The 142,928-nt window shown below is 51.4% G+C and overlaps 1 protein-coding gene across 2 annotated transcripts; it reads right to left on the bottom strand.

The window, feature by feature from the left end:
- Positions 1 to 41,528: 41,528 nt before the first annotated feature.
- Tbx5 (T-box transcription factor 5) lies at positions 41,529 to 87,747 on the bottom strand. 2 transcript variants are annotated; one of them, XM_027949193.2, is made up of 9 exons: positions 87,455 to 87,747; positions 83,265 to 83,449; positions 81,371 to 81,465; positions 79,157 to 79,276; positions 78,231 to 78,378; positions 74,816 to 74,968; positions 67,609 to 67,700; positions 53,025 to 53,251; positions 41,529 to 43,539 (listed from the first exon to the last, which is right to left on the bottom strand). In XM_027949193.2, the coding sequence occupies exons 2-9, from the start codon at positions 83,409 to 83,411 to the stop codon at positions 42,965 to 42,967; spliced, it is 1,557 nt and encodes a 518-aa protein (XP_027804994.1). In that variant the 5' UTR covers positions 83,412 to 83,449; positions 87,455 to 87,747; the 3' UTR covers positions 41,529 to 42,964. The 2 variants fall into 2 exon arrangements, with proteins under 2 accessions (XP_027804994.1, XP_071473083.1); XM_071616982.1 differs by lacking the exon at positions 87,455 to 87,747 and adding an exon at positions 85,118 to 85,434.
- Between the last annotated feature and the right edge of the window lie 55,181 nt (positions 87,748 to 142,928).

Below are 142,928 nucleotides of genomic sequence, written 5' to 3'. Positions count from 1 at the left end.
GAACTGAGGCCTCCTGCCCACGGCCAGGGGAGGGTGCCCTCTTGGATCCCCCAGCCCTGGTCGAGCCTCCGAATGAGAGCACAACCCAAATAACATGACGACACTTCAGGAGAGGCCTGGGACAGAACCACATGGCTCAGCCACCCCCAGATTTTTGACCTGCAGAAACTGTGTGAGATAATCAATGTTTATGGCTTAAAGCCACCAGGTTTGGGGAGAATTTGCTACATAGCAATCAATACTTCATCCAACAGGGACCCATTCTGTGCCAGGCTCTGAGCAAACTAGAAGCTGATATCCGTGAGGTTACTATGGATTATGCATCTAAAACGCATGTTGGACCTGATGCCCATTGTGAAGTACACGAGGGTGAAAACTTAATCCTACTACATTTGAATTTTGGAGACGCGGCCTTTGGGAAATGGTTGGGATTAGATAGGGTTCTCAGGGTGGAGGCCCCAAGATTGAATTACCAATAGCACTGTAGGAAGAAAGGAAGAGAATAGAAAACACACACACACACACACACAATTGTTCTCTATCTTCTGCCATGTGATGCCCTGAGATGCCTGAGGATAGCAAGAAGCTCATTACCACCTCCTACCTCTTGACCTTGGACCTCCAGAGCTATGAACCAAAATAAAAACCTCTTTTCTTTATGAAGTTATCCAGCTTCGTGTATTTTATTACAGTAAATAAAAAAAATTATGCACTCATACAACAATAAAAATACAATCTTCTCTAGGAAGAAAGATTAAAATGATACCTTTTGCTTTGTATTTACGTAGTGTCTGATTAGCTTTTCATAAGCACAGACCTTTCTTTTAGAGTAATTGTATCAAAGCATCTTCTTGTGACTGACCTTTCATGAGAAGGAGGATTTGCCTTTTTCCAACAGGTATTTTTGGTGATACAGATCTCAAAGCCAGGAAGGCACACATGCTTTTTGATGCAGAAATTCCACTTAAAATAATGGACTATATAGAATTATGCAGAAATATATGAAAACAGAAAGATAAAAGCATCCGCTGCAATGTTATTCGTGAATGCGAAAGAAAGAAAGAAAGAAAGAATTGGTGAAGCACCTGAAAGTCAACAATAGTGAAGTCGGTTCCATTTCTGCTTACTCACGGGCCATCTAGATGTTGGCATCTCATGTGACAATTAAAATTAATGATGTAGTTCCACCTTTATTTTCAAGGAAATACGTCCTGACATACGACGAAATGAACAAGACAGGTCCCATAACAGCACATACTGTATAACTCGTTTTTAATACAAGGCCCATATTTATGCATAAAATTATTGGAGAGCCAGACCACAACACGTTAATGATGTTATGTCTAGGCAGAGGGATTAGAAAGACATATACATTTTTTTATTTCTTTTGGCTTGCCTGTGTTGTTTCATTTTTATTTCAAAAGCCCGGATTACTTCAGAAATCTATAGGCTTCCAAACATATTTGGGTCCGGGTCCCTAAGTGCTCGTGAGTTACTCTCCCCTTTCCTCCTCTGGGGCTGGTGGTCTGCCCTCACCTGCCCCAGTGGACGCCCCGGGGCTCTGACCTGACTCTTCTTCCTCCCATCCTTGACCAACTTGCTGGCCCAGGGTCCTTGACCCAGATTGAGGCTCCAGAGGACCCCAAGGTGCCCCCCAAACACCCCCATCTGCTTTGTGCAGGGCCAGCTCCTTCTCCGGGGAAGCCCGGGCCTGGCCACTCCGGCTCCTGTAGGGCAAGGGGAACACGGAGGCTGCTTTACCGCCCACCGAGGCCCACGGTGCCGTCCGTCTGGGGTGGTCCTTGAAGGATCTGTGGCTCCAACAAAGAAGCTTTTAAAAGACCATCAGCCAAGTTCAGCCACCAGGAGTTTCACCCGACTGAAATGAAAGCCCAGAGGGGGAGGCCGGACCCCCCAACCTGGCTGAGGCCCACCTCTTCCCAGGGAGTGTGCGGCAGGTAGGCCACTGTCCTTCCTGCAGCCACGAGGTGTCCACCTGGACCTGAGTTCACCCCTGGCCCCGGCGGCAGCTGAGCACCCTCCTCCCTGCTCCAGGACTGATCTGGTCCCCACTGACATTGGAGCAGCTATTCCTGACCCCAGGCCTGAACGGATCCTCCTCCGTTTGCCAACTGGAGACCTACAACCATGCATCTGACTGTGACAGAAGAGATATCCTGGGTGGATGTCACCAGGAATGACAGCCAGTGTGCTTTCCCGTACCTCCTGGAGTGCAGACTGGACCATTTCATGCTGTTAGATGCACCTTCAGGCAGAGGCTGATCCAGCCACTCATGTCCAGTCAGATCCCCCTTCTCAGGCCCCCTCTCTCTTTCCCACTTAAATCCTCTCCACTCTCCCCTTCTCTTCCAGCCTGGATATACTTTTTCTCACTCTGGGTTTATAGCTTGTTCTTATTGATAATAAATTCTAAATATATTCTCTAGGTCCTACGTTCCCCGAACAACTTTGTTCACTTGGTATTTTTTAAAATATTAACTCACTACAAATACAGGCTGGGCATCTACCAGGCACAGAGTTAGGGAGTAGAAATGACCAAGAAAACCTGCGCAGAGACGGGCAGGTGCAGTCACAGCGGCACCACGGACATGCACAGAGGTTGGAACCCAGCTGCCCCAGGCTCAGATCTAAGCTGTGCCACCCACGGCCGAGTGGCACGGACAGGTGACTTCCTCTGTCTGCCCTTGAGCTTCCCCGTCCATCAGAACCACCTGTTTGGTAATGGGAACGGTACTTCACGGCCCCGTCGCAAGTCCTGCCGAAGAGAATGTTCTAGAAAGAGCTTAGACAAGGCCTGGCTGGGGATCGGCACTCGGGGCAGGTTAGCCAGTTCCCAGGGAAGCAGGATCGGCAACGGTGCCCGGGGCCGAGGGCGCAGGCTGGACAGGAGCCCAGGGACGGAACAGAGCCACACAGGGTGGAGCCACATCAGGGGCCGAGGCAGCCCCAGGCTGGGGCCAGCTCCACCCCAGGGGCGCTCGGTTTCTTTTTGAGGCACCAGTTTTAAGGGAAGTAACTCTCCCGGGCATGGCGGGGACTTTCTCCATCCTGGTCGCACCCGATTGACTCAAAGTTGAAATCCAGCTGGGCCACCTTCCCCGGGCCCACATCCCTTTCTGGTTAAAGCTGCGCTTTCTTCCCAAACAACAGAGGTTGACACAGATTCTTTTGCTGCCACAAAAAAAAAGAAAAAAACCTTGCTGAGCTCCTGGTCGCTGCTGTCCCTCCAGGGCTCAGGTCCCTCCGGCTCTCTCCACAGTGGAGGCCCTTCCCGGGCCAGCAGGTCATCCATCAGCCGGGGATCCAGCAGGTCATCCATCCAGGCTGCAGGCTCTGGCTCCCCCACAACCGCTTGTCCTGCGGGCCCCATATGGAACCAGTTGCTCCAGGGTTTGCTCCTTATCAGAAATGGAAATATCTCCCTGCGTCTGGGTGGGGTTTTTCGGCTTCTGGGAGCTGGCGGGGCACTTAACCCTTTTGATTCTGAGGTGCCCACTGGGCTGCTGACCCCCGGAAGGTGGAATCACAGGGTCCTCAAATCACGTGAGGCTGGTGGGAGCATCGGGTGAGTGTCAGAGGACACTCCAAGAGCAAAGGACTCAACCCTGGTGGAATCCAGTCCCAAGGTGACAGGGACAGTCATCTCGCCACCAAAGCCTCCTTTCCTTCAGCTGTAGAGGGGGCTGACGTTAAAATCTACCTTAAAGAGTTGAGGGTAAAAGGAAGAGTAGAGGAAGGACCGAGAGATCCTGGGAAATACCAACCAGAGGTTCTTCTCGTTAGGACTCAAAAAGCCTAGAACAGCACTTGGTACCCAGTAGGTGCCAAATTAATGCATGTTGAAGAGGGAGTGAGTGAAAGTCCTCACTCCAAAGGCTTCATAGGCAACCCAGAGCCTGGAGCCCCTTGAAAGAAGAAACGGAGATGATATTATTATTATTATTTAATTCCTACCCCAAACTAATATAGTATGTGCTCAGTTAAAGTGTCTTGATCTGAGCCAAACTAAAAGAGCCAAGTTTGGAAGCTTGGAGCTGGTGGGTGTGAAGGGCTCTGGGGAGGATTGAGGGAGGAAGGGGTCTTGACTTGGGTCCTGAGAGACGGGTGAGGGAGAGTGGAAGGAAAGTGACCCAGGTGAGGGGGACAGCACATCGGAGGATAAAGGTTAGCAAACCGCAAGATGCAATCCAGACAGAGCTAGTCGATCACCCATGCTGCCCCGGAGGCTCTTGCTGGAGGCAATGATATGTGGATCAGAAGAGAGGCTGACCTGTACTCTGGAGTGCCAAACCAGCAGGCGTTGAAAGAGAAGACGCTTCTTTCTCCCACACATGCGACTCCAGGCAAGTGGCCCGGGGCTTCGGTGAGTGCTACAGCCACCAAAGACTCAGAGCTCCCCAGTTGCTGTTGTGCTGTCTGCAACACGCTTTCCTTCTCATGGTCCAACACAACAGCTCCAGATCCTGCCATTACATCTGAATTCCAGCTAGAGGGTAGGAAGAAACGGAGAAGGGGAGGGCCCATCACTCGCCCTTTAAAGGCATGAACCCCAAATTAGACAAGTCACTTGTGTTTGCACCCCAGCAGCCACACTGAGGTGTACGGCTGTCTGGGGAATAGATTTTTCGGCTGTGTAACCACGTGGAAAGCCACAGATTCTACTGCGGTCCTTAAATGGCAGAACCAGATAATCAAGTCTGTCTACCACAGGAGAGGACAAGGAGGCTCAGAGATGGTGTCTCTCCCATAGTAGATGCTCAGTAAACATCGTTTGGGTGATGGGGAAGTCACGCCTGCAGTAAAATGACCGCTTGTGTCCTTACCATCTGGGGTCGGTCTCCCGCACTAGGCTGCAAATTGCATTTAGGGTAGGACATGAGTCACACCCACCCTGCATGTTCCTCCCCAGCTGCAGCTTGGCTCCTGGCGCGCAGCAAGCACTGGCTGAACGTCTGTTGAATGAATGAGCGATCACCCTTGTCACCGAGGACGGAGAAATTGAGAGGAGCCTCTTTCAAATACTGTCCAGAGACCCATGTTTCTCTCCAATTGGAAACAAAATCAAAAAATAAAAAAAAATAACAGACGCCAACAACTGGCACCACTCCTGAGTGCCGGGCTCGGATCTCGTTTGGGATCCCGCCTGGGACTGGCACAAGACCACGGCTGGTGCAGGGCGGCGGCAAACGTCGCTGGGCTTGTTGGGTACCGAGCGAATGGTGTGGATTCTGCAGCCAGAGGGACCCCGTTTGATGAGCTGGGAGCAGATGAATCAAATTGCACTGATGGACCTCCTCAGGGCAGGGCAGGGCTTACAGGAAAGAAGGACTCCTGGAACTTCTGCAGGGTCCGGAAGCCAAGTTCTTTTTCAAGTACTTTAAGGCTTGATGTCAAGTTTACCTGGTACCAGTGGCCTCCCTTGATAGCTGGCACTGGGGGTGGATATTTCACTTTGTTGTGGTCCTGGAGATGGAGCCCAGGGGTGCTCTACCACTGAGCCACATCCTCAGTTCTTTCTGATTTTTATTTAGAGACAGGGTCTCGCTAAGTTGCTTAGGGCCTCGCTCAATTGTTGAGACTGGCCTCGAACTTGCCGTCCTCCTGCCTCAGCCTCCCGAGCTGCTGGGATGACAAGCGTGCACCACCGCGCCCACCCAGCTCAGAGATCAAGTTTAGTAGTTGGATTTCACAACTTGGTCAGGCTGGGAAATTACTTGTTGATGAGAATCCCAGAAATCAGCAGAGTGACCCCTGTTATTGAGATCCAGCTTCTCCCACCCCCCCACCCCTGCCACCTCTCCCAGGCTTCTACATACGAGAAAAAATTACCAGAGTGCATGCTCCGGGTCAGGTGGCCTCTCTTCTTTTGCTACATGGAAAAATGAAGACCAGCCAGAGAGGTGACATCCTGAGGAACCCCTTGGCCCATTCTCCAGCCACGCCTGTCTCTCCCCTTAAGCCCTGGTGGCTCTTTCTCGCCTGGGTCTCTTAGCATCCACTGTTCCTCCTGCCACCAATGCTGTTCCCTCCAACTTTGCACAAACCCCAGACTCCTTCAGACCCCCTCCCAAATGTCACTGATGCCTGGGAGGAGCACGCCCCTCTCCCCATCCCACTCACCCCACTGTTTCCATGGCAACACTCACCCATATTTGCCACGATCGTATTGGTGCTTTTCTTTAGGGCGCGTGCCACTCTCCAGCTCGGCCAGGAGCGCCTTGGGGAGGGAGGGCTGAGCGCCGATCCCTGCTGTCGGCCCCTCGACCCACCCATCCATCCTCATCTAGCAGCCGAGGCGGCCAGAGCAGAGTGGCAGAGTCCAGAGCCCCAGAGGAGGACCCGAGATGCAGCCAGTGCTAATAGAGTCAAGAGCCACCCATCAGCGCCATCGCCACAGCTGGCGGGATTAATAATCCTGGCTTCCTTCCATCCCTACTCAAATATCACCTTTTTACAGAGACCACCCTTGACCTTGATGCCACTTATTCAACTTATTCTAGGCTTAGCTATTTCCCCACCCTTGTATCATCAGCAACCAAAAGGGCTTGCTACTGAATGGGTGCCCAACAGATACATAGGGAATGAATTTGATGAAATTTTCTCATGAAAGATTTTCGTTGAGCGGGTGCAGGGTGCACGCCTGTCATCCCAGCGGCTCAGGAGGCTGAGGCAGGAGGATCACGAGTTCAAAGCCAGCCTCAGCAACCGTGAGGCACTAAGCAACTCAGTGGGACCCTGTCTCTAAATAAAATACAAAATAGGGCTGGGGATATGGCTCAGTGGTCCAGTGCCCCTGAGTCCAATCCCTGGTACCCCCCAAAAAAAGAATTTCATTGAAGTCAGAGCCCACCAGGCAGGTGAGGTCGGGAAGAAGACAGAGGCCGGATAGGAGATGGCCCTGTTCATTTAGGAAAGAGGGTGCAGCCAAGAGGAGGGCCCCACAGTTGGAGCTGAGTGTGGCCAAAGTCTCCACCTGGGGTGCTTTCCTGTGGGCAGGAGGTCCTCGGGGGTGTGAGTAGGGAGGTGTCCCTGCGGTGGTCACTTTGGGGAGCTGTCAGCTGGAGGGTTTAAAGCCCTGACCTTTCTCCCCAGGGCTCTGGAGGTCGGGGTCTGAGATGAGGTTCAGCGGGTGAACCCGCCGTCACCCTCAGGGTTGGGATTTCCATGTATGCGTTTGGGGGTGGGCACAGACACACAGTGAGCCTGGAAGACAGGGTCCCCCCCCAGGGAGTTCAGGAGCAAGTGCTGCCTGTGGTCACCGGTGTGGGAGGTGAGAGGGGCTGGAAGGGGGAGACTTGGGGCCTGGAGAACAAGTCAGAGCTCCAAGAGCAGAAAGCTGCTAGAACCCCAGAACAGGAGGGGCTGGTGCAGGAACCCATGTCACCCCAGTGACAGAGCTGGGTCTGCCCAGGAGCAACAGGGACCCCACAGGAAAATAGGGCCCCTGCAGGAATCTCCACCTTGAGAGACAGATGGCAGGGATTTCAAGAGGCGGGTCCTGGTGGGCGGTTGTGACTGGCCCCTCCCTGATCTGCCTCTGGCTTCCCGTTCTTTTTTTTTTTTTTATTGGTTGTTCAAAACATTACAAAGCTCATGACATATCATCTTTCATACATTTGCAACATGATGTCTGTGTCCCTCTTTCGCACACACCCATCACGAGGCCATCTGCTCTGGGACACAGCCAGTGGTGGCGCCAGGCTCTTGAACCTCCAAAACTGGGAGCTACATCAACCTCTTTTCTTTATACATTACCCGGCCCCAGGCATGTGATTATAGTAACAGAAAATGGATTAATGCCGTCTCCTTGAATCCCTTGTTGACTTCCAACATGGTGGTTCAATGGAGCAAATTAGGAAAAAGAATTCTAAAAAAAGACACATTCTGCTGTTTGACTGCCTGGCACGATCCTACCCTCCACCTAGAGGTCCATGTGGCCCTTTTACAATCCTCATTCTGGGCCAACTGCCCGGCCAACCCACCCACCCAATCCATAAACTCCTCCAGGCTTCTGCTGGTAACCAGAAGCCCGACCTGGCTGCGTCCCAAGGAACTGGAGGCGACTGGACTTAGCTCTAAGCTCTGGGCAGCGCCCAGGCAGCAGAAACCAAGCCCTCTTCCTGTCTCGAATTTGATGGATTCCGTAATAGTCGCTTCTACTCTGAGAATTAAAAAATAATGTTTGTGCAGCCCCGGGACATTAGATGCCTCCCGGGTGACGCAGCGCCTCCGCCCCTGCCCGGCAGGCCGCCTGGGCTGGCCCCCGCCAGAGCCCTCGCTAACATGCGCTCTCAAAGTCACTCTTGGACCCGAAACGAGGAAGTGGGGCCAAAGCCACTTTGTGGAAAGATTTTATTTCCATCTGAGTCCACTTCAAGGAACAGCCAGGGATTAGTTTTGTTAGCTTTAAAAAAAAAAAAAAAAAAAAAAAACTTCAAAAAATTGCTGGGCCTTTCTAAAGCAGATTTATGGCAGGCTTGGCAATCACCCTTCCAACTGTGGGGACCAGGAGCCCCTGTGGGGGGATTCTCCAAATTAACTGGCACCAGCCATCCAGCTTGGCATGGGACAGTGGATTCCAAGGCAGGTTGGGCAGGCCAGCAAGGGGGCCTGAGGGGACCCGCCCATCCCCTACGCACAGCTGAATTTAAGACATCAAGAAGGACTCAGCCAACATCCTCCCAGTTCATAAGATAAGGAAACCTAAAATTTAGAGATGTCCTGTTACGTCCCCAAGACCAGAGGCTCCCAGACTTCCCTGGGCACCAGGTTACTCGGGGATTCTCATTCCACATCTGGGGCAGGGCGTGAGATTCTGCATATCTTTTTTTTTTTTTCCCCCAGTGCTGGGGATGGAACTCCTGCTTTGTGCACCCCGAGCCAGCAGCAGCCTGCCACTCCACACCCCCAGCTCTGATCCTGCACGTCTCACCAGCGGCAGGAGCCGCACCTGGACCAGAGAGGACTCAGAACACGGCATGCAGAAAGGGGTGCACAGAACGGTCCTTGGGGGCTTGGGAAAACTACCAGAGCTTCTCTTCCTTCTGTAGCTCATCGTGGGCTGGATGCACACCTGGAATCCCAGGAACTTGGAAGGTGAAAGCAGAAGCATTTCAAGTTCAAGTTTAGCCTGAGCAACTTAGTGAAATCCGGTCTCAAAAAAATAAAAAGAGCTGGGGTTCATCCCCAGGACCAGGAAGGGAAAAAAATGAAAAAAGTACTTGATTGTAACTCATCTGTTTCATTTCTATTTTTATGTGGTGATAAAGTTTACATTTCCCTGAGAGCGCATGAGGGGTCGGACGTGTACTTATGTATTATATAAATAGGGTCCCTGCTCGATTTTTTTTTATGCTGGTGAGAGAACATAAATTTAAGTGTGCAGACCTCTGATCCCATCCACCAAGTGGGTGCTTCCTCAAACATCCGGAGGGACTGTGTGGAATGTAGAAACCTTCCCCAAGCCAGTGGCTCGTTTTTCTGTCGCTCTGAAGGCATCTTTACATGGATGGAAACCCACCACCTCTTATGTGCCTCCCGTGCCCCAAGAGTTTTACCCTGAGGGGTAAACAGGGCTGTGCCCATCTTACAGATGGAGAAACTGAGGCCCTGGGGGACGTGACCTACTCCAGGGCCCTCATGTCAACCACCCAGAGAGCAGCAAACTTCACTTCAATTCAAACAGAGAAAGGACAGGTTAGAGAGAACGTGCCGCGATCCTCAAGGTGGCGGCTGCTGGGGGCAGAAGTGGGGACACCCTGAATTGTGGAGTCTGGGCATTTATTTACCTGCTTCCCTGGCCGATAGGTCAGACAGCAGCGGTGACACCTGTGCTTTGCACAATTCAGTCACAGCTTCTCAGAGGCTGAGGCAGGAAATTCAAAGACCAGCCGAGGGTTGAGATCAAGCAACGTGCTGCTGGTCTCGCCCCTGGGTACTCAGCCAGTCCCTAGGCTCATGCATGGATGACGTCTGTGGCCTGTGACTCTGACATCCAGCCAGGTTTGAAGAAAGAGGCAGGTGCTGTCGCACCTCAGCCCGGCTTCCTGGGCCCCAGGTGAGGAGAGACGTAGGGGAGCCAAGCTCCAGCCCAACAGCTCCCGTGGAGCATGCAGGTGACATCCCATGGTTCCCCTGGGCCCTGGTGAAGTTGTCTCTGGCACCTGTCATGGTGTGGAGTTTGGGGGAACAGGCAGATCCTGGGCACCTGGAGCCGGCAGGGTTGTTTACAAGCCATAAGTCAAAACGAACTTGAGCAGAAATGTCCCCACTTGGTGCAGAATTGCTCATCCTCCACCAGGGACGGCTGGGTGGAGGCTCCAGGGGCCTCCAACATGGAGGCAGGTGTGGGTGAGTGTGAGAGGCCGTGGGCGTGTGTGCGCTTTGAAGCATGTGTTGGGGGCCGGCGTTCAACAATTCTGCAAACAAGAGTCGGCGATCACCTCTGTGACTGTCCTCCTGCACCCCCAGGTGCCCCTTTCTGGGTGCAGGCGGGGCTCAGCTGTGGTCATGGTTGGGTCTATGGTACATGCCTTGTGGCCCCAGAGTGGCTGCTAGAGCCTGGGTCTGAACCCAGCCTTACCCTCCCGTAGCTCTGTGGCCCTGTAACTCCCCCTTCTCATCTGTAGAATGGGCCCAAGACCGACTTCACAAGGACCTCCACCAGGTGGAGCCCAGGAATCCACCTGTGGTCAGTGCTCATCACAGGGCGATGGTAATAATGAACATAGACAGCAGGGGGCGCTAGGAAGGGATGGGGAAGAGCAGGAGCAGGGCGTCATCAGGGGGCAAAGAAAGGGAGAGGACAGGGCACTTGGCAAAAGCTGAGGCTTTAGGTCAGGTCGCCACCTGCCCTAGACAACCAGGAGTGAAGGAGCCGGGAGATGGAGGCTCCTCTTGATCTGCCTCCACCCCTCGGACCTGCTGATGCCTGCCACGGTCCAAGGCCAGCTGGACTCCAGAGACAAAGAGCCACTCGGTGGATCTGTGCAGGCTGGCCCCGCAGGGAGGAGAGGACCATGTCAGCCTCCATAACTGGAAGGAAATACGTTTCTGTTCTTTATAAAATTTCTTGGTCTCCAGTGTTTTGTTATAGCAGCACGCATGAACTAAGACAGACATCATGCAGTTTTGGCAGGTCACTCCATTTTTCTCAGCCTGTTTCCTCCTCTGTAGGATGAGGAGAACAAAAGCACTCACCTTATGGAGTCGTGGAGAGAATGAAATGAGACTGTGCATGGAAAATTCTTAGTGGATGGTAGCAGGCAAACAATGAGAGTTTTGAGTGTTACAGAGAATCCCTCTTCTCTGCCAAGAATATGTATGGCTGGAAGGTTCTCAGCCTGGGAAGAGCATCAAGAAGGAAGAAGGGGACCCCACACTGGCTAACAGGGTGCTGAAACGTGTAGGCTGCTGGTGCAGCCAGGGGGTGATGCTTCAGTGTCTGTCTCTAAGCTCTTCTTACATCCATCATCAAGTGATGAGATGTAGCCAGTGTCCAACCTGGAACACTTCCCATCCTAAATGTGAGGATTTCATGTTGAAAATTCCCAAAATGCTCTAAAAAATGTAAGTGTGTGTTTACTGCATAAGTTTCCAAGTTTTCTTTTTTTTTTCTTAAACCACAGAACTTGTCACAGCCTTTACTATGGTAATGAGATTTCTAAATCATCAATACATAGTATCCTCAACATTTTTGCCTAACACCCCCCCTTTTTCCCAATAGAAGTAGAAATGGCAAAATAATAATAATAAGGATACTAATAGCTACTTAGAGAGTATCTGCAATACTCTTTTGCCAAATGGGTTAATTCTGTAACAGTCAGCTGTTGTGATAATGCCACACAACAAACAGCCCCAATATCTCCAAGGCTTACCTCGATAACATTCTTTCTCATTGGACCCGTGACTAGCTGGGGTGCCTCAACTTCAGGACATGGATTGAGTTCAGTTCTGCTTTATGTGCCTATCGCTTTGGAAGCCAAGTGAAAACTTCATGAATGACCCCAGGCATCCTCTTCTCCTGGTTCAGGGCAAGAATACGAAAGAGTCACCTGGTACTACATAAGCACACTTAGGGTCTCTACGGGGATGGGGTGTATATTACATCTGCTTATGTCTAGTTGTCGAATAACCAAGATGAATGTCAGTGGGACAGGGAAGTATATTCCCTCCAGTAAACTCCGAGGTAGAAAGAGATGAAAGACTTACAAGCAAACAGCACAATCTATGCCTATTGTCTGTATGTATCAGTTCACTTAACTCCCATGCTGACTGGGTCTGATAGGTACTCAGATCATTAGGCAGGTAAAAAATAAATAAATAAATACAAAAACCTGAAGTCCCCGGATGTGAGCAACTTGTGGAAGGTAATGAAAATGTAATGAGTTATCCGGGTCCTCCACCGGCTCTTAACCTGGAGGCCAGCTATAGAAACCCACTTTGACTTTGATGTTCCTTGATTTGCCATCTCTTTCATTCTGTGGCCACATTTGCACATACTTACTTTATATGCAATGAAATGTTTTATGGTGCTTTCGCCCAGCGGCTCACCAGGAAGCTCACAACCCTTACATGAACACTTATATGAGCATCGCAGGAGACGTACTTCTAACTTCTTACCAAGCCCAAGGTCGTCATCTTAGGGCTGTGTCTCCCAGAAGGAATTACACTCAGAAATAAGACAAGTCCATGTGAATTTCTGGGTGCAGGAGGCATGCAGGGTGTTTGCCCTGTGTCCCTCGTGCACACTGTCCTATGCACGCCGATGGCTTCCTACTGGGAATGTCTGCTGCTCCCCACCTGAGCACCCCCACCCAGCTGCCCAGGGTAGACCAGAAGGCCTGGGAGCAGCCCTCAAGGAAGGCCAGGCCCGAGTTTGAGGACATGCGCCCCAGGTTCTCAGCCGGCAGGTGGGCGTCTCCCGGTCTCTCCCAGCAGGAAGAGCCTCTGTTTCCATAGCAGAAACCCGCTGTCTGCCACCTTCACGTTCCTCTAGGGCCCTCGCTGGTGCTTACCAGGGCCCCCTCCAAAAGCCAAACAAACTGAGACAAAAATTACAGCCTCTGGGATACTTGTCTCAGGAAATACTTCTCTTTTTTTGGGGGGTGGGGGGGGTGGAGGGGTGGGACCGGGGATTGAACTCAGGGGCACTTGACCACTGAGCCGCATCCTCAGCCCTATTTTGTATTTTATTTAGAGACATTGAGTTGCTTAGCACCTCGCTGTTGCTGAGGCTGGCTTTGAACTCACGGTCCTCTTGCCTCAGCCTCCCCACCTCTACATGCATGGGCCAAGGCACCCAGCGCAGACCTCTAAGACCTCCACTGAAGACACTAGATGAATGTCATTAATAAAAACAATCGCTCTTCTCTAGCTGAGGAGCAACTGTACGTTTTTATTTCATTCCCTTTCTCCATGAGGTCCAGCTGTGGGGGTAGGGCTTCAATGCGGGCAGGGGCCGGGATCACGCAAAACACCCCTCCCAGAGCTCCGCGGGAAGGAGCAGGAGCCCTGGGCCAGCCAGCAAGGGGGCGAGGGATGGTGACTGCACTCGGGGACAGACTCCTAGACACCCTCCTTTAGTGCTCTGAAAACCTCACTAAGCAAATGCTGGGCGAGCGCCGCCCTGGGGAACCCTGCTCCTGCGCCTGGGAGGGCCTGGAGCCGGTGGGGCGGCTGGTCTGTGCCCCTCCGCCACCTCCCTCCTCGGTGACGTCACCACGGACTGCAAAGGCTCCCCACTGTTGGAAGGGACTCGTGGGGTGCGGGTGGGAGGCGAGCGGGGCGCCAGCCTCTTGCCTCCTGGAAGAAGGAAGGGGTCCCTTTGCAGAGGCCCCAACTCCTCCAGCCAACCCGGGCAGACAAGTGGGCACGAGCCAAGCCACGCCTCCCTCTCCTTGGGTACAACTCCCTGGGCCTCGATCATGATCCTGGACCTGCAGTTTTTTGTTTATTTGTTGTTTTTCTGTTTTTGTACCAGGGACTGAGCCCAGGGGCTACATAACCACCGAGCCACATCCCCAGCCACGGTTTTCATATTTTATTTTAAAAACAGGGTCTGGCAAAGTGACTTAGGGCCTCGCTAAGTTGCCGAGTCTGGCTTTGACCTTTCAATCCTCCTACCACAGCCTCCGGAGCCATTGGGACTGTGCGCATGCGCCCCAACACCCAGCCCCGCCCCACAGTTTGATAGTGGGTGGAAACTGGGCTTTGAGAGCAGCCAGCCCAGTTTGAATTGGAATTTAGGGCCATTGAACGCAAACCTCATAGTAGCTGCCTAACTGCCACCGTTTTCCACTATGGCTGTCATTCCTAATCCCCCCAGATGCCCTGGGCTGCTTTCCCTCTTGTACACCACGGTGGGATGGGTCCTGACATTTCTGTACATGCACACAATACGACAGGAGAATTTGGTCACTGTGGTTCCCCAGTATTTCCACTTGGCACATTCTTTAAATGTTGGCGGAAGAACATGAGAGGGAAGAGAGATGGGCTAAGGACTTGAGGATCCTGGGCTTCTAGGGGCAAGGACTCCCGTACTCAGAAGGGAAAGCCACTAGCTTGCTACACACAGGCCCCTGAGAGCAGGGCTGGTGCCTCCTGTTCCCTGAGAAGTCCTCAGTGTCTAGCCCTGCAGCCTGCATGCAGTAGGTGCTCAATAAGTGCGTGTGGACTCGACCGAGCACCTCTGATAGACTTGCACATTCCGTCCTCATAATGGGCAGCTGTGCCCAGCCTCTCTTGCTGATAATGAAGGGGAAGTGGACGGAGGTGGATGCAGAGCAGGATTCGAACCCCAGTCTATTCAAAGCACTTGTCGGAGCTGCTCCAACACAAGAATGCTCAGCTTAAAAATTTCTGCGAGGAAGGGAATGTGGACTTGAGAACGGGAACAGACAAGGGGCTGTCCTTGTCCCAGTTCCAGGGCCAGAGCCCTCAATTTTCAGAAGACAGAGGAGGGAAAAGATAGAAATTAAAGCATGCATTTTAAAAAAAAGTATTCATTCAGCAAACCTCAAAAGTTTGCTTTTACATGGAAAACCTTAGGATACTTAATAGCAATGCATTTTGATGATAAATTTAAAATTTAAGACATGAAAATGTTTAATAATAATACATGTAAGCATTCAGACTTTTGACAACATATTTAAGACACTCATATGACACGTATCTATATCAAAATGCCTATTAATGCTACACTTAAAGACATTAAAACATCTAGTGAGGATCACAGGGGTGGACGTGGGCCCAGACAGCAGGCTGTCTCATGGAATCCATGCCTCGGTTCTGGGAGAGAAGTTCCATGCAGATCCTGGTTTACGGATGCAAAATCTGAGCTTCGGAGAGCCCCAATCACTCGTCAAAACTCACAGGTGAGGAATGTCTCTACCCCAGAAAGTCTGACCCCCAGCCCTGCCCATGCCTGGCTCAGTGCTGGATGTAGGGGTTCAAGACCCCACCCGTGAATCAACATCCCTCTGTCCAGGAGCTCAGGGTGGCGGGGAGTGACAGCCTCTTGCAGGAGAGAAAGGTGCAGAAGCCATGCTCTTCCCTGCAAGCTGAGCAAAGAAGGCTGAGACTCATCAGAGGGAAGGCGCTGGGTCTTCCCAGGCCGAGGCTGCTGGGGAGTGGGACGCCACCCTCTGGGTGGGACCGTTGGGGCCCCTTCCAGCTGGGCATTCAGAACTCCGTCCACTGCGTCTTCTAGAGGCCAGCCTGGAACTTTCCACCACGAAGACATGTCCTTCCTTGAGCAGAGGCCAGGAGGCAGCTGTACCCACTGTCCTGGGCCAAAGAGCATGAACCCACCCCCAGGGTCTTTCGCAGTGGGCTGGGCATCCAGGAAAGCTGTCCAGAGGTTTTCCCTGCCCCCTGGATCCTAAAGAGAGCTGCTTCCACGCTAATTCGGCTTCTGAGTTTTTATAGGGGAACAAGCTGGCTCATGGATCCCAAGGGTCTGGAGGGTCACGGGAAGGCGCAGACGCTACAGTACAGCCAGCGCTAGGGTGAGGTTGGCCATCCAAACTCGCCTCGCCCCTGCTTCTGCCTGCTGGGGCTGCGGGGCTGGTAGTTACCAGGGTGATCTAGACTGTAACTAAAATAATAGAAGAAAAATCAACTCCGTCCCCATCCTGCCCAGTGTTCTTGAGTTTCTCTGATTGGATTCTTGATTGCTGTGGTAACCATGGCACCACAGGTACTGCCGGGTGGTCTGTTGGGAGCTAATTAAGGCTTTGGGCTCTGATGTCGCATTGATTTCACTCTAAGTCCTAGCTCTACCTCCTACTACCACAGAACCTTCATTAGGCTTGTGTAACCTGTCTGAACCTCAGTTTCTTCATCCCTGAAATGGGGATGATAATTGTACTTACAGGGTTAGTGGTAGCTTGAGCGCATTCTGCCCTTGGCACAGGGTCTAGAATATAGCAAAACCCGGCAACGAGGGGTTGTTGTTAGGCTGACTGCTGTTACTGATGGTTTGATAGTCTTATTAGTCACCGTGATTAGTAACGTAGGTCAGGCCACATTTCCAGATGAGGAAACCAAGGCACTGAGCAATTTGGTAACTTGATTTGGTCAAACCTCGCCATCTGCCATGTCAATAATGGGCCCTACAGATCCCGAGTGGGGTTTTTCGGAGGGGTTCCCAGTAAATAAATGAAAAGAAATCAATCTCGCAGCCCCAGAGACTGCTTCCCAGCCTTCGGATAAGCAAGTGGGATATTTACGACGCAGCCTCAATAGAGAGCATATTGTTCTGGAAGGAGCAAGAGGTTGTCGTCAGGCCGCATTCAAAATCCTGGGACTGTTTCCTTGTTTTTCTTTTTTTCCTGGGGTTTTCTTTTTCATAAAGAGGATCTCACTGCCCCTGAGACAGGCCACAGAAGACCCCAGGAGAGTGTTTCTAAAGGAAGGATTTGGGAGGGAGCGAGACAGAGGACCATAGTTTGCAAAGAAAGTACAGAAAAGCAGAAATAATGGGGAAAAAAGCATGTCCAGAGAGCGAGTGACCAGAGGGCAAGTGACAGAGGAGGGCCCTAGTCACCGTGGATACTCTGCCAAGCCACTGGGTCCCTACCTAGGACTCACAGACCTGTTCCCTCTCCTGCTGGGAGTGTTGGAGCTGATGGTCCTCAGCCGACAGCCTCACTGGCCTTGCCCTTGGCTGCAGGAAACCCTTCCTTTCAAGGTCATGCCACCGTTGGGGCATCCCACGTTCAGGAACTTGTCCCTACTGACCTCCTTCTTCCAACTCAGGACAATGCCAAAGGGCCACCCTAGTTCCTGCAGCCACTGAAAACTTAGCTGAGGCCCTGAGTAACCACCTCTCCTCGAAGCCAAACTTGCAGCCAAACTAGCGCTGCTCCCTGATCTTGCTCCCGCCCCTCTCTAGGCACAGCTATGGGTCCCCAGGGGGGCCCTTGGAGGCAAGCATCTTGCATCAGAATCTCCCGAAGCCAAAGCCGGGTCAGCCTCTCCAGCCTCTCGGTGAACCCAGCCTGCAGTCCTGTGGTATCCTCCCAGAGCTACCCCAGCATGGAATTGGGGTCAATCAATATTTGCAGAAAACTGGTGTATTATTTAGGCTTCTTTAAATGGCAAACAGCAGAAACACGAATCAAACTGGCTTAGGCAATGGGGACAAGACCAGCAAGGACCCAAGCAGCCGAGCACGGGACGTCGGCAGGACCCATCTCAACCTTTTGCTGGGCTTGGTCTTTTCCCCTATTGGCTTTATTACTAGGCTGATTTTCTTCCTACAGGGGTCCCCTAAAGCTTCAGGTTTGTATTCAGCTCACTTTCTCCCCCCCCCCCCTTGATTAATTTATCTATTATTTTAATTAACAAATTAAAATTGTTTCTATTTTGGCATGATGTTTTGAATGTGCACCGAGGTGGAATCACTCCAAGGAGCTACTTACCATACACTTTATTTCACATCGCCTCACATTCTCCCAGTGAGAGCACTACAGTTTATTCTTTAAGCGGTTTTCAACAACATTATCCACTAGCTCCAGCCACCAGGTCGTGCAATAGGTCTGGGCCACCTAGCCTTAAGATCTGCGGAAAGAAAAAGACTCTTTCTCAATGATACCAGCCAAAGTGTCAGAGCTGAATTTCATTGGCTGGGTTTACAGTCACATGACCATCCCTAAACCAATCACTGTTACTGATGGGTGGAATTTCCCCCATTGACCAGGCTGGAGGCGTGGTTGCATTCTGGGAGCTAGAGAGGAGGCTCCACTCCACCTGAGCCCCAATGGAAGGAGAGAAATTGAGAGATTCTTCCAGAAGAAGGGGGAATGAGGTGGGCCAGAGAAAGCCACAGGAAGACCACACCAGAGAGCTTGTACAGACGTGTCCAGCCACGAGTTGGTTCTTCTGCTGTCTTTCTAACACTCTTGCTTCTCCGCACCTAAGAACTCCCTTAGTCAGCTCTTTGTCTCTGTGACAAACAGCTGAGAAAAAGAACTTAGAGGAGGAAAGATTTATACTGGCTCATGGCTTCAGAGGAGTCAGCCCATGGTTGGCTGGCACCAAGGTAGAGACAATATGGCGGAAGGGTGTGGTGGAGAAAAGCTGCTCAGTTTATGGTAGCCAAGAAGCAAGGGGGGGGGGAGGGGAAGAGGGAAGGGACAAACATAGTCCCAAGAGGCACACCCCCATGACTGACTTCCTCCAGCCATGCCCCACCTGCCTACAGTGACCACCACCTCCCAGAAGTGCATTCAGCTATCAATGGATTAATCCACTGGTGGCTTTCCCACCTCTGGACATTTCTGCAATGTCCAGGGAGGACCAAGCCTTCAACACGTGAGTCTTTAGGGGATACTTCATATCCAAACTATAACTGGTACTTCTGGACCCCTTCAAGGCTTCCCTGAAGATGTGAATGACCCTATCCGCCATGAACTCTTAGAGGCACTGTATCCCAACACCTAGCAGGAAGTGCTCAATAATCTGAATCCTAAAAAGGTACCTGCCAAATCCCTAGAATCCTTGTAAACTCAGCTCTCGGGTCACAACCTTCCACAATTCTCTGTTGGATCATTCCAGAAAGTGATTCTCCACGAAGTTATCTCCAATCCCCATTCTGTTGACGCCACGAGGTGCCCCTAGGACACCATTTTTCATCCATGCATTTATTCGTAGGTCTCCACCACTGCGAAGATATACACAATTGAATCCCCAGGAAATATTCTCCAGACAATAGAAGCTAACTATGAACTTGCCCGCACTCTGTTCTCCAGCAGGCCAGTAGGAGTGCAGCCAAGAAAACTGCTAAAGTAGCCCTTGCAAAGATTCTAGAAGTTGTCTCCTTCTCAGAGATGCCCACAATTTCTGAGTATGCACATAGTCTGTGGCAATGGTCACTTATGGAGCAAACTGTCCTAGGTGGGACCCTTTCTCCTGCCTTATTATCCCCAGTAGTCATTACTCCATGTCTCACTTGTTGAGTTCATAGAGCAAGTGCTTTCCTTGTATCTTGTATCCATTCCTGATGCCCTGAAGGGGTAGGTGTGACTTACTTCATAGACAAGGAAGCAGAGACTATCTCAGAGAGGGTAAGCAAGTTGCTCAAGGACACACAGCTAGTAGGAGGTGGAGCCAGGTTTCCAAGACCTTGAATCTTAAGCATTAAAGGCACAGTGCCACATCTCAACCTTGCAAATCCTGGTGAAGCAAGGATTTCTTATCCCCATTGGACAGAAGGGATCTCAGGTATAGATGAGTTCAAAAGGAAATTTACAAGAAGTTGAAAACAGGTCCCAGTGGCCACAACAATCAGCTAAGCTTCTGCAAGAGAATGTGCTCAGTAACTCGGGGGAGAGGGGAAGGTGTGGGCTGGCCTCAGACACTTGTGTGCATCAAGCACTTGGCAACAAAATAGACAGAGATCGGACGTGCGCTGAGCAGAGGCGAGGGGCTCCGGCAGGCTGCAGGGCTCCTGACAGATGTGGCGGTGCACGGGAGGCCCTTCGTCCTCTGTGATGAATGGGAGGCAGCCAGCCTGAGCCCCATAGCGTGGAAACCCAATCCGCGGAGAAGCGCCCTGGGCGCAGCGCCTCCCCCGCACAGGGGGACCCGCATCCAGAGCTCCCCGCGGCAGCAGTAAGCGCCTGACATCGCCCTGCGCCCCCGCCTCCCCCGGCAGCCGCGCACCTTGGCCGTGATGTCTCCTCCTCATAAATCACGCAGCCCTGTGAGCTGTCTCTCAATCAATCTGTTCCAGGTGTGGGTCAGGCGTCCCTCAAGGACCTGCCTCTCCCAGCAGCCCTAGGCGCTCAGAGCCTCCCCGGCTGGGAGCAGTCTAAAGCCAGATAGATAGCTTCTCCTCCTCCTCCTCTGCAGCTCGGGGTTCAAACTCGAGACCCTGGGGGGCTTCACATGCTGCAGAGGGCTTTGGAAAAGTTTGGAGAAGGTGGAGCAGACTCCAGAGGTACAAGAGCACCATCTTTGAGTGCCCAGGGTTCTTGACAGATGTGCCCAATAGTCCCCCTGGGGAATCTGCACACCAGCCCTATAGCTGGGGTCCAATTGCAGAGCTCAGCTCCTTCTAGAGAGTCGTCATTTCTCATTGACTGTCCCCTTCATTGGACACTTTGGTGGGTGTAGCAGAGATAATCTATGTGCTTATTAAGTTTTGCGAATTTTCCAAAATCCCTTGTTAGACTGAAGACATGGAACCTGGTCCTGGGCAGTGGGAGACAGAAGCATGTCCACTACTTCCAGGTTTGGCCACAAGATCCCCACTGTGTAATCACCTGGGATCTTCTTCTGTCCTTCCCTTAATGACATAGGAGGCTGTGTATTCAAGATGGAAGGAGTCTGGATCCCTGAGTCACTGCTTGGAGGAGAATTGCCCCAAAAGATTACCCAGCCCCTACTGGACTCTGATGAAAGTGCCACTGAGTTCTAGGGCTTTGTTGTTGCAGCATGACCTAGCCCATCCTGACTAATACAGTGAGTTCCAAAAGTCTGTCAACTTGGGAGAGAGGCTGGCAGCCTACTCCCACCTACCATCTTCAACAGCACTTAGCAGGAAATCCCATGGCGGGAAACGTCAGTTGCTGGGATTGTGCTTAGTTTATTGCAAACCAGACTGCCCAGTTGTCCCAACATTAGACTTAAATTCCACCAGGGAATCCCAGAGCAGTGGTGAAGCAGGCGGCTCTGGGATCAGGCAGACTTGGTTTGAAAGCAGCTCCACCATCCCCTCGCAGTGCACGAGGCTGAGATTTCACTTGGGCTTCCTCATCTGTGAAGAGGGACACAGCTGGCTGCAACTGGTATGGTGCTGACCCCAAGATTCCTCCTCCAGCATGGAATGAATGACTCCCCTCTGCTGTCAGCAACCACCCAGTCCACAGAAACCCACCTGCTGCAAGGTCACAGACTTTCCCCCGGCATAGCCCGTGTCCAGCGATGGCTCAATGGGGAGGTTCAGCCTGGGGTGAGCCCCAACCCCACTCGACACTTTGATTTCAGTTTCTAGAGACCCTGCTTCACAGGACCAGCAAGGCCGTGCCTGGGCATCTGGCCCTGAGAGACTGAAATGCTAACTGGGCACTATCTTAAGCTGCTAGGTTTGTAACTCATTGTACAGAAACAGACATCTCACGGGGAGCTCTCTGTGGGCCTGAGAACTTCACTAGGACCCCCACAGCTCCCTCTCTCCCTCTGTCCACCATCATGGATCCCAAGAGCACAATGCAGAACTGCACCTCGGGGTCTGCTTCTCAGAGAACCCAACCTGTGGCATCTCAGTCCTCTGTTCGTCCCTTTTCTGTTTTGCTGTTAAACTCCTGGTTTGTTTGATTCTGCTTGAAATGGTCCTAGGATTCCAGGGAGGTAGGTCCCAGACCATGGATCCGAAGGAGATGGATGGATAAATGGGTGCAGATAGATGGGTGGAGAGAGGGGGGAGACAGATGGTGGATGGATGGGTGGGTGGATGGGAGGATGGATGGATGGGTGGGTGGATGGGTGGGTGGACAGATGGGTGGATGGGTGAATAAATGGGTGCAGATTGATGGGTGGAGAGAGGAGGGGAGAGATAGATGGTGGATGGATGGATGGATGGATGGATGGGTGGGTGGATTGATGGGTGGGTGGATGGGTGGACAGATGGGTAGATGGGTGAACAGATGGGTGGATGGGTGCAGATAGATGGGTGTAGATAGATGGGTGGAGAGAGGGAGGAGAGATAGATAGTGAATGGATGGGTGGATGGATGGAAGGATGGGTAGATGGGTGGACAGATGGGAGGATGGACAGATGCATAAGTGGATGGATGGATGGATGGATAGGTTGGTGGATGGATGGATGGACAGGTAGGTGGCAACATTGCTTTGCTTCCTGATGTCTTTCTGTCCAGATGTTTCTCAAACTCTAGGCCTAGCTAGTGTGCACAGTCATGGTGGGACTTTTCTCTTCCTCTCTGTCAACGGCAGCATGAAGCATGAGACCTTGTTACGGTTTGGATGCGAGGCATCCCCCAAAAGCTCACGTGTGAGACAATGCGAGAAGGTTCAGAGGAGAAATGTTGGGGCTGTGAGAGTCTTGACCCAATCGGTGAATTAATCCCCTCATGAAGATTAACTGAGTGGTAAAGGAGGTGGTGGGTGTGGCTGGGGGAGGTGGGCATTGGGGGCGTGGCCATGGGTGTATGTCTGTATCTGGAGCTGGAGTCTCTCTGCTTCTTGACCACCATGGGAGCTGCTGCCCTCCGCCACACTCCTCCGCCATGATGCTCTGCCTCACCTGGAGCCCCTAGGAGCAGAGCCAGACTTCAAGCCACACAGAGCAGGGCGGAAACAGCACACCCACTGGGGGGTGTGGACATTCAGGTGGGCGGTGAGCAGGGTCCGGAAGTGTCACTGGATGGAAAGGAGCATGCAGACAGGGGGTCGCTCTTCCTGCCTGGGTTAGGGCCATGGCTTCCCTTCCCACCTTTGTCCTGAAACCCTCTGCACCCGCCTGACCACGGCCAGTGAGCACCTGGTACGTCGCTCCCTTGCCTGGCCCTGCTGTGGGTCTCCATGTTCTCATGAATAAAAAGCAAATTCCCTGAGCGCCCCTGTGGTCCCCTCTGACCTGCCTCTGTGCCTGCCCTGTCCTCCACCCACCCTGACCTCTCCCTGTCCCTGTAATGCTTGGGTCCCACCACAGGACCTTTGCAACTGCTGTTTCCTCTGCCCTGACAATTGCCCCCCATCTTTGCTACCTAATTCCTACTTAGCTTCCTAATTGCAGATTCAGGAACATTCCACCCAGAGCAGCCTTCACTGCCTCTTCAAGGGATGACACACATATTTACAGGTAGCTAATCTGAATCTGTGCCTACTCGCCTCAGTTCCCAACACTTCCCCAACTTCCCGAGAATCCTCCTTTCGGTTCCAGGGTGACAGAGCTGGTGTCCACATTCCTTGCCAGAAACATAATGGAGTAATTAAAAGCAGAGGCTTCGGAGCCCAGCTGCTTGGGTTTAAAGCTCATGGGCTGCAAGCTAGCTGGGTGACGTTGAGCAAGTTCCTTGACCTCTCTGTGCCTCGCTTTCCTCATCTGTATTAAGATAAAAAGAAAACCTACATCACAAGGTCATTGTAAAGAGTCAATGTATCTTAAAAGTCTCCCACAGTGCCTGGCCTGTTCTGTTATATAATAATAATCATTAGTATTGTTGGGATTATTACCTACAAGCAAGCACACAACAAATCCTAGTTAGATAAGTTTGCTTTTCTCAGTTAAGGTGGAGATAATCGGGCCTCTGCACGACTTTGTCCTCATCACCTGGAGCGTTCCAGATGCGTGGTTAAGTGGGGAGAGGCCAAGGACCCGAATGTGGGGCTGCCCGTCCCCCGCCCCCAGGTCCCATGGATCCCAGCAAGGGCCACTGGGCTAAGAAGGACCACAAGACCAGAAAGGCCCACAGCACCCCTGCCCTAATCTCCTTGCATGTCAACAGCCTTAAGTGACAAACTGACATCCCCAATTTCCTCCTGCTTTCCTATTACCAGAGGGCTTTAGTTATCCAGGTAACACGTGGACGTGTCCTCCTTCCTTAAAAAAAAAAAAAGGAGGGACTTGGGGGTTGTTAGTGGCAGAGAGCTTGCCGAGGCCCTGGGTTCCGTCCCCAGTGTCACTCAAATAAATAGATAAATAAATGACCTTCCAAACAAAGCCACAGGGACCCCGTTCCCATCCTGGTACCCTGAATGTCCCCCAAGCTATGACCCTGGGTGGGACTCTGTCTCTTCCCAGAAGCCACTTCAAGCGGGTCGTGCCTGACACCTGGTTCCCAGCAGGTGTCTGGCGGGGGGACCGTTGGCCTGGGGCGCCTGGACTCACTTGGTTTCTTCTGGAAGGCGCCGTCTTGAACATTGGGCTTCATGGCTGCTCCCCTGTGTTCAGCGATGTCCTGGGGGTCTCACCACATACGTGACACCTCACCCTGGTCCGCTGCTCCCCAAGGTGAGCAGAACCCAGTTTGCTCTGCCCTGGCTGCGAACTCAGCCAGCAGGGAGGAGTTGGGGGTCCTTTGAAAACGTAGATGCCTAGGACCCTCTGGGTGTCAGGACTCTGCCGGGGGCTCCGGTATCCCTACACCTGCACCTGGGGTGAAGGCACATTGGGTTGGGCCTCCCTGAGCCGGGCCCCTGGGGACATCCACATCAGCCGGTTCCAAGTCTCTGCTGTTAAGAAGGAAGCCTCGCCAGGCGCCAGGGTGCACGCCTGTCATCCCTGCAGCTCTGGAGGCCGAGGCAGGAGGATCACGAGTTCTAAGCCAGCCTCAGCAACAGGGAGGCCCTAAGCAACTCAGGGAGACCCTGTCTCTAAATAAAATACAAAATAGGGCTGGGGATGGGGTTCAGTGGTTAAGCACCCCTGGGTTCAAAAAGAAGGAGGAGGAGGAGGAGGAACAGAGGGAGAGGGAAAGAGAGAAAAAAAGGAAGCTTGCGGGTGTCTCTGGTCACTCTTCCTGTGGTTCTGCAGGACCTCCTGGAGGACCAATCGCCCTGGTCTTCTCTTCCCCTCGGCTACTCCGTCCCCCCACCCGGGAGGACCACCCTGCCTTGGAATACGGCTGTGGAACCTGGAATAAGGGGCTCAGGGTCTGGCTTGGAAGGGACCATGGAATCAGGGTCACCGTCCCGGGTTCACAAGTAACGAGAGGGAGGAGGAAGGTGAGTGGGAAGGGTCCTCCCGGTGTGCGTGCGTGTGCACCCACGTGTGCTCAGAGGTGACATTCACCAGCTAGGCAGGCGGAGGGGGAAGCCATGGTCAGGCAGGGGTGTCACTGAGTGAGATAAGCGCCCATCCGTCTCTCCTGACACTATCGCTCTTGTCTGAAGAGCTTACAGTTCCCTCCGGGGTGGGGGAGGGGGCCTGCCAGGAGCACTGGGGGAGGGGAGGCAGGGGGCCCTTGGGACAAGGCCCCCCCCTGGGTTGGCCCACTGCCTCCAAGTACAGGGGCGATCTGCAGACTGGGGGGTTGCCCTCCCCTCTGCCCTCCCCCTCCCCCCCCCCCAGGCCTGGCCTGTCCCCAGCTTAGCCCCGAGAGCTGGAGAGAGAGTCCTGCCCTGGCTCCCTCCCTGGGGACTGGAGCCCACTTGAAACTGCAACTTGTCTTTCTCAAGTGGTGGCTGGGAGGGGGTGAGTGTGAGACCCAGACAGGAGAGAATGAGCGGGAGGAAAGGGCTTTGGCAGCTCCTCCACCAGCCCTCGGCCCTCTCCCTCCTCCATCTTTTCAACCTTGCCCTGTGGTTTGAGATAGGTATGAGCATTTCCTCTGCCTTGGAGATAAAGAAACCAAGATTCAGAGAAGTTAAGGAACTTGCCTGGGGTCACACAGCTACTCAGAGGTGTCCACGGGATCAGACCGGGACCTCTCCAAGTGCCAAGGCATTCTGCTGGCCACTCTAGCCGGCTGCTTGTCCTCTGTCAGGAGAGCTCACGCCTGAAGGATGTTGACGGAGACACTTTGCTTGACCAAACTATAGTCTAACTCCCAAACTTTCTTCCTGGGTCCTTCTCTGCATTACCTTGAAATCTCAGTGCTGGCCAAAGCTCTGCTGAGGCGGTCAAACCAGAGTCCACCCTTGGCGTCTGACCTCTCTGGACCTCTGCTGGTGTTCCTCATCCTCCACCATTCCTCGGGGGGTCTGGCCACCCGTCAGCAGGAATCTTGGTAGGTGGGTTTACCCAAAATCCCCTGGTCCCTGAGGTTCCTGGTCCTTTCCACCCACCGATGCTAGCCTGCTCCTTGGCTACACGTCCCACCTGCCCACACTGGATTCAGCGTTGAGCTCAGGCCCCACCACAGGACCCCATCACCGTGCTCCTGAAACCTGTCACCATGGTCCCCCCAAACCTTGGATGGAGCCTGTCTTTCCACCTCGAACAAGGGTCACGAAGAATTCTTCTTTAACACGTCACTTCTCCTTTTTCACTCAACAGATTCTTCTTGAGTGGAGCGCGGCCTCTGCACCATCTCCGCTCTGGGTGCTGGTGACATGGTCCTGGCCCCAGTTTCCTTCTGGTTTCTATAAAACATCTCCCAAGATTGAAGCCAGACCCCCGAGACCTCGGTGATCCCGTCTCATCGTTTTGGTGTATGGGACACTGGATTTGGCCAAACCCTGACTTGGGGTTTATCGAGGGAAGCCAAGACCAACAGGCCTGTATTTGCTGTTGGTTTTACCATCATGGCATCCTCAAGAATGTAACCAAAGGGCTGGGGACCTAGATCAAGGGCAGAGCATTTACCTACCATGCATGAGGCCCTGGGTTCCATCCCCAGTGTCACAAAAGAAAACGAAAAAAGAAAAATTTACCAAAAAATTGTGCAGCACTACATCATCTTTACAAGAACCCCAGAGAGAAGTCCCCCTCCTGGTTTTCAGCAAACATCCCGATTTGTTTGTCTTTTAGAGACTTGCAGACTCTTACGACCGAATATAATTCTCCCATTGTTTTGGCAGCTAGGACGCTCAAATGTATTTCTGTTAACAACTACACAGAATGTTCCAGCACCAAAGACTGAGAAGCAAAACATCCTCAAATATAACCGATAAAACAACCGTGCATGCCGCTCCGGGACTCTGGCTCCTGACCTCTGCAGAACTGAAGTTGGAATGGCCTGAAGGCTCCTCCCTCCAGTGGCTGGGGTGGGAGTGGCTTGAGGAAGGAAGCTCTGCTCCTTGGCGTGGGGGTGCTCCGCTGGGCTGGCTTGGGCTTCCTCACAACATGGCGGCCAGGTTTCAAGAGTGAGCGTCCCTGTTGGGAGGTGACCAGGCAGGAATGGGTGCACCTTAGATGAGCTGGCCCCAGAAGGTCTCTAGACTGAGAAGGCAACCTCTTCCCCATCCCCAAATAGGATACTTTTGGTTGGTGTTCATGTTTCTTTCCTTTACTGCCTTGCTAACTGTTGTCTTCATGGATTACACATATTTTTTGCCTGCCACCTCCATTTCTTCACAGAAACAGGCAGGAGGTGGACCACTGTGGTCAGTGCCACCTCCTGAGCATTCACAGTGGGCTGGGCACTGTGCAAGTGGTTCTCTCCAATGTCACTCACTTAATTCAAACGACCTTTTGCTGATGTTTTACAAGGAGACATACCAGAGCCCTGGAAGCTAATGACATTGACCAGACCCAGCGTCCCTGAGAAGTGGCCGAGGTGGGATTCAATTCCAGGCCATCCGATGGGGCTCTGTGTGAACGGGGTCATCTTACAAACCCACGTTCTGGTCCTTGGGGCCTTGCTGCCCATGTAACATGAAGGCTGCCCACATGGCCCCCGAACATCTCCTCCCACCACCCAGCGTCCCTAGATGCAACTGTCCCTGGGAAGTCCGAGAGCCTTTGGTGACCTCTGTGCATGTATCAGGATGAACATTCTCTGCAACTGAGGTCAGCCAGCCCGACGGGAATTTGGCAGACGGGTTCTGAGCGCCCGCTTCCTGCCAGGCTCTGAGTCAGCTCTCAGGCATCCAGGGTCACCCTGGACCGGGATCTGCTTGAGGGCAGGGACCATGCACCCCGTGGCAGCTGCCTAGAGTGGAGGATGCCGAAGCCCAGACTGTCCACTCCAGCACCTTGGGGAGGAGATGACTGGGAGCCTCTGTGGCCCCACCCGGAGGCGGGGACAAGGATGCTTCCTGTGGCATCGCAGGTGGGCTGGGCGTCACGTATCTGAGCAGCTGTCCCTTCAGCTCCGAGCTCAGAGGCAAGTTTGGGGCTTAAGCGTGACAAGGAGATCAAACGCTTGGCACCTTCCAAAGCCAGACTCTGGACGTGTCCTGGGTCTTGAGCCCCAAACTCTAAACGAAATTGATGGCAAGGGAGAGGCAAGAGCCCCTGGGGTCCCTGGTTCCCTGTCCCCTGCCTCTGAAAACAGCAATCTCCATGCAAGTGACTGGAAGTTGGGGATTTGGTGTTCAGGAACGAATGGAAAACCCTTTAAAACACACACACACACACACACACACACACGCATGCACACTATTTTTGTAAGACTTTGATCCCCCAAGCCAAGGTCTTCTGGCCAAATGTCAGAGTTAGCAGATTGAACCAAACAGTCCACGGCACTCAAAGGGCGCGACGTCCCCTCTGTACTTCTGTACCCAGGGTGTTGAGGGGACAGACGTGAGCAGAGGCCTATTTGCAGAGGAGGAGCAATCAGCCCCCCACCCACGGCCAGGTGTGGCTTTATCTCTCCTGGCCCAATTATCACCCAGTCTAGTTCTATTTTTGATGTAGGATGTGGTGGGTGAGTCAGGAAAGAAAAGAGAGGCTCATTATTGGGTCTTTGCTAGCTCTTGGAAATATCCAGAATACTTGGCCCTCCAGTCAAAACCTCAGTTCTGGGCCTAAAAAGCTAAATCCAGATATGTTATATATTTATCCAAGGCAGCAATTGGCCAGGAAACGACTATAAAACACACATTTTGAATAAAAGAGGGAGATTTATGGTGCATTTGCGAATCTGAGTCACATCTCTCTGCCTCCCCCAGGCCAGGAGCCCTAATCACTAACATACCCACAGCTTGTACACTCGGTGGGTACAGAATTGCTTCCTTCTGGACCTGTCCCAGTTAAAGATGTGGCAGGGATTGTGCTACTTTATCTGACAGTCAGTAAATAAATTGCCAATTCATTCTGGGCTTAGATGGGGGCTCTTTTTTTTTCCCTGGGAAGAAAAAAAAAGTGGGGTCCTTTCATATGGATCTTTGATCAGTTGAAACTTGACAAATTATTTTCCGAGGAATTTCTCTATCTTAATGCCACGGTGAAAAAATGGATTTACTCTCAAAGAATAGCTTTTATGTTTCAAAAATTAGAGCAATGTAAAAGCTTTTTTCTTGGGTTCTCCCTCTCTCTCTCTCTCTCTCTCTCCTCGCCCTTCCAACTGCACAGCAGGTAACAAACACAGCTTCTGCCTGGTTACTTCAAATGCATAAAATTAACAGGAAGATAAGGCTCAACCCCTGTGTTCCATCAGTATTGAGAAAGCAAAGTTAAAGCTTCTGCCTCTGTTTTTCCTGGAGATAGCTGTTTTTTTTTTTTTTTTTCAAGGAGATAGCTGTTTTTATTTTGCTTTTTTAGTTTTTTATTTGTTTGTTTATTTGTTTTTTGGGGGAGATTGTTTGTTTTTTGTTTTGTTTTTTTTTTTTTTTCTCCATTGAACAATTGTTTTATCAGCAAACTTAAACCTAGAAAATACTTGTGCTGGGCTGGGGATGTACCTCACTTGTCCTGGGTTGGATCCTCAACACCACATAAAGATAAAATTTAATAAATTAAATTGAGGTATTGTGTCCATCTACAACTATAAAACAATTTTTAAAAAAAAGAACATCTGAGCTGTATTTCAGCAGGATTAAATTCATTGCAACTCTCTCATACTCATGGCCTTGATGTTCAATTGTCTAAAGAAAGAGGGCTTGGACAGAAGACCTCTAAGTTATTTCCATATCTCAATCAGAAAGAAAAGAATGTCTTGAACGTATAGTGGCCCAGGACCACTGTGAACCACGGTCAGGCGGACTGTGCACTGCACAACTCCAAGAGATGCCAGAGAGACCGTGCAATCTATACCCCTGTGGCTGGCAGGTTTGAAAGGGAACTCACAGAGGGGAAGGGAAGTTTGGAAAACCACAATTACAGTGAAGGGACAATCTTGGGGACTTAGGTGGAAGGAACAAAAACAGTGGTGTGTTTTGTTTGTTTGTTTTACGAACTAGAAAGAATGAATTGGAATGAGAAGCCAGCAGTTTGGGTCTCTTTATTTCTCCACTGGAGATTCTCTTTCTGGGAGAGAAAGTTGATAATCTCTTTGTGGGTCAAGGGCCCCTACCCCTTGTCTAAGGGAAGGTAGCTTTTTGATTGACAGCTGTCCCCTCCAGTTGGGGGTCTTCCTCACAGCAGACTCTGAGACAGGGATTCAGAGGGAGCAGTTTCTTGATGGGTGGGCACAGGACATAGGACTTGGTCCTGCCGTGCCGCAGTCTGGCTGGGCACAAAATCACGAGCCACCACACAGCTTGTAGATTCAAACAGCAACTCTTTATTCCTGAACTCACACCAGCCGTCTACAATCACGTTCTGGGGAAATCCACGTTCTCTGCCCAAATCCACCCCCACTGGGCTTCTGTCTCCCAAAAAATACTGTCTGAATCCCGTGAGAACTCAAGGGGAACTCAGGCAGCTGGATATGCCCTATTCCCAGCAGGAATAACCTTAAACCTGGAACCACCCTAAACCCGGATAGTCCTAAACCGGGAACGCCCTAAACCCGGATCATCCCTGGTCCTTGAGCAAGGTCACCTTAGATGCAATGTCACTGCAAAATGTCCTATTTCCAGGAGTCCTTCCACTAAGCAACATGGGGTACGCTGGCAAGGAAATTGTCATACCTACTTGGCTAATGGCTCCCAGCACTGCCGTCCCCACCAAGACCAGATGTGATGAGGGAGGAATAAGTTCCCTCCTATCCCTTAAAGTATCTAGGATGCCATCTTCAAAAAGAGGAGGGATGGAGGCGGGGAGGTCACAAAATGCTCAAGGCCATCCACCACGAGGACTCCAGAATGCCACCCCGGCTCATCTCTGTGCTTTGAGGCCTCTGGCCTCGGGCAAGCCGCTGACCCACCCTGGAGACGCTGGGCCTCCGTGTCTCCTTCTCCACAGTCTCACATCTCCAGGGTCCTCCAGCCCCAGGGTTGAATCTGGTTTCAGGACCGTGACAGAAACAGAGGCTCGGTGAACTGCTCCTGGTGTCGCTGAGCACCTGCCAGATTGGTCAGAAAGGACTCCAGCCTCCAGGCCACAGCTGAGCTTAGAAGTCACGTGTAAGGAGGAGCCATGATGCAGGAGGACACGTGGGGTCAGGGGACACGGGCATGTCCACCCTGCAGGCACGGCCTTCCCTCCTCTGCAAGCACAGTTGTACTACCTTGGGGTGCAGGCGCAGGCCTTCATCTTAGGGATGGGAGTCCCCACCCCTGTGACCCTGCCAGGGACTCTTAGCTGGCCTAAGACCATCAAGCTCATCCAGACCACCTTGGCCAGGTGGCCCCTACCTGGCTTACCTCACAACTTGTCTCTGATGAGCTGTGACAGCAGGCACCTCGGCTGCTGGCTTCTCAAGAAAGCAGGGACCCGTGTGATCACCTTCTTGGGGTGCCCACTTGGCGGGGCTACTGGGTGTTGATGTCCAATCCAACACCAATCTAGGTGCCTGGGTGAAGGCATTTTGCAGATGTGATTAAGGTCCATAATCAGTCGACTTTATGTCATTGTAAGAGGATATCCCAGGGGAGCTGGTGGGTAGGAACACAGAAGAGGCTTCCCCAAAAAGGAGGAGATTCTGTCTGTGGACAGCAGCTTCGGCCTGCCCGCTCTGCATCACCCAGTGAGGGGTGGAACGGGCTCCCCACTGCCCCCAGCAAAACTCATACATTGAAGACCTGACGCTCAATGGAACTGCTGTGGCTGGTGTCCTCATCACAGGGAGAGACACGGGATCGAGTTCTCTCTCTCTCCCCACGCACAGAGAAGTAGCACACAGGACACCATGAGCAGGCGGCCACCCATAGCCAGGAGGACAGGCCTGGCCAGAAACCAACTCCCCGTGGCTCCTTGATCTTGGCCCTGCAGCTTCTGTAACCCAGGAGGAAATAAACTTCCAGGAAGACCAAGGAGCTGAGGGAGGGTTGAAGAGGAAGGAGGCAGGTGGATGTGGGGGAGTGCCCAGGAGTGAAATCGAATCGATTGATTATGCTACGCCCCTTACACTGTAGCACAGTGGATCCTGTGTGTGCACATATGTGATCATGATGCACTAATTAAAATGATCATAATAATCATGGAAAAGAGAGGTGAGTGCAGAAGAGCAAGCAGATTGGGGGAGGGAGGGGGAGGGGCTGGGGAAGGAGGCTGGTCCTCTGTTATGTGCTTATGTAGCCTAATGAACCCACGAGATATATTTTTGTGGCGCTGGGGATTGAACCCAGGATCTTGTGCATGTGAGGCAAGTACTTTACCAACTGAGCCATATCCCCAGCCCTATGAATCCCACTATTAAGTGTAAATATAATGCACCAATAAAAATCCATGAATTGCCAGGTGCGGTAGTGCACACCTGTAATCTCAGCGTTTCAGAGGCTGAGGCAGGAAGATTACGAGTTCAAGACCAGCCTCAGCAACTTAGTGAGGCCCTAAGCAATTCAGTGAGACCCTGTCTCTAAATAAAATACCAAAAAAAAAAAAAAAACGGGGGGTGGTGGTGGCTGGGGAGATGGCCCAGTGAGTGGTTAAGTGCCCCTGGGTTCCATCCCCAGTACCAAAAATTTTTAAAAATTCAGTTGTTTAAGCCACCCAGCCTGTGGTGTGTTGTTACAGTAGCCTGAGCTGCCACTGCCCTTTCTGATGCCCCACCCTGTGGACTTCACCAAAACAGCCCCCACTATTGCAGAAGTCAGTCCTTGAAATAAGTATCTTAGTATGTAGGTATATATCATCTGACTATCATCTATTACCTATCATCTATCTTCTATGATCTATTTATCATCGATCATCCATCTAATATCTAACATGTATCGTCTATCTATCACTATCCAGCATCTATCATTTATCTATTATCTATTATCTATCATCTACCGTCTACCATCTATCTAGCATCTAACATCTATTATCTATCTATCATTCATCTATCTATCTATCCATCCATCTACCATCTATCTATCCATCCATCCATCCATCTATCATCTATCTATCCATCCATCCATCTATCTATCCATCCATCCATCCATCCATCTATCATCTATCTATCCATCCATCTATCTATCATCTATCTATCTATCCATTCATCCATCTATCTGTCATCTCTGGCTGCTCCTGCTTCTCTGGGGCACCTGGCTGACACCCTCCTATAAACACAGTGGCCCTGACTCTATCTACAGCCACACACATCTCGGCCTTGAATGCCCGGGTGGGTAATGAGAGGTTGTACGGAGGAGAGCCAAGCCGCCCACTCCAGGGCATCCTCCACAGCCAGTCCCCAGCTGACCACAGCTGAGACCAGCTGTGCTCGACTCAGATCAACAGGACCACGAGGTTGACTCGCAGGCTCATGATTATTGACACATGCCCCCGAGCTGGGACACCATGGTTATGCGCAGCCTCATGGTGGCTCTGGGTCATGAGCCTATTAACAGGGCCCCCTTCTGAGAAGCGTCCCCTTGCAAAAGAGAACACCGTCCATACTCATGTGTCACCATGGCTGAAAGCTTAAAATAACAAAAAAATTAGTTTTGACAAAGATGTTGGTGATGATGGGGGGACACTGGACCTCTCCTAGGCCGCTGTTGAAAAGCGTCAAATGCTACAGCGGCTCTGGAAGAGGCTGGCAATCGCTCAACAAAAACCAAACGTGCCATCCCCATACGGCCCAGCCATTGCCGCGCAGGGCATTTGTCCCAGAGAAACAGAACTCACGCTTGCACAGACACCTGTACACCAACGTCTGGATGTCCTCTAGTAAGAGAAAGACCTGTCAAAACGGTGGCCCATAGACACAAGGGGACACCACTCTGTGATTAAAAAGATGTTGCTGAGGTACTCAACAACTGGGCAGAATCTCAAGGGAATTACACCAAAAGGAAAAAAGCCAGTGCCCAAGAGATGACCCACTGTGGGCTTCCTTTTATACGACATTCTGGAGATGGTAACATCAGAGATATGGAGGAAAGATCAGAGCCATGGGTGGCTGGGGCTGAGGCTAGGGTGCAGGTCATTATAAAAGAGCAACATGGGGTGCTGATGGTTCTGGAAATGGTCCTGTGTCCCCCTCCTCCCCCGTGTGGGTGTGGTGGGAGCCACACAGACCTACCCAGGTGATAAAATTGCCTGGGACCACGTACACAGACAGCCCAGCAGGGTGAACTGAGCCATCTGCACAGCAGTGGTGGATGGCTTGGCTGTCCCTGGCTGTGACCCTGTCTGTGGCTGGTGTCTAGGGGCGGAGGGTTTCCGGGATGGCTCTATGTTGTGCCAGTGCGTCTCCACTTATCTCGAAAGCAGAACAGAGGCTGGGGGTGGGGGAGGCTGGGGAGGGCAGGTCTGTTTGGAGAAGGAAAGACCCCGATTCAGTTTGGGCTCAGAACTGGGAGGATGCAGAAGGTGATGGGGGGAGGGGGGTGGATGGAAAGAGGAAAAATCAAGGATTCAGTTCCCGAGCCCAGTGCCCCCGGGGCGACTGAGGACCGGCTGGTGAGGTGCAGAACGAGCCTCCCTCCTGGGCCTCTAGAAGACAGGAGGACGGGCTCCGTCCACCAACTCCCATGCCCATTGGGAGGTGGGCCCGGGCCGCTGTTTCTGGGCTGTGGCTGAGGTCAGGCTGAGGGAGCCTCCCAGCTGCCGAGGAAACACTGCTACGGAACCCGGATGCTGGAGGTGGGGTGTCCACTCTACTATGGCTGCAGTTAGAGGCCGGCCAAGGGGAGGCCAGAGGCGGCCCAAGGACTCCACACCAGCGCCCTGCCTCCCAGCAAGCAGCACGTCACAGTGTCACTGACCAAGCCCTTTGCACAGGTGACCGTTGCTGGACCCCTTTCGGGAGCAGGAACCTGGGAGTCCGGAGCACCTGCCCCCTGAAGCCCCGCTGACTCAGGAGAGAGAGGGAGAAGGATCAACTGGAGTGTAAGGGGGGAAGACAATTGTCCTGACTGCCCGGGGGACCTCGCTGCCCTCCAGAAGGGGTCACACCGGAGCAGAAGTGGGCTTTTGAGCCCTGTTTATTGGCTGCACAGAGGGCCCAGCGTCTCTCTCCTTTGTTCCCCCTCAGGCCCACAAGGCAGATCTCAGCACCCCCATTTCACAGAGCTGGACATGGGGGCTTCTGGAGGTGGATGAATTTCTCACATGCCAGAGAGCAAGCGGGCCTCCCGAGACCAGGAGGCCCAGGGCCTTCCCCTTGGAGGCCGCTGGTCTTCAGCCTCCGGTCAGGGAGCCTCCTTCGGTTTTCCTGAGGCTGAAGGCTCTGAGGACAGGCCACCGAAGGCTCAGAATGCTGCGTGGCGCCCTCCAGACCTGGGATCCCCACTCTGCCCTGCCTGCTGCTGGGCCGGTGGGAGAGACAGGGATAAACTGGCCCCCACCTAAGGGAGCCTGGGCAGTGTCCAATGGCAGACGAGCCACTCTCAGGCTGAGTCGTCTGCTGGGATCTCCGCTTAGGCACTTCCTTGTCTACACTGTGCACAACAGGGTGATCCCTCCTTCCCGGGATGGGGCAGTGCAGGCAGCAACCCACTGTAGGGACAGCGCACAAAGCCAGTGAGTGAAGGCTACCATCACCACTCCAGGGCTCACGTGGATAACAGGGGGTGTCAGTCAAACATCAAACGCCAGGAATAATGGTCAGCTTGACACCTGGCTGCCTCCCCCAGCCCCACCCCCACAGTTCTAGTTACAGGGACCAAGGATGCTGAAATCACCCCCACCGTGAGGTGGCACACGGGAAGCCTTTGTTAAGGGCAATGAAAATGCATCCTGAGGTCAGAACAGCAAGGGAGCTGGATGGTCAGCTGCTGGGAGCGTAGATTATTGTCCCCTCCTCATTGCCAAGAAGGGTCGTTAGTTACTCACAAAGTCACTATTTAAATCATATTTAAGGAGATACTTGTGTGGAGAAGCTGCTTTAATTATTGTTGAAGGTGATAGTGGTGGTGATGGTGACGACGGTGGTGGTGATGATGGTGATGGTGGTGGTGATGGTGGTGATGGTGATGGTGGTGGTGGTGATGATGGTGATGGTGGTGATGATGGTGATGGTGGTGGTGATGGTGATGGTGGTGATGATGGTGATGGTGGTGGTGATGGTGATGGTGGTGATGGTGATGGTGATGATGGTAAGTGATAGTGATGGTGATGATGATGGTGGTAGTTATGATAGTGGTTATGGTGATGGTGGTGATGATGGTGATGGTGGTGGTGATAATGGAAGTGATGGTTATGATAGGGATGATAGTGATGGTGATGATGGTGGTGGTGGTGGTGGTGGTGATGGTGATGGTAGTGATGATGGTGATGGTGGTGGTGATGATGGTGATGGTGATGGTGGTGATGATGGTGGTGGTGGTGGTGATGGTGATGGTGGCGGTGACGATGATGGTGGTGATGGTGATGGTGATGATGGTGATAGTGATGGTGATGATGATGGTGATGGTGGTGGTTATGATAGTGGTTATGATGATGGTGGTGATGATGGTGATGGTGGTGTGGTGATAATGGAAGTGATGGTTATGATAGGGGTGATAGTGATGGTGATGATGGTGGTGGTGATGGCGATGGTAGTGGGGATGGTTATTGCCGCAGTCTGGCTGGGCACAAATCACGAGCCACTCAAGCAGGAACAAACTTTATTTCCAAACTCCACCAGCACACTCCCCGGGAACTCTCCCAAACGCCGCCTACGCCGCTCCTCCAGGAACACACCACACCAACCGGAACTCCCACCACCGGAACTTCACCAACCAACGCGAACTCTTCAGGAATCCCTGTGAGAGCTCAACCGGAACTCAACGGGAACTCCGCGAGAACTCAAAAGTCATCATCTTAATGGCTTGCTGGCGTCACCTCTCAACCACTACTTCTGGCAAAAATGCCATGCGTCATCCCAACTCGGCTGTGGCTCTCAACAGGTTATGATGGTGGTGACAGTGGTGATGGTTATGATGATGGTTATGATGGTGGTGACAGTGGTGATGGTTATGATGATGGTTATGATGGTGGTGGTGGTTGTGTGGTGATGGTGGTGGTGATGGTTATGATGGTGTGATGGTGGAGGAGGTGATGTTTTCCTGACTCCCACTGAGCTAAGACTATAAAATGTAAACAAGATCATAGGGTCAAGTTTCCCAGAAAGAGAAGGAGGAAGAGGGATGGACCAGAAGAAGGAGTGCTAGCTCATCTTTTTATTGGCCAACAAGCATGAGCACTTTCTCCAAGCCCAGCCTCCGTGTGAAGCACTCTGTGCTCATGTTCTCACGGGACCTCACCATACCCAGAGCCCTCTGGGATGAGGACTCAAGGATCGCCTTCCACACGTGATTAAAGGGAAGGTCCAAGAGGTTGGGTAACTTTCCCAAGGTCACAGGGAAAAAGTGGCCACGTGAATTCAATAACCCAGAGCAGAGGATAAAGGAGAGATCGATGAGTGCCTGACTGCATGTGCATTCGCTCGTGTGTGTGTGAGTGTGAGTGTGTGTAAGTGTGAGTATGTGTGTGCTGGGCTGTGGCTGAGGTCAGGCTGTATGTGAGTGTGAGTGTGTGTGAGTGTATGTGTGTGCGTATGTGTAAGTGAGTGTGAGAGTGTGAGTGTGTGTGAGTGTGTGTTTGTATGTATATGAGTGTCTGTGAGTGTGAGAGTGTATGTGAGTGTGAGTGTGTGTTTGTGAGTGTTTGTGAGTGTATATGAGTGTCTGTGAGTGTGAGTGTGTGTGTTTGTGAGTGTGTATATGAGTGTCTGAGTGTGAGTGTGAGTGTGTACGTGAGTGTGTGAGTGTGTATATGAGTGTATGAGTGTGTGAGTGTGTGTTTGTGAGTGTGTATGTGTGTGAGTGTGTATGTGAGTGTATGAGTGTGTGTGTTTGTGAGTGTGTATGTGAGTGTGAGAGTGTATGAGAGTGTATGCGAGTGTGCGTGTAAGTGTAAGTGTGAGAGTGTTTGTGAGTGTGTATGTGTGTGTATGTGAGTGTAAGAGTGTGTGTGTGAGTGTGCATGTGAGTGTGTGTGAGAGTGTGTGTGAGTGTGTGAGTGTGCTTGTGAGTGTGTGTTGCATTTACTAACAAGGAATCCACGGTGCACGGGAGCAGCAGTGTCACCTGCCAGAGCAGCAAGCAGCAGCCCAGGAAGCAGGGACCAAGATACCCAGGCGTCCCCTTGTTACTGAGGCAGGACATTCTGTGACTAGCAGCCGGCCAACTGGCACTGGGGCCAGCTCTGTGCCTGTCCAGGACACGCCCACCCATGATGGACCTCCGTCCCTTCACGTTCCATGTAGACAGAAGTGTCCCACCTTCTCTACCTAGTCACGGGGTCAATGACCAAAACACAAGCTAGATGGTATTTTACTAAATCTATTCCTTAGAACAAAGATGATTCATCTTCATGAAAAAGAAAGGGAAGGAAGGAAGGAAGGAAGGAAGGAGGGAGGGAGGGAAGGAAGGAAGGAAGGAAGGAAGGAAGGAAGGAAGGGGAAACCACCCAAAGCAGAAAGAGAACTTAAGCCACCCGCAACCCCCACCTCCTGCTGCTGCTGGGGTCTCTCTCCTGGGCAGGAGTCAGTGATGGCGCAGAGCTGCTGCTTCCCCTCACCACCCGACTAGATGCCTTCTTTAAATATTCTTTGCAAGTATGTTTTTACTGCTATGCAACATTCCATTAGATGGTCACGTACTAACCTACTGGCCTCCTATTAGTGGAGATTAGGGCTCCCTCCAATTTTGCACAGATTAAAAAAATTTATGTTGATATTTCCAGAAAGTATTTGTACACATCTCTGAGTATATCCCTAGGATCCATTCCTCAAAGCAGACTTATCAGATTCAATCATTAGCAAACTTGTTGAAACTTTTGGCATATTTTCCCAAGCCTCCTCTCAAAATGTTTATCTCTTTTTTTTTTTTGTACTGGGGATTGAACCCAGGGACACTTTAACTACTGAGCCACACCCCAGCCCCTTTTATCCTTTGTTTGGAGACAGGGTCTCACTGAGTTGCTTAGGGCCTCACTAAGTTGCTGAAGCTGACTTTGAACTCGTGATCCTCCTGCCCCAGCCTCCTGAGCCGCAGGGATTACAGGCATCCACCATGGCACCCAGCATGTTTATCTTACTTTCATTCCAACCAGCAGTTTCTGAGATTTCCTGTTTTCTCATTAGCAATAGGCATCACTGTTTATAAAAATATATATTTATGAAGTCCATGGATAAAAAATGCTTTTTGTCTTTCTTTTCAAACACTTATTGAGTATTTACTGTGTTAAATACCTTCCTGGGCATTTTCACAGACGTTATTTCACTTTAATTCACAATAGCCCTTTGAGTCAGGTAGAATACCTCCTCTTAATAAAGGAGGAAGTCAAGTCTTGCATAAATTTAGGTTCCAAGCTGAGCTCTGCTGTGTGCTCTGCAGAAGACTCCTACCCTCTCTGAATTCAAGAATATCAACAATCTGACTTAGAAAGTTCCTCTCTGTTTCATAATTTTAAGTCCCACACTCAAGTGGACCAAGAAGCTAGAACAGATGCTATAATATTTCTAGCTTCAAAGAAGCCTAACATTTCATAACCAGAACCTGTTCTTGGCAGCTCTGGGGACTAACTAGAAAAGAACCTAACACAATTATCAGATCCTCGAAAAGACAGGGTCTCTACCATATATGACAGGACCTTAATATATGTTTGTTGAACAAATGAGCCAATGTGGACTCGGTGATTTCTACCCACATATTAACCTACATCTCCATTTTCCACCACAATTTCTGCCTCAGGGCCTTTGCATAAATGATTTCCTCTGCCTGAAATGCTTCTCCTCCCAAATTCTTACCTGGATCATTGCTACTCCTCACTAGGGCTCAGCACAAAAGTCACCTCACCCAGACTGTGTTAGGGCCCTGTCTTCCCTTTGATGGCCCTGGGGATACAGCACCCAGCAGTTCTTTCAGACACTACAATTCATGGATAGTAGAGACCATTGCTCAAGGGCAGTTTCTCTCACTAAACCACAAGCCCCAGAGGACAGGGCCCCTATCACCCTGTTCATCTTTATGTTCCCAGTACCCACCATGTGCCCAGGCCAGAGCGAGCACCCCCTAAATACATTAAAGGAACATAATGATATCTGTGCGCCTCTTGCCATCAACACAAGGATGAAACTTCACGGATATAGGGGTACTCCACCCTCAATCCTACCCACGCAGTGAGAAGATCCACTAGAACTATGGTGTGGAACCCAGAGAGGTCAACCTGCAAAGGTCTTGGATACGGTGTTCCTTGTGTGATTTATGAAACCTGCTGTGGACGTGTTCTTAATGATTTTTTTTAACGGTGGCAAGACTCTGAGGAGTATGGTGGGTGGTTCTCTTCTGCGCAGACGGAGCATCCTTCATCCAAAAGTCTGAAATCCAAAAGCTCCCGAATCGGAAACTTTCTGAATACGGACTTACTACCACAAATGGAAAATTCTACACTAACCCCACCGACGGCGTGCAAGTGCCCTACAACTACTGTGTACAATTAGCTGCGGATAAGGCATAAATAAAACATAAATGAATGTCATGCTTAGGCTGGACTTGCTTCCCACCTCATTGTATGTGGGCAGATACTTCAAAATTGAAAACTAAAAATAAAAATTCCCAAATCTGGTCCCAAGCACTCTGAAATAAGAAATAATCCATCTTGTCTTCAGATGGTTTTCTTCAGAAATAAAATAAGACTGACTGACTGTAGAGTTGGTAAAATTAGTTTGGAAGGCCATTTCTTCCAAGGCAAACTTTTTTTAAAAAAAAATTAAACCCATCAGAATTAAATATCTATTTAGAGTCAGGTCAGAACCTACCCAGTACAACTGTACTCATTCTGTCCCTTGGGGACAGAAAAGCCATTGACCTAGTTTCTCCATTGCATGTGAGAGAAGCTTGATTGTCATTTCCTTATAATTAATTCACATTTCTCAGTAGCTCCTGGCCTAGGAAAGGTCCCAGGTTTGTTTTTCTGAGGAGGTGGGGAAGCATTAAATAGATACTTTGTAACCAGCAAGCCAATTGTTCTTGTTTCCAGGGGGGGAAGTGACATACTTATTGTCCCCTCTACCCAGTAGCAGAAAGAAGAGGGTGCTCCAAGTCCCTTGTACTTCCTTAAGCACATAGCATTTATTAGGCTTAATTGGCACACAAATATAAGGAACAAGTACTTATTCTCCCCTCCCTCCCTCAGCCACATAGAAAGATGAAATCGCAGAGACACTCACGTACAAACACACCCAAGCTCTCATGACCTGGGACATACTCAGTCTCACATATTACCCTGTTCTCTTTATTAGGGTCAGTTAAAAAAAAAAAAAAAGTTTTTTTTTTCTTCTTTTTTTTCAAAATCGAGAAAGCAAAGATCATTCAGAAGAAAAAAAGGGGGGAAAAATAAAAAAACACAAACTTGGTTTTTGAGTATCAATAAAATTAAAAGCTCTTGGTCAGCTCCCATGCTGGATTTCCTGTTATTACTTAATTAGAATTCCTATTTATAAATAAATAGTACCAGTAAAATATTACATCTGGGGACCCCTACAATAACGTCTTACTTACACACACATTTTTTTTTTAATACTGTTTTCTGCTGTCGATACACACAATTGAGTGTCGGCCTTTGGTGCTGGTGCGGATTCTTTGGAGCTCAACGGTGAGCAGATGTCGCCTCTTGAGGACCTGAAGATTCTGCTTTGCATCCCGTGGGTGGGCAGGACGCCTGGGACTGGCTTTGTTTGTTTTAATCGCAAAGAATATTTATGTTTTGGGTTTTTTTTTTTTTCTTGTCGGCACAGAGCTTGCTCTCTGCTTATCAGAGTCCTGCCCGCAGGTCAACCAGGGCTTTTTTAAGTTTTTGTTTTTTCAAAGCAAGATTTCCGGACGGGGAAACTATAGGCCACTTTTTTAGCGACAGATGGCGGGAGAGACCCGGAGCTGGGGGTCGGTGGGGCGGAGATCGGCCTGATCCCAAGTCCATCTGTGCAAGTCAAAGGCAAAATTGGGCACCAGCGAACTGGCAGAGGCAGAGACCAATGGGAAACCAGCCGGGGACATGGGGACCTTCTGGGAGACATCACGCGGCAGAGGTAGGTGCTTCTCTCAGACAGAAGAGGAAGGCCAATGTTAAGTTTTAGGGCTGGTTTTTGCCCAGGGAATCCCGCAAGTGTCTATTTGGAATCTCCCTCCAATAAGGGACTGGGTCCCGTTAAGAAAATCAGAAGAAAAAAAATATATTATTATTTATTATATAACAAAGTCGACATTAACACCGAGACAGCGCGAGGTTCCCAAGATCCACCAGGATGAGACACTCACTGAGCAGGATGTTCTGGAACCCAAAAGAAGGCATCGGGAGACATGAGGGGGCCCAGGCGGCTGGTGAGGAGCAGGAGTCCTGCGTGCATGCGACGCCTCTTCTCTTGGTTTTTGAAGTTTGGAATCAAAATGACAGAGTCAGATTTTTTTTTGGATGGTGGTTGGTTTACAAGCTATTGATTGGATCATCGCCCGGGGGGCCTCGAGTGCGCGGATGCAGAGTGGAAAACTCGTGTGTGGGGGGGTCCTCCTTGCGCCCATCTCTCTCCCTCGCCCCTCTCCTCTCTCTCAGCAAATGCCTGCGGCAGGGCCACCCGGCTTCAGCTGTTCTCGCTCCACTCTGGCACCATGCCGACCCCGTGCACGGAGTGGTAGTGCTGGGGGGACAGGGTCCTGGGCACCCCGTGAGAGTACAGGAACTCAGGGGGCTGCAGGCTACCGGGGGACTGGAGGCCAGTCTGAGGCCCACACTGCCTGACCACAGGCTGGTGGGCCACGGAGGTCTGGTGCTGAAACATCCCCTCTCCGAGCTGCGGGGAGCCGTGGTTGGCCATGCCGGCTAGCCTGGGGACAAGGGGCCCCGAGGTGAAGTGAGCCGAGAAATGCTGGTAGGGGATTCTGTCCATGGGCTGCACCGTGGTGACCGTGCAGCTGCTGTAGGAGGGCATGCTGGGCCACGTGTTGCAGCTGATGTCCTCCAGGCTGGGCACGGGCTCGCTGGGCGGCGCGGAGCTGGCGTACATGCAGGCCTGTCGCTGGGCCGACTCTGTCCTGTAGGAGGCGCTCAGGCCCTGCTGCTGCGGGTAGCTGGGGCGGTAGAAGGGGTCCTCTTCACTGGGGGGTGTCTCCATGTAGGGCTTCTTGTAGGGGTGGTCTGCGGTGGAGCATTCCTCATCTGCGGAGAGAGGGGGACAGGGACCTGTGGGACAGGGGCCAGCGGCCCGACAGCCAGGAGCAGAGACGGCCACTTGGCCACAGGACTGGAGAAGGTCAGCCCCAACCTCCGTTCTGATGAGAAGAGGGAGCTGGCTGGCCCAGCGCTCGGCTGTGACGCTCTAAGTGAGCAGCCTGGCCCTTCTCAGCTCCGTGTCTGCATCTGGAAGATGGAAAGGTACAAGCAGCTCTTCCTACGCAGGGGGCGGAGGGGACCCTTGGGAAAATGTGGGTTAGGCATTGGCATGAGGAGATGTTCAGTACAGTGTCACTATCCTCTTCCCTCCTCCCCAGCCTGTCAACTCCACAAAGATGGGACATTGTCTGACCTCTCCATTACCATGCGCCCAGACGGATACCCGCTCAGGAATAATGCCATCGACAGTATCAACAGTAATAACAAGAACACATACAGTGCCCGTTCTGCCTAAGCATCTTCCAGGAGGTGACCCATTTAATCCTCCCAACAACCCGTGAGGTGCTTGCGCTATTAATCTTACTCTTTAGATGATGGAAAAGAAATGGAGATTAAAAAATTTCTCAGGATCTCATATGGCTGATAAATGGTGCCAGACCCAAAGTAATCTGACTACCAAGTCCCTGGTCCCTGCTCCATGAAGAAGACATGCAGTCAATATTTGTGCAGTGGATGGATGGATGGATGGATGGATGGATGGATGGATGGATGGGTCAATGGACAGATGGATGGGTAGATGGATGGATGAATGGGTATAGATCATGGATAAAAGGATGTAGGTACATATGGATAGACAGAAGGATGGATGGATGGATGGATGGATGGATGGATGGATGGATGGATGGATGGATGGACAGACTGAGGGGTCAGTGGACAGATGGATGAGAAGATGAATAGATGGATATATGGATGGACAGATGGATGGATGGATGGATGGATGGATGGATGGATGGATGGATGGATGGGCAGACTGAGGAATCAATGGACAGATGGATGGGTAGATGAATGGATGGACGTATGGCCGTATGGATGGACAGATGGATGGATGGAAGAGGAATGGATGGATGGATGGGCAGACTGAGGAATCAATGGACAGATGGATGGGTAGATGAATGGATGGACGGTTGGACATATGGATGGACAGATGGATGGATGGAAGAGGAATGGATGGATGGATAGGTGGGTGGGTGGATGGGTGGGTGGATGGATGGATGGATGGATGGACGGACGGACAGACTGAGGGGTCACTGGACAGATGATGGGTAGATGGATAGATGGGTAGGTGGGTGGATGGATGAATGGACAGATGTATGGATGGACAGATGGATGGATGGATGGAAGGGCAGATGGCCCGATAGATGGTTGGATGAGGGGATGGATGGACTAATGGATAAAAGGATGGGTACCTGATGAATTCCCTTTGCAGACACCCTATGTAAGGAGGTCCCCAGTTAGTATTTGTTGAGTTGGTACAAGTTAAAGTGCTGCTGTGTCTTTACAAAACAGCTCACTTCCCTCCTCTATGCACCAGTCCGTCCCTGGTGTTAGATGGCAGAGATAGTTCTGTCTCTGAAAGAGGGTCTCCCCCAACCACTCCAGGCCATTGGCCCCTTTGGGAACTAACAAAAGCACTGGGCTAGCTGTGCCGTTCCTGGGTGTCATCCTAAAGAACAGAAGCCAGCCTACTGTCACCACGCAGGCCTGCCAACCACCAAGCAGCCCCGTTCACAATGGCAAAGTTGCAGAACCAGCCTGGGTGTCCGCCCACAGATGACTGGATGAGAAAATGTGCTCTCCACACACGACGGAGTTTGATTAGAACGGCACTTGGGAGCATTATGTCAGACAAACAAGCAGACCCGGAAAGTTAAGGACCATGTGTTTTCTCTCATGTGTGGAAGTGAGAGGGAAGAAATTGTGTGTGTATTTGGGGGGGTCTCCTGCAAATAGAGATCACAGGACAGAGGAAGAAGGTGGGGAGGGTCGCTGGTGAATGAAACAGACCAAACAGTATTATTATATAGTGTGCGTACACAACAAATTCACAACTGTCCCATGGTCGTGTGTCATTATAGTGCACCGATTTTAAAATATGCGAGGCCGGGCTGTCTCCAAGAAAAATACACTGAAATATGACACAGTGAAAGGGACACAGAGTTCTGCACATGACCTCAGGAGGTTCAAGGACCCCTACAACCAGCCTCCAGGAGAAGGAGCCTCAGACTTGCCTCTGACTCTTGTACTTGGTCCCTGTGTGACCCTAGCAGGGTGGCCACCTCCCAGACCCTTGTCATTTCTGAGGGAGCACCAGTGACCCTCACCTCACTGGGTGATCAGGAATGAATAAGAGGGAGCATGGGTTTCCCTGGTGGGCATCATCAAGGGCAGCTCTGGTCACTGGGTGATGTGCCCGTCAACCCCACGGTAGAGCTATTCTCATCTCATAGTCCCCCCTCAACACATCAGCGTCATTCCTGTTCCTCAGAGGCAGACACTGACGCTCAGAGAAGGGACCTGTCCAAGGTCAGCCAGCTGGGAAGGAGCAGAGGCCAGGTCCGACTTCCTCTGCCTACACACCTTGCCTCCAGGTCACCCAGGCAGGCAACAGATGTTTACTGAGCTCCTACCAAGTGCCAGGTCGGCTGCCAGGTTCTGGAGAGGGGAGATGCCATCCTGGTCGGGGGGCACATGCCCGCCTGGCCTCACTCATCCTCCTGGAGGAGTTGAGTGGGGAGGCCTGGCCCTCTGGGACTCCAAATGTCACTCACTGGACAGAAACTCCCTGGGCTTTGAACAGGTACATAAAACAGCCCCCAACCCCGGGTTGAGAAGCTCGGGCCTGGGTTCCACCGAATGCCTCCATTTGCAACGACCCCCCACGTGAGACCCACAGATAGGGTCCTCTGTACCCGCTGAATGACAAGCAGGTTTATTTTTTCAGCTAACGTTTTTCTGGAACACATCTGGGACCCATAGGGTGCCCAACAAATTGCACAAAATGAAAAAAAAAAAAAAGAAAAAGAAAAATGCGGTCACTCTTCCAGGTGCTCTGACAGTATGGTGCCAACCACCCAGATGTCTGAAGACATCCAGATGACATCCATCGCCTTTCAACCTGGAGTTCTTTTGGAGTCTCGAAGCCACTGAGGCACCCAGCTTGTTGGGGTCCTTGCTCCCGCCTGCCTTCTCTCCCCCCCTTGCTCTCCTTCCTCCTTCCACCCACCAGATCCATAAATTCTGCATGTTTTTCCATCGCTGCTGGGCCCATAACCTTTGGTTTTTCTCACTAAGCCGGGGCGTTCCCCTTTTCAATAATAGAAAGTGCAGCTGCAGGGTACCCTTGGCAAGAGAAAAAAAAAAAAAAAAACAAGCCTAACTAACCATCTTGAGTTTCTGATCCTTTTCCAGATTTATAACAAGTCAAAAGAAAAAACGGGGGCGGGGGGGGATGGGGATCATAAGCAAAAGGCCGGAACACATTTTGGAAAATCGTAAAATTATACATTCCAGTCTTTAATATCCCCGTGATCCCATGCAGGGCCCTAAGGAACACTGGGTTGGCTTCTTGATGAAAGGAGGTCCCGGGCACGCCCCCCATTCCTCTCCATCCTCATCAGAATTTACAGAAATTCCAAAGCCAGGGTCCAAATTTCAGGTCAGTGATGATAAATGGGTAGAGTCTCTTGTGTTTATTTGGGTTATGGTTTAGTGCCTCTCTTCTTATTGGCCAAGTCCTGTTGGGCTTCCAGGGTTGGGGACTGGGATGTCACCAAGCACCGAAAAAGTGAAGCTACCGCTCAGCTCCAGAAAATATATATATTGTGTGGTCAGTTATATCGCAACTCTCCCTGGCCCCAACTGACTCTCTTGGATAACAGGGAAGTTCTCTCTGGTTCTGACCATCCAGTACAGCATTGCATGGTGAAAAACCCAGTTCTTTGGAATTTTCTAGATGGTTTTGGTAGAGTGGCTTTAGTGATGAATCCAGAACACAGATTTTAAGGCACAGAACCATGGCTATGTGGTCATGCTTGAACCACTGGACCATTCCAATTTCAGTTCTTGACTGTAAATGGGATAATACCTGCTCTTGTGAGGTTTAATTGAGATAATACTTGGGCTATGCTGTGGCTCAGTGGTAGAGCACATGCCTAGCATGTGTGAGGCACTGGGTTCCATCCCCAGCACCACATAAAAATTAATAAACAAAATAAAGATATTGCGTATCCATCTACAATTAAGAAAAATATAAAAAAAAATACTTGGGCTAATGTAGTTTCTGTCTTCCTTGCACAAGAAGTCAGCAGAGAGCTTTGAAATCTCTTGTGTGTTCAAATAACCACTTTTGAGCCTTTTTCCTCTTTTCCCTCTCAGAAGGCTGGACAGATGGTTCTCTGAAGGTCAGCCACTACCTGGAGGTATCTGGGCAGGTTCCAGAGCTGAAGACTCACAAAGCTGCTTTTCAAATCACTAATCCCGACGACGAGCAAATCTGGTCGCAGTGTCCAACTGGGGCATTCCCCTTCCTGATGGGGCTCATTCACTTGAAAGACCTTTGTCTGGTCCTCAGGGCATCTATGAGTCAAGACTTCTGGCTCACAGAACAGTGCTCTTCCTGACACGTGGGGGCTTTCTGTCTTCATGCTCTGCCAACCATGAGCAGCAGCAACCTTGAACCCTGACTGATGGGCAGGCGGTGGGTGAACGGATGGATGGATGGACAAGTGGATGGATGGGCAGGTGGATGGATGAGTGGACAGAGGAATGAATGGATGGATGGATGGATGGATGGATGGATGGATGGATGGACAGGTGGATGGATGAGTGGACAGAGTAATGAATGGATGGACAGGTAGATGGATGGGTGGGCAGAGGATGGATGGATGGATGAATGGATGGACGGATGGACAGGTGAATGGATGGGTAGATAGGTGGATGGATAGATGGACAGGTGGATGGATGGACAGGTAGATGGATGGGTGGACAGGGATGGATGGATGGATGGATGGACAGGTAGATAGATGGACAGGTAGATGGATGGGTGGATGGGTGGATGGATGGACAGGTGGATGGATGGATGGAAGAAGGAATTTTTTTTTTGTGTGTGTGTGTGTGTGTGTGTTTTCCCATGCTCTTAGCATTTGGGTTAAAATGAAAAGGACTAGAATGGTACTACAGGAAAATCCTCAACTAATGATCCAAAGACTCAAGTTCAACTGTCACCTGGTCACCATCTGAAATCATTCAATTCATCTGCTGGCTTAGTAACTCTCTCCCCCAGTGAGAATACAAGTTTCCTGAGAGCAGGGGCCCTTTCTCCTGGCCCTTGGCTTATCGCAAGTACCCAGCGCCGTGCCCAGTCCATAGCAAGTGCTCAATAAATATTTGTCTGATGAATTTCTGCCCCAGATCTACCACTCATCAACCACATGACCCTAGAATCTAACCCTGGCTCTCATCCTCTGTTTGGCCCCTCTGGCTCCGAGGGTCCCGTGAAGGAATGGGTGTGGAAATGCTTTTTAAAACACACACCACTGGGAAAAGGGACTCTGCAAAACCCTCTCCAATATCCGGCTCCCCTCCATCTCTCAATCCCTGGCTACCCTTTGAATACCCTCTTCTGTCATTAGCTGTGCCAAGATCTTCATTAGGGTCATGTTGGGTTGCTAATGGGAGGGGGCCGAGGATCAGGGTGGGAGGGGGGGGAAGGACGAGGGCTCTCCCAGGCCCGGGTCCTGGATTTGTCTGAGTGGCATTGATAAAGGACCTTCCTGGCTTTTCTTTTCTTTTTTTTTTTTGACTCAACCCACAAGGAGAGATAGTTTGGAGACAGCAGGGTCCACACACGAGGATGGCCTCTGGCCTGGCAGGCCCTTTGACATCTCCCTGGGCCCGGCTCCTGGGCTGGTTGGAGAGGAGACAGACAATGGGGGGAAGTCAGATAGCGGCCAGCGGGGGCGAGGAGCCACCCATGGAGCTATCACTTAACGGGAATCCCAAACTGGAAGGAAACCTCGGCTGATTCCTTATCACGGGCCCATGTGGAAGCCGATGATGAATTGCTATTTGTTGTCTCCCAGGCAGGACAGACAGAGTTCATCTGGAATGTTCCCTGTCACCGGGAGCTCCCTCTTCGGGGGAGCGGTAGGTGAGAGGGCAGAGGTTCCTAGAAAGGTGACGGTCCCCTCCAAGGTGCACACCGGGCACATTCCAAGTCCACAGGCCTAGGTGGGCATCACAGGCTGGGCTCCTCACTAGCTGGGTGACTGGGGCAAGTTCTCTGAGCTCCAGATTCCAAATCTCCAAATCGGGGCAAAGGGGACAATCCTTCACCGCGTTATCTGCAGCCAGTCACCGAGGCCTGATCCCACCCACACCTCCAGCTTCTCCCACACCCTGCTCTGGGCCACCATCTCACGCCTCTGAGCCCGCCGCAGGTCCCTGGTATCAATTCTTGTCAATGAAAAGTGACTGCTTCCGAATGCAAAGAAAACCCTAGTCACGGCTCTCGAGGGCCACTTACTCACCCACGGGCAAGGGGAGCAGCTGAAGCCCCTGATTCAAATGACCGGTGACACTGGCACAGAGCCGGTCCCTGCCCTTCCTCTTTGACATTTCCTACCACTTTCTCCAAGAGTCACAGATTTTTGGTCACTCCCCAGAGAGGGCAGGCTTCCTGCCCAAGGGGAGTACCTAAGGACAGCCCCTCACCTGCGCCCAGCCCACTCCCTTTGGGGCTCACTCTCCGATCACCCTCCCCGCATGCCGCTCCAATCTGACATCCGTTAGCACCGAGGGCATCTCCTTGAGAGCACCCGACAGCAGTTTTCATTCAATAATAACTAGCATAGTGTTTAAGCCACATGTACCGGCGTGAACTCTGGGACAGGGCCCCGTACAGTGGGTGCCTCCGAGATCCTCATCTTGCACGCAGGCCCAGAAAGGGGAAGCCACTTGCCCTCAGACACACAGCTTCAAAGGGTCAGCTACTTCGATGATTTCTGCAATGAACCAACTGGCCACACGAAGCTTTTATCTGAGGCGTCTGCAAATACCCCAGGAAAATCAAATGCTCCCATAATCAAAGAGGGCCACGGGCCTTGCTTTCAAAGGCTCTCACTCTACTCCCCAGGATGCCTTCATAAGGACACTGCTGTAAATATTGAATATAAAATGGGTCTTGGTTCTTTTTAACTTCTTCCTCCCCTTCCTCTGGACTGGCATTCATTTAATCGACAGAACTCCCTAATTCAAACCTGGTGAGCTTGAATCCGCACCGTGGGACCCAGTCTCCAGAGCAGGCCTCGGGCAGAAGAGGAAATCTGGAGAGTGTCGCGACGAGGAGTGGGAAGAGAGACAGGAGGGAGCCGGGGTGAAGCACACAGGCTCCAGATTTCAGTCCAGGTCTGGGTTCGAATTCTGCCTTCAGGAACTGGCCGGCACATCTCCCCACCTTCCTGACCCGAGCGTCCGCTTCCCAGCTAATCCCAGCACCTACAGAGTAGTGTTCAAAGGCTTGTCCTGGGATCAAGAGAGGACGCCCTTCAGGAAAACACAGACAGGACCTCTGTGCAGGTCCCAAGTTGCGGAGGATATTCCTAAGCCCCACCCTGGGCCTTGAGAGGCAGAGGCATCTGCAGGCATCTGTTTCCAGGGCGTCCAGTGGCCGACGTGCTGGGAGTTGGGCCAGGGGCTGCTGGGGTGGTACTGTTCAGGCCTTCAAGTTGCAAGGATGTGGGTGGACTCAGGCAAATCAGGAAGTCGGGCCTCCCCCAGGTCAGCTCTCCAGGCCCCCACTTGAGGATCAATGGCTGTTCTCCCCTCCTTCCAAATGCAAGACGGTGAATGTCAGAGAGCCTGGTACTTTCCTCACAGAATCCCAGCTACAGGGACAGACATCTGCCAAAGCACCCATTTCTATCGGGGGCTCATGGGTGAGCTTTTTTTTTTTTTTCTAAAAGCTCAGGCCCTGGTGGCTGGACTTCCAAAGTTAGCTACTGAGGCTCTGGGGTTAAACAGGCCTTGCTAAGGACGAAGAGCAAAAGGGCTGATACTCCCTGGGCCAACGGTGAGCCCACACAAGACACGCAGGATTTTACAATGTCTTCATACGAAGCCAATCCGACAAGGCCTTCCACGAGCTCCAGCAGATGGTCTCTTTTTTTTTTTTTTAAAGAGATGCAGTTAAGTAGGTCCATATGCACACAAACTTCCAAATACCAAATGTGGGGTTCACCCCGATTGGTTCTGAAGACCACAGGTTGCAAGCCCTAGGGTACACTGTCCCGTGTACCCTTCCCTCACGCCGTCACCTCAGCGGGCCACCATCTCTTGGCTTCCTCCTGGGACTCAGTTTCTGGGGTGATCATCTGCCCTTAGTTCATCACGGTCACCATCTACAGGGTGCTCTGGGAGACTTATTCCTCCTTCACGAAGTGGGAAACTCAGGCTCAGGGAAGTTCAGACACCTTCCTGAAGTCACACAAGAAGCCAGGAGCAGAAGGGAGATTCGAACCCGCGTCTCTCTGGCTTGGCCGCCTGCACCTGTCTGTAGCTTACACGGAGCCAATGTGTACGGAAGCCCAATGTGGCCACGCTACCTATGTCGGCCACTCTGATTCTGGCTCCCAAGAGATTTTCTTTGTTGGTGCTCGTAGGTGAGCCCTTGTGGTCTCAGCTGACTCAGGGAGAAGCCATTACTTCTCATACAACAAAGAAAAGCACGGAGGGATTCAGACACCAGCTGAAGTCAGTTGTGGCTGTGTGTGTGTGAGAGAGAGAGTCCACCTGGGAGACACAGAGGAGGCCTACAGAACTTCTAGAAGGTTCCCCGGGAGCACAGCTGGGAACCCATCCAAGGAACACCGGAAGCAACCTCTCTGCCCACCAGTGGGGAGGGCCACACAAACCCTGCTGGCCCCTGCAGACCACACCTCTTCAGCAGTTAGCAAGAATGGGTGGGTCTGGGACCACAAATGGGTATCTGAAGCACAACCTAGGGTCCAGGACACAGCTTAGTGGCAGAGAAGGTCCTTATCATGCACAAGGCCCTGGATCACACCCCAGCACCATACACATACACCCTAAAGGTTTTTGGTTTTTTTTTTTTTTTTAATGGATGTTACAAAATACATGTACTCTAATGTCACCTGTGTTGGAAGTGTCCTTTGAAGACTATCTATCTCTGTGTGTGTGTGTCATGCATGTAAGCTTGAGTATGTGGATAAAATAGATCTGGACATTTTAAATACGTCTTCTTCAAGGAAAGGGCTAGAACGGAGAAAGTCAGGTCCAGGGAGCCTTTAGTTTTACTTGCATGATCTGAATTTCTGATCATCTACATGTATTTGTGTGTTGCTTGCGCCTTTCTAATCAATCAGTGTTACCATGCATGCTCCCACCCCCTCCCAACCCCCCAAAGGAAGGAAGCGGCGGCGGGGGGGGCGAAGGTGGGGGGGCTTTGTGCTCACCTTTCCTCTTGGTGCAATGGTAAATTTGGCTGTGCTCCTGGGGCAGCGGGTATGGGTTGGGTGGGGGCAGAAGGTCCTGGGAGGGGCCGGAGATCCCATTTTCACACTGGTACTGGGACCCTAAGTTGGACGAGGTGGAGAGAGCTCGAGGTTCACTGCTGAAGGGACTGTGGTTGGAGGCCACTTTCTGCCTCACGGTGCTCCTGGGAACCACGGGGTATTCTTTACTGAAAGAGAGAAAACGGGAAATAATGTTTATCAGTGCGTTGATACAGAGTCCCCTGCCAGCTAAGCTACAGAGTAAAGAATCCACCTGAAAAGTCATTGAAAAAATAAGCAAAAGGGTCTCTCATGAGCAAAGCAGCCGAATTATGCTCGTGTGCATTGTATTCTGAAAAGCCACACCTGGGCACTAATTTTTCATGTCTTATACATTAGGCAAGTAAATTTGGGAGAAGCTCTCTATGTATCAAAAAGGCCAATGGGTACCCCCAGGTAAGAACCCCTCTTGACCATCAATAAGCACACAAAGCTTTTTGAAATATTTTCACCTAGTCTACCATCTTTGAACTCCCTAATTCAAGAGCCAGATGAACTGAGCAGTTGCCTACACTCCACCTCGGGGTGTCCACCTTTAAAATGGGACTGAGGTCTTTCTTTGCCCCGAGTGAGTTAAGAATGGAAGCAGACCACCTAGGATGGCCAGATGTGACCTTAGGTTACTCTAATCTGGACACAGTCCCACTTTTGTCTTAGGATTTCCTTTTGAGCTACTGTCCCTCTGTCCCCTCTGGTGTGCCAAAGCTCTCTGTGGCATCTGCAAAGTAGGGAAAATAAACATCCCTGGTTCAAAGGGTGGTTGAAGGAAGAAATGAGCTGAGAGTGAAAAAGGTTCAGAAATGACCACGGCATACAGGAGGAGCTGAGCAAGTGGTCACCTTCATCACAATCGCCCTTGTTTTAGGTGGAAAGAGGAGAGGGAGAGAGAAGAGAGAGAGAGAGAGAGAGAGAGAGAGAGAGAGAGAGAGAGGGAGGGAGGGAGGAGGGGGAGAGAGAGGGGGGGAAGATGAGAAACAGCACAGTGTCAAGGATGAGATGGAGTTAGATCCAGGTGTCTTCTGAGTCACTCATGGACTGGGCACCCTGTGAGACACCAGTGTCCACATGAAGCTGAATGTAATAAAAACCTAGTGACATTATATGTACAGCATCCTGCAAGTTACTCAAACCCGGCCCTCCATCTTCCCCCACCTCCAGCCTTCCAATCAAGCATGTCCCTAGGAAACTTCAATAAACATCCCCTCTGGGAAGGAAGAGGGGGTGCTAAGCAACACCAGGAGCCTTGTGGGGATGGACTGGGGGGTGGGTTGCAGGAGAGGTGGGAGGAGGGGGCAGACAAAGGAGACACAGATTCTTCCTATGCTTCTTTTCTAGTTGTTTTGAAATATATCATACTGTGTCCATACCATCATATAAATGTGTGTCAAATATGTTTTTAAAAATTAAGTTAAAAGACAATAGGGAACATGCCCGTGATCCCAGAAGCTCAGGAGGCTGAGGCAGGAGGATTGTGAGTTCAAAGCCAGCCTCAGCAGCTTACTGAGGACCTAAGCAACTCAGCGAGACCCTGTCTCTAAATAAAATATAAAAAAAGGGCTGGGGATGTGGCTCAGTGGTTAAGCACCCCTGGATACAATCCCCAGTATCAAGAGGAAAAAAAAAAAAAGACAATGGAGAGAATCATCCAAGTGTGTAAAAAGAAAACATCTTGACCCCCCACGTTCTCACACTCATAGGGACTGGGGTCTACCAGCATCTAGGCAGAGCATTTATAATGTGCATATATTCCTATATCAACACTCAAAAATATTTTGATAGCTGTATTTCAACATAATTGGCTTCCTTTGCAACCTGTGTGTTTTATTCTGTGCACTTAACTGCATCATCCTAAGAAACCATCTCCAAGGCCCATGGCATTGAGCAGGTTAAGAAGTCTGCCCCAGGAGTTCACCTCAGGAAATCCCAATCCTCAGTCAATCACGATGTTTGCCACGACCTCAAACCAGACATTGTTCAACTAAAACATTTTTTAAATTAATTTTTTGCTGGGCAGAGTGGCACATGCCTGTCATCCCAGTGACTCAAGAGGCTGAGGCAGGAGGATCACAAGTTTGAGGCCAGCCTCAGCAACTTGGCAGGACCCTTTCTTAAAATGAAAAATAAAAAGGACTGGGGCATAGCTTAGTGGCAGCCCTGGGTTCCATCTCCAGTACCAAATAAAAAAATCATTAAATCAACTTACATTCAAAGTTTAGACTTACTATAAGCAATTGATATCTGTGAAATTAAATTATGGGCTTATGGTACTTACAGTTCCTCTAATGCAATTATAACAAATGCTTCCTTTAATTAAAATTGAAGAGTACACTTGACATGGCCTCATGTGCAAAGACCTACACAGAAAACATTCCCTAGGGTGGTGTAGAGCCCATTTCGTGCTGCAATCCTGTGAAGCTGGTCTCATTTCTGTCCCGTATCATAGAATCGAAAACCAAGGCCCAGGAAGATGAGACACTTTGTCCAAGGTCACAGAGCTAATGGCAGACACAACCAGCATTCCAACCCAGTCACCCCCTGAGAATTTCTCTAGGGTCTCCTAATTACTTCTTTCAGTATTTAAAGCTTCCAGGGAGGAGTTCAGGGCTCCAGGCTCCCTGCTCCTGCCCCTGGGGGTTGTCACCATGCCCACCCTGTGCCCGTGCCTTTGTTTGTCATGGGAAAGCTCAGAGCATCCAGGCGGGAACACGAGTGAGCCTTCCAAGTTTCCATGAGACAACAGGCTCCTCACGACACCCAGGGGTCTCCCAGCTGAGCTTCCCGGGGGGGCTTGTGCCATCACAGAACCAAAGTTGGAGCCATCCTGAGCGGCCACTCGTCAGCATCCAGCCAGGGGGGCCAAGAGGCTAAAAGGAATGAAATTAGCTTTCTAGCCCTGGCTTTGTGGTTTCAGCTATGTAATGGAAAAAGAAGAAGAAGAAGAAGAAGAAAAATTACCCTCATAATAAAACACTACAAAAGTTGTCAAATCTCGCGGGCAATTCTATCTGGGTGAGCTGAGGTCAAGTGCTGGGCTGTCAGGGCTCCAAGAGGAAGGAGGGAAATCTCTTTGGGTTTTATATTTCTAATGAGGATGGTTTTTTTTTTTAATTAAAGAAAATAACCCCGGGGTGCGGGGGGGGGGGGTGGGGGGTGGGGGGGGTGGGGAACTATGTTGGCTGAGGGAATTTACAAGAGAATGTATCAATGGATACCGTGGAATTCTCCAGTCCAATGCTGCCAAATGGCAAATCCCCTCGCTGGAACGGCCAAACCCTGCTTTTGATTACGAACACTCCCAGAAGTGAGAGAGGAGGTCGCATGGCAACCACTCGCCCCTAGCAGCTTGCTCCCCTCTAAGGAGCTTGAAACATCATCCCACCTGTCAATCAAGAGCATCTTTCTCAAATGCCTACAGTGCAGTTGTTCCAAGTTCACCTGGCAGATGTCAAAATGGCAGCCTGGAGTTGATGATAGAAGCAAAGGGAAGGAAATATCCCAAGGGACAGGAGTGAAGGGATTTTGGCCGGGTCCATCGATGGACAAGTCCAAGGGACCACGTTAGCACCAGAACAGCAGAAACCTCTCAAGACCTTGGGATGGAAGATAAGCCATGCACCTCTACAGCTTCAGAGCATCCGCGCAGAAGCAAGCACATGGAGAATTAAATGGGGAGTCAAAAAGTCTTGGTGGGTCTGGGGACACAGGCAGCCCCAGGGACAGTTTCACATCATTGACACTACTGTCTCCTTCCTGCTCCTTCAGAAGCTTCGACTGCTGGACTTAAGTGCTTTCCATCATCTGATCCTGGAAAGAACCTCATTCCATGCATATGGTTAAGCTTACTTGAGAGATAAGGAAATGCAAGCTCAGAGAGGTTCAGCAATCACACAGCTGGGCAAGGGAAAGCAGAACATCACCCAGATCAGTCTTGTTCCAAAGCTCCTGCCAACTCACTTACACTTGATAATAAAGTAACCCTGCTTGCACACACCAACTATGTGCCAAACACAACTACCCTGCTGCACAAGCCCTCCGTGATAAGGCAGCTGGAGACCGGCTACACCCGCTGGTTCCTTCTATGTGAGTGGAAAGTTGGGTTCACCCGTGTCAATTCCCAGCCCTCTATGTGTCAACCAGCTGCACCCAAATCCCACGGACCAGCGCTGATCCGGGTCCCCAGTCCCTCCCTGGACTCTCCCTGGGTATCGACACCGCAGACCAGCCCCCCCCCCCCCTTCACATTCTGCTCCACGTGAGCGGGTACCCTGAATGAGCCATTGTCACTGGGTCTGGGTTGTAAAACGTTACAAGGGAAGATTGAAATCTTCAGCCAGCAGGCTCCCTTGGCCTGCGCGCTAACGAACACCCCAGAGCGCGGTCCCGCCGCCGCCTGAATGGCCTTTTCACGGAAGCAGGTGGCAGGGTGCTAGCGAGTTGGGGGTTTCTGTTTTGTTTTGCTTTTCCCAAAACTGCTGGCAGCGCGAGCCGGAGGACTGTGCAAGCCCTGTTCTCCTGTGCAAGCCCTGTTCTCCTGTGCAAGCCCGCGCCTCCTTCACCCTGCGCTCTCATCGGGGGCTTCAATTAAAGGGGGGCAAAGGGGGGCGGGTCCTGCAGCCCCTGCAGAGCCTCCCTGATTTATTAACCGCTTCCTACGGGCTGCGGGGGACACGAGTCCCATTGCACACGCGTGGACGCGTGGACACCGCAGGGACCCGGGAGAGCGCACCCCGGGGCTGGATTTAACCCTGTGCAATTAAAAATCAGCTCCTTCCTTCGCGCCTGCAAAGCGCCTCCCATTACTTCACCACACAGTTCTGCACCCACCTCCAGCAGGCTGTGCGGAGCAGGAGACCCTCCGCCCACTCCCCACCCCCAGAACCGGACGGCACAGAGAGGGCGGATGGACTTCCCCAGCGTTGATTCCACCAGGCACATATTTTGTGACAGTTGCCAAGAGACTCCAAGGCATCCCCTCTGCCACCGCTTGTGATAACTTTGGCTGGGACCCTGTAGTTAGATCTCTAAATAACATCCATCAGGGTGGGAGCTTCAAGGTCACACTGGTCAGACGTGGCCACTGGCTGGCTAGATTCTTTTTCTCCAAGCCTTAGTCTTCTGTCTGTAAAATGGGCCTCGGGGCGAGTGGGCCGGGAGGATTAGCACGGAAGGACACATTTGCTTCATCCACACCCGCTGGGAAATCCCACTGCACTATGTTCAGGCAGTGAGTGGCTCTTACCTTTGGAGGACTTCAAATGTCCTAGAAAGACCCTCAAAGAGCAAACACGGTCAGCTTGTCAGGGGTTCATTTGCACATCAACTATTCAAAGGGCGTCTGCAATTTCAAAAATGATGTTTGCAAACACAACCGAGGCAGCTCTGAGATCCTGGGCGGGGGGATCCTGGACCAAGCTGTTTGGATGGTCCATGACATCTCCCTTGGTCTTAGCGTCTCCATTTGCAGAATGGAGGAAACAAGCATCATCTCACACAACTGGGGTGAGCCCCCGAGGTAAAGGCTGGATGGGAAACTGTAGACAGAAAAGGTCAATTGGAGCTATATTTTTTTTTAGCTGAATTTTTGATGAGTTGAGAGTAAGAGTTCATCCAATAGCCTTGCCGGCTCTCTAGCTCCCGACAGAGCTGCTCAGGATTTTATAGAGTCTCTTTTTTAACAGTTCTACCAAATTTAACTGTGTCTTCATCTTATTCCTTTTTTGTTACTTGTGTGGTTTTGGAAGGATGGTCCGACGGTGGTGGACGGTGGTGGACAGGCACCTTCTGGAAACTAGATGGCTGGAAGAGGCTGGCCTAAGTGACCTTTCCCAATCTCCATCTTGTACCTAAAAGGATCGTCTGAAGCCTTTCTTTGTTCTGGGGAGGAGGGGGGATCATGTGGGGGCCCCTTGGTCATGCAAAGAACGTCTGCTTCAAAAGATGACCTTGGAAACAGCACCCAAAGCTACCACTTTGGACTGATGTCAAATGTTCTGGGGATTCATGCAGAAATCCATCACCCCTCAAAAGAAAGGACCCTACAAAGGAATGGATCTCTTGGAAAATAAAATGTTAACGTGAGCGTGTTGGCTGGGGGGATGGCGGGGGGTGGGTGTTGTCGGGAGGCAGGGCAAAGAATAGGGAAGGATGAAGTGGGGAAATCTCTCCAAGAGATTATGTCTCAAATTTGGCTGCACAAGGCATTCACATAAGGAATTAAAAACACGGACACCCAAGTTTGCCCCCCAAAGGGTCTGAGGTCATTGTTCTGGGATGCAGCCTGGACGGTACATTTTGAAATTCCCCAGGAGGAAAAAAAAGTACGCACTTTGTATGAGTCTGTGCATATGAAATTCAGTAACAGAGAAAACTACCCCATAGTGAATAAAGGTCGGAATGTGCTCTGGGTGGGGAGGAGCAGCCCGGAGTGAACAGGAAGGGAACCTTGTGGGGTGAAGGGAGGGGTTCTATATTCTGGTTGCACCTTGGGTTTTGGACATTTGTCACAAAGTGACGAGCGAACTTAAGATTTCTGTGTGTGTCTCTTTGGGTCAACTTAACCTAAAATAATGAATCGTGAATAAAAGCCAGGTCCCACTACACACACACACACACACACACACACACACACACACTGCTAATGAGGCACATGCTGAAGTGTTTAGGGAGGAAATGTAATCACGTTTGCAACTCAGCTTGAAAGGCGTCAATAAAAATCAAAAGGATGGGTGGACAGATGGACAGAGGGATGGAGGGGCGAATGGATGGAGGGAGACATCCATAGGTGACAGATAAATCTGTAGCAAAATATTAATTGTAGAACCGTTTTCTAGGTGTCTTAAATGTTTCAGAATAAAACATCAGAAAGCACTTGTTGAAGGGCAGCTTCCAACCTGTCCCCAGAGCCACTGACACGGCACCTCTCAGGGGAGATGCAGAAATCTGCTTTCTAACGAGCTCCCCAGGTAAGCGTGATGTCACCAAAAGTTTGAGAAATGTTTAGCATGCTCGAGGCCCTGGGATCAATCCCCAGCACTGCAAATAATAATAATTAATAATAATAATAATAGAAATTTAAAATGGGCAAGGACCTTCTCCAAAAAAGACATACAAATAGTCAACGTATATGAAAAAAAAAATACTCAGCTTCACTGTTCATCAGGGAAATGCAGATCAAACCCTCAAGGAGATGTCACCTCACACCTGTTCGGATAGCTACTGTCAAAACAACGGAAGATAACGAGTGTTGGCAAGGATGTGGGAAAAGGGAACCCTTGTGCACTGCTGGTGGGAATGTGAGCTTGGCATGGCCATTATGAAAAACATCATGGAGATTCCTCAAAAATCTAAAAATAGAGCAACCATGTGACCAGTAATCTCTGTGCTGGGTCTACATCCAGAGGAAATGAAATCAGCATGTTAAAGTGACTTCTCCACCTCCCACATTCACTGCAACACTGTTCACAATAGCCAGGTAGGGGAAATAACCTTGATGCCCATCATCAGATGAGTAGAAAAGGAAAACGGGGTACGCAGACAGGGTGGAATATTATATAGTCTTAAAAAAGAAAGAAATCCCCTCACTGAGACAGCACGAGCAAACAAGCCAGAAAGATCCACATTACGGGATTTCATTCCCATGTGGAAATGTAAAATAGCCCAACTCCAAGCCGCAGAGCGAAGGATGGTAGTTTCCAGGGCCTAGGGGGAAGAGGGAAATGGGGAGAAGGTGGTCTAGAGACACAAGTTCCGACTGTGCAGGAGAAATACATTCCAGAGGCCTCCAGCACAGTGTGTGAATATAGTTAACCACACTGACATATGCTTGAAATTTGCTAGAGGGGTAGGTCCTAAGTGTTCCCACTACACACACACACACACACACACACACACACACACTGCTAACTAGGTGAGTGATGAGGAGATAATTAGCTTGATTGTGGTGACTTTTTTCACAATGGTCTGTTTATCAAAATATTAAGTTGTATACCTTAAATAAATACCATTTTGTTAATTATATCTCAATAAAGGTGGAAGATGTGGCTATGGGAGTGATCGAGCCATTCATAGCAGGGTCCCTGGGCAGGGGTGGGTGGGGAGGCAGTGGGGGGGACTCTATTGCAGGTGGTGGCTATTCTGAGCATCCTTACCCTGGACCCTCAACATGGTGGAATCCCTCGGACAAACCCCAGCTGTCCAACGTCCCTTGTCGGGCTCGGCTTCTCTTGCTTTGCATCACCGCACACCTCCCTGAGCCAGGTGGCTCAGCATAATCGCAGCCACCGCGGGCGTGAATAGAGTCTCCAGAACTCAGCCCTGGAGATGGTTTTGCATGGGGGGGGGGGGACATCTGGAATTGCTCGTCACCACAAGCATGACAACACCAGCGTGAAAAGCCCTGGACTGGAAAACTGATCGTTTGTGGTCAGAACCTGAGATTTAGGTAAAGAAGAAAAGAATCAAGGAGGGAGGGTCTTTTACCTTTGAGGGGTCCCAGGCCCATGAATCCCTGGAAATTGTTTGAATTTTTTTTCTATTTATATCTTGTGAACCTTTTAGAGAGTCTCTTGCTTTAATTGGATTTTCAAAAGGGGTCTCATATCCAGACCAGGAAGCCTCCCTAGAGGAACCAGAGAGGGGGTGACAGGGCCCCACAGGGAGTGAGAAAGGTCCGTTTCCAAGGTGGCCTTGTCTAGAGGCTGGACTGAGCAACAGGGCACTGGTTTAGCTGAGAAGTTCTCGACACCAGACTCCCCCATGCACTTTCTGATTGGCTGGCTCGAAATCCAACAAGATGAGGTGGAGCCCTCAGGTACCCCCGCTTTGAGGACTGCTCCCCACAATGCACCAGTACCTCAGGAAAAGAATAAGGAGGTACAGATAGCTTTATTCCTTCCATGAAAATCTGAGCCATCCAAATTCCCCAAGGGTGACACAGCCCCAATCTCATCCCCGACTTCCTGGAATCTCCAAAAACAGGATGAGAATTCTGATCCCAAACCCCCCAATGCTCCAAAATCTAGATTTTTTTTTTTTTTGGTACTGGGGGTTGAACTCGGGGGTGCTCTATCACTGAGCTACATCCCCAGCCCAGCCCTTTTTCTTTTTCATTTTTTTAAATTTTGAGACAGGGTCTCACTCAGTGGCTAAGGCTGGCCTTGAACATGCAATCCTCCTACCTCAGCCTCTCAAGTCCCCAGGATTATAGGCGTGCACTACTTACTACCCCCACCTCTGCCTCAAAATCCAACAGTCCTTCAGTATGACATGATTCCACAAGTGGAAAATTCCACACCTGACCTTGTGTGACAGGTTGCAGTCAAAACAAGGTGCAGGGGGCCCGGGGTGTGGCTCAGTGGCCTCGAATGTGCAAGGGCCTGGGTTTCATCCCCAGCCCTGACACAATAAAGCTACCGGTGCACCCAAATGCTGCCCAAACTCAGCACCAGGCTCTGTGGACAAGACGCGAACTGAACACAAATTAAGATCACGTTGAGACTTGGCCTCATCCCCAAGATGGCTCATTATGCATAATCGGATATTCCAGAATCCAACAAAACCCCAAACCTGGAGCACTGCTGGCCCTCGGCACTTTGGATAAGGGACGCTAAGTCGTGCTGCTTGTGGTGAAAAGGCCGGTCATTGCCCATGGACTCTGTGTGAAGGCAGTGACAAGGACCAAGGGGCAGCACTCTGGGTCTGGTTTGTCATTGTGAGGATCTAAGTGGCCCCTGGCATCATGAAAAGGGGACCCTGTCCACCCTGAAGAAGCCAAGCTCGCGTCCAGGCCACGCATCTCCACCAGCTGTGTGGCCAGCTTCAGGGTCTCAACACCTGACAGCAATTGGGAGTCCCTCTGGGCCACCTCGGCCCTGTGCTGCCGGCCCAGCTCATTCTTGGACAGTCCCTCTAGACAGAGGAAGAATCCTTGTCCCTTGTCCCTCCTCCTTGAATACGGGCCACCTGAGTGAGCCATCCTGCATTAACAGAATGTACCTGGAGTGACACGAAGTGGCTTTGGAAGTGGGGCCCGCAAAGGACATTCGGCTTCCGCTGTCATGGAAGAAGTCTGCGCACCCTGGGTCCACGTGCTGGAGAAGCCACGTGCACAGGCTCTAGTGGCCAGCCGGCTGACATTCCCGCAGAGGGCCACCAGGCAGGGAATGTGAGCCCCAACAGGGGACCACGCGGGCTGGCCTTGGCCTTGTCCCCCCTCCAGTTCTGTGCCCACCAACGCCCAGCCCACGAGCCCTGCCCAGCTGAGTGCCTCTGGAGCCCCTGATCCACAGACGGCCAGCACGCCCAGAGGGTCTCCTGGGGCTGCTGGCCCCTTACACGGCCGTGCTCAGCGCATATGTAAGGGGCACCATGGGGCCCACAGACTGCCACTTTATGGTACCTGGGCAGAGTCGGCCTGAACCTCTGTCCCTTTAGTAGGCTGCAGATGCACTGGAGGAAGCTGGGGGACCCCAAGGCCCTGCTTTGTCTGGCCTTGATCTGGCGTCACCCATGGAGAGCAGGACAGGATAGGCTTGAGGCCAGGGCCTCACAGTTGGCCTGCTGGGTCACTCAATGATCTGGATAAGAGTCCCTCAAAGACCCATATTATTAAAGGCTTGGTCCCCAGCCTGAGGCCCTATTAAGAGGAGGTGGGACCTTTAAAAGGAGGGGCCTAACAGGCAGAAGTTTGGTCACTGGAAGAGTGTCCTTGAAGGGGACAAGGGCCCCCCAGCCCTTTCCTCTCTCTGGGCTTCCCATGGACCATGAGGTGAGCGGCCCCACCTTCTACAGGCCCCAAGCATGGGTGCCGATGGATCATGGGCTGAAATCTCTAAAACCATGAGCCAAAATAAACTTTCTTCTTTTTAAGAGAGAATACCTAAGGTATTTGCTTACAGTAACGAGAAGCTGAGCTGCCCTATCACAGTCTCCCCAGCTGGTTTCCTGAGGTCTCTGGAATCTGGGCCCTACCCGAGGTCCCTAGACTTTTCTAGACCCCCTGCCCATGCCTCCTTGCTGCAGCCCCCTCTCAAAGCCTGGTCTCTCCATGAGGCTGGGCCTCCCCAGATGCCTCCCATGGCCTCAACCCCGCCTCTTGGACTCCTCAGACTCATCCTAAGCAGCACATCTATGAAATCACAATGCCACGGGCCCGAGCTCTGAGCACCATCTACCATCTCCTCTGTCGCCTGTCTGGGGGCTGCAATCTGGGAAACACTGGTTTTCGGGCACAGAGGAGCCTTTCTAAAGAACCCTGGCGTGCATTTTATCATCGGTAGCCGGAGACGGGACGTTCAAATGGTTTTATTTTCTTCTCTGCACCCGTCCACGGCCCTCCCGTTTTTATAATAAGCGGGGATCGGGCCTCGGTAACCAGAGACCGTAAATGAATGTTGGAAAATAACTAAGACATCATCTGCGTTTTCCAAACACAGAGAGTTGGGTGAGGAGAGAGAGTGGGGCGGGTGCCCAGAGGCTGGCGAGCGAGGCCAAGAGCGAGTTCTGCGGAATAAGCGCGCTCTCGGCCTCCCAGACGCCACCTCTCGCCCCGCTTCCAATTGTTGGAAGAGAGGAAACTTCATCCCTCCTGCTTCTCTGCCCGAGCCAGCTGTCACCGGGTGTGTGGGGGACGGGAAACAGGATTACAAGATTAACAGTGCGCCTGCGGAGCCTGCCTGGCTGTTATCAGGGCTGACTCCGGAGAGCCACAGTCCCCACTTGTCACTACCTACGGCAACCTGGGGGTTGGGACTCGCGCCCAAAATAAATCCTGCACAAGGACAAAACCAACTGGGAGCTTCCCCACAATCAGGTCGGTTTTCCTGAGCGTGTCCAGCGCTTTCTAGAGACTTTCCCACGTGGGTCCCGTGAGAACCCTGGGAAGTGGAAGCTCCATCTATTCAGACCCATTTCACAGAAGAAGGCTCTGGGGCTCTGCCAGGTGATATCACTTGCCCAGCGTCACCTGCTGATAATCACAACCAGGTTGGACCCATGTCCATCGGACTTTGAAGCCTTCTATTGGAGTCAATCGGCTTCCCTCCCTCGCCTGCCCCAAGAATGTCACCAAAGAACTGAGTAGGAGATGACCTTATGGACTCCCCGACCTGGTCAGGGGTCAGCACAGCCCTTGGGTTCTGCCACGCTGCTCCTAACAAGGCCACAGAGACACACCACGGGGCTCTGGGAGAGACTAAATCCAACAAGTCACCCCTTCCCTCTGGTCCACGTGCATAGTCCCCACCAGGGAGAAGGCCTGGTCCATCTGGGGGGTGGCCAGGACAGCCAAGCAGACCAGCCTAGAGTCCCTGCCTGAATAGGCAAACAGCTGTGGTTCAAAGCCTGCTGCTCCGGATCTCGAACACTGCACCTGTCCCTCCTTTTGTGTCTGATATCTGTCCCAGCACCTTCCAAACTGCAGGGACCCCGTCTGACACAGGGAAGCCACGTGGAGTCGGGAAGAGACACACGCACCAGGGCCTCGGGTGCAGCTCAGGGGTGCGGCGCTTGCCTGGAGTGCACGAGGCCTGGGTTCCGTCCCCAGCCCCGCAGGGGAAAAAAAAAAATGCTGACCACACAATCTGCGGCCATAGGAGAAAGGAAGAGCCCCCGGAGACCCAGGGAGAGTTGGGAGGTGGCCCCGTGGGAGAGGGCAGAGACCTGGAGGCTAAACAGAAAGGAAAGACTCTACGATGGGAGCATCCCCCGCAGTGACCAAGACAGAGGGCAGGAGCCAAAGCCCGGGCCAGGCCTGGGGGGACAAGGGGGGCAGCCAGGAGAAGCCTGAGCCTTACGCTGAGGGGCAGTAAGAGGTGGATGTCCCTTTGTGTGACTTGTGCTTTACCGACATCTATCTGGTGGCTGCTTGGAGAAGCCCCCCAGTGGGGACAGGACCACAGGCAGGTCCAAGGCAGCCGGGAGGGTGCTGGCTGCCATGAGCGGCCTGAAAGGAGAGAGGGAGGGAAGCCGAGACCCCGTAAGAAGGTAGAATCGGGGCCCGGCGGAGTTCGGTGGCACAGTGTGAGCCTAGCACTTACGAGGCCCCGGGGTCCACCCCTTCCCCAGAAAGAAGGAGCATCCGCAGGACACGGTGACTAGTTCACCTGGAGAGGTGCCCGCGACTCCTTCAATCTGCTACCCTGCTCTTGACCTCGTGGGAAGGAGGGAAGTCCCCCCACCACAGCCAGCTTGTCAGGGCGGTGGGGCAGGGCGGCCCCTACCTGTGCGGCCCGGACCTTCACACGTAGCCCTGGGAGGACTTGGGCAGGACACAGCTGCTTCGGTGTCCCCTGAATTCTGAACACTGGAGGAGCAGCGCGACCCGTGGCGCTCCAAGGCACGGATAATTGGACCTCTCTCCGCTAAGATGGGATTCCTATCCACACTGTTCCCACTGATCCTGGGACTAAATTAAACACCGATTTCAAAATGTAGATGACTCAGGAAGTTGGCTATCGTAGCCACCAAAGGCACCTTAGGAGTCTACCGTTGGGAAGGAAGCCAGCCAGGAACACAGGGACGTACAGGCGTGTGCTGTCCCCGGGCACAGCTGAAAGTAATGTCCTTGAATTTTTAGAAGCCTGCACAATCGGATCTGGTAAGCCTGCTGCCTAAAAATAATTCCCCAGAAGGCAGTTTTAAATCCAAAGCTAAAGCCACCAGCTTCCTCGTTTCTCTTCCCTCAGTCTCTGAAGGCATATGTCTGTCTCCCTGCCTGACTCTTCCTGTCACATCTTCCAAAAAGGAGAAGGAAAAACCTCCCAAATGACTTCATTTTATTTTGAAACACTAAACCCACCAAAAGGGGGAAGGAAGGAAAAAACAAAAACAAAAAAACCCTCTTGGTCAAAACAGCTCAAGATGTGATTTCTGATTCTCTCGCCATATGGCAAGTTCGTCTGGAAGCCTCTCCGGAGCACGGAGAACTTTGACGACATCCACCATGCCTGTTCCATCTTTTCAAATCAGACCCCATCCCCACTCTGTGCATTCGCTCCAGTCTCTTCTATTTGTCATATCAGCGGATGCGACCACAGGATATGTAAAAATACCAAGCAATTTTTAGCACCAGCTTCCAATCCCCCAGTGCCCTGGACACCACATGGTGTCAAATTTTGTACTTCACCCCCAGGAAATCAAGTCATTAACTTCTCTCTCATTTACTGCGAGCCGATGCCAAAGAGAAAAGCCTTCCTCGGCTGTGACTTATGGGAAGAAAAAGAGAAAGGGACTCGCTCAGGAGAGAGATTGCAGAGGGAAGTGATGGACAAAGCCCAGCTCTCCTGATTCTTCTCCCGCCCGGGAGCATCACCCTCAGGTTGCTGATGGCCTCAGTCGCATGGGACAGTAATCAGAAAGGGGAACGAGCCTTTCCTCCCCATCTCTGGGCGCCTGGTGCTCGTGGGCAGGGTGGCCATGGCACGGGAGCTGAGTGCCCCCCCCCGCCGGCTCCACCAGGCACGGGGAGCACAGGGATCCGCTTTCCTACCTCTGCATTCTGGACATTCTGTGCAGCTCCATGTCGTCACTCCCCCGGAATCCTTTGGCGAAGGGATTGTTCTCGATCTTTAATTGCGTGATCTGAAGGAAGGAGGGAGAACCGGCCGTTTTACACTTTATTGCCACAAGACTACCTCAGGGACCAGAGCTCCTAACGGTGCCATGGAAACGCGGCCTCAGGCAACCCAAAGAAGCAAATTAAGCCAGTCACGTCACCGGGACCCACCACTTCATTGGAGTGGAGGCTTTTGAAACATGTCCTAGCTCAGACTGCTTTTGGGGGAGTGGACGTGGGGGGCTGGATTCGGTTTGCACATTAATTGGAGTCACATTCTGCCATCCTTCCAGCCAGAGTCATGAGTCTGAGTGTGTGTGAGTGTGTGTGTGTGCGCGTGCATGCGTGCATGTGTCTAATCTGGGCACTTTGTATTTCTAGCACAGTGTAGGCCTCAACATTTGGTCCCCCAGCCCCCGAAGCCCCCGCCCTGGAAAGTCTTGCATGTTGGCACGGGGGGGGGGGGGGTTGTACATCCGGCAGTGAGGCAATCCCCCGTTTGGAGAAAACTTGTCTTGATGGTGACTTTCCAACAATCAAGTCATTTCATGGTTTCACAGACTTCACTGGCCCAGGTGGGAAACAGTGGCCAATAAAATAAACACGGACACGTGTGCGGATCACATCTATGACAGCGACCACACAGCTCTGGGCCGAGGTGGCTTCCCGAGCTCTGTCTGTCCTAGTGATCTGCAGGGTAGGGAGCTGAGCAACAGAAAGAGGGTCTTTCTGAACGTCTTGGCCTGGAACTTTAATTTAAACCAGCAACGCGTATTAGGGGAGTGTGAATGTGCAGTAGCCCATCCAGGTGACGGAGTGCATACATATGGCGTTTGCTAGAAGTAGTTCCTAAAAGTCATGTGTGAATTGATTTTTCTTTCTTTTTTGATTTTGTTTTTCAGAGCTGGGAATCAAACCCAGGGCCTTGCACATGCTAGGTAAGCGCTAACCAAGAACTACACCCCAGCCCAGAATTCTCATTGACAGTCACAGTATAGGCACCAGGACATCAAGACTCTAGCTTCAGTCCTGGGGGCGGGGGGGACCCCCGTCACGATCACTGTCGTATCATAGATCACCTGCATACTGGTTTGCTTGATATTTATATTTACATTGAACCTCTTTTTATTGAAATCTATTTTACCCGGAAATAGGATATCTCTTCTCTGTATGAAAAACCAGAATCCTTTGCTATTCAATAAGGAGAAAACCACTGTATCAAGATCTCTGTACTAGGACCCACAGAAAGCTCTACATCCAAACCCTGCCTTCCCCTGGTGGCAGGAAGAGATTAGGCGCTTTGGAAGACGTTGGAACACCACACACCAACTTGTACTGAAGGAAGGGCTGTCTCTCTTCCTCCAAGAGAAGACTAGAAAGATAACTGGGAAGGGAACTTTCTCCCCCTGACTTGGATCATACTCGAGTGCCCCTGCAAAACTTCTCCCCTTACCCCAGCAGTACATGGACTTCAAGAAACTCTGGGCCAGGAATCATTAATGAAGGCACACTTCTAAATCGCTCCCCTGAGCTGTTCTGATACATCCTGCCTCTAGAAGAAACAGCCTACATAGTTCCCTTCTAGCTCCAAGACTCTATAATGAACATGAAATCACTGTCTGAGGGCTGCGGTGTAGCTCAATGGTAGAGCTTTGGCCCAGCATTGCAGGAGGTTCTGGGTTCCACCCCCAGTACTGCAAACTAACAAACAAACCGACTCACTGACTTGCTCTATGTATGATACCTGAATGCATAACAACAACAACAAAAAAAATCTCACATTTTTAATATCTGACTCCAATAATCTGACATCCAGAAAAAAAAAAGAAAAACTATGGTGAAAAAATTTCAAAAGGTCAGCAATTGCCAGGGGTTGAGGGGGAGGATGACGAGGCAGAACTCGGAAAATTTTTAGGGCAGTAAAGATCCTCTGTGGAACCCGGCCATGGTGGGTACCTGTCACTATATGGTTTGTCCAGACCCATAGCACCACATTACAGATATGAACGCTGAGGTCACAGCAGGTTTGGGGTGATAATGATATGTCAATGTGGGGTCGTCCACATAACAGATGGACCACTCTTGTGGGGGTGTTGACCGTGGAGAAGGCCAAGCACATGTGGGGGAGGTGCATGGAAAATCTATACTTTCTGGAACCACAAAGTGCTCTTTTACATCCATTTAAAAATATTTTGGAAGCCGGGAGTGCTGGCGCACACCTGTTATCCCAGCGGCTCAGGAGGCGGAGGCAGGAGGATCGTGAGTTCAAAACCAGCCTTGGCAACTTAGCAAGGCGCTAAGCATCTCAGTGAGACCCTGTCTCTGAATAAAATACAAAATAGGGCTGGGGATGGGGCTCAGTGGTCGGGTGCCCCTGAGTTCCATCAGAGGTACCCAAAAAGAAAAAAAAATATTTTTGAAATACATGTATATATACACATCCATGTGTTTGCACACATGTGTATACACATTCCCTTCCACCCTCTTTATTTATTTATTTGGTTTTTTTTCTGGGAATTGAACCCCATGTTGCCACTAAGCTACATCCTGGTCTTTTGATTGATTTTTTAATTTTGACACAGGGTCTCACTAAGATGCCCAGGCTGGTCTTGAACTTGTGATCCTCCTGCTCAGCCTCCTGAGTCGCTGGGATTATTGGTGTGTGCCACTGCACCTGGCTTCATTTAAAAAAAAAAAAAAAAAAAAAACTGGGCTCATTCCTGCAGATTTCTGATTTTGTCTTAACTCTTCACTGTGAGTTAAAAAAAAAAAAAAAAACTCTACAAAATCCTTTCACAAAATAATCTTCAACATGTACACTCTTGGACAGCTCATTTTAGGAGTCTAAGATTCCATCACCTTTCCTTCCCACTCAGATTTCATCACAATGAATTGCAACTCAATGAATAATAAATCATTTTAAAAAAACTCATAAAAAATGAAATTAGATCATTTAAACAGGAAGATCTCAGTGGTGTATGAGGCTGAGGTAGGAGGATGGCAAGTTTGAGGCCAGCCTTAGCAAGTTAGCGAGGCCCTAAGTAACTGAGTGAGACCCTGTGTCCAAATTAAAAAATAACAAGGGCTGGGGATGTAGCTCAGTGGGTACGTGCCCCTGGTTCAATCCCTAGTCCAAAGGAAGAGAGAGAGAGATTTGGGTGGGTGGGTGGGGAGGGAGAGAAGAGAAGAAAAAGGAGGAGGAGGGAATCCTTTCCCCCAGGCCAACCCACCCCAGCCACAGAAGCTGGTCCCTGCAAACATTGAGGACAGGGAGGATGGGGACTTGGGGCTGCATAGTGTGGGCAACCCATAGTTACTGCCCCACCAAGAATTCAGAGCCAAAAGTTGCAAAAGGGAAAAAAAAGGGGGGAGTTTTATTTTATCTGCAAAAGACTTTTGCTCAAATCCATTCCTTACACCCCAAACAAGGTCCCTTACTCCCTAATTCTTATGCTTTATCACCACAGCTTTCGAGAAATAGCACAATTTGCTAAATAGAGACTTTTGGAGATGGAGTGTAGGCACCCTTAGGACCTAAGAAATGCCTTTGAGAAACATCGACAGATGAGCTTGTCTGCAAATGAGAATACCTTTCTCCACGTGTCCCCGTCCACTTGAACGACAACCCTGTCTGTAAAGTCCCCTTGTCAAGAGGCTGTGTGTGCTGGTTCAGGGGTACCTAAGCCCATCCACCTGGATGCTCCAGTTCTGCCAAAAGTCTCCCCTGAAACTCCCTCGTATTTGCCATATAGAGGTGCTCCCTCCAAAATCAGCATAAAACCGGATATCCGGGGGAGGGCTGGCCATGTGTGTGGGGGGGGCTGACCGTGGGGGTGGGGGAGAGGGCAAATATAAATACCAGCTCCAACTGGTGAGACAGAGGTTGTAAAAATTAATGAGAATAATTGTTGTGAATTCTTGCTTTTGAAAAAAAAAAGGGGGGGGGGGAACTCATGAGAGCCAAAAATCTTAATTATGTCTCTCTATTAGGGGTTCATTTCCTGGTCCCAACCAGAAAGCTCGTACCTCATAAATATAGGCTGCGTACACAATGATTTAAGCAGGAGGAAAATGCTTTTTGATGGAAAAGTGAGTTAATATTGGGGGATAGAGCCGTGGCATACACAGCCATGGTCGCAAGGGCAGGGAAATGAAATGCCCACGTGACCTTTTTTTAACACCTAAATATTTCTGGGCATGGCTGCCGAGAACTGCAGTGAAAACCTGACAAAGACATGTTTCACAGGGTGAACGTCGCCGGGGAAGATTCGAGTGTTTAAATATCTTTCTCAAGCTGTCAACCATCTGGGGAAATAATTCCCAAATCCAGCTTGGGATCACAGCTGGGCTGAGGAAATATGTCTCGTCATTAGGAGCCCTTGTGGGCTCAGGCATGTGACTGCAGCCCAAGAAATGAGCTCTTGTCGCATGCCTACCCCCACCTGGTACCTGCACCCACGTCCAGAAAGACCATCCCCAAAGCAAAGCACGGAGCTCTCGGACCAAACAAAAAGGGACTTGTATTTTCCCAAAGTGTCCTGGCAATCGAATCTCGTGGATTGCTTTTCTTGCCCTGATCCTTTGTCCAAAGCAAAATACAAGACAAAGGGTCCTTGAATTGACGATATGATCAGGGAATGAACCCAGGAAAAACCACAAGGAGGAACACTGGTAGTTCTTTTTCAACCACGGCAATAAGAACTTATTTAAAATCTCCCGTCTTTCCGATTCTAAAATAGCCAGAGTGTGACACTGAGTAGGCCGAATGTTCCAGAATGTTCGTTTGGAACAGAGTTGCCCCTCCTAACCGATCAGTGAAGTCTTCCACCAATGGCTGGATCACCAGGACGGGCATTTGGAACTAATTGGATGCCAAGCCCTGCCCTGCACCTCTCCAGGTCTATCTCGGGTCATCGTCCTGATGATCCTACAGGGTTGATGTTCTTATTATCTCCATTTTACAGATAGGAAAAGTGGATCAAGTCCATTGTCCAGAGTCGAATGGATGTGAATCCAAACAGTCCGCCACCCCCAGAGTCTCCCTGGCAACCTACGCGTCGTAAGAGCCCAGCTGGATTCCACCCATGGAGTCAGAATTCTCAATACGCGTTCCAGGTGGGACAATAAAGTAATGAGAACAAGTCCACAAATCATATGCAACCCCGGCTGCTTATTTAAATCACACATCATATATCCATGGGGGAAATATTTGCAGTGTCTTGGACTCGACTGGAAACGTGTACGGCCGTGGACTTGCTCCTCACACAGCAAATAGATGCCTTTGAGACTCTGAGAGTAAGAAGGGAGGGAAAACCCAGTGGGCCTGGATGTCTCCTATGAAATCCTTCTTCTGCCTGCCAAAGAATATGTCAGGCTGGCTAGAAAGACCTCTATGTGCAGTTCAGCTGGGCTCTCTGATCCAGATAAACAACAACAATAACAAAAGAATTCCTGTATGCAAACCCTGATTGTGATCATCAAATGCACACGTATCTCAATGTACAAATGCACATTTTAGACCTGTGAGCATTTAGACAGATGAATGCACAAAATCCACACGTATGCACTCCCCCTCCTCAGGCATCCATCCACATGCACAGATCACTAAATATATACAGGGCAGAGAACAAAATTTTGAAAAGAAATTTGGGAGGTATTGGATATTTTCATGATTCCACCGAAAGTTTTACTGGCATGCACGTATGTCAAGTGTGAAGTTGTATGTATGCTTCAAGGGGCTGGGGAGTAGCTTAGTGGAAGAATGGGTGCTTAGCTTTGTCTAATGCCCTGAGTTCAATCCCCAGCTCCGCCGCCGCAAAAAAAAAAAAAAAAAAAAAAAAAAATACATAAATAAATGTGTACTTCAAATGTTGCATGTGATGTTATGCTATAAATAATGCTGCAAACAGAGAAGAGGAGAGGGAGACAGTGATCTCTTTGAGACCTACCCTCAGCTGATGGGACCTAAGATCATAACTATATAGAATCCAGAATCTTTCCCCCAAGGGCCCGAGGTCTGATGTGGTTTTGAGAAGATCACTTTCAAGTGTGCACTCCTTCCCCTATGAACATGGCCTTTCTTCAGAGAGAGAGAGAATTGGGGGAAAAAAAAAAAAAAAGATCTGATATACCCCTGGACTCTGTGTCAGATCTGGGAGCCTCTGAGCATCTATACATGTAGACGAGGCTTCAGCTTCTTGATTGCTATTTCTCCTGTGACCACACTGGCTTGCCACAGCCTTAGAGGAGACAGTTTTCAAGAAGCCAGATTCGAACTGACCTGAAATAGTTCTGCTGCTCTCGGGAATTTGGACTTCAGTGTTTCTCACCCTTGGCTGGTTCAACAGGAGGAGAGGACTCAGAATAATCTTCCTTCTCCTTTAAAAAAGCTGTTGCTTTTTTCTAGGGAAGGAGGCTCTCCCCTAAGATCAGGAAGGAGCCATCCATCACAGCTTGGCCTGGTCACTGACAACCTGAATTTGGAGATTACCCAAAGCCTGTTCTAACAGCCCTGGCCTCTGTGGGGGGATTATCTGCCACCCAGCCTGCTCTGGAATGACCTCGGTGGGGTAACTGGAGGCTTTAGAGTGCTAACCCTCCCCTGGCCTCTCTTGCCAGGCTCCACAGACTTTGTGGTTTCCAGGACAGGGGCTATGGGAGGGGGAGGGTTACGGCCATCCCCACATCCATCCAGGTAAGATGAGTGACCTGCCCTCACTCATCCCACAGGGACTGCCCCCCTCACCGTCCAACCTGGCCGCCCTCACTTGAACTGCCTCTAAAGGGAGGACACTGACTCTAACAGAAGAGGTTCTTCCACGGAGGGTAGTGCCAGCCATTTCCCCCTCCACGCTAAAATGATGCCTTCTGGTGGCATTTGAGTGAGTGGCCATCTAAATCATGACAAGTCAGTCAAACAGGTGTGTGTGCGCATGACAGCTGCCTCCAGCAGTAGGAACCACCACCACCCTTAGGCTGCAGTTCTGCCCTGCCCCGCATCTTGGGGTAGAAGTTGTGCAGGTGCACACTGCACACTGGTAGAGAGCCTGCCTCAGAGCACAAAGTTGCAGCCAGGACCAGATTGCATATTCAGGAAGCCAGCAGACAGTCCCAGGTGCTGCCTGCTGGGAGCGGGGCTCACCTTGTGATTCTGATAGGAAGTCACCGCAATAAATGCCGTCTCCGGGAAGACGTGGGTGCAGAACGCTGTATTTTTTGAACCGAATCCATTATTTTCATCTGCTTTCACGATGTGTAATCTGGGCTGGTATTTGTGCATGGAATTTAGAATAATCTAAAAATAATAAAGAGAATGAGATTGTAAGAAAATCAAAACTCCCTTTGTTTCCAGATAAATCCCTGCTCCCTCCCCCCCCCAATTAGCCTTCCGCGCTATAGACTCTCTCTCGGAAAAATAGTCATTTTTTTTCCCTTCTGTTTTGAAAAGGGGCCAATGATTTCATTAAAAAGAAACATTTCAAAAATGACAATTTCCAACTTAAAAAGCCAAGGTAATATTCCAGTAATCTACCCAAGGCACACACAGCAGTAAATCAGAATTCTTAATAAAGTTTGCTTAATAAATTAACTCTCTGCATAGGGCACTTCCCACCTCCCCAATGGGAGCCTAGTGAGTCTGCTTTGGGGAGCAAATGAGTCTGGGGAAGGCTGGGCAGCAATTTTGGAATGACTAGGGTCAAGAAACAAATACCCACCCCCAGGCCAGCCAAACCCTCTAGTCATGTAAAGGAAGACACTAAGCTTTTGCAAAACTGGAATGAAAATGAGACTTTTCCTGAGACTTGGACCTCAAATCTTGGCCCTTTGTGAAACAGGCAAACTAATGTCAATAAAGAGACTTTTAGGGGTGGGAAGTGCAGCCTGGCCTCTCAGGAGAGCCAGATATGGGCAGGAAGCACCCGGCAAACCACCCCATCAAAGCGCTGGGCGGGTTGCCCTGGAGGCTCCCCTTCTCCAACTTTATCTCATCATTCACAACCAACGTCATCTCCAGGCTCGGAGCTGGTGCATCTGCTTTGGGGGGGGGGGGGGGGTAATGTGATTTTTCTCTCTCCCTCCTGCCCGCCTCCCCCATCGTAGGGTGCTTCCAGGAGAAGGTCTCCCTGCTTGGAGGACCTCCGCTGGATGCACGTTCTTGCTGGAGCCAGGACTATTCACAAGCGATGAGCATCGCTTCTAATAAAACTGGGTTTGTTGTCCTGATGACGCCTGGATTTTGATGCTCCCGGACCATTAACACTAATATTTACCAAAACTGTCCTGGTCCATGCCCACTGGATGGGCGAATCGCTGGCCTCTAAAGGCCCCCAAATCTGGCCTGCTTTTTTCCCCCAGGACCACAATCTGGAGCGACTGGGATTGTCTCAATGTCTTTGATTATTTGCAACGATGACCCTGGGGCAGGATTTTCGGACAAACCCGGGAGGCCCCGCAGCGCGGAGGGGGAGGGGCTGCCGCTCGCGGCCCTGCGCTGGCGACCCGGCCGGGGCTCTAATCTCCGGCCGCCGGGCCCGGCCGCCTCCCTGGCCGATAGCGACGCCGGCCGACCGGGGCAGCGTGGCGACAGAGAGACGCAGCGGCCCCCGCGGGCAGCCACAGCCCCCGGCCCGGCGCGGCCATCCTCCCGGCTTAGCCAAATTGCCTTGACGGCTGGGGACAGTGTGGAAACGTCAACGCCAGGGCGATCTAATGGCTCCTAATTTCATTAGGGAGGCTCTGGATTAAAAGTCCAGAGTTTGGGATAGAGCACCTCTCTCGCTTCCCCTGGGCTGCTCAGTGGGACCTGAACCCCCAAATTGGGTGGCAGGGCTGTGCACCTTCCCCAGATGTCCACCCCAGAGCGACCCCAAAGGCACAGAAGAAAATCAGAGGGGAAAGCTAGGAAGTGGCCTGGGGCTGGGGGAGCCCTCACTTCCCAGCATGACTCCATCCCCTCCCCCGACCAAGCCCCCTGACTACCCAGCCAGGAGATGCACATGGGACCTTTACAAAATGGTCCCCCCTTCCTCAGAATCCCTTGAAATATAAAATGTCTGTTTGGAATCAGCAGAGCGACTCCTTACCCTGGGCCATCTCCCCACCCAGGAAAGACGGAGATGATTCAAGCAAGGCTCAACAGAAATGAGGCTCTGTTTGGCTGGATGCTTTCTGCACCCCTTGGAGCCCTCCCGGGGACACAGAAAGGGCAGGGGACTTTCTCCTCTCTGGCCAGCAGTTCAGCCTCTTCCCACCCCAGATCCTGGTGGGCTTGTGCTGAGTCCTAAGACCTGGCAGGAGGAGATTCCTCATCTGAACTTTCACTACTGTGCTCCCTCATGGCCAAATCCATTCCCACCCCACCCCCTCCTTTCCCTAATCTGGTGACCAAGTGTCCCTCGGTTGCTGTACTCTGGAGAGACAACCTGGTGGGACAAAGAGTCTCTATGGAGTTAGAGCTCCCCTCAAATCCTTGATCCCAAATGCAAGCTGTGTGACCTTGGACAAGTCACCTCCGCTCCCGGTGCCTTTTGTCTTCCTCTCTAGGCTACAGTGAGGATCGATGCCCCAGGGTGAAGGAGCCCATTATGAAATTGTCAACAGGGACCTCCTCACTGAATTCCTAGACTGTTCTATCTAATTATTTCTATCATTAGAAATAATACAAAGAGATTTAGGGACATCCCCCCCCCAAAAAAAAAGAATCAGTGTTTTGTTCTTTGTTTTCTTTTGAGGAAGAGGGGGTGACACCCTGCTGAGAATCCCCTAAAAGCTACCTGCTGTCTGGGCAGGAGGTGGGAGGGGGGCGGCTGCACACTCAATATCCAGCATATGCTGTCAGGGAATTCACCAGGTCCCCCTCTTGGGACCAACCTAGACTCCTCTGGTGGCTTCACTGGCCACCTGTAGAGAAGGGGCAGACCACCTCCCTCTCACCCAGGACATTTAAAAAATGAGGCAGAACTTGGAAAGGACAGGGAAAATATACGCTCCCCTATGAGGCCTCTCCTGTACCGGGTCCCTGCTGGGCCCCAGTGTCCATGTTGTTTGCATAACTGAAGGCCCCCACCTCTCACCGCACCTAAGGCACAGGCTGACCCTGCAGGCCCCATTGTCCAGGCCTGGAATGAGCAGCCCCCAAGACTCTGGACCCTCAGTAAAGGCAGAAGGTCAGGGATTGGCGGCACAGATGCAGCCCCAGGCCAGGAGAACCGGGAGCCCTGGCTCCAGCCAACAGGGAAATACAGACCCAGGACCGTTCCACAGGAAGGACAGCTGAGGGTGGGCCCTCTGAGCAGGAGGGTGGTGGAGACAGAGGAGGAAGTGGTAACGAGGAAAAGAAAGCAAAGGGAAATCTGAATGAGGAGGTGAGAACTACAGGAGAAGGAAAGAGAGGATACGAGAGAGGGAGGAAAAAGAAGAAAATGAAAGACCAAAAGCCAGATCAAAAAGGGACCTGGGAGGGGGGAAAATGGAGGAAAGAAATGGAGAATCGTGGACACGTGAAGCTGAGAAGAGCGAGCGTTGAGGCCGAGGACGGAGAGGGCCGGGGTACTTACGTGCCCAAAGGGGTCCAGGTGGTTGTTGGTGAGCTTGAGTTTCTGGAACGAGACGAGCTGTCTCATCCAATGCGCCCCTGTGGCTGGCGAGTCAGGGTGCACATAGAGGCGGCCCGGCATGGCAGGCTCTGCTTTGCCGGTCACAGACCTAAACCAAGGAGAGGCGTGACCTGGGGGCTGCAGTAGCAGAGGTACTGCACCAGGCAAGGGCTGCCAAGCACTGGCCGGGGACATCTTGGATCATCCTGACCCTCCCATCTCCTTTAGGCTCCCAGGTGCCCCTGAGTGCCTGGCGCCAGCATCCAGGCCAATCCCCTGGCCCGACTCTTTCTTCTTCCACCTGAAAGTTCCCCTAGCGCCAGGCGTGCCTGGGACCCTGTGGTGTCTCACGCACACAACCAGGCCGGTTCTGGAAACCTGAATGTGCAAAAGAAATCTTGAAAACTCCTTAAGTGCATTCAAAGAGGGCCTCCTCCTCTTCAAGCCCCTGCACTCCTGGCAGCCAGGGAGCAATCGATCCAAGGAATGGGCCTCTCCTCTCTTGCCTTTTTAAACTAAAATGCCATGGGCCGATTTTGTAATTTCATAAAAAAGCCATGTTCAAAGCAGGTAACTCATAAAAAATAACTGTAAATGGTTTTATGCCCCCCAGAAATACATCCAGGGCTTGGTAACAATACTCTTTTTAAAAAAATCCGGAGCTCGTGTGTGCAGCAATAGAGGGCCCCATTTCCTCTGAGCCTCAGTTTTCTGGTCTATCAAATGGGAACTAATGGCTGTGGGTGGGGGGTGGGGTGGTCAGCCGGCTGCAATGGAATAGTCATGTGCAAGCCTCGGAGCACACAGTGGGAGCTAAAAAAAATGTTTACTCCTTCAAGGTGGGGGATTCCAATTCCCTCCCTGCCCTCCTCCTGTCTGGTGCCTACCATTTATTATCTGCAAACTTATATCTGTGGTCATCCGCAGGAACAATGTCCATGAGGAGGATATACTTCGTTTTGGGATTAAGCCCAGTCACCTTGACTTTATAACTGGGAAACATCCGCCTAGGAGAGAGAGGGGGAGGTGGGGAGAGGGAATTGATGTCAATATTTGAGAAGCATGTCTGCAGATTTTAATGGAAAATGCAATTCCTTGAAACAAGTAAAACGGAGGAAAAACTGGCTCCACTCCACTCTCCCTGAGATCCATCCCGGGTTTCCCTTGAAGTTCTGGTGTGGGGAGGAAGAAAGCAAAGGGATGGGAAAGGAGGAGGCACCTGGGTACCTGTGGGGACCTGGGAGAAATAGCAACCAGAGGCTGCTTAGAGAGAAATGGTTTTAAAGAAGGCTTGAAAGGGACCCCTTTCAAATCCAACTAAATGCTCCTCTCAGAGCCAGCCACCTACTCTGGAGGAAAGGACTCCAGGACTGGGGTCAAACCTAGACCCCTTCTATCTGCCCAGGTGCATGACTGCAGTGTCAGTAGACACCGAGGTGTGCGCCCTAGGGACACGCAGCCCGTGGGTGTGCATCTGCCCTGGGTCCTGGCTTTTGTTGTCTGCCCTCAGGGGCGGGGATTAGCGGCGGTTCCCAGTTTAACTCGGTGGGTGACCCCCACGGGGTCTCCAGCGGGAGTTCATTCTTAAACGCCACACTTCCCCAAGGCGCCTGGGGCAGTCTAGGTTCCTTGGCCCTCGGCAAAGAAATTCCAAATCTATCCAGATTTGGTTGCAGCAAGAGCTGGGGCCTGACCTGGGGTCGGTGGGCGGAAAGCCGATGCGCGCAGCAGCCTGGTGCCGGCTACTTCTGGGCGCGGGGCGCACTCCACGCTCCCATCCCGCCTCGTGAGTTGTAAGCCCCGGGAAGCAAGGCTCCTCCCGGCTGAACTGGGGCGAAAGGACCAGATGCTGGTCCTGGGCTGGCTCCGCGCTGGCGGGCAGGGTGAGCCGAGGCCTCTCCCTAAGCCTCGGTGTTTATCTGGCCGAGCAGCGCGCCTGGCTGGAGGCGGAGGCGCAGGAGACTTCGCAGGCCTTTTATAGTTACATCCTCGGCTCCGGCAAGGGGGGAAAGGATCCCAGCCCGGGCTTTCCTTCCCCGGCGGACTGGGAAGAGGACCTCAGTGCCTTGGTATAAACAGATCGCGCGCCTCCCAGCTCACTCCGGCCTTGGGCCGAGCGGAGGAGCCGACATTGTTTAATTTCAAATAATAATAAATGTCACGGTTGTCAGTTTATTGTGGGAGGCTTGGAGCAGGGGAACCGCGGCGTCTGCAGAATCGGCTGCACCCTCCGCCTTCGCACACCCCGGCGGCGTGGGCCTGCCGGCCTCCCTCGCTCCACGCGCGCGCTCTGCACAGACCCGAGGCCTTCCGCCCTTCCCCGCATGGAGGACCCATCCAGCCCGGGGATGCTGGTGGCGGGGATGTCCTCAGGCCTGGGCAGGAGCCCTCTCACACAGGGAGGCACAGAGCTAGCGGCACGACTCTGCCGTCCCCTCCCCCATGAGTCTGGCTTTTCCAGCTCCAACTCCGCGAGCTTTGAAGGGGAACTCTGGGGCCAGTCTTGGCCAAGAGGCCGTGTTTATCGGTGTCTGCGTATAGAGCTCCACCGAGCCCCGGTTCAGTTTCAAAGGCTTCGCCTGTGTTCTATAAACAATGGAAGAGGTAGCGAAGACATCCAACAATTCAGAGTTTGGCCATCGGGTGGACGCTGGAACCACTCCAAGGTCAGGGAGGGTGGGGATGCGGGTGGGGGCGAGGGATCCAGTCCGAGAAACCTAGGAAACCCAAAGCCCTGCTCTGTTTTCCCTTTCTCTCTTCGCTCCATTCTTCCTCTTCTTTCTTTCACTACAAATCCGTCCAGAAGCATGGCTTCCATGCTTTTTATTCTTCCTAAATATGAGCTGGAAGAAACACCCAGCTTCCAGAGTTGAGGGTTTGGAGTGTATCCCCATCCTTCTGAGGGCCAGTGGAAGGATTCTCAATGTGCCTCTTTAACCAGAATTGAGTCAAATATTTTATCCCCCAGCCCCCAGCTAATTCTTTCTCTAGACCCCGCTCCTCTCTCCCTCTCCATTCTCTCCTCCTCCCCGCCACATTTTTTTCTTCTTCTTCCCTCCCTCTGCGCCCCTGTGCTCCCTCCAGATCCTCAGCCAACTCACCTTCCAGCCTTCGTTATGATCATTTCTGTGCCCACTTCGTGAAATTTCAGCCACAGTTCTCTTTCGTGGAGAAACACCTTGATTCCTTCCATGCCCTGCAGGCACGAGAGAAAGATGGCATGTGAGAAGCTTGGGTGGCAGTGGACATTTCTTCCCAAACTGCAAGACGGCTTCTCCCACCGCCTTGGTGCCTGTGGACTCAGAGGGTGAAAAGTGCCTCAGTCAGCTGCAGAGTTGTCTGGGCTCTGGAGCACCCTAGAGCCTCCGCCCAGGAATCCCAGTGCTGGCTCAGTTGTGAGGGGGCAACCAACGATTACTTGATTCTCCAGTGTCATACAGCCCCCCCTAATGCCCTCAACACAAAGTTTGAGAGTCATCACCAATATTAGGGGTCTCCAGGACTGTGGGGAGGACCCACGGGCCAATTTCAATTCACTTCCAGCTGGGAAACAGGGGGCCTCAATCTAGAAAAAAACAAAACACCAAGGACATTCTTTGTAGACATCCATATGTCCACTCGCAAAACTTATGAATACGCAACTCATGTGCCTATAAATGTTTGTCCTCCATCATGGTAGAACATACAAGGAATTTTAAATATAAAAAATTTATTATGATTATATGATATGTTGCTACAGTCGAGAACACAAATTCTATCTTAATAACCTTTCCGGGCCCTCTGTTCACTTTTAGCAATTTGGAATATGGGGAACAGCCTAAACCAATGTTTTCACTTTCAACGAAAAGTCATTTTGCAAAATCAATGCAAAAAAAAAATAGATATGAAGTCTTTCTTTAGAAACATGGGTAATTGTCTAAAAAGTGGATTTGCTTTTCCAGAAAAGAAAAAATTCTGAGCCCTGAGCCCTGGGTGTACTTCCATCATCCCAGCAACTCAGGGTGGTGAGTTCCAGGCCAACCTGGGCGATTTAGCAAGATTTAGCAAGACCCTGTCCCAAAGTGTAAAAATAATAATAAATTAATTTAAAAGCCTGTGTAAGGCCCTGGGTTCAATCCCCAGTACCAAAATACTAAGGATGATGATGAGTCTATAAGTTTCCCTAACTGTGCTTGCAGGCTGTGTAAATATTACGCCTGTTTTCCTGAAATAGGAAGACAAAAGAGAAAGTCTGGAAGGGCATCGAAATTGAAGGAAGGCTGAAGCTATGTGTACGAATCTCTTCTGGTCAAGTCAACCGCTTTGCGGGTCTGTGACATCCATTTTAAAACCGTCATCGGTCTTGTGGCCGCCTGGTGCACCCAGTGAGCTGGGGGTTAGGGCGCGGAGCACAAGGCAGGGCTCCTCCCTCTGCTGGGGCCCAGCTTCAAGCCAGGCGAGCCCGAGACTTCCTGTGCCCTCTCGGGCCAGCCTCCTGCGCTCCTCTCGGCCTGCGAGGGCGCGCTAGCCCGCCAGGCCCCGACCGCAAGACAAATGGTGTGATGCGCTGGTCTAGGCAGCGGGGAAGGCTACGGGAGATCTAAAGAAGGGTCAAGCCATCGCTCATGCCGGCCTGAAGCAGCCGCTGACCCGGCTCTTAATAAGGCGCTCAGGGCCAATTCTACACCTAATGCAGCAGGCCAGGAATTCTCTGGGCTATTGTTTGCTGACCTCAAAAAACCGGATAATTGAGATTTCTCTAACAATTTAACTAGCTTTCAAAAATCCTCAGGCCATAAAGATAATTTCATAATAAAATGCATTGGAATACACTGGTATTTGGGAAGACAGGGCAGACAGCGGTGGAACTCAGTGGGAATAACAAGGAAAATGGACCATAATAAGCCTTAGGCTCTGCACCCCTCCCCTGCGCCGGCAGAAGGAATCCAGCAAACCAGCGGGACTCCAGTCGGCTTTGGTGTCTGGAAAGGGCCTTCAGGTGCAGGGTCTGCTTACCTGCTGGGTGAAGGCGGCCTGCGGAGACGACGGGGACTTGCTGGGAACCCCTAGTGTAGTCTCCGGTTTTGAATCGCAGGACAGGTCTTTGGAGTCAGGCTCCAGAGGCGTGTGCGCCAGGCCAAAGCCCTCGTCTGCGTCGGCCATGGTGCGCCCAGGGCCCTGTGCCCGTGCGAGGTTCTGCTCTGAGAGAGAGAGTTGGAGAGTGGAGAGTACAGCTTCAGCGACAGGAGGGAGCAGTTTGACCCCGTTTCCAGCTACCAGCCCCTCGGTTCCCAGCTGAAGGAAACGGCAGAAAGTCCTATTATTATTATTACTATTACTTTCTGACCACGCACAATCTCTTGCGAAAGACCCGAGTCAGACCCGGAGGAGGAGAGGCCCCCATCTCCCCTGCGCAGGCTCTCCACGATAAGCGAGCTGCCCGTCAAATTTGTCTGAACTCCTGAAAGAGCCAATAAAGATAAGGGTCGGTATTTTTGGAAGCCATTGGGTACCAACCAAATACAAAACAAAACAAAAACTCAGTCTCCTTTTGAGAATTTCTTTTCTTTGTCAAACTGCAGGAGGCCATCGGAATTTTTTTTTATTAAACCTCAAGAGAGGGATAGTTATCTGCAGCAGGCAGAATACTTGCAATAACCCGCCTCTAGCAAAACCCCCAAACCGAGGAAGGATGTCCAATCTGAGAGACCAGGTTCAAAAGAGAATTCGTGTACATCTTTATCAGCTACAGGCCCTAAGATGAAAAGTCCTCTAAGAAAAGGAAAAAAGACATCCCTTAGCTCCAACCCTAAGCAAGACTTATTTTAAAAACTAAAACGTAGCCATACGGAAGGCTCCCGAAGGAAAGCGGCGGCTCTGCAGGTCGGAGAGAGAGAAGCACCCGGTGCCGGCCGCCAGCGCTCCTTCGCGGCCGGCCGCGGGTGCGTGTTCTCCCGGCTTGCTCGGCTCTCCGCGCTGGGTATTTTTTCAAGCGTCCAGGCCGAGGGGAGCGTCTCCAAGCTGCAGCCTGGCCTGGCTCGCTGAAACGGCAGGCAGGACTGGCTCGGGGTTGGAGGGGACAAAATCGGTCCCGCATAAATCCTGGGCTCCAGGCGTTGAATGGGTCTCGCGTTCTGCCGCGGTGGGGAGAGCGGCCCGGGGTCGCAGGCGTAAGAGGATGGAACCCGCAAAATCGCTGCCACAAGGCCGTTGGAGCCGGGATGGGTCTGTCTGCTTCCAATCTCCTCCACATTTCCAAGGAGGGATTCCCACCACCGTCACCACCACCCTGCCTCGAAGCACGGCAAGATTTTGGGAAAGGGGTGCAAACGACAGTCCCCGCAGCATATGCTTAGGCAAGCGGTTGAATTTCCCTGGTCTGTAATGGCTCAGACCTAAACACGGGACCGAGAAGGACAGCTTCTGAGGCCAAACCTCCAAGCAGCTTCCTTCCCCTCGGCCTTGGGGATTTGGGGGAGGCAGTTCTAGGAGCTCCGGCAGCCTGCTTACAACAAAAGAACGCAGGGCCGGCGCCCCCCACCCCCACGCTCCCATTCACTGCGGATCCCGGAGAGAATTCCACCGCGCGCCCTTGCCAGGGTCCGGGGGAGCTCGGGGCTGGCGGAGACGAACAAGATGCGGTTTGACAGAACCAGGCCGCGCGTCCTGCAAGCCTCAACGCCTCTCCCCGAGCCGCGGCCGCCTCCCGGGCTGCACTCGCCCGGCATCTCCGGCCACGCAAACCCTCTGCGAGCCGGGCGCTGCAAGACGCAGGGAAGGCTGCAGTCCGCCATTCGCGCCTCTGCAAGCGGACTCCGCGCCAGCAGGCTCCCTCCCGAGTCTCCCGGGCCATCTGCGGGGACCATTACCTCGCTCGGAGGAGCCGGTGCGTTCACCACATTCCCTCCTGGCTCCTAGCAGGCAAGCCGGCGGCGAGGTGGGGGTGCAGGCATGGTGACTCCGAGGTTTACGCTGGGGACTGCTTGCCCAGCCTAGCGCCTACTGCTGCCTACAAAGGAGCACCCACCGCTGAAGTCTCGGCGGCGCCTGCCCACCTCCAACACACACCTCCTCGGTGTGCGATTGCTCTCCTAAAGGGCTCCGACTTGTCAGGCGCCACAGGGGCTCCGAAAAATACAAAACAGCAGCTCTGGGAGTGCCAGCAACCTTAGAATCTCATCGCGGAATCCTCCCTTGCACCCCCAGGGAGGGAAAGTTGGGAGACAAGAGAAAGCCGCGGGGAATTGTCCAAGTCCTTCTCTGAGCACCGCTTTCAGGGTTAAAGTTCCGGAATTTGAGGTAAGAGTCAGAGTCAGTCTCTCTCTCTCTCTCTCTCTCTCTCTCTCTCTCTCTCTCTCTTTCAGAAATACAAGCCAACTTTGCTGAGTTCAGTGACGTTGAATTGCCTTGATGCTTACAAAGTACTGAAATTGCCTATCCAACTAGCTCCCACCAAACACTGCCTGCCCCTTCTCTCTCTCTCTCTCTCTCTCTCTCTCTCTCTCTCTCTCTCTCTCTCTCTCTCTCTCTCTCCCTCTCCCCCCACCCTCCACCCTCCTCCACCACCTTTTCCACTTTTCCACTAGATTTCCCGAACATTCAAATCACACCAGGACTCTCAATCTCAGACCTGGCAATGGTCCCCTCCTCTTTGCCCCCTCCCCAACCTTCATCCATCTCGGTTGCTCTAGACCAGCAGTGGCTGCACAAGAAAAGAAAGAAAAGAAAAAAGCCTTCACAAATCCTGGTAAACCCAGCCCCGCTTCTATCGGGGAAGTACAGTAATTTCAGCGACTGGCCTTGCACAGGACTGAGTCTGAACACACCAGGAGTGTACGCGCATGCACACACACACACACACACACACACACACCATGGAACGGGCCTCTGAAGCCCGAATCCTGTCTCCAGAGTTGGCCTCAGAGGGAAAACTGTGTGACCCCCCACCTAGCTGGACAGAGCCAGGGTGGCTGCCCTGACATCTCTCCTCCACCCCCAACTTCTCACCCCCATTCTAAATGACTGTGGGTGAGGCAGAGTGAAGGTGCACTGGGATGGGGGCCAAGATCACAGATGCCAAGAAATCGCCATCAGTCCCCAGCCTCCATCCCCCCTGCCCTTCTGCCAGGGTCAGCAGGCTGTCCTGGCTGGACATGTACACAAGGCAGTGCCCGGTTTTATTAACATAATCAAGCCATCATTGGAAACTGTCTGGGTCTGCATCTTCGTGCGCTCCTCTCCCTGTCCCTCTCTGAAATGCAGTATTTTGAGGTTCAGTTGAAGAGGCCAATAGAAGCATAAACACAAGAGGTCTCCGTGTGAGCCGACCCAGACTGGGGCACCAAGTCTGGGTGCTTGGAAGAAATGTCAGGAGTTCCCCTGTTTTCCCATAGTGTGCCCCTGTTCTTGTTTGGGACTCTAATTAGGGACTCAGGTTCAGAAAATCGAGATCTGGAGGGAAGGATGTAGGGAGCAGAAATGACCCAGAGACCAGTGGTGTGGCCCTCTGTGACTGCTCTGCCAATTTCCCAGGTCAGGTCACCACTGCAAAATTCCAAAGTGGACTGTCCAACCCTAGATGTGGGGCAGCTTGGGAGTAAAGCAACTCTCCACCTTCCGGGTTTGTTTTCAAATAGACCTTGGCTAAGGCAATTTGTTTATTTGTGCAAACACCTCCGCTCTCCCAGAATGTCAGCTCAGAGGCTAAGGAGGCAACCTCGGGCCAAGGGTGGACACCAGCGATGCTATCAGAATGAGCCTGAATTTCCACGTCTCTGCTGGAAGGAAGGGGAAATCCAGAAAGATCTCTCCAATCCCTTTAAATTCGTAGAGATTTGCGGATGAAATTAATTCCCATAAATAATCTGTAGGCCCTTCCCAAGAGGGAAAAAATCTGGACTCCCCCAAGTAATAGCCCAGCCAGATTCACTTCATTCCTGGAGCTTAGCTATATGCTTGCTGCCTGCCACTGGGCAAAATCGGATTTTTAAACCTGGCGGTTGGGGGGGGGGGGGTCCATTCTTGCCAGGTGACACACCGTAGGCAAAATGCAAGAGGGTGCCTTCCTGTCTTGCTCAGGAACAGCAGCAGAGGTGGGTGGGGGCACCCAACAAGGCAGAATTGGGGTGGGAAGCAGAGATCCGCCAGCAGAGGAAATTAGGAGAGAAATCTATCCCCCCATCCCAAGTCGCCAGGTCCACACTCACCTCCAAAAATCCCACCTCTTCTTTCCAGAAGGCAGCAGGGACGCCTCCCTGAGGCAGGGGCTCAGGTGAAGAACTTTGAAAGCACCCCGAAAAAGAAATCTTTTAAGGTCAGGCCTTCTTCTAGGGTCTGTCAAGAGGAACACGGCACCTCCCAGCTCGTAGTTGGTTTGTGGTCTCCGACAAATTAAATATTACTGTTTATTACCAGGCATACCCCAATAAAATAAAGAGGCAACCAGGCGATACGGACTATCTCACCAGCCGCTGCACCTATAGGACTCAGAGACGTCATGAGTCACGCAACCGGCCCGCGCACTGTCACGCTTGACTGGGGGGCAGAGGCCGGAGGTTAATTTCTCTCCATCTTCGTCTCTCAGTCCTGGATCTTTGCGGCCACCAGTCCCGGACGCCTCGGCCCCGGGGAATAAATAAAGAAATAAACAAATCCCGTGCTCTCCGGGGCAATGGGGGTGGTGACCATAAGACAGGAATAGAGCCAAGATCGATTTTCTCAGCGAGGGGGAGAGGAGGGGATAACAAAGTGGGCTGGGAGTCCACCTCGGCCCCCACTGGACAGAAATCGAGTTGTTTCGGGGAGAACTGAGGACCCTTGCAGGAGACAAGGGATTCTTAGTATTTAAAACGTACTTGTTATTTTTTTTTTCCAGAGGAGGAGCAGTTGTCAAATGAATGTCCAGGCGCCCCTCTAGCCGGTCGTGTTTGGTACGCGAGACCTGAGCGCCCGATTGCCGACCTGCCTGGCAGTCAGGACTGGGCTCTCACCAAGGGGGAACCAGACAGAGAAGTTCCCAGGCAGAAAGGGGTTCGCCCGCAATGTGTCTTGCAGCGGGGAAAGGCCCTTCTGCGAAAGCTCCTTTAACCAGGTCTGGGGATGCAATTTGTCCCGGCGTGGCCCGGCGGGGGCGGGGTGCGAGTGGGTGGTGGGGTGGGGGTGGGGTGGACAGGGGTGATTTCTGCAGAGAAAAAATAATCTCGCCAGGTCCCGCGGAGGGACGAGACACCCTATTTTGTTGTGTAATAACAATTATTTCTAATGTGAGCAATGGGCCTAATGGCTAAGACGCGTGGATGTCCGCAAGCTTTTGCACGCATTTGGAAACCCTCTGCGTTGGGTTGCGAAAGGCACCGCGTAGACGCCCCTGGCGGCGCCGAGCGAGGAGCTTAGGCCTGCCCGGCGGAGCCAGCGATCGCCAGGCCTTCCGCAAGGGTAAGTTCCCGCCCAGGGGCCCCGAGGGAGCCGGACGTCTGAATTTCGGCTCGTCCTTAGCTTCGGGGTTCGATTCTGGGTTTTGCGCGCCCCCAACCCCTAGGGTTTTCGGAAGCATGAGCTGGCTGCAGGCCGGGTCTACCCGGGATTGCAGCGGCTGCGAAATGTGGAGGACGCAGTTGGCAGAGCAGCGGCCCGGGCCAAGGTCAGGCCCTCGGGGAGAGTGGGCAGTGGCTTCTGCGGGCGCCCGGGCCGACCGGGCCGCAGACCTTGGCTGCTTCCAGCGAGCCCGATCCGCGTCCCTCCTCGCGGCCAGGCTGCAGTGGCTTCGCGGAGCTTCGCTTTCGTTTCCCAAATTAGTAACTTTCCCCCAGTCCGAGGCCTGGTGTGTGTAACGTTTTCTCCTGGATCCCAAGAATGGGACCCGAAAGCCTCAGCCCAAGCCCCATTCTGATGAGCTCCCAGTCGACGTCTGGGCAGAGATGGGCCAGAAGCCGAGGCCTAGGCCCCGCAGGGCCGGGAAGGGGAAGGCCACCTCCGGCGGGGAGCGAGCTTCCCTTTTATTTCGGACACAAACACCTGGATCAGTACGAAAAGGTCTCTCTCTCTACAATGCCAGCATCACAGCCCCGGAGCCCCCACCGCAGGGAGAGCCAAGGAAAGACTTCAGGGAGATTTTTCGCCTCCGTTCTTTCCCTGGCCACTTGAGCAGTGCACTCTCTCTCCATCCCGCCGCAACACACCGCCCTCCCCAGACCTGCCCCATCTTCCTTTCACAAGTGTGCTGTCTGCCCTCCTTTTTGCAAAAGTCCTGCCCTGACTTTAATACTGCATGGATAGGAAAGCCTATGATTCTATTTTTAAATTAAAGAAAAAAAAAAAAACACAGGGAGCGATTGCTATAGATCTTTTCCATTTTTTCCCTCCATTTTTAAGAAAGTTGCATTCAAAACTACCACATTGTTTTTCTTCCCCAAAGAAAATACACTTAACCATACAGTCCCTTCCCTTTCTGTCCCCATGGTGTCCCTGTCTCGGCTTCACAGGGGTCTCTAAAGTAGAAAGAAGTGCTTACGGGACTGGGAAAATTATAACAATAGAAACAAAACTCAACTTTGACCAACTCATTTTGCAAGGAAAGGGTCAGGCTGAGGATGGGAAATTCTCTTTCTTCCGAAGGTCATTTCCCTCTCCCCTACTGAAATCTGGCTCTATTCTGTTTTTTCCAGGACCACAATCTCTTCCTTTCCAATATTTCATTCAGCTTTTACTTTCCTCTGTTTTGACCTGAAATCGGTGGGAAGAGTACCACTGACTGTTATTAACATGCAATATCCCCGTCCAATATTGCCACCAAGAAATATTGTTGCCGCTCTCCATATTTGTGTGCTTAAGAAATATTCCTCCCTGCTCCCCAAGTTGGGAGGGTTTCTCCTCCCTGCTAAGGTGTAACAAAATAAAAAAATGGAAGCAGGAATTCATTGTAGAGACCCAGCTGAGAGAACACAAATGCTGGGGATTTGCACGCTCCCCAAGAGCCAAGAAGGCAGCGGTAAGTGGTGCTTGATAGTGATGGATCCCCTTGTTCTTGCCCCATTCAATTTGGGGGATCACCAGGGGAGAAGAGTTAGGATCTAAGCTGAGAGAATCCAGAACATCTGTAGGCTGCAATGAACCCGAAAACTCCCAACCATCTCTGCAGCCAGAACCCGCTAAAAGTCCTCTGGGTGGAGGTACCTTGTCTTCACCATGAGCAACCCCAAAAGTGTAGGAGAAAACACACTGAATTCCAAGGCTCTGAGTTTGTAAGATGGAGACTGAGGCTAATACATCGTGTTCTGGGATGCCGGCGGGGGTCTGTCTGGATACCTTCTCCCTCAACTGAAGGGTGGGATGGAAACTTGGGAGCCCACTGATCTCTGGGGCTCTGGAAAGACAAATTTTCTTTGGCAAACGGAACAGTGTCGCGCTGTCGACACGGCAGACTATTTTTCTTGTTCCCTTACAGGGTGGGAGGAGGGGGGGAAAGAAAGAAAGCAAGAAAGAAAGGGAAATTAAATCCACACGTGTTAAGCTTGCTCAAAGGGCTGGATTCAAAACCAGAGACGAAGCTTGATGCTCCAATGCTGGCCACCTACGGGCCTCTTTCCAGCCAGCCTGGCCCCAAAGAGCACAATGTCCCCACTGGAGAGAATTCGATCCCAAGTTTTCATAAAACACTGTATTTAAGGGGTGAAGGGGTATGGATCTCTCTCTGAGTCGTCCTGAAGAGGTCCACAACTTATAGGGGACAAAGAAAACAAAGGAGACAGCAATCATGGAATAATCACCCCTTTAGGAAAGCTCAGCCTCATATCTCCCAACTCCACCCAGTGATTCGAAGGCACAGGCCGTTGATTTCGAACATTCCCGAAAAGTCTGATTAGGTTTTAGGATTTGAGCCTACTCCGGGCAAGAGAACCCCAAACACTGCCTCGTTGGCCCTGGCCTAGCCCGCCCAATCTGCACGGCTCATCTTGGTGGCCCTTGTTGCTCTTTCTCTGAGAGAAATGTGCCAAACAGGAGGGTTCTGGCGGCGCTGCCAGAGGGGCAGAGGGGCGCTGACGCGCCAGAGAGGTGGAGACGGCCACCCTGGCTGGAGCTGCGAGTGAAAACTCTAGTAATGACCTCGAGGAGGTGAAGGGAGGTGGGTGGGGGTGCGGGTGACGAGGGCGGCCAAACCCCAAAGTGGAAGGATCCGTCACCGAAGGAATTGATCGGTCGAGACCTCTAATTTTTCTTCCCCATCAGCCCCTGCCTCCAGCGCCCCAGCTGGTCCTCTCTGGCTTCCTGGTGCCGGGTTTCTGGCCTTTGAGAGCATCCCGGATAGAAGGATCTGGAAGCGGGAACCCGAGAGGCCTCATTTCTCCCAAGTCCCACCCGGGAAACACTGGGGTGAAGCCCACAGGCTCGCCGCGGGGTGCAAGTGACCGAGGTTCCCGGTGGACAAGTTCCTGGTGATTGTTTCCGCAAGGGCACTGGGTTTCCTGGTCACCATGGCAACCCCGGAGTCACAACAATGGGACTGCGGAGCACAATCGCGCACTTCGCAGCGCGTCCTGGGGCCCGAGGGCGCTTCCGCTGGCTGCTCTTGCCTTTCCGGAGCTGCAGCTTCGGTGGGTGCCACAAAACCGGCTAAACTCATCTTTTTTCAGCAGGGGAGAAAATCGAAGCTTAGCGCCCCTTAGGTTCAGATCTTGAGCAAAAGCCGCCCTTGAGTTAAGAGTGATGAGCTGGGATACCTTAGCGGGAACCGAGGCCGGGGACCCTCAGCCAGGGACCTGGGACTTCAGGAGTCGCATCGAGGCTCTTTGCACCACCACCACCCTCTTGCTGTGGACTCCCCTTATCCTCCCAAGTCACTCTTAACGCTCCTTGGAGTAATTTAACTAGAAATGGTGTCAGCGCGGTTTGCAGGATCTCAGGGAAAGAGTAAATGCCACTCCTTTTCCTTTTGGAGAGAAGACTTTCCATGTGGATGTAATAGAAATACATTAAAATAATATATTTGGTTGCATTCCTTCTCGAATCTACCAGGGAGGGAGGGGAAAGTGGCTTGCTTTCTTTTGTGAGGGGACAGAAGACAATACAGACCAAACCTGCTGTGTCCCCTTCGGAGGCAGCGAGAACCAGGGTGCTGCCCAGCTCTGACTGGCCCAACTTGGCAGGGATTAAGGAAAAGGAAGAGCCGGGCAGAAGGGAGAAGGGACCCAGGGCCCAGGACCCAGGCCATGGTGCCGTCAAACTCCTTTGCCAAGGAATGGGAGCACCGCCTCTGCCGGGTACCCCCAGCCTCATTCCATTCTGCTGTGGCCCCCTGCCTCTCAGAACTGATTGGGAAAGACATCTAATGTCGCCCAAGCCCCCGGCTGGCTTGATAGTGCCCCCAGCCCACTCTGTTCCATCCTGGAGGCAGCCTGCACAGGTCCTTGTCCCTAACCCAGGACCCCAGTCTTCTTTCTTCCCCAGCATTTCCCATTCATGTTTCCAGAAGAATCCTGCTTTGTTTTAGGACATGGGATTCTGTAGGCTCCTGAATCTGTTAGCCCTGGAGGGGCCGTTGGAGTTCAGGTTTATAGCAGGCCAGCAAGAGCTGTTGGAGCACTGACCTCGCTGCTCAGTCATTTACCTCTAAATAGCTCTGTGAGGAGGGGCTTCCACCCCCCCCCAACTTCACTGGAGAGACTTCTGGGGCTCTTGCCACCCCTAGTCTGGTGGGATTTGAACCCAGGCCATCCGACTCTGGAGCTGGGGCACCTCCACAAGACAGGGCTCCTCAACTAGCCAGAGAAGGAAGCAGGGAGAGAGGTCTGTGGGTTGAGCGAGGGCAAAGGACACTTTTTTTCTCTTTGGTCCAAAGCGGAAGACAGTTGCTCCTTGTGTCCTGGGTGAAAGGTTCTGATCCCTTCGGTCTGCAGCACTTCACTCCACGGCCATTGAGGCAGCAGAAGAACCCAGAAGAGGGCTGGTGGGTGAGAGCCCAGGCTGGTGGCCATTTAGCAGGATGAGATTTTAAAAAGGGAAGACGTTCTCCTTTCCAAACCTTGGCATTCTGTCCCCAAGTCCTGGCCTATATTCATCCCAGCCTCTAAGCCAGTACACAGTGTCCCCAGGAAGGAGGGAGGGAGACAGGATGGGTGGCTGAGATGGAGAGCAGAGAGGAGAAAATGTACTTCATTTTTTTTTTTTTTAAGTAAATAATTAGGCTAAGGGAGGGAGACTTGCCCAAGGTCGCACAGCCCCTACTGGAAATGCACCAGCTCTTCATGTTCTCCTGGGGTTCTTTTTGGAGCCTTCATGCAGAGTCTGGAAAGCAACCCGAGCTGCTTCCTAAGCACCCGCAGGAGCTGAGCTCTAGCCTGCTGCAGCCTGCTCCGATGGCCCTGGGAGGCGTGGAGCTCCGTGGGGTGGGCCGCCTGGCCAGGCTGGTGCCCTTGGGGTGGAAAGGCTGCTCCTGGCTGGCCCTTCTCTCTGTGCTCTGCTGGCTTTCTGGAGCTGAGCTGCCTCAAGGCCTCAGTAGGGGGGCCCGGGAGAACCCCAGGCCTCTCTAGAGGGACCCATTACTGCTCAAGCCAGTTCTAGAGCCTCCCTAGCCACGCCCTTGATTTTTTGCACCTTCTTCCTGCTGAGGTTGGTCCTGGGCAGAGGCTGCTCTGGCCGCAGAGCTGCTAAGCCAGGCTTGGAAGACCTTCTTTAGAAGACGGGGGGCTCTGAGTCCAATCCGGGAGCAGCACCTCAGAGGGAGATGCAGAGGTGCCCTGGCTCTCTGTGTCTCATCCTCCTTCGGTTTCCTCCATTCGTGTCCCTTCCTGACCTGGGAGTGCTTCTTCCAGGGACAGTTGTTCCTCTGGGCCTGCCGCATCCCCCAAATCCAAAGCCACTCTCCAGGCCAGAAGGCAGATGCCAGGCTCAGTGTTTAGGGGGTGTCTCCGGGTTTCTCTCACTGCCCAGCTCCTCACCACCAACAGCCCCCTCCCCCCAGGCCCAATATACCTGGCCCCTGGCTCTGAGTCCTTTGAACGCCCAGGACACAGGAGCCAGCACCCTGGGAGCAAGGCCCACCCTGCCTCACTCCTGCCCTTCCCGGGCTCTACCTGCAGCCTGGCCCCAGGTTCCAGGCACCCCCTGAGAGGGGTCCTTCCTGTAGGCCTTCCATGCTGCTGAGTCTGACATGCTTCTCTGCCTATGACTGTGAGTCATTGGGGAGGGTCTTGATGTGCTGGTGTGTGTTGTGGGGCGCCTGCTTCCTCGAGAGGGGGCATTTCCATATGTATCTCCATGACTTTTTCCTGTGAACCTCCTTTTGTGAAAGTCCTGGTGAGCTCCCGGCATAAGGGCCCCGGGGGGTGAGTTTGCGTGGGTCTGTGTCTTGGCAGCAGGCACTGGGTGTGTGTGCAGAGGGCGTTGTCCCAGAGGTGCACCTACCACCCCACACGTGCACTGGGCCCCTAACCTGGCGCTCAGCTCCCCTCCAGGTTCATTAGCCCCTTGGTGCTTATTATTTCCTCCAGCAGCTCCACGCAGAGCCCTGGTGGCCGGGGCCTCTGGGCTGCCCCGCGGCTCTGGAGGCCAAGAGGCTGTCGGCAGGAGCAGGGCCACCAGAGTCTATATTTGGAAACAGATTCCACAGCCGCCTCCTGGGAACTGGGCGAAAGGTGCCTGGGAGTAGAGGGGACAGTGTTGTCAATGCAGCCCTGTTCTTGTCCCCCGGGGCTTGGGGAAAGCCCACGCTGCTGGCAGGTTGTAAGATGGGGTGCAGGATCTAAAGGGCATCCCCACAGGCAGACATGCAAGCTGGGGGTGTGGGGGGCGCGGCCAGGGTCGCGGCCTCCTGCCTCAAACCAGCACCGCTGCCCTGTTCGAGCACACCTGCCCGCAACCCTCAGGCCGCCCCTCCACTCTGAAGCCTGGCCACACGCACCTCCTGGGAGTTGGTTCCGAGAAATCGGATGCATCAGCCTGGTCGCCCCCCAAGTGCTCACCCCAGGCAAACTTTGACCTTGTCCCACAGGTGTGCGGACCTGGGAGCTCTGCAGAAGGTGTCTTCTCTGCTGCTCTCTGGATGCCAGGGCAAAAGCCACCTAGAGGAGCCTTTCCCAGGGCTGAGGAGTCCTTCCCTGGCTGCTCCTCCCATCCCCCAACCTGCCCTGGGTTGGAAGTGGCTGCAGCACTTCTGTCCTTGACCACCTCTGCCTGGGAGACAGACGGCAGTTTTACTGTTCAAAGCAAGCACCATGTCCTTCAGAGCATGGCACACACACACACCCCCCCCCAGGAAATGTTCAAATATGTTCACACGCGTGTGTTCATGCATGCTACACATGTAAGTCACATGCACGTTCTTGTAACAAGTCACACATGGCCACACATACACGCCGTGACCCGATCACAAATATGTTGTCATCATGAACGCCATAGAAAAACACTGCTTCAGCCACACACACGCGCTCACACACTCCCAGACCCCTCACTCAGTACCCACACACACCCACCAGTCCCATGCTCACAGACTCAGTCACCCATGGAGACAAACAATGATGACCATGCACAGCTACCCACAGGCTCAGACCTGTGAGTGTGCACATATCAATTCAGCCACACACCCAGTCACACTTGCCCACCATCACACACTATTAGCCACACCGTGGGACACACTCTTCGCTGTCAGACACACACGGCACAACCAAGTCACACGCACACTCACGCATCGTGGTGTGTGCAGTTGTGTGTGTGCTGTCCCAACAGCCACAGGGCCTCAGCCACATACATGGATGTGTGCACAAGGTCACAGTCCTGCTCACGACACGCTCCGCAGCCACGTGCCTGGCCTTTGGCGTCACAGCCTGGAGCCCGCCTCTCTAACATGGCTCCACAGGGCTCCACTGGGCATTCCTGGCCCCTTCCCAGCCTGGCGGGAGTAACTGGGTGGGCATAATCGTGGGTCATTCCCAAGAGCATGGCGGGATCCCCTTCACTCAGCAGGTCCCACCTGCATGAGGAGCCTCCCATCAGGAGGAGGAAGGAAGGAGGGGTGTGGGTCAGGCCAGGAAAAGCCCATCTCCAGCGGCTCCCTTAAGCCTCACGCCAGCCCCTCCCAAGCCACCTGTCAATCCCCTGCCTGTCCTACCTGCCTCCTACCCTGACCACTGCTTGCCTGGAGCTTTGAGAGACTCCCGCCCCAGAGACTGGGAGCCTTGCAGGCCCCCAATGATCACCCGTCCACCCTTTAATTTTAGAGATGGACGATCTCACAATTTGAGGGAGTTGCTAAAGTTCTCCAGGCCTTTGGAGGCCGGCACCTCACCTTCTGTCCTCAGTACCACCCACATTGCAGAGACTCTAAGGGAGGACAGGAGCCCCAGCCTCACCACCAACACTGCCATCTTACCCTCTCACCCAGGCTCCAAGGACACCCGAGCCACCTAGTATGGAGCACAAAAGGCAAAGATAAGGTCTTATTCCTACTCACCACCCTGCAAAGTGCATCTGAAAAGTCAAAATAAAATCCCAATCCCCACAAGTCATTAAGGCCCTGCAGGTGCTGGCTCCTGCCTGTCCCACCTGCCTCCTACCCTGACCACTGCTTGCCTCTCCATTCCACCCACCTCCTCCTCTGACCCTCATTTGCACCAGCGTTTATTCTGACCTCAGGGCCTTTGCATGTACCATTCCTTCTGCTCCCAGCTCTCCTCCAGGAGTCCAGCTTCTCACTCAACTCTCAATCACTGCCGGCCCCATCTCCCTACTTTATTTTCCTCATAGCACTGGTAGCCACTAGTAGAAATTCTTTTGCTCTGTTATTTGTTTGTTTCCTCATCCATGAAAGGGATCTAACAGTAATTGTCCCAAAGGGCTTTTGTGAGGATTAAGTGAATCACTCCATCCAGCAAAGGCCTGGAGCACCCAGCCACTGCTAAGCCCGAGGCATTAGCTGTCGTTTTTGTTACATGCTTGTTTATTTATTTACTGTGCCTTTTACATAATCGACACTAGATAAATCGTGTTAAATCAAACATATGGTGGAGTCACAGGAGGACCCAAGGATGGGGGGATGTACAAAACAGAGGAGGAATCAATAAAACACACAGGACTGTAGGATCCTCCCCACTCCCTGCAATAAAAGCAAGAATGCAAATCTGAATGGTGATAAGTTTAGAGGGGAAAACAAACCCCTGGCAGTGGAGCTGGGGTTTCTTGGCCCTTGCTCCAGAGCTGCCTCCCCTCTCCCTGCCCCAAGTGCCCTGGGTCCCTGTGCATCTCTCCCTGATCCTCAGCCTCTGTTTTTGTGCACCCTTCTCTCTCTTCCCAGGAGCCCGCAGAAGAAACCAGCAGATAAGTGAAAGTGGTATTTTTATAGGCTGATAACCCCCTGCTTATCTAGAAAGCACTGTCCCATCTCCCCAAGTGTCCCTAATTGGTCATTTGCCCAGTGCCCTCTCCACAAGGGTTACGGACACCCTGGGAAAGGTGACTCCAGCCGTCCCCCCTGGCCTCTTAGCTCTGCTCGGCTCCCCCCTGCCCTTTCCCCTGGGAAGGCTGCCCCAGGGACTCTTCACCAGGAGTCGGGAGGGAGGTGAGAGGGGACAGGAGAGGAGCGGTGGTAAGCTGTGGCAGAGGAGCTGTGGTAAGCTATTTAATGATGCCAACTGTATTAAATTCTATACTCTAGCAGCCTCTTAAATCCATTTATGGCCCATACTGGACCCTGAGCTATAATAATAATAAAAGTAAAATAAAGGATTTATGCATCCAGGGTGCGCACCCGTCGCAGGCAAAAAAGAAAGAACCATTTCTAGCTGATGGTCCTGGCCGGTGTCCCATGCCCTGACCTCCTGGTTTCCCTGGGTGGACAGGAAGAAGAACCAGGTTCCTGCTGGGAGGGGGGATATAAATAACCAAGACGGCCATTTTCTGCGCTGTCCCAAACACATTTCTTTTCTAAACTAGTCTCTCTACTACCAACTTCCTAGTATCTGCAAGCAGTAGCTGGCCAAGGTTTCTGGGAAAGAGAGGTAGTGGGAGAACAGAGGAGGAGGCCAGAAACACTCATGGCCTGGTCCAAAGGGCCCAGGCGGCCCTGGCCCCGGTTTGGGGGTGGGAGGAGAGGAGGGGAGCAGCTGCTCCTTCGCAAACTTGTTATCATGGGGCAGGGCCCTCCCTGGGCCCCTACAGCTCTGTGGCCCTATCTCTGCTTGGCCACTTAACAACCCAAGTTGTAACCACTGCCTCCCAGGCCTGTGTCTGCCCGGGAGACACCCCTTTCCGGGCGAGACTGTGTGATTATGGTCTCCCAGCCCCAGACCAGCAAGAAATGCTCATCAAGTGAATGGCTGAAAGGCTGAGGGGGACAGAGGGGGACCTCTGCTTGTGGTCCTAGTATTTGGTGATGACGCGGCCAGAGTCAGGGGCTGGGAGCCACAGCGTGATTCTCACTTCCTGATTACTCCCCATCCAGAAAAGGAAAGAGGCTGTTTGAGGTCCGTGGAAGGTCAATTGCATTTAGTGGTCCAGTTTTGCTCTCGGATCATCCTCCCCCACGTTGAGGCTGAAAGTGGCCTCGGTGACTTGCTTTGCTAATAGGATGGTAACCAACTGGACACCTTGCGTCTCTGCCTGCTGTCCCTCCACCATCCCCCTGTGGGCTGGCCTGTGGAGGAGGAGGAGGAGGAGGCCGGGAGCTGAGTCTACCCAGTCCAGCCAAATCAACAAAGCCCCTTGGTCCACTGCAGCTGAGCCACAGCTGACCATAAACACCCCAACCCCGGCTGGCTCACCCATCCTGCTACCCATAGACTCTTAAGCATAAATAAATGCTTATTGCTGTAAGGCTGCGGGTGTTTGTCACGGGGCATGATTGCAGCCATAGATGACCCATAGAGGGCCCTAAGCTAGGGACGAGCTCCACATTCTGATTTTTGCTAAGGAAAGGAGTTTCAAGGTTTCCGTTGCAAAATTCCAGGCCCTGGATTTAATTTCAAGGGTTAATTATTAAAACATCGGAAATAGGTTGGTGCTTCTGATTTCCGCCTCTGGCTGCAGCTCCCTCTCATTATTCAGCGGGTATCCAATTAGCATATTCCATCCCCCAGCTACCGTGATTGGTCCAACCGTAGGCATGTGTCCAAATTCTATCCAATCAGAGGTTGCTGTAGGACTTTGGCCAAAAATAATGAGAAGAAAAGGTCTCTGTCTCTCTCTATTGGGTTTAGAACGTTAAGAATGAAAAACATTTTTTTTTTTTTTTGGTACCAGCGGCTGAACTCAGGGCCACCTGACCACTGAGCCACCTCCCCAGTCCTATTTTATTTGGAGACAGGGTCTCACTGAGTTGCTTAGGGCCTCGCTTTTGCTGTGCCTGGCTTTGAGCTCGTGATCCTCCTGCCTCAGCCTCCCGAGCCACTGGGATTACAGGCGTGTGCCACTGTGCCCGGCAAGGATGGAAATCTTAGCACTACTGGTCATCATCTTGTTACCTCTGGTGACCAGGTGGCCTGACAGCCTTTGCTTTTTCATCTGCCAAAGGAAGATAATAATTGTATCTCCTTATGGTTGTGAAGGTTCGAATGAGGAAATAAATGAAAAGTATCAGGCAAGGGAGATATAAATGTTAGCTATTGTAATTAACTTGGTGCAACCGTTGATCTAGATCAGTATCTGATATTGAACTTGTAACTAAAAACAATCGTGTGTGTGTGTGTGTGTGTGTGTGTGTGTGTGAGAGAGAGAGAGAGAGAGAGAGAGAGAGATGCTTTCTGTTTTCCCCTGGGTGCTGGTAAACATGGCACATGCTTCCAGATGCACAGATAAAAGTCAAGTGGTCCTCTGAGCAGAGAGAGCTCTGACCCTAATCAGGTTTGCTCTCTGACTTCCTGAGTAGGGGCAAGCTTGAAACGGGCCACCCCCAAGTCTCCCTGGACACCTGGTCACCAAAGCCGCCAACGTCGCCACCGTAGGAGTGATTGCCTACAATGAGGGTCACCCTCAGGACCCTCGGGGCACCCTCTTGCCCTGCCAAGAGCTGTATCCCAGGGCTTTCATAATAAAGTGGTTTAAACAAGAGAAATTTATTGTCTCACACTTATGGGGGCCAAAGTCCAGAGTCTGGGCGTTGGCAGGGTTGGTTCCTACTGAGAGTTAGGACGAGCACCTGCTCCTCCCTCTCCCCTCTCCCGGCGGGTGCTGGACTCCTTGGCATTCCTTGGTGCCTGGCTCCAGTCTCTGCCTCCATCTGGACAGGGCCTTCTCCCTGAGTGCCTGTCTGTGTCCACATTTTCCCTTTTTATAGGGGTACAAGTCATATTGGATTAGAGCCTATCCTAATGACTTCATTTCAGCTTAATTACCTCTATAAAGTCCCTATTTCCAAATGAGGTCACATTCTGAAATCCTCGGGGGAGTCGGGACTGCAGCAGATGAATTTGGGAGGAGACAGGATTCAACCCGTAACAAGGGGGTCCTTGCCGTCTGGGCTGGCCCACGGAGCGTGTCCAGACACGTGGCACTTTGCCAGCGTCCTGATCACTGAAATCCACAGCCACGGACCAGAGCGGCCTCACAGTAGCCATGCCCGGTTGTCAGGGCTTTTGAAACAGATGGTGGAAGAAAACCACCAGGGGTGGACGCTCCCACCTGGATCTTTCCCTCATGATGGACCCTACTCCTTCTGAGCGTGAGCCTGCTCCACTGTAACGCAGGCTGGATGGGAGAAGAAATGTGTTTAAAGTCCTGTGGCGGAAACGAGGGTCCCTAGCACGAAGTCACAAACAGTAGGGTGGCTTGCGGAGTCCAGAGATCTGGGTTCAAGTCCTGGCTGTGACAGCTGTCAGGTTAGCCAGCTCTCTGAGCCTGGGTTTCCTTATATCTAAAATGAAGATAATCATAGGACTCCTCGTCTGCCAGGGAGATAGCTAAAGGACAGGAAGGCCTGCTTTGTGTCTGCCATCCTGAGTTTAAAGAGTAGAAAAACAGGGACACACTGTAGTGTGGTCCCCAGAGCTGAGGCTGGTTGAACTGGACCAATCACCCGAGGTTCCTGCTGCAGAGAACTCGGGTCTCTGGGGTCTCTGGGAAATTCAGCAGGGCCACCTGTGACCCCACAGCTCCTAAAGCAGCCACGTTGCCATGTATTCAGAGAAACAAGGGACAAACACGATTTGACCCATGTCCTAGGAGCGTCCGGCCATTTACCTGGAACAGCCTACATTTTGATTAAAGAAGCCGTGGGCTCAGCCCACACCAACCCCAGGACAACATCCTCTTCCCCCTTTGTTTATGCCAGAGCCTCATTTTCCCCTCTCACACCCCTAAAAAGAGAACCCTAGAGCCCAAGGATGCAGTGTGCCCTCGGGGAGGTCGGTCGTGCTCAGAGCTGACCTACAGCTCCTCCTTCAAAAAGTAGCCCAAGCCGGAGGGGCAGGAAATCTGAACACAGGCCTTTCACCTTGGTGTTGACCTTTGAGCTCCAAGTCATCATCATCTGCGTGGACCTGGGCTGAGCTGGGCCATCCCTGCCCCCAGCTGCAGCTCAGCCTGTGCATCTCAGAAGTCGGGAGAGTCAGTTGCTGGGAGGGCACGTGGTCACTGGTTCCTTTGGGGCCCTTGTCGAGCCTCGTCCACATCTGACTGCAGCCACAGCACCGAAAGAGCAGCAGCCTGATGGCTCTTGGTCTTCTGGGGGCTTGGGGAAGGAGTGGTGGCAAAGGGGGTCCCCAACACGAGAGTGCATGTAGAATGGAGTTTTGTGCAGACCTTGATTAGGTCATGGCTCAGCACAGAGCCAAGACAATCACTAAATTGTGGGTAAATTATGAAACCTCTCTGGTCCTGGTTTCCTCTTCTGCACAACAGACATAACAGTACCTGCCTCCTAGGATTACTGAGAGGATTAAATAAGATGCTCACGGCTAACACTTAATGTACCCCGGACAGAAGGTCACCAGATGTGGTGAAATTGCTCTTCTTCTTTTATGTGGTCCATGTGTAGAATAATAAAATTACACACACACACACACACACACACCACAGAGTCTTCAGGACGTTTAAGGGGGAGAGAAGCCAATCCCGAATGGGTTGTGTCTCTGTCACTGCCAATTTATCAGAAAAGGCAAAATTGTGATTTTTCAGAAAGCCTGCGCCCCCTGCTCCCCGGTCCCCCGCCCCCTGTCCCCTGCCCTGGAGGAGAAGTCCAACTACTGAGCACCATGTAGAACCACATCAGGACTGGGGGCTCACACCAAGGAGCCCATGGGACAGAACATGCCCAGCTTCAATGCCCTGAGATCCTTTGACGTCCTCCTTTGCCTTGACTCTTGGCACTGACTCGATGCCCCACTGGTCCATGGTGAGAGCATCTTTTCCACACGTTTTGGGGACCAGCTGAAAGACATTCAGCAGACAGAGATCTGACCTATACCTGGAATTCATTTAGTACTAGAGCCCATCTTCTTCCAAAATCAACCTCCAGGGCTACCAAGCAGTGGCTCATAATTTGGATAAATATTGACTATCTACTGTATGCCGGACTTTTTTTTTTTTTTTTCCAATGCTCAGAACTAAAGAGAAAGTCTGGGCATGCTGGGCCATGGCTCCCCCACTGAGCCCCATCCCCAGTTCTCTGGAACTATTCTTGGTGCTGAAGTTACAGCATTGACCCAAGAAAACAAACCCTGGGCCCTCAAGAAGCTCATATTCTAGGGGCGGGGAGAGCAGCTCAGTGGTAGAGCCCTTGACTGGCAGGTCCTAGATGCTGCGTTCAACCCTCAGCTCCACCCACGTGAAAATAGGAACCTTGTGCTGACCAACCACCAGCCGATGAGGCCTGCACAACTCTGCAACAACTGCACCATGCTCAATTTTTCTTTGCAGATCTTTGTTTGCAAAGCAAAGACCACAATCTGCCCATATTGAGAACTGGAGACGCGTGTCTACAAACACAGCTCAAGAGACAGAGCTGAACATAGACACTGTATCAGGCATTTCACTAGATGCTGAGCTTGCCTTAACTCAAATCTAAACCTCACCACAAGACTAGGAGATAGGTACTATGGTTATCGTCTGTTTACCAATAGGAACACTCAAAGCTCAGAGAATAAAAGAGATTTGCAAGATGAAGTGGCACACGCCTGTCATCCCAGCTGAAGAGGCTGAGGCAGGAAGATCGCCAGTTCAAAGTCATCTCAGCCAAAGCAAGGCCCTAAGCAACTCAGTGAGACCCTGTCTCTAAATAAAGTACAAAATAGGGCTGGGGATGGGGCTTAGTGGTCTAGTGCCCCTAAGTTCAATCCTTGGTCCCCCCGACACCCCACTGAAAAAAAAAAAAACAGGATAAAAGAGACTCAATTCTCAATTTAATGTTTTTTTTAGAACTCTACCACATTTGGAGGGGATAAATGTACCTCATGAGTAAAACCTTGATTACCAGAATTATTAGAGGGCATGAAGCACCCCCAGGTAAGCTGGTATGGGGAGGGCTAGGAATGGTTACAGTGTAAACAGTCAGGTGATGGACAGCTGGTGTTACTGCAGGGAGGCTGGGCGACAGAAATCCTTAAGCAGATCTATGGAATCACATCTTGCTAAAGATGACCCAGAATGGACCACGGTCTTGAGGTCGCTCCAAAAGTGACATGACCTTGAAAACCCAGCAATCATCAAGACTCGGCCAGCAAAGCCCAGAAACCATGAGCCTGAGAGCCCTGGAAACTGGAGGAGCCTCCTCCAAGGACCCACGGGACGCATGGAGACCTGGGGCTGCAAGCCGTCCCATCTCAGGTGTCTGGTGACAAAGCTGTCACCTTTAAGGATTCTATATTTCCTCCACAAAAATGCACGTGGAAACATCACACGGACTCTAATAAGGGAACATTTTCCAAAACAACTGGTCTGGACTCTTCAAAAAAATATCAAGGTCCAGAAACAGAAAAGAAGGGCTTCCAGATTAGAGGAGAAGAACATGTCAACGCAGCACAGCACGTGATTCTGGATGGTGGGGTGGAGGCGGCGGAGGCCAGCGAGCCCCCGGCTGGGCAGTGGATGGCCATGGGCTGTGAGCTGCGTCCACAGCGGATGTTCTGATTCGGGCCATTGCGCTGCGGTGACCTAAGGTAACATCTTTGGTCTTGGTAAATGCTTCCTGATGTATTTAGAGAAAATTTTAAAAGGAGCAACATCTTTACCTTTGACGGTATGTGAAAAAAATTATTTTTATATATGGAGAAGTGGGGGAGGGGCTCGGGTCTGATGATGGATCCAGCAGAGATGGTAACGGCCAAAGGATGAGGCGGCCTCCTCGGAGTCCTTTGATCCCAACACGCCTGAAACCAACATCCCCTTCCACTTCTTGGTTTCATGAGCCTATAAAATGCTCTCCTTCAATTTTTTTTCCCTTATGCGGGTTAGAGCTGTGTCTCTGTCGACGGAGTCGGTTGAGAGCCTCGTGAGCGTGGTCAGGTGCTGTCATGTCCTGGTGGGTGACCCCTAGGTTGCAGACACTGTGTCAGGCAACAGGTGTGCAGAGACCAGCAAGGCCCAGTCCCCTTGACCGTGTCTCCAGGGTCGAAGGAGGAGACTGACAGGCCAGCAGACTGTTCCAAAGAGGACCACATCTGAGTTTCCTCGGCCTCTCCTTTCCTGACATAGCCTCTCCACCTGTCTATACCCTTGTCCCTGCATCCAGGGCCAGCCCAGCTCCCCTCCTCCACAGGCCTCTGTACCTGCTCTCTCCAGAGTGAGGGAGGATCCTCATGGAGGACCCCAAGCCCTACCTTGCCAACCGCATCCATAGCTTTGGGGGAAATAAAGTGCACAGAGAATGGAGGCGATATTATAGGAATGTGTTTGGGATTCACCAAGCCCCTTATAAATAACCCAGTTGGTTTCTGCGTGGAAGGTGTGGGTGGGCACGGGGCAGCCGGATGGAGAGGTTAATGACATTTTCCAAGAGAGAGAGCAGCTGAGGACAGATTCCTAGATTCGTGTTCATTTCTCAGGCCTGATCAGCCCTTGGAAACACCTGTTGACATTAACGGGGCATCTTGCACCATGCACTCGGGCCCAGAACTCTTTGGAACATTTTTAGTCACATTAAAATATGACGGCAGAGCTGGGGAGGTAGCTCAGTGGTAGAGCACTTGCCTGAGGTCCCGGGTTCAATCCCTAGTCCCACGAGGGAGGAAGGAAGGAAGAAAGGGAGGGAGGTGAAGGGAAGGAGGGAAGGAAAGAAAGGAGGTGGGGAGAGAGGAAGGGAGGCAGGAAAGGTTGGCATTATCACCCCCATTCACTGATGCTGAAAGCAGGTGAATAACTTGATACAATTAAACTGCAGCTAACTGTGAGCAGTGAGGTTCGAATAAGTTCTGATGAATACCTAACCCTAAGTTCTTAGCCATAACGCTACCCAAACTCACGATCATTTTATCTGGAACCAGACAAATGCCAGGAGACAGTGTTAGCCTTCACATATTCCTTAACGTGCATATAGAAAGGTATATAAAGACTAACGAGCAAACTCACTGAGGCTTCCGATGAAGGCCAAGGGATGCTTAGGTTTGGAAAAGGGAACAATAAAGAAAACAGCATGACCGGTGGTGCTTGGCTGTGGCCAAAATCACAGAGCAAGGTCACCTGAGACTGAGTTTTGAGAACCCATGACTTCTGCAATACACTGACCCAGGCCAATGCAGTATGAAGCCACCACGGCCCATTCTTGGTCACCCCGACACCCACATGCAACTCCTCAAACCATTTTAACCACCAACTGAAGACAGTAACACGGTCATGGTTCTGCCCGGGGTGACACATACCACCACCAACAGTGACAGACACACGTCAACCTCTCCCTGCACCAGATGGCCGGCTCTTTGAATCGTGCCCATTCTTGTAGCTGATTTATACAAATAGAAAACACCTATTTTGTCATCCACCTCTCCTTGAGTCCCCACCCCACCCACTACCACCTTTCCAGCCCCATTATTCCTGCACCACCCGCTTGGGGGACGTGAACCACTCATTACACCATTAGGACTTGGCTTTGGGAGCAGGTTTGAACTGCGACTTGGGTTTCATTCTCCACCCCCCAACCCGCATGTGTTCCATTGTCTCCCCGCCACCAACGGGAGCCAGCATCTTTCATCAGGTCCTCACCACGGATTCTGGGGCTTTATTAGCAAATGAAAATGGCCCAGGTCCAGCTGACATCAATGGGGTCTCTGCGAGGAGCAGGACCCCGGCGCTTCCTGTGGAGCCCAGCCTCAGACGATCTGGCTTGAAGAGAAGCCAGTTGGCTGAGCTCGAGCTACCAGAGAGCTATTTTTGACTTAAAAAGAAGCTGAATTTAGCTGATAACTGATTAAAGAAGTTTTAGACACAGCTCGTTGGGGTTTGAATATCTTGGCTGTGGAGGAGCCTAGACAAAGGAAAGACACCGAACTTGGTCAGGCACTAAGTCATTTTGGAAAACAACTAATTGGACCCCAGCAAGCCACCAACTGTTTGCAAAACAAATGTCTGACTGCGTGGCCTCTGTTTTCTTCTTACCCCACCCTAGATCCGTTCATGTAGGGACAAAGCCTTCCTCTATTCCAAAGTAGGCAGAGCAAGGAATAAAATCCCATCAACACACTGATAGAGTCCGTTCCCTTCCTCTCTTAAAGTAAACTAATTTCAAAAGTCAAAATAAAAATTTCTGAAATGTTTCGGGTACGTGTGCAACAGAGAAATCGTTACTGATGTCCAGCCAAATTTAAGGTATAAACAATAGCATCTTTATATCTACTTTAGGTCTTTTGTTTGTTAATTTCATTTGATTAATTTGTGTACTGATTGGTTTTTGGTGCCAGAGGGTAGAACTCAGGGACTTGTGCCCGCTAACGATGTGCTCTACCCACTGAGCTACACCCCTAGCTCCTGGTCTTATCTTGTTTTTTTCCCCTGAAGTGCTGGGGATTGAGCCCTGAGTGTCACACATGCTAAACAAAGTGCTGTTCCACTGAGTTACAACCCCCAATGCTTTTTATTTTTATTTTTATTTCAAGATAAGGTCTTGCTAAGTTGTCACGACTGGCCTCCAACTTCGATCCTCCAGCCTCAGCCTCTCAAGTAGCTGGGATGACAGGTGTGTGCCACGGCACCCAGGTGCACCTTGTATTTTCAATAATTTATAAAGAACCAGTCCCCATCTATGTTTCTTCCAAACAGCCCAATCTCACAAAGCAAAAGATTATTTTGCCTTGAGACCTCCAGCATGAGACATCAGGCAGCCTAAGGGGATCTGTGTGGGGTCAACGATCCTCAGCTGAGCCACAGGAGCCCAGGTCTATATTTCCAGACTTCACCTGTTTCGCCTCCTCTTTTGATTTGATATAAAAATTTAACTGAAGTTCCTGCTGCTGATTTTCAGGCCTAGGGAATGAGAAAACAATGAAGAATTGTTCGATTCAGTCCTAAAGACCATTTTCTCAGCTCTGGCGTTATTTTTTTTTATATATATATATCCTTGATAAGAGGGTCTGGCTAATATTGCCACAGTAATATTCTCAGGATCACACAGCATGGCTACTAGTTATGGTATGTTTGCCACGTGGGATCTTTTCCTCTCTACCTCAACCTTTATGATCTGGTTCACATTCCCAGGAGGTAAACTGAGGCTGACTTAAGGTGAAAGGTGTCCGAGATCACGCACAAAAACTGAAGATTCTTGGGAAAGTTCAGTCGCATGCATGCTCCAGGTCTCGGTAATTCTACGTTTGGGTCTCGGCCCAAAAGAGATTCCTGTGCACAGATAATAACTGGCCTATATGAAGAAATTAATGTTCTGTGTCATTATTAGTAGTGGTTGTTTTAAAAAGTCATAATCTAAGAAGCCATCATCAGAGAAACTGTTGGATTGATTGCTTATGGAGAAAGGGATAGTTTATAAAATATAAAGAAAGTCAATTGCAGGTAATTTACCAACATCATGAGTGCTGTTTCCTCTAAAAAGGGATAGAGATAAAGGATGGTATCAGAAAGAGGGAAACACACCCCCAATTTGATCATATTCTGTTTCTGTTAATAATAAAAAAAAAGATCTGAAGTGTGACCACATGTTAATATGTGTTTTTTTTTTTTTTCTGGGTGTGAGTACGTAGGTATTTGACATATTAATCTGTGTACTTTTCCATATTTAAACAATTTTTTTCCAAGTAGAAAGAAAAAAACCCACAAAGTTTGTTTATGTTGCTATGAGGAGCTCACTCACGGCATATTTGTGATCTCGCTGTCTCGCTGTTCTCCTAAATTTTTTGGCTTCTTTCCTGGTACCGAGGAGGGATAGATTTTATGTGCTAATGGCCAAAAAAATAAAAGCATCATTGACCATCCAACTGTACAATGATTTTTTTTTTTTTTGCAAGGAGCTATGAAGACATTTTTCTTAAAAACATTTCCAGGCAGGAGCTGAGCATCTATGGCATGTCTATAAGGTCCACAGACCTTCCACCACGTCCTATTGTTCGCGTCAGAGAGTACACCGATACCCGGGAGGCTGTGAGAGGACACAGGGGAATCTCCTCTTCCTGTGGCCTCACGGATATTTTACACATGGTAAAGATTTAATTTAAGGAAATCATGCTTGGACACACTTCTAAAAGGGAGTGCCTATTTATCCAGAAGAATGCATTTCAAAAGCCAATAGATTATAGTTGGTGCAGAACCTTAAATTTGTAAATGGAATCCAACTTTTTAGCACGACCACAAACTTTTTCAACTTTAATGCAGATTTCCTGAGGTCTACCCACACACCAAGTGGCCAGATCCTGGGGTCCAGGCGTTTGTTCAAGTGCTAACATAACACACCATGCAAGCATACACACACACACACACACACACACACACACACACACACACACACGGTAACAGAAATTCCAGTTCTATGTTATAGAGTTCCACCTCTAATCTATCTGGTAGAAGGTAAGATTAGAGAATTTTAACATCTTTTCCCTTTTTCCAAGTATTTAGAGCTGTCAGATAAACTTGCTGATGCAACTTGGCTCTTCAGTGATTTTTCTAGCAATGGGTCTAAGATACTATCACCTACACAGCATCAGGGAGAATGAACCAGCTGCATAAAAAAGCTAGGGCATGATTCTCTGTTCCAATAATATCAGCTAAGACTCCTTCAGTGTTTTCTCTGTGCCCGATAGAACTCTAGATGCTTTTGCATGTTTTGACCCATTTAACTGTGGTAGGTCATAGGTAAGGCACATACAAGGATCATTCCCATTTGACAGATGAGAACAGCAAGGCAGAGATTTGGGGCACTTGCTCAAGGTCACAGAGTCAAAAGTCATGGACCAGTATGTGCATCCAGGAAGCCAGGCTCTTACCCACTAGGCCGTGGCTATAGATGGAGTCTGAGATCTGGAAAGTCAAAGAAGATGGAATTAACCATGGATAAGAGTCAGATCCAGAAAAATACACCTGAAAGGGTCCACACCTGAAACTGCCTTGGAAGGAGGAAATCAGAGGACTGGGGGAAGGGGTCGGGATGGAGATGGGTTTTCGGTGTACAGCTTCTCGAAAGAGAACTTGAAGCTGATATTTATGATGCAGATGCGTGTACAAAACCAGCGCACGTTGTGGCCATTTGGACGCGGAGCCGTCCTAGGTGTTCACAAGGCATCTGCTGACTTCGCCTGACTTAGCTCCTCCACTGGCCAAAAAGACATGATTCCTGGAGCTTCCTGGGTGGTTGCTCTAGTAGCAAAGGGATGCATTTGAAGTTTGAAGGCTTCACCTGCAGAAGCAAAACCCCCAGATAAGAGGAAATTTGGTACCCGTCCCAGCGTCTATGTTTAAGGACTCCCCACAGGAATCTTGGGCCTGCATCCAGATCCTAATCGAGAATTTTTCCAAAGCCAAATTCTCACACCCCATTAGCTTTCAAGGCTCAGTGTTGGCTCCTGGGATGAAGACCCACTAGAATTTATGCTGGAGAAGGGGACAGGACTAGGGACCTAATTCCTCCTGAAGTACTGAGGCCCAGTTTGGAATGGAGCCCTAGGCACGTAAAATTTCCTCCCCCAAACCATTCATTTAGTCCTTTCCATGGTGACAGGGTAACAGCATCTCGCATACCCTTTGGAGGGTCTCTACTCACACACACACACACACACACACACACACAGTTGCCTGCTATACAAACTGATCTGCCCCTTGCTTTTAATTTTACCATCTCTTACAAACAGCCTACAAACCCTCCGTATCTGTACATGCAGAAAGCTCTCAATCTTTTCTACAGCTGCGTAATATTTCACTGCTCCCTTCCCCATCATTAGTTGAACCAGCTTCCCATAAATATCCATCAGGTCGTTTGCAAACTCCGGCTATTACAGCAGGGCTGCATGGAAGGTCCTCAGACACACGTCATTTTGCAAATGAACGGTCACATCTGTAGGATTAACACCTGGGATGAAAAGGTGCCATGTCAAAGGGTTTCACTCTCTCCATTTTGATAGCTATCCCACATTGTCACCCCACCATAGGGCTGTAACCATTTATTCATTGGAGAATGACTGTTTCCCACGCCCACCTCAGTGCTGTGTGTTAATGAAATATTTCCATCTGTACCTATTTTTTTTTTTTAAAGCAGGTTCTAAGCTCCAAAAGAACTAGACCATCAATGGCTCAAAAACAGGGCTCAGTAGCTGGCTGGTCCAGAAAGCCAGACTTAAAGAGCGGGTGCTTTTTAAATGTGTTGCTACCAGGATTTCTTTCCTGAAGTCACTCGCCCCTGGGATTGCCCCCCAAGAGTGCCTGCTTCTCTCTGTCTCTGGAAGCAAGGTCCCCTCCATGAGGATGGGGATCTGACTGATCTCGCCACAGCTGGGGCATGCCAGCATTTTCTCCCTGTCTGGTCTGAATTGCATGTTGTGCTTCCAGCCTGGGAGGAAATGACCTCTGATTAATAGGGAAGCTTGGGAAAGGTGGATAGGGGTGGAGGCTGCTCCTGAGGGCGCGGTGGTCAGATGTTAATATTCTCATCACTCAGGAAAAGGGGGCAAGGGGGTGGGCTCCCTACCCTCTTGGTCAAACCAAAGACGCGGGACAGTTGGAAGATGGATGTTGGTGGCTCTGAGCAGCATATTATGGGACATGAGGCTTTTCATTCCTGTGTATTTATGGGTTTATATTTACCTAATAAATATAACAATGGGTGAACAGCCGTTGAGAAGGGAGACCTGGGCTCCAAGGGGAGGGGATAAAAGAAAAAGAAATCTGTCTTCCCAGTGAGCTAGGTGGTCTCAGAAGGATTTTAGTCATGGGTGGTTGGTTGGTCTTCTCAAAATTCTTGCTAACTCTTGGCAAGGTTTTCTCCTAGGCTCCCAGAACAAAGATGGAAATCAAATGCACAGCTGATACTTGCAGCTGATAATGCGGTGGGGGGGGGGGACACTAATAACTGGACGTTTCGCCCATTACAAATGGACCAATTCCTTGACCATGGAATAAGAACCCCATTGGGTTCTTATTCATCTTTGAGCCCCCCCCCCCCCCGCCCATTTTCTCCCCAGTACATCCAGGCTGGGGGAGGAGGATGCTAACCCAATACAGGGATGCTTGAAGTGGTTATCAGAGCTCTCTCCTCCCCTTTCTGATTTTTGCCAGACCCAAACTCTCTTTCTTTCTTTCTTTTCTTGCATTTGCGGTAATCAGGAAAGTTCATGCTCAACTGCAGACCCTTCTCAGCCAAGAAGGGAAGAAATAATATTGGAATGGAAAAGGGAAGGAGAAAAAAAGGGGGTGGGTGGGTGGGAACTGAAATGGTGTAACTAAGGTAAGAAAAAACACCAGGAAAGAAGGCAGGCTTTTAATGGTGGCAAATGTGCAGAAATGGGAAAGAAACAAAATTGGTAATAACTTGGGAAAGGAAGAAGCAAGTAGGGAGGGGGAGAAAGAAAAAAGGGAAAGAAGAAAGCAAGAGAACCCCCCCCCCCAAAAAAAGTTTAAATGATAAAAGAGACAGTTGAGAGGTTTCTGAACCATAAAGAAACCGTCTCCAATGTTTTCCAGCATGGCGCTTCATCTTAAACAAGCTTCAGCTCTTGGCTACTCACATAAAGGCATTTTCGATTAAACCTAATTAGCAAGTGGCCCGAGGTCGAGGCTCGGAGATCGCTCAGCCTCCGTGCGAGGGAGGCCTGTAGGCTCAGTCTAGTTCTTTCTCTCTCACCTGGCGAGGCCACCCGGTTTGGAACGGAGCCCTAGGCCTAGTCGGGGGCCCCGCTTCCCAGCGCCCCAGCACCGAGGCTGCCCAAGCTGGGGAAGGAGCGGCGAGCGCTCAGGACACGGCAAAAGGCTCCCGATCGGCTTGGAAACCACCACCCCGCGACACACACACAACACACAACCCGTCTTTCTCCAACGGCTGGACTTGGGCCTTTTTATAACACAAATCTTTAATTTACACATTTTGATTCGGCCTGTGATTTTGCGCTCCGAGGTCCGATGCCATAAAATCCGCGGAGCCAGGCAAAGGGACCCCCACCTCAGCCCCCTCAGGCCCAGCTCTCCCTGGAGTTCCCAACGCTGCTCCAAATAATCGCGTGGACCACAGCCAAGAATAACTAGAAAATAAACACAGCTCCCGGCCCTCGGGGCTGAGTCAGCCCAGCGCAGGCCACTGTCCCTCCCAGCCCCACCTGGCTCCGCGTCCCGGGGGCGGCGCGGAGGTTACGCGGCAACCTGGGCTCTCATTGTGCTCCGGGCGCTGCCGGTAACCCTAGGACTGTTCCCGGACCGCTACTCAAAACCGGGTGGCCCTCTGGTCTTTGTTCCTGTTGCCTTTTCTAGCCCGAAAATTCTTGAGTTCTCGACCTTTATCAAAAACATCAACAAAAACAACAAAGCAAACATCCCAAACTCCAACAGCAACAACAATCAAACGCAAAGCAGAGAAAGTTTTCGCCGCTAAATTCGGGAACTTTCCAGGTCTGCGCGTGTGTGTTTGTGTCAAAATCTGTACAGCAGAGCAAAAGCCGCGCAAGTACCCTTAACGTGTGCGTGTGAAAGGAAGTATACGCGTGCCGGCGCGCCTGCAAATAAATGTGCGCAAGCAAAGATGATTCTGTCTACAGATAATTATGCATAAGTCATCCGAGGCTCGGAACGTGCACACCACACGTGTAAATAATCATCGATTTGCAAGTAATTCCATGCCCACGTGCTGACGATTTGGGGTTCGCAAGTACTTCTGTGTGCATATAATTCTGTGGGCGAACTGTTGCATAAGCGAGTGATTTGGGGGGCGCGCCCGCGCTGCTACTGCTGCAAGCAATTGCATGAGTGTGTTGATTCGTTTAGAAAAGGCTGAATGAAGAGAGGAGAGCAGGAGTCCTTCCGCATGGCTGGTCAGAGCGCGCGTCTGGGGAAGCAGCACAGAAGCGAGCACACTGTCTTGCTTCCAACCATGCGGTTTCCTGGAGGGCTCGCCAGCTCCTCGCGCTAAAGGGAAAGCAGAGTGTGAAGCGACGGTGGCTTTCAGGCCCTCCCTTTCTCCTTCCCAGGCTTCTGACTCGGTGAGGTCCTCCGCGTTCTGGTTGCTGCGTAGGTTTGCCGGGCGCTGCGCTGAGTCATGAATTTCCCCAGGACGCACGATCTCCAGGGTGCCCTGCGGACTCTCCGCGGCGGCTACCGAATCAGCGGAACCCTGCCAAAGTCTCCTGGTGCTGGGGAGCTTCCAAGAATTTCCCCGATCGTTCAACGGACCTTGAGCAGCGGCACCGGAGAAAGCGAAAGCTCTTGCATTTTTCGGCCGGCGCTCCTCCTCGCTGAGAAACTCTAATCCGCGACCGCCAGGGAAAAGGTGCGATCGCGAGACCATGTGTCCCCTACGGGCACTAAAATGGCGCAACGTGTCCCGGCCAAGGCAATCGGTCTCTCCCAGCGCGCACACGTGTGCCCAGAATTATAATACAATATAACACATCGTAATAGCGGGTATTATACCGCGTTTACCTTTCATTAGGATGTGGATGTTGGGCTAGGCTGTGCTTATGTGTTTGTTACGACGTGACGCGATACTGTCTCTCTCCATCTCGCTACCTTGTGCCACGCACCTACTCCCTTCCCAACGACCCTTCAAGGCAGGACTCATTTCTCCCACTGGGCACTCAGGCACGGACACGGGAAGACACTTGCCCAAGTTGCGCGGCTAGAGAGGGGAAGGCAATCCACAGCCTGGGGACTGTGCTGGAGGGGACAAGCAGACCTCCACCCACACAATTCGGACAGGAAGCTATCCTATACCACACACCGCTGTTTCTGGACTCGCACGATAATATATATTTATTTTATTACATTCTCGCCATCTGGCTGAGGGGAGAGGCGGCCAGCCAGCACTCCACAAACCGCTGGCTGAGAATTCAGTGCAGACAGGTCTCCAGCCCTATGGAGGAGGACTGCCTTAAGCATGGTGCATCCTTCCCCTGGCCGCTGCCCCCTGGGGTGGCTTCTCCTTATCACCAGATGAGAACTAGGTTCCGAAAGGCTAAACTGCTTGCCTAGTATCACTCAGCAAGTAAGGAAGGGGTTCGGATCTGGCATTGACACACCCAAGTCCTTGTTTAGAAAATTATGTTCCCAACCCCATCCAGAGTGTCACCCCATTTAATTAGATTTGGAAAGTCCTTGGGGGACCACTGCTGGTAACAGGTAATGGGGGCATCCTTAACCTTCGGAAGTTAGGAACATCCAAGAGATGCAATAAAAGCTCGAAATCTCCTCTCCAAGGGGGAGCAGGTTCATAAACACCGATTACAGTATTCAGACCTGGATCATGGTCCAGGCACCACATGTAACTTGGTTGGAGAGCCAGGCTTCCTCCCTGATAACCGAGCACATAATGCACCCCTCACACCTCCTGACCTTTCCTCCTCCTTGTTCTAGAGGGGAAAGAGGGTGGGCATGTGCTTGGACACAGCCACAGGATGCTTGTTTAATCACCTCTCCAGTTGCAAAAAAAAAAAAAAAAAAGTCAGGGCTCAATGTGTCCCCAAGAACCGGGGAATAATAACCACCCACAATCCCCAAGGAGCTCCCAGGGAGGGGATTGGGGGTCTCAGACTCTTCCCTCCTTAGAGCAGAGGGCAACCCAGGTAGATGAAGCACAAAGAAAAGCAATTAAGATCCAACCCAGCAGGATTATCCAGATTCCCACCCCGGGTGGTCATGAATTTTCCTTTCCAAATATCCAAGCTGTTGGGAAAACTTTGTGAACAAATTCACTGGACTTTGTTTCATAGAACCAGCCAGTCTCTGTCTTTGAGTTCTGTCATAGGTGAAAAGATTTGGGAGAATCCCTCTTCAGGCCCCTAAGGAACAAAAGGGTTAGAAATTGGTGCCTGTCAGTGAAAATGGTATGGGCTGGAGGTGAGATCCAACAGGCTTTCCCTAAACTAAAAAAGTGGGCAAAACCATCCCAAACCCTGCCGACTCTGTGGCTGCCTGGCCACCCTGGCCTGGTTTGAAGAACACAGCTGCTAAGTGCTGGAAGGAAGTTTAAAACAAACATAGAGTGTTTTGTTTCTGGCTCTTTGTTTCTTTTTCTTTTTTTCTTGTATTGCCTTTCAAGATAAAACTTGTACGTCTACATCAGAGGATGGAGATGAAAGAAAATGAGAAAATTATGTGAAAATTTTGGCCTAGCTTCCCCTCTCCCTAACTGTCTGTTCAATTGGGGAACGTTTAGAAATTCAGAGTCTGGAGACTTGGAGGGATAGCTTTAATTTATATTTCTGTGTGTATATTGGGGGGGCGGCCTGTGGGGGCACCTCCATTTGGGAAAACTGGTAGCTCTATTACAGGCCCTGAAAGTGACTTGAAGCCCACAGAGCTCTTGGAAGTTACCAAAGTGTCCACCATACCCTCATGGACTGGCCAACACCCTGCCCATCTCCCCCTGCCTGTCTCCATCCCAGCCTCAGGGAATTGGGAAATTTGACAACGGGGAAATCCCGAAGTACCTGGAAAATTTAGGAGAGAGTGGATCCTTTGGGGTCCTAGCTGGAGAACGTGCCAATGCAGTCTGAACAGCTGTCTTGTACAAGAGCCCATTTGGGCTACATGGCAACTGGAGAAAATTCTAGACCAGATAATTGGCCATTTCAACCGGGTAATGCAAGAGATATATATGAGGAGGCAATCAGCAACGAAGCTGCCAGTTCAAGCCACTGTGGAGGAATTAGTGTAGCTAAGCTTTTTTGTTTTGTTTTTAAATTCAAAATGCGCGGTTTGGGTTGGAATTTCCGCCAGGGCCACAGTTAGGAGGCGCTGAGAACAGCCCGGCGGTGTTCACTTGTCTGGACCAAGCCCCCAGAGCTAATCCCTGGGAGCTCGGCGGGGCCCCTGCGCAGGGCCGCTCGGAGGGGAGGGTCGAGGAGAGCGCGCAGAGCCAACTTGCCCGTGCGCACCCAGAAATGATGACCTAAGTGACGCTGACGAACGCGGCCCCACCGAATCGCCGCTAAATAAAGGGTCCGCCCGCAGCGTGGGCCGCAGGGATTGCCTCACACTCCGGAATCGGGCCCAGACACGTTTGGAAATGTTTTGCTGGACGCCTGCCCCGCGAGGGCGACAGCGGCAGGCAGCTGCCTGGGCGAAGCTGCGCCGCTGGTCACAGGCGGGCGCTGAGCAGCCGTCGCGGAGGTGTCCCCAGTGGAGGAGACTGTCTCTGCGTTTGCCCGTTTGGTTGTTTCTTTTTCTTTTCCTCCCATCACGTTCGTGTACTTGGGGGGATGGGAGGCAGGGGTCTGTCTACAGCATGCAGCTCCCCAGCTGTGACCAGAGAGGCATTAAGGAAATGGCAGGCAAGAATTTGGCACGGAATGAGGCACTATTGGTTTCAACGCGGGGCTATCCCACTGATTGGCGGGCTCCAGTAGCCAAAGGCCATCTTGGTCGCAGCTGGAGCTCCAGGGCCCCCGCACAGAGCCGGCCACTGGTGGAATCAATGATGAATCCAGAAGTCAGGCTTTCGATCCTAACTTTATCATATCTCCCTAAGGGACACCGAATCTCTCCCTGGGCCTTAATTCCTTTGCATAATAATAGAACAGCTTCCCCTCCCTGCGAGGCCGTCATAATATGTGGTAACCACAGGAGCATTTGACACCGGTTGACCACCTGTATTTTTCTGCGAGCTTACATTAATTTACTTCCCCAACACCCCTTGGATGCAGCGCGGTTCTTGTATCCCCATTTTACAGATGGCCCTTCGGAATGTCCAATTAAATTTGTTAACTCGGACCGCCTGGTTCATGCGGGGATTTGGTGATAATACGGGAGTGCTCATCATTTGGTGAGTCACAGAGACTACATGACTTCTGGGCCCAGGTTGCTCCAGGGCACGACGTCCCTGGCCTCAATTTTGCTAGACTTAACTCCTACAAATGCCCTCCCAGCAGCAGGGAGAGTGAGTCTTTCCCCTCGTTTCTCCCCTACCCATACATCTGAAGCCAAGCCGTTTAGATCAGGCTGGGACACTGGGTGGAGGAGTCTGTAACCAGTTCTGAACCAATACATCAAGGCTGGCACCCCAAACCACCTGGGCATCTGTGTTCCCATGCGCGCTTACTTTTGGGGCTAGAAAATAAAAAAAAGGTTTTGCCTGTGATCCTGCCCAAGGCCACGCACAAAAAGACTGTTTGAAACTTCTAAAATCCCTAACGTGTCCATAGGTTACAGACAGAAGGGTCCAGAGAAAAGTCACACCAAAGGCGGATGTGATCCACTGAAGCCGTTGCGCCCTGGCACCCTGCGCTCTGCCTGCGTCTTTACGCATGGGTTGATTGCAAGGGTCCCGGTGGCGCAAACCTAGATCTTGCCGGCTGGTTTTAGTCCCGCCAGACTTTGGCCACTGCTCACTAGTCAAGGTAATGAATGGAGAGAGAAAAGAGGGGGCGGGGAAGGAGGGGACGTTGTGATGAGGGTGAAATATCTTGGAAATAATATACCGAGAGAAGGAAACATGGACAACAGTTTATCAGCACCCCCCGCCCCCATTGCCCGCATGTTTAAAACCCCTAAGTAATTTTAGATTGTGTCTTCAGTTAATATATCTCTCTCCCTTTCCCGCGGGCTGACAGGGAAGCGCCATTGCTTGCAAGATGTCTGCAGAAAAGGGTCTTTAAGAGTTTCCACATTGTTTAGCTACACAAACGTGTTTGTGGTTCCCGAGGCCCTTCCCCTCCCCCACCCGCCTCCGAATCTCATTTCACTTTATGACTCCAATTGTTTGAGGATGCCCGCGCCACATAAATCCTGCTTCGAGATTAATCTCCCTCCTCGCTTGCGCTGGGCGCAGTGATTTTTTTTTTTTTTTTTTTTTTTTTTTTTTTTGGACTTCTTTAAAAGAGGGCGCCGGGCGGAGATTTATTAACAAGGAAAAATAGTTTATTTTTATAGCTGACCTCGGAAAGGAGCGGGGGTGGAAGTGCGGGGTGGGGGAAGAGGAGCCGTTCACATGGGTAAACAGAGAGGCTGAGAGAGTTGGGGGGTGTTAAAGACCACTTAGACCGTCGACTTGAACTTTCCTCCTGGCGACCCTCCGTTGGGCTGTGAGTGTCTAGGAAGTGTTTGGAGGGACCAAGCCAATGCGGGCAGAGATGCCTCTGTGTGCTTCTGTTGGTGGTTTGGGTGCATACCTGGTGTAAGTGAGGAGCCCGCACACTTCTGGGGACAATCCTCTCTAGAGACCTGGAAGCCACGCAGGATCTAGGATCCCCCAATCTGGCTACCCCCCTCCCCAAGGACTGTGCTCTTTCCGTTTAATTGAAGCTCTACTCATGACTTCACTGAGGGTCTTCTTAGGCTTGAATACAATATTCTCAAAATGGTATTTTTTAGTGTCTATTTTCAGAGAAGCTCTCCATTATTGTATTTTGTCATCCTAAAGGCTAAAAAACAGAGTAATTAAGAGCTAAGCTGGTCCTTTTGGCCTTCCCATGCCTCTGGCCCTCTGCACACCAAAGTTTTTGTTTTTCAAACCAGTTTACATGTGCCATCATCAAAGAAGAACAATAACCAAGAGCCTTAAGCTTAAGTAGTTCGGAGGCCAATTTGGGCCACATTTTGGACTCAGTATACTCTCAGGATTCGTTAAGGTTCTGGGCATTACTTTTTGCTGGCTGTTTGACCTTGAGCCAGTGGCAAGGCCTCTCTGGGCTTGTTTCTCTTCACACTGTTAAAAGGCACATTGGTGTTCCCTGTTCTTTTGCAGTTCTGGGGCTTGGACCCAGGGCCTCCCTCCTACTAGGCAAGTGTTCCTTCCCCCACGGAGCTACACCACTAGCCCAGAAGGAGGAGGAAGATTTTTTAAAGTGTGCATTTGTACTTGTGTCTGTGTCCCCCTCTCCCCACCCCCTAACTGCCTTGGGAGTAGATGTAGAAGAACATGGAGTGGCAATGTCCCACCTTGTCCCAAGGAGGCCCCCTGAGCTTCTGGAGAAGGATAGATCTTAACTTCGTGGGGAATGTGGACCCCAAGGAAAAACTGTAATTTTTAAAATTATGACCTTTTTAGAATCAAAAAAGAAGCAAGCAATTTTGCAATGGCCCAAGGTCCCTGGGCAGGTGAAGGGACCTTGCTTATGGCAAACTCATCCCAATGCCTCAAGAAGGGCCCCAGCAAGTCGGAGGCTTGTGGGGCATGTGAGCTGGCTGGTCTCAGCTGGGCTCGGCGCTCCCGGTGAGAGAAGTGCCTTCTTCCTTTGATTCCCAGACGGACACCCAGGCGTCTGTCTGTCTGCAGCCTCTGCTCTCGGGGTCGCGGGTCGCGGGTCGAGGCTGCGCGGAATGAACTCTAGTGCGCCCAGCGCAGTCCGCACCAGTGCTGGGGCTCGGTGAGTCCGGACCCCCGCTGGAAGGTAGGAACCGGGGGTGTGCTTTAGCCAAGCTCTCCCAGGCCCGGATCCCAGATCCCAACGGCTCATTGGAGTGAGGGTATTAAAGGTCTTGGGGAGGCACATGGTTGATGTCAGCCCCCCCAAAAAATCATTGACCCCGGCTGCTGGTCCCCTCCAAATGTCTTTGATGCGTCTGAGGACACCTGCTCAGAGCAGAAGCTGGCCTTGGTTCAACCGGTTTGACCCCTCCCGGGACCCCTGCAGGGGGGAACACACAGCCCAGTCATCTGGATGGTCTGTCCGCTGACACTTTCTACGTGGTGCCAAAATTTTCTAAAAATAGTCGACCACAAAAAATAAGATTCTTTCTGTTTTGTAGCAGTTTTTCAACTCATCATCTAACTAAACTTCAACAACTCACTTAGACTTTCTCTTAGAATTTCTCCCTCTGAGATGAAGAAGCTGAGCCCAGAGAGGTTAAGCAACCAGACCAGCAGCGCACAGTAGTAAGAAGTGAAAAGTGTGGACTCAAAATCAGGACTTTAGACTCCAAATTCCTGTGAATTTCCTACTACGCGACAAGTAGCTTTTTACAACATGTCCACCCACCCCAATGCAAGTCACCCCCGTATGCATGCTGGCATCGCGGTGGCATGGAGCGCACTACGCACGCGATGTTCCCTATCCTGAGCGCAGGCGGCTCTGGCTGAGTTGTGGGAGAGTGACAAGGACAAGGACGGAGGACAGGCGCACGTCGCGAGCATACCCTTGCCGTACTTGGGGGTGCACACCTGCATGCCGGCATCCCCCCTTCTCTGTTTGCTTTCCTGTCCTCGCACCCTGGGGCCGTCGCTCCCGCGCGGTGAAGTGGCACGAACCCTTGGCATCACTACTTTTGCGCCTATCTCCACTCCTCGACTCTCAGCATTCCATCTCCGTAAAATACCAGCCTTTCACCTGCCCACAGCGGACCGAACGGAGGGTGGAGGCGCGGCAGACGCTCCCCGCCCACCTGGTGCCTTACCTGGTCGCCGGCGGACGCACCAAGACTGCGCCGGAGCCTAAGCATTGGCCTGCGCGCACCGCTGCACCGGCCGCTCCATCAAGCAGCCCCTGGACTGTAGCCGCGTTTCCGGTTGTAGCACTGGGCGCCCCCGGAGTGGGCTCGATAAGCTATCGGCGGGCCCCGGGGAGGGGCGGTCAGCGGCCAGCAGGGGCACCTCGGGGCGGCTCCCTCTCCCCGGCCGGCTGCCAGCCAGCGGCCGCCCAGGACAGCAGCGAGATGCCTGCCCAGGCGTTTCTGGTTACAATCACCTCACACAGGGACCTGCATTCCGCCCCCCACCCCCAGTCCTTACCACTAAGTCTGAAGTCACACCTTCTCCCAGGCTGGGAGCTTGTCCCGGCGTGGGGGCGATGAGTGCCGGGCAGGGGTTGTTAATCTAGAGCGCTCCAGCAGGTCCCTAGAAAGGAATATTTTTGGTGGTCAGAAAAAATCAACATGAAGTAGGTAGTATCCATCCCCCTCCCTCTCCACCACGAGTTACATTTTCTACCCAATTAACCACGACTGCTGCGTGTTCCTGATTATTTCCTGGACGGGCTGAAGCATAGTTCCATACTTTCAAAAGATGTAGTTAAGGGATAGAGAAGGCTGATCTTGGCTCTTTCGTGGCCCCCCAAAAGTTATCACATGGTAGCTTCCATTTATTAAGTGCTGAGGTGATTGAGTTCTTCAGAGAAGTCTGTGAGGCCGGGAACTATAATTTCCCCATTCTGCAGATGAATGGCAAGAGACTCCGAAAGGTGAAAGGATGTCCCCCAGTTATGTCAGCCCCCAATGGCCTCTGCTGCCTCACCTAGATGCTGGGTAGGTGTGTGATGAAGGTTTGTGGGAAGTCGGACCTTGAGAATAGAAAGACCCCTGCTAGTTTATCTTGGGGAGCTTCTGCCACCAGATCCCAGAAGTCACCATTTCTTTCTACCCTATGAACTGGCACATGCTGGAGAAGAATCTGAAACAGAATGTGATCCTAATGGGCCCCACCTAGGGAGTAAGGCTCAGTCAAGGACCTGGGTAAGACAAGTCCGAGACTTTCTCAAGTTTGGGTCATAACTGCAATAAACCATTTGTGTTCCCCTGCAAGCCCAGAGTCCCAGAGGCAAGAGCTTGGTCCCCAGCCCCCTTCCTCCCTCTGATTTCCCTCTTTTGCAAGGCCCAGGAGCCAGCGCTGTGCCTCTGGGGTCAGGGCTGCCTGGTTGAACCTCCCCCCATCTGGAGAACAGGGCCACCCCCCCCACCACCAGTATCCTCAGAGCAATTAACCTCACCCACCCTCTCTCTACCAGTTTCCTTAAAATAAATGTGACAAACAGGGTCCTAATGATCTGCAGGGGAAGATCTATATGCTTCAGGACTCTAACACATGGCTCCCTCCTCCCGGGTCGGCCGGCAGCCCTGACTTCAAAGGACAGCCCTGTTGGTGCTATTCAGGGTTTCCTGACTCCCAGGAAACAAACAAACAATCAACCCAGTTATTTGGGTGAGCACACCAGCCACAGCAATAACAATAACATTAACTGTGGTGGTGATGGTGATGATGATGATGATGATGATGATGGGTGCCTATTTATTGACCACACATGTCAAATTCTGTTCTGAGACCCCTGCACCCACTCACTCATCTCTCCCTTGCCACCTACCCATGAGGCCGATTGCCTTATTTTACAACCAGTGGAGACTGAACTGTCACCAGAGCTAGTTGGCTGTAGAGCTAGGTTTGAACCAGGTCCATCAGGCTTCTAAAAATAATCATAATAGGAGCTTAAAAAATAATAAGTGCATGTGATTTAAAAAACATCAAGCAAGAAAAGAGTATACCATGATCCCTGACCACTACCCCCTGCCTTTTTCTCTCACCCACCCTGTTCTCAAAGTTTGTGTTTTGTATCTACTTAGTAGCCCCAATAGGACTGTATAAGTACTGACCCACGCACACAGCCCTCCTGCCTCCTTTCCCATGATTGCAAATAAAGCTCCCCACACCAACCTGCCCTGCGCTTTGCATTTTAATTAGTTGCTTCATTGGAGGATGCACTTTCCAAAGTGGGGCTTTGGAAAGTTCAATTTCACCTCCCAGGACCCTCCCCTCCGCTCCTCCCTCCCCCACCCCTGTCCTCTCCAGGGTACTGGCTGGGGGAGATCTTGCCACACAAAAAGAAATGGAGCTTGGGGGTGCCGCTTCCTGGGGATGGTGCACCGTGAAGTTTTAAGCTGGGCCATTGCAGCTGCTTAGGGACAAACGTGGGGTTGGGCAGGAGGGAGAGGGAGAGGTGGAGGGAGAGAGGAAAGAGCAAGCAGGAGATTGGAGAGGAGAGGGGATAACAGGAGGCTAGACATCTCTTGCATTCCAGTGGAGATAGGAGATGTCCCAGGAACACAACATGCTCATCCGCTCTTGGCACGGGGGTGTCACTGGACTTGTGTTGCAGAGCAGGAGATTTTCAAAGCCTTAAATGGTCTCTCTCTGGGCGCAGGACGGGGCCATATTCATTTTCCGTTTTGTGTGCGGAGGGGCAGGCAAGCTTTTGGGTGGAGGATTGAGCAATAGCAGATCCTGGGACAACAGGAACTGGGGACACTGGGCTTTGCCTATTTTGGTCCTGACTTTCCATGTGGTCTTTCTGGCCAGGGTGGAGCAGAGTGTTAAGGAACCTTGCTGTCCCCTCCTCACCCCAACCTCATCACCAATGAATGATTGGGGGGAAAAAAAAACTCCTTTGCATATTTGGGTTCAAGTCCCACCGACAGCTTTCCCAACGGGTATCTGTGCTCTCATTCATATGTTTTTAAATTAAAAAAAAATTTATCGGTGCATCGTGATTATACACGGTGGTGGGATTCATTGCAGGGGACCCATTCTGGCCAATTTCACCTCCCAGGACTTTCCTGTCCCCTCCTCCCTGCCCCATCCCTGTCCTCAACGCTGCTGGCTTTTAAATCCATCTTCCTAACAACCCAGGAGGCTCCAGTGGAAGCTTGCCGGGTGGCACTGGTGACACGGGCCAGCGTGGCTGTTTGGAGAAGGAGGGGCAGGAGCAGGAGGAACAGTGCCCGGGGGCCACCCAGGCTTGTTTCTTGGGCAGCACGGTGGCCAGCGATGCTCTCTGGCTCTTGCTGTCTCTGGTCTACCCAGAATCCAAGTCTCTAGCCAGGGGCCACCATGTCCCTGTCCCCTTGGGCTCTTCCATCCCCCATCTCTGTGTTCTCTTTCTTTGCAGGTATGAGATTCTCCCTCCTCCTCCTCCTTTCTCTCTTTCCTCTCTTGGCTTCTCCCTTCTTCCTCTTTCCCTCTTCTCCCTCCCTCTCCTCCTTTCCCACCACCCCTCTCTTCCTTCTGTCTCCTCCACTCCCCCTTCTCCTTCCCCTCTTTCTCCTTAGAACTCTATTATTTGAGGAAGGGAAAATTATAATGAGAAATGCATGCCAAGTCTCCGGAGCCTCCCAATTCAAAGGCTTTTTTTTTTGGGGGGGGGGGAAGGACCTTAACTGAAACAGCAAGTCTCTTTTACAGCCCTGCAGGGGTGGGTGTAAATTGAAGCCATCTTACCAGAGGCTTTTATTTTAAAGGTATATTCATGCCTGTTTCACTTCTTGAAAAGTTTTAAAAGGAATAACGAGAAGTGTGGGTAACTATTTCCTCTGGAAGAATGTCCACAGCAGCGAAATAGATAATAACAATAGAGTTGAGAACTTCCATGTCCAAAAAAAAAAAAAAATGGGAAGCTGGTAAAATTATGCTTTATCTAGAGGTGGAATACTATGCAGCCGTTAAAAGTTCAGTCTCATAAGAGAAAAGCAGGTTAAAGGTAGTATGCTTTTGCAATCGCATGTTCTTTATGTGTGTGTCAGCATGTGTCAGGGGGCACACACATTAACAAGATGTTGCACTGGGAGGTAGGATAATAGCATTTTGGAGGGTTTGTACCTTTCGATACCCTTTGCTCAAATGTCTGCATTTCAAGTTGGGTGATGAAACTATTGGCTTTGTTACATTGTTCTTCCAACTCCTGTGTATGTTCAACACTTTTCTGAAGTCACATACTTTCAACATTTATGATCAAGCATTTTTCTTTTTTCTTTTGGTACCAGGGATTGAACTCAGGGGTACTCAGCCACTGAGCCACATCCCCAGCCCTAGTCTGTATTTTATTTAGACATAGGGTCCCACTGAGTTGCTTAGGGCTTCGCTTTGGCTGAGGCTGGCTTTGAACTTGCGATCCTCCTGCCTCAGCCTCGTGAGCCGCTGGGATGACAGGCGTGAGCCACCGCGCCCGGCTAGGCATGGTTTTCTTTAAGTGGAAAGATATAGTTCAAGTTCCTTTCTGCTCTGGGGCTCTAGTGGTAGAGTGCTGTTTGTTTTGCAGGCCAGGGTGCTAGCTTCTTGTTCCTAACCCAGGTCCCACCCTGCTAACCTGAGGGAGGTCCTGGGGCAGGGGGCTCTGCCTGCTGAGGCTTCTACTCAGGCTTAGGAGCTGCTGGGCAGCCCTGCAAAAGACAGCATGGGGGTGGAGCCTGCTGCTGTCAATCAGGCGGGTTTGCAATGAGAGCTACTCTGAGAGGCCAGGAGCAGGGAGAAGGGTCTTCTCGGCCTGGGGGACATTTGTTTGCTATTATGAATGAACAAACCTAGCGATGCTAAAGCAGGAAAATGGCCAGGCTGGGCATCTCAGTGGGCTGGAGGGAGACCCAGTGACCCTGGGGCTAAGTGATTCCAAATGGCCTTTGAAACCTGCTGGTGAGGCCACTGGGACTTAGGTTGGGGCAAGATTAGGCAGCAGAGGGTTCCAATACAAAGGACAAAGTTATACGCTCTGGGCCACTTTAGAGAAGGTAATTATGTCCCTCTCTTGCCAAAGCTCTTGAAGGAACCCCCAGGAGATGCCTCACTCTCTAAGCTGCAAAAGCCTGCTGCCGGGCTTTGAGAGGAGGGAGGTGAGGTGGAGACGGTTCCCACCTAGAAATGGGGCCTGGGACTCAGCCTGCCAGACAGCTGGCAGCTGGGAAGCCCCCAGGAGGGACCAGGACCCAGGGGAAATCAGTGACCACTTGACGTAGAAACAAAGTCATTTACAAATTAATTAACTTTTTATTTTACTTCATGCAAAATGGCCCCATCTTTATTGCGGTACTTACCAAAGGTTGTCCACCAACCTTTGTCCACCAACTCACCTGTCCCTAGGCCCCAGACAAACTCAGATCTGAAGCAGCATTTTTTTTTGGGGGGGGGGGTGCGGGGACTTCTGACCACACATGCTAGGCCAGTGCTCTGCCACAGAGCCACCCTGCGATCGAAATCTTTGCTTCGTGCATCCCAGGAAGTGGCGTGGGAGCTCAGGCGGGTTTTGAGTGACAGCCCAGGACTCTAACTATCCTCTGATGTGGCCTGGGATCCTTAGACCTTAGATCCTGCGTTCAGCCTGGTGCAGTACGGAAATGGGCTCCAGTGTCCCTAAGGAGACGATGTGGAACTAAAATGTCAGACTTAGGGGCTGGGGTTGTGGCTCAGTGGCAGAGCACTTGCCTAGTATGTGCGAGGCCCTGGGTTTGACCCTCAGCACCCCATTAAATAAATAAATAAATAAAGCACGTGACCATCTACAACTAAAAAAATATTTTTTAAAAAGGTCAGACTTAACTATTTATGAGGTCCTCTCTTACTCAGTTTCTCCACCTGTTGAATGGGGAGAAGAGCCCGAGTGACCCAGCAGGGGTTACACAGGAGGAGACTCAGGAACCATGAAATGTCGGACAGTCAAGAAAGTCACATCCTAATCCCAGAGCCAGTTCCCACTCATCCTGTGGGAAGGATACCAGAGGCTGGCTTTGAACTCGATCCTCCTGCCTCAGCCTCCAGAGCTGCTGGGATGACAGGAATGCACCACAGTGCCCGGCCCATTCCCAGCTCTATTTGCTATTTTATTTAGAGACAGGGTCTCACTGAGTGGCTTAGCGCCTCCTCGTTGCTGAGGCTGACTTTGAACTCGACATCCTCCTGCCTCAGCCTCCCGAGCTGCTGGGACGACAGGCGTGCGTCACCACACCCGGCTCACCCTGGGTCTCTGCAGTTTGGTCCTGGTTGGGCCTCATTTTCCAACACTGCATGACATTCTGAGACCCCAGGTTCCTGAATCCCATTTTCGATGGCTTTCCAGGGCGGACCCTCCGGGAGCCCTTCCTGTTGGTTGAGCTCAGTTCTTAGAGAAGGAACACATTAAGATTCGAGAAGCAAATTTTCCAAAGTAAAAGTGGATTTGAAAAGTCCCCCCCCCCCCCAGGTCATTAAGAAAGGAAAATCTGCCTCCCTAAGAAAACAAAGTCTCCTCTCACTGTAAGTGCGGGTTATCAATCGGAATTCTGATGACTCTGGGGCTGACGATTTTAACAACCCTTAAGTCTCACCCTGGGCCTTTTATCTGAGTGCTACACAAACATTGTTAAACACGCGAGCTGAGGCCGGGGAATGGTATCGTCTGGGAGAGCAGAAGACCAGGGACTGTGGTGTCCGGGTCCCCCTCCTCCCTCGCCCCTCACAGAGCTGATCAATGGCCCGGCTGGGCTTACAATTAATAAGTCTGGACTCTTGCACTTTTGACCTAGCTGCTAGATAACAACCCCTTTAGCCAGGCCGTGGGTTATTAGGCATGAAGAGTCCATTTGATAAATAGATGACATTTTATTTATCTAAATTTCTGGAGGAATGGTGTTTATTTTAAAAGAGAGGAATGTAATTTATAAATTATTTATTTGCACAGGATGAGTTAAGACACTGAACCCTTATGGGATAGGGAGGGGGCGAGAATAGTTAAAAGAGCGCCCTGGGCCTCATCGATGGCAAACATTTTAAAAAACCCTGACTCTTTCCACCCCAATTTTTCTCAGCTTTCTCAGGCTCCTCGCTCGATGCCTATGCTGCTGGCCCTTTGATCCACCGCTGTGATATCTCACCTATCCAGTCTCGTGGTTGAAATGTGAAATAGCACATTTGCCCCTTGGTCTGTTGTAATTCTGTAGCCACTTGTGTGTCTGCAAAGATGGCAAGAGTCTAACCCTTCCCAAATTAGGGATCCGTTAAAAAAGGCATTATACCTCGGCAAGAGGGAGTGGGTTTCTTCTTTTTCTTTTATTGGTACCAGGGATTAAACCCAGGGGTGCTTAACCACTGAGCCACATCCCCAGCCCTTTAAAAAGATTTTTGTTTTCCTTAATTTTGAGACAGGTTCTCCCTAAGTTGCTTAGGGCCTCACTAAATTTCTGAGGCTGGCTTTGAACTTGTGATCCTCCTGCCTCAGCCTCCAAAGCTGCTGGGATTACAGGTGTGGGCCACCATGCTTTTGAAATCCTTGATGTCTGTCTCTCTTTCTGTCTCTTTCTCTCAACACACACACACAAAAACTTTTTTTGAAGTTTAAAAGAAGTTAAAAAATAGTTTTATTGCATTTCTTCAAAATATCCTGGTGTCCTCTCAAAATAACAAGTGCACTGTCCTTTGCTGCCCCCCCCCACCCCCCATTCCGTTTCAGATACACTTGCACATTTGCACAATGGTGCATGCATCTACAAGGGTAGTTGTTGCTGCGGCATTTGGAATAACATAGGATTGAAAAGCTTTTAAATACCCAGCAGCGGAGAAGTCGTAGTTTAAGCCCTGCCGTGGAATACTATACAACCAGTAACCGGGGAAAGAGCTGGCAACTCTGAGACACTTCCAAACAGTGTTGCTCCAGGTTGGGAAACGGAGCGTCAGGGGCTTTTTTTTTTTTTTTGGCTATACTTTTGTAGCTTTTGAAATTTGAACCTCGTGAGTACTTTCTATGATCAACCAATGAGATTAGAAACAAAGTGTATGGACCCTCCTGCAGGAAGAATGTTTTAAGAACAGACAAGATGAATTGGCTTTCTCTCGGGAGCGTGCTCTTTGGATCTTATCCACCCTCCGTGTGCTTGGGCACATTTTCCGTGCTTTCTAAATGGACATGGAGAAGGTTCTTTTATAGGTTTTGTTTTGTTCTTTTAAAGAAGAATCCATACTCTCTGTGGGATGGATTTCCTTATGTGTGTACTTAGTAATCTCTGAAGTCATCGTTGAGACGAAGATGTGGTGCTGGAAGGCGAGGAAAGACAATAGAAAAGAGGTTTATGGGTCTTGGGTGGAAAAAGAACTTTCAGATACAAAAATGCCAAGATTTAGGAAGACAGGCAGGGAGGCTCCACTGTAAGATGGATGGAGATGCGCTTCCTGAGTTTAGGACCTCCACCCCTGGGCTTCTCTGCAGGAGCCCCCTGCACCCGCCGGTCAGGATGAGGACCAGTGGGCAAAGGGGACAATGAGAGCAGCATCAAGTTCTCCTTTCAAGGATGAACCAAGTCAGACATTGAATAAGTCCTCTCCAGTTTCCCTTCTTGAAGAGAGTGCTTCCTCTCTGAGGCAAGAAGGTTTTATTGCAACCAAATGCCTACTCTGCGCCAAGCACCGGACAAAGTGCTCTGTGTGCGTCTTCCTGTTTAGATCTCGTAGGTTTCTATGAGGATTAAACAAGAGAGTTTTCTGTCCCTTGAGCAGCGGACAACCCTTGCAACAGACCATGGCTGCAGTTTCCTTACGGGCTCATCATTAGGGGAGACATAAGGCTTATAACTGTGGTCGGCTATGACAGAGGCGCTCTGAGGGCCTGCCCATATCTGTGCATGTTCCCCGCACACTAGCCTGACTTCTAGCTGCCTCCACCTGAAATTCTTTGCCTGACCTCTTTCTCTAGCCACTGGAGGCTGTTCTGTCGGTTCACAGGCAAGTTGGAGTGGCTGAGGGATGCATGTGCCCTGTCCACCAGCAGGGCAGCCCTGATCAGTGCCCACAGAGCAGGCAGGTGAACACGGCCGCGTCCCTCCCACCAGGTGGCTAACTCTGAGGTCCACGCTGACTTCCACAATTCCCAGTGGCAGGCCAACCTGCTGGATTGCTGACCCTGTGTCGACAACCCCTCCCCAGCCTCCCTGCCCTCCTCCTGGGCCTCCGGGAATCCCCGCCCACATCAACTACCTGCATTTGGAACCTCATCTCAGGAGGATTTGGGGACCCAGTCCACAGCACCGACTGCATCCCCATACTGAGCCCTCTTTAAAGATCCTGATTAGAATAAGTCACACTCCATGTATGTAAAATAGGTCAAAATACACTCTGCTGTCTCGTAACTCTAGAGAGGACAAGTGGCAAAAAAGGAAAGCTACACACACAGCGCTGTTGGTGTACATCTGTCTTCCCAGAGGCTCGGGAGGCTGAGGCAGGAGGATCGCGATCAAAGCCAGCCTCAGCAACTTAGCGAGGCTCTAAGCAACTCAGTGAGACCCTGTCTCTAAATAAAACCAAAATAGGGCTGGGGGTGGGGCTTGGGGGTCGAGTGCCCCTGAGTTCAATCCCTTGTACCCCTTCCCAAAAAGAAGAACCTGTACAGCTCAGAAGGTGCAGACCCCAGGCTCCTGGGCCACACGTCTCCCTGTCCATTGAGCTCTCCGACGTTTCTTTCTCTCCTGAGAGAGTGTTCCATTTGTCTACCTCCTTTCCCCTTATTGGGGGGGCACCTCATGCCAATGTCACAAATCCACCAGGACATTATTACCATCACCGTCATTTACAGGTGAAGAGGCTGAGCCGTCCTCTGACCTCTGGTGTGGTCCCTTGGCCCCTCCTCTGCCCACTCCCATCTTGAGTCGGTCACCCAGAGGCCCCTGCGCTCTGCCTGGTGTGCGGCCTGGACGCAGCTCTGCAGGTGGGCAGCAGCGAAGTGAACAAGTCGGCCAGTCCCTGACGTGAAGCTGGCCCAGGCCAGGCGGGGGACAACCTGAACTTTAATAGAAGGATGTCTGTGGGCACTGGGCTCTGGCCTTGGTGTCTCTTCTAACCAGGGGTCAGGGGCGGTTTAGGTTTGGAATAGACTGAGGCTTCAGCTCTTGTCTCTGGTATGTCCTGGGGAGATAAGGACCAGCCACCAGGAATTCAGAGTGGGCGGGGAGCAAGGGAGAGTCTGCCCCAGGGACTCTCTCCAGGCCCTGATGCCCAGCCGAGCCTCATGGTGACTTCCAAGGCTAGACCCTAGGATGCCTTGTCCTGCACCTGTGCCCCTGGGCGTGTTTGCTCTGGGGGGTGAGTTACCCTGGGTGTCCTGCTGTGCAGAGCCCGAGTTAGACACATGGACAGAGCCCGCCTGGGAGGAGAGGCCTGGCCACCGTCCCCAGCTGTTCCGGTCAGCCCAGTGAAGGTGCCAGATAAGAAGCCATTTTGGCTCCTGAGTTCAGCTGACATTCAAATGGCTGTGTCCCCAGCTGTCCCCTGACTGCCATCGCATGAGAGACCCCAAGTGTGAGTGGCCCAATGGAGCCCAGTCAACCCACAGAGCCATGAGAAGGAAACTCTGGGGAAACTTCATTTGTTCTTGAGAGAGAGAAGCAGGCCCAGTGGGATTACACGAGTAATCCCAGCGGCTCGGGAGGCTGAGGCAGGAGAATCGCAAGTTCAAAGCCAGCCTCAGCAACAGTGAGGCCCTAAGCAACTCAGTGAGCCCCTGTCTCTAAATAAAATACAAAATAGGGCTGGGGTGTGGCTCAGTGGTCGAGGGCCCGAGTTCAATCCCTGGTATCAAAGAAAGAGGGGGGTTAGGGAGAGGGAGAGAGAGGACGCTCTCCCCACCCCTACACACACACAGAGAAACATTTCTTTCCACTGACACATCAGCTTCAGATGCAATTGCCCTGGACACAGGACATCCCATCGAAAGCCAGGTCCAGTTGAGGACAGTCACTTAAAGGGGACAGACAGCACATGGGTCCTCGGCCACTGCAGTCCTGTGGGGCTCACCAGCCCTGGGACCTGCTGACCAGGACTTCCTGCCCGCTGACCGGGACTCTGTGTCCCCTGGGCCAGATCCTTCCTAACTGAGTCGTCCCAGAGCAGAAGACTGAGCCCGGCCCCCAGAAGTTGGGGGGCTAGGTGGTGCCTGTCCCTTCTGGGCTTCACTGAGGCCCCTGCTGCCATCCCCCTGCACGGCTGGGGCTCTGGAAAGAGGTGTCAAGTGAATCCCTTCTGAGCCCGGCTTCCGGTCAGCCGGGGTGGGGTGGGGGGACGGTGTGGCCTATCTGGGTGCAAGAAGGAGTCGGTGACCTGCCAACACCTGACCATGTCACAGACATGCCCTCCAAGGGCCATGACAGCCACCAGGGCAGCTTCTGTAGTTCCCAAGCCTCAGAGGCCTCTTCAGAAAGAGGAGAGGCCTCACCAGCTCCCCTCCCGCCATGGCGCTGCCCCTGGGGTCTCTGGCACACTGCAGCGCGTCAGGACCCCGGGTACCCGTCCTCCACACACCTGGCTCTCCACCAGCTCCGGGCAGCCTTCTCTTTGAAGTCGGTGGCCATACAGCCTGATCCCAATGGGTGTTCTAACCTGGTGGCTGTCCATAGAGAGTAGACAAGGAAAAGAAGGGGAGAAAACTCTCGGGTCTCCAGGCACCTTGGTAGGGGAGCAGAAAAATTAATAATCATTTGAAGCCAGAAACCGTGGCCCATGCCCGTCATCCCAGTGGCTCTGGAGGCTGAGGCAAGAGGATCACATGTTGGAGGCCAGCCTCAGCCATTTAGCAGGACCCTGTCTCAACATGAAAAAAATAATTAAAAAATAAAAAGGGATGGAGCTCAATGGTGAAGCACCCCTGGGTTCAATCCCTGGTACCAGATCATCATCATTATGTCTCGAGCAAGTTCTAGGTGAAACTGGATCCCAGGATTAAAGATCCGGGCTGGGTGTCCAAAGGACGTGTGCCAACTCTGTTATTATGGCCAAAGTCTGTTTGGATGTGTTGAGGTCCCTGCTGTACCTGTTGATGTTTTGAAAACCATCCATTGGCATCCCTCTTAAAACTCATTACAGTTTTCCATCTTGAGAACACACAGACTTGGAGGGAGAGTCGCAAAGATGTCGGCAGATCATTCAGAGCCGCTTCAGCGAGGAGAAAGAAGGGCGTTCGGGGTCTCTGGCCTGCGGCCTGGTGGCTGGAGGGTAATGTTTGCGCAGTGTGTTCTCAAAAATCACGAAGGGCATAGATTCCACACTTGCTCAACTCAAAAATCAGTGTGCGAGTTGGGGCATGTTAACAAGCTTGCTTTGACTGGTCTACCTCGGATCCAGATCTCGAAATTGTTGGGAGTGGACCAGCTCCAAAGACTAACTTCCCCATCCACCGAGAAGAGCCGTCCAATGGTGAGCCCTGCTGGCTCACATGATCCTTACCCACCAATCAGACTAGCCCTGCTGACTCACATGATCCTTACCCACCAATCAGACTAGCCCTGCTGACTCACATGATCCTTACCCACCAATCAGACTAGCCCTGCTGGCTCACATGATCCTTACCACCAATCAGACTAGCCCTGCTGGCTCACACGATCCTTACCCACCAATCAGAAAGCACCCCATGCCAACTGTCAAACCCTTCAACCGTTAAACTGTCATAACTGTCAAACCACCCCGCGGCTCTATAAATATGCAGAGCTGTTCCTCAGTAAATGGGCATTTTCTTTGACAATGAGCCTTGTTCGTTCTTTCAGAAATAATGTGCTGTACGTGATAAAGGTGCACGATCTATATGTGTCCATTAACATCAAGCAGTAAATTTTATTTTATTTCATTTTATTTTTATTTATCTTTTTTAAAGTATTTTTATTTATTATTTATTTTTTAGTTTTTGGTGGACACAACATCTTTGTTGGTATGTGGTGCTGAGGATCAAACCCGGGCCGCAAGCATGCCAGGCGAGCACGCTACCACTTGAGCCACATCCCCAGCCCAAGCGGTAAATTTTAAAAATGGGGGGCAATGGAGACTTTGGCTTGGCTCTGGGCTTGATCTGGGGCAATCAACCAAAAGGCTGAGAAAATGCACGTTGCCGAGCCTCTTGGAGCTGGGGTGGCTTAAGGAGGTGAGTTGGTTTCTTGAAGGAGATTAGTCCAGACCTGGCCGTCCTCAGGTCTGTGGAGAGGGGCATCTTTGAGGAGAGAGAGTGGCTTGAGAGCTGTTTGAAAGGATGGGGTGGGAGGGGAAGAAACATTAGGGTTGTCACACTGGGATCCCAGCATGGCTGTGGGGGACCCAGGAATTCACAAGCTGAGGACAGGCTCTTCTCCAAATGCCTGCCCGCATACCACAGGACCTTGGGAAAGAGGAGCAAAGAGGGTCACTGTAATAATGGCAACTTTGGCTCAGGACAGAGGACTTCTACCCAGGGAAAGTAGCTGTGCCTAGGTCTGTGTCTGTAGTCGGCGGGCTGGTTTGTGAGCACCTTTGAATCTCCTCTTTTGGTAATCTCAGCAACACTTAGTGATGTTTGTCTCCAGAAGGACATGCTGTCCTTAACGTGCCTGCACCTTACAACAGAGTCAAGCCGCGCGTGGTGATGCTCGCCTGTGATCCCAGCGAGTCGGGAGGCTGAGGCAGGAGGATCGCAAATTGGAGGCTAGCCTCAGCAATGGAATCAGACCCTGTCTCAAAATAAAATGAAAAGGGCTGGGGATGTGGCTTGGTTGTAGCATACCCCTGGGTTCAATCCCCAGTACCCAAAAAAACAAAGCAGAGTCAAAACATACAGGGCAAACTCAGTCTAACTACAGGGAGAAATATACACGCCCATGACTCTTGCTGGACCTTCAACAGGCCCCTGTCAGTAATGCAAAGACCCAGCAGGTGGCAGATCAGTAAAGACCCCGCGCCATCGATCCACTGGAGACAATTGACATCCACAGACTACCTTTCCCAAGGACAACAGAGTCCACCTTCTCCTCAACCTCACAGGGGACATTCCCCAAGCTAGACCACATTCGGGGCCATAAAACACACCTTAACACTTCAGAGAAGAGCAAGCACGCGGCCTAACCCCCAGACCACGGTGGCATTGAAGTGGGCATCAACGGCAGAAGAGAGAGTGGGGAAATTCCAAAATGTAGGAGATTAACAACATGCTTCTCAGTGACACGTGAGTCAGAGAAGTCTCTGGAGAAATATTAAAATATGTTGATGAATATTAAAGTATGTCGATAAATAGGAAATGAAAACACAGCTCATCGAGACTCATGGGCTGCCAGGAAAACCATACTAAGCATTCACATCCCCGAATGCATCCATCAGGAAGAAAAAGATCTAAAGCCAGCGATCTCAGTGAGCATCCCCCTTTGGAGACTCGAACACAAAGAGCAGAGTATGTGCAAAGGAAGAAGCAAGAAAGAACAGCTGGGCCCCGTGGCACATGCCTGTCCTCCCAGCTACTAGGGAGGCTGAGGAAGGAGGATCACAAGTTGGAGGCCAGACTCAGCAACGTGTCCAGACCTTGTCTCAAAATCAAATAAAAATGGTTAGGGATGCGGTTCAGTGGTAGAGGACCACCCCAGGGTACAACCCCAGTGCAGTAAACAGATAAATAAATGAAGCAGAAATCAATGAACTTGAACATGGGGGAGGGAAAAAAAGCCCAGAAAATAAATAAAACTAAGTGGACCCAGAACACAGGGACATTTTCTTGGATTTATTTTTGTAGTAAGTGAACAAGCAGGAGGAGGGGCCAACGTTCCAGGTGGAAAGATATCCAAGTGTGACCCTGTGCCCTTCAGACCCCAACCAGAGCAACTCAACCGTGAAAAACGACTCTTTAGGACAATCAAGAAAATCAGATTCGGTACATCTGTGACCGTGCCAATGTCACCAAGGTTCTGCTTAAAACAAAACAAAAAAAACCTCTGTTATTTAGAGACATTCCCCTAAGGGGGGTTGGAATAGCGTGGGGCTGGGGGTTCCTTTTAAATTCTTCAGCAACGATTTTAAACAAAACCCAGGTCTGGCCCTCCCTTGACATCGCCCTGGGCTTGTCCTGCCTTGACCTTGAACCTACCGGATCTTGCTTTTATTTAAAATGCAAAATCGAAACAATATTTAAAGTCCCAGGCTCTTGGGCGCTCACTGGGACTTGGCAAGAGGGTCGCATTCACACGCTGTGGCTCTGGATGGCTGCGTTTTGGGTGTCCCCTTCCCCAAGCCCGGGCGCCGTGTGGAATCCAAGTCGCCGTGTTCCTTCGGCGCTGACCTTGGGGTAACCGGAGCTGGCCACCGTCTTCCAGGTAACAACCCACAGGAGGCTCCCCCGCCACCCAGGCCCACCACACCGACACAGCTCACACCCGCTGCCACCCTGCAAGGAGCCGCAATAGAAACCATAGCCCCAGTTTAGGACCCGGTGGCTTGTGGTTAATTAGGAGCTTTGCCAAGAGGACATGCCATTTACGGTCCCTGCCTCGCCCTGACTGGCAGCCCATGTTCTGAGGCTGCCTTCAGGTTCGTTGGTGTTTTAAAGGGACCTTTTAAACCCCCCTGGACGCTTCTCTCCAGGACCCTCCTGACTTTCCTTCGATTCAGGTCCTGATGTCCCCCAGAGATCAGAGGCCAGATTGGATCTTCCTCTCTGCACGCAGGTGAACTTCCCTGTCTCCTAGATGCAAGCGTCCTTGCTGGATGCAGAAAGTTCTATTTCCCGAGCTCCTCAAACCCTCCAAGAAAATAATAAACTGTCCCCCTTGGAGGAGTCCTGAAGAATGTTCGCGTCTATAGACAACAAAGCTGGGTGGACCTGTTGTGGCATTCCGGCTCTTGCTGTGGGTCTCTAGACAACTGACTCAGCCTCTCTGAGACTCTCTGCCCCTTATCCGTAAAAGAGAGTTTCAGAACAACATGGATCTTGTAGGCTTGTGGGACAGGGGGTGCAGTGGCATCCGTGGAGTGTGCTGAGCATGATTGTCGGTACAAAGTAAGCGCTTGATACGCGTCAGTTGTAGTGATCGTTATTGGGTTCCCTGTATCTCTATGAGAATCGAAGGAAAGTCAAGAAAAAATTCCTCTGAAAAACTTCACCAGAAGCGTTCGCGTGTCTTTGGCCCGTAAAAGGGAATCAGGTGTGTTTTAAAAACTAATCCGGAGGGGCATTTTGGATGATGATGGTAAATGTAATTTATGAAGAAGAAAAAGAAATCATAAAAATATTCATTTGCAGGAAGATGGTTTAACACACAACATAAAAAAATAGAGGGGAGCGCCCACCTCCTCCCTCCCCAGCGAGAGGGTCCCATGCCTGCATGTCCCCCATCCGAAACCCGCTGCCATCCGGGCTCCATGCACGTTCTCGAAAAGCTGAGAATCACTGCGTTGGTTCCGATGATGCTCAAGGTGTAAGATGAAAAATAAAGTCCCCATCCCCGATGCTGGAGAGAAGCTCAGAGGATTTGGTGGAACCTTCCAGAATCAGCTGGAGGCAGAGCACGTGTACCCATGTGTGCCAGGTGCCTTGACATCGTGCAGGACTGAGCATCCCCCAGGTGCCCCAGCCTCACCTTCACCCTGGCCCCAGCAGGTTCTTGAGTGACCTTGGACATTCCTCTATTTTTTGGCATCAGGGATTGAACTCAGGGGCACTCCACCACGGAGCCCCATCCTCAGCCCTATTTTGTATTTTATTTAGAGAAAGAGTCTCCCCGAGTTGCTTAGCACCTCACTGTTGTTGAGGCTGGCTTTGAACTTGGGATCTTTCTGTCTCAGCCTCCAGAGCTGCTGGGATGACAGGCGTGTACCAACATGCCCTGGCTGGGACATTCCTTCTAACCTCTCCAAACCTCACCACCTCATCTGTACAATGGAGAAACAATAGCCCCCCAGCTGGAGAGACGTTGTGGATGTTCTGTGCACCTGGGGGAAGCTCAACATGGGGTTCTCCCAGTGGCCGCAGGGACACTCGGGGCTGGGGAACTGTAACTGGAGGAGACAGTCCGGTGCCTTTGAAGGCCTCAGCAGCACCCCTGACCTCTGTCCACTAGATGACAGTATTGTCCCCGTCCCCTGCCACAGTCCAAACCACCCAAGTGTCTCCAGACACTGTCATTGAGAACCGCGTCCTCAGCCCAATGCCTGGAGCATATGTGAGCACTTAATAAACTCCCCTGAATATTAATATCGTCGTTATAACAAAGTAGCACATTTGCTGAACATAAAACATCCAATTGCTCAATTAATATAAATCTACTGGCACTTTAACTGTTCGTGGAGGAGTCCAATTTCTTTTTATTCCCGGGCTCTTTGGAGCCAATACTCTGCTTCACCTCAGAGGCAAACTTCTCCCTATAAGAGCTTTTTTATTCGCAGAATATTAAAATAGCGCTGAAATTCCACATCGTGGTACAATTCTCCATTTTTATGGCCTCTCCTCTTCCCCCCCCCGCCCCCCAACAGGTCAGAGACAAGACTGAGCCCACATTGACTAGGTGCCTTTCCCGCCACAGAGACCCGATCTTTACCGCACATTTGCATGGAGGGGTTTGTGCACAGGCCCTGGGAAGACGGGATCAGGGCCATGCGGCAAGCATTCACGGGGCTTTAGGATCGAAACCCCCCAGGGACGCTGCTTGGAAAATGACCGAATTAATCACTTAGGCCCTGCATTTGGTGCACATTATTGTAATATTGATATAATACACACACTGTTCTTTGCTTCTTTTTGAATCGAATGAGACCCTGCAGCAATTTGGAGGAAATTTGAGACTCAAGCACCTGGCTGAAAGCTCTCTCTCTCTTTCTCTCTCTCTAAATAATCTGAGGGTCTCCTGGTTTTCGAGCATCAGCCTAAAATGAGTTACAGTTACCGGGACATTTTTAAGTAGAGAAATAAATTAGAGCAGTAATGATCATAACAATTATTTAATAAATGTTAAGGATCCTCAGGTCCCCAGCGTCCCTGATCACTTGATTTTGGTGTGGGGATATGGAAATCCCAGGTCTGCACCTGCTGACATCATCGGGCTGAACTGAGAGGACGGGTTTCTGAATTCCAAATGTCACCAAGGTGCCGAATGAGGTGGCACTGGGGGCTTGGATTATTATTTTTAAAGTCCTCATTTGCAAAATCCATTTAGGACCCCGTGCACATTTCTGGGTGGACCTCGTACCTCTGCCACCTCCTCTCCCTCTCTGTCGTCCCCACCCCCTCAACCGGAGGCAGCCCCAGCTGGCCGGCTCATCTAGTCTCCCCACTCCCAATAATTCCTCCACCTCCAGCTGCATATCCAAGAAAATGAGGACAGAGTGCGCCCGAGCAAGAGGCCCTTCCAGGAAGCCCTGGCGACCAGAAAGCACGTCAAGTTCCCAAACCCGTATGCAGGGATGTTGGCTTCCATCTGGAACTTTCCACGCTCAGTCCACAGGGATGCCAGCCTAGAGGTAGGTAACCTGCCGGGCACTGAGCTAAATGCTTCACTTGCATGATCTCCCTTTTCCTGCAGTTGGGACTATTATTCTACCCATTTAACAGATGTGGAAAGAGAGGCTCAGAGGACATAAACCCCTTGCCCAGATCCAGGTGACTCCAGCATCTGTGTACCCAACCACGGTGTTCTGCTGCTACGACAAACTGTACCACTGCAAGATGAAAAGATTTGCAAGTAGAGGGTGCAGCGGTGCACCCTGTAACCCAGCACCTCGGGAGGCTGAGGCGGGAGGATTGCACGTTGGAGGCCAGCCTCAGCAACTTAGCAAGACCCTATCTCAACATAAAAAGCAAAAAGGGCTGGGGGTATGGTCCGATGGTAGAGCTCTGCCTGTATGCGCGGGGCCCTGGGTTCCATCAATTCTGCAGCCACCATGTTCAATGCCAGCCAACTCCAGCACAGAATGTGGTGGTCACGGGATTTGCCCCAATTCACATCAAGGGTTTTCTCCATGACAATGTGGAAGAGCCCTGAACCCCAAAGCTGCCCGTGATCGGGCATAGAATCAAAGCAGCTTCACTCTGTGCACGGGCCTCTGCTCCTCTCCAAACCATGACATGGACATCACATGTCCAGAGCTCCGTCCCCATCCTTCCCCAAGTCCCAGGACAGTGACCGGGAGCCCAGACCCCAGGTAGGCAGTGGGAAGGTCGAAAGCTGTCTTGGCTTTTAGGGCCCCTGCTGTTCCCAGCCTCAGAGTGTCTATTTGTCAAAGAGAAGACCCATCGAGCCAGGGCCACAGCCAGCTCACACTGAACCCTTGTGCAATTACAAAAAGACACACCTTCCTCAAACCACCTAACTATCATGGCAGAAATGTGTCATAATATACTGATTTCATTAAAACAAGACACTTTACTGCCATCTTCTGGAAAACTGTTGTAGTGTGGGTGTGGGAGTAGCTGTGGATGTGGGTCATGTAGCAACAAGCACACACACACAAAATCAAAGGAGGAAGAATGTGTAGTAGAAAACGTTTTGTGCAGTGCATGACATATACAACTGTACATGGTCACCCTAACAATTCCTCACTGGATTGTTGGGAAGAGAAAAAATTTATATTGTCTGCTAAGTGTTTACTTTGCACTTTGGTAGACACAGCACACAGATCATTAACAAATATTGGCTTCTCTAAATTCTGGCTGATTGGATGGCATTGTTTCTGGTAGCCAAGTGATGAGTCACACAAAAATCTCACATGACATTAAGTCTTGGTGCTACTGAGATCTCAGTTGATCTCAGTCTATCTGTCCCTGGCCCTCCATACATCTAAGAACTCTGGGTGTCCCAGATAATAATTCCCAGCGCCCGAAGGTGAACTCTTTCTTGTCCCCTGGCCAGGAGAAGGAACAGGGAGGGAATTTTTCTATACTGGTTCCAAAAAACTCTGTCAGACATTTTTGTGCTATTTTGAATCTCTGAGGCACCCTGGACAGCCTTGCAAAATGTTTAGTATGTTTGATAAGCCTTCATCCCCAGCCAGAAGGTTCCTGGAACAACTTAAGACGTTGTCATGTCACTTGTCATATGAACATACGAATCTTATGTTTTCCATATACTAGCTGTGTGGCCTTGAGAGAGCATCTTAACCTTGCTGTGCTTCGTTTCTTTACAGATATAAAAATGAATGAGCTCTTACGCTGTCTACTACGTACAGATGTCAAAACAGAAGGAGAAAATGTGTTTAAAGCATTTTAGGTTAAGCAATTTCTGAAGCAACAATATAAATTCTATCCTTAGCAACAGGGAAAGATAGTTCCTATTTTTATAGGTCATTCACTTGTAGTCATCCATCTGATCTTGGATGATCTATCTGGCTTTTGAACCCAAAATCAGAACCTCCAAATCTGATAGACCTTTGAAAAAAAAAACAAAAAAACAACGCCTTCCCTGGGTGCTTTATGGGAAAAGCTCAAAGTCGAATCCCCCTTAGCTCTCCCTTGAAGGCGTCACACAAAATCGGATGCGTCTCAGCTTCTGTGGGACACAGAATTGCTTCACTCAGGAAATGTTTTTGGCCCCACAGCTGTTTCTCCTCCAAAAACAAATACCTTAGAGATACCAAAGGCCACTCACGGGGGACCGAGGGGCTGGCTTTGCTCCCTACGGTCCTCTTTAAGCTTGTACCCCTTCCTCTAACCGATGTGCCCCTTGCTTCCTGGAATTCTAGGTGAAATCAGGACATCCCCTGCTTCTTTGGTCTGGATCCACGCCTCCCCCCATCCCTGGCTCTGGACCTCCAGGCTTTCTGTCTCGGGAGAATCTGTGGCCCATTGAGAGGGCTCCGGTACACAGAGTCCAGGCCTCGGTTGTGGCTGGCCAGAAAACCAGCTGTTTTTGGATGACAGTGTGGTTCAGTTCAGGCTGGGGACTTGGGCAGGGTAAGGCAGAGAGCTCTGAAAGTCGCCCTGAAATGCAGCCAGGACAGGGGCACCCGGAGGCGCTTCTGCAGCCCCCGATGGACCTGAGACTTGGAGCACGTGCCCTCCACCCTCGGAACCCATCCCTGCTCCCCCTGTCCTGAAACAGCCTTGGATGCCAATGTCGCCAGACTGACCATGAACGTGCCCTGTTGAAATGAGGGTCTCTGGGCGGGAGAATCCCTCGTGACCTCTGAAGCCCGCCCCTGGGCCCTCCATGAAAATGACCTCACCTCTCTGTGCCTCGGTGTCTTCACTTGCAAAACACCAATGAATGACAGATCTTCTCCTCTGAGCTTTGGCAAGGATTAAAATAGGTGATGCTTTGGAGGTGTTTGGCAAAGGGTCTGACCTGGGGACGTGCACTCGGTAAATCTCAGCCACGAGTGCGGGACTTCTGATCACCTAGAGGTTTGGGGTGGGGGCAGGGGACCGCTCAGAAGCCGAGAGGCATCTTGGGAAGCCACAGGCTGCTGCGGCTCAGCCTGCTTCAGGCCACACAGTGAGGAACAAAATCCAGGCCCCTGACCCTGCGTCAGATGGCGGAGCCCCTCTGCTCTCAATCACAGCCAGCGATGTCACAGGGAACCCTGGCGATCTGAGCGAAGGAAAAGAGGCTTCTCCCCTGCCTGGGTCTGACCTGGGCCTCCAGCTTTAGCGCCCTTCAAATGTCCATTCTCGGTCCTCTAGTTCCCCCGGACCCGTTCCTCTCAGCAACACTGAGACCCCCAAAGGTCTCCCAAGAGAGACTCGGCCTCCAGGGCTCCTTCAGCTGCCCTGGGGTCCAGAAGGAGCCTTTGGGTGCCATGGTTAAAATCCTGCCACAACATCTCAGCGATCAAGATAAATAATATTTTAGCTGGGAACGGTGGTGCACGCCTGTCATCCCAGCAGCTCGGGAGGCTGAGGCTGGAGGATCACGAGTTCAAAGCCAGCCTCGGCCACTTAGTGAGGCCCTAAGCAACTCAGGGAGATTCTGTCTCTAAATAAAATACAAAAAAAAAAGGGGGGGGTG

Source organism: Marmota flaviventris, chromosome 1 (genome assembly GCF_047511675.1).
Source record: "Marmota flaviventris isolate mMarFla1 chromosome 1, mMarFla1.hap1, whole genome shotgun sequence".
NCBI classification, from domain to species: Eukaryota; Metazoa; Chordata; class Mammalia; order Rodentia; family Sciuridae; genus Marmota; species Marmota flaviventris.
Note: the sequence above shows the minus strand (reverse complement) of the source record. Positions and strands in the feature narration are given on the sequence as shown.

What these genes read in the sequence shown, in the direction of transcription:
- Tbx5 (XM_027949193.2), bottom strand. Translation starts at nt 83,411, where the DNA reads ATGGCCGACGCAGACGAGGGCTTTGGCCTGGCGCACACGCCTCTGGAG. An exon ending in AGGCCGCCTTCACCCAGCAG is followed by an intron (nt 81,466 to 83,264) that starts GTAAGCAGACCC and finishes TCGTGCCTGCAG; the next exon opens with GGCATGGAAGGAATCAAGGT. An exon ending in ATCATAACGAAGGCTGGAAG is followed by an intron (nt 79,277 to 81,370) that starts GTGAGTTGGCTG and finishes TCTCTCTCCTAG; the next exon opens with GCGGATGTTTCCCAGTTATA.